We start from the raw sequence: 144,179 nt of genomic DNA on the forward strand, positions 1-144,179 counted from the left end.
ACCAGATCCAGAGAGGAAGGAGCCTACCACCGCCAACAGGTCCCAAGTTGCAGCCTGTTCAAAGGTGCCCAGGAGACTATCCACCACATATTAGCAGGATGTAAGGTGCAAGCTGGGGCTTTACACTGAGAGGCACAACCAAGTTGCTTGGATGGCGTACAGGAGCATCTGTGCTGCATATGGACTAGAAGTCCCCAAGTCCTGATGGGAAAACACCGCCAAAGGTGACTGAGAACAACAGGTCGAAGGTCCCGTGGGACTTTGAGTTCCAGACAAGCAGATGCTGGCCAACCAATCAGGCATAGCGGTGGTTGAAAAGGAGCAGAAGACTGCAATCGTGATAAATGTGGCAATGCCCGCAGATAGAAACATCAGGAAGAAAGCGCTTATGAAAACAGAGAAGTACTGAAGGAACAACTGCAATAGGAAAGGAATGGAAGGAGCTGTAACCCTAAAACTGGAAAATTGGCTCCAGCAGATTCCAGGCACAACATCCGCAACATTCAGTTTATTCTGGAAATTTAGAACTTAGTTTTACTAAGAATATTAAGTTGACTTTATCCACTACACCATGTCTACGCCATCCTAAAAGTGTAAAATATGAACCTTTTCAAACTGAAATGAATGCAGATTATCGAACAATCACTAGATCTACGTTTATGCATTTTGTTTCAGTATATGAGCATTACTTAAGGAACTTGAGCTGTGAAGTATATGAGGAAGAAGTGTTTAAATTCAAATGGTTATCACTGACTGTTCTTTGGTAGGTTGCATTTTTTTCAAGCATGTCATTTATAAGCAACTCAAATCTGTTCATAGAGGAACACAAAGTTGCAAAAACACAAAACACAGTTTGCTCCAAACCACTCTCTCCTGCTGTCCTGATGCAAGGCTGACTTTTTTCCCCCCAATGGATAAAATTGGATAAATTAAAGCTTTAGGGAAGTTACTAATAAGCAACATAACAACTTAGAATGCATAAACCATTATCCGTATGTTTTCTTGTGTTTTTAATCTGGCAGGAATTAATAGAAAAACAGGACATAAATGAACATTCCTATGTGGGATGTGTTAAGTACTAACAGCAAAGTAAAAATGAACACTTCTTAGATCATATTGCTTTCTTTTCTCTCAAAAAAATCTAAGAGCTACAGCATAATCTACAGCTCATCTAGAAAATTAACTTAAGAGTCCTCCTAAACAAAACAGCTCCAGGGAACTCAGCACTTCTGTGCCACACTGCAAACACAACCAGCAGAAAGAAGGCAGTTTTTATACTCAGTTCAAGCTGCAAAACTTAAACCTGTTTAGTAAGGAACTTTGAAATACTGTCTTATTAGGCGACTCAACTCTTATGCTAAGGGGTTTTGCATAGTGACAAACTTTGGCTCAAAGTCAGTAAAATGTTAAAGCATTTATGGTTCTTGGTTTCTTATGTAAAACTGCAGCTTGATCAGAGACAAACTTTTTATAAACATAGGTAGTTCTGTATAAAGTCTTGTCGTGAATATCAATGCTGTTAATTATTAAGTATTTACATATTTATATATAGTTTACCCTGATGTAACTGCAGAGATATTATTTTGTAAACATGAAACATTATAAATATACCTAAATGCAGACACACACACAGCCTGTAAAGCCTTAAAACTACATCTCTGGGTGGACCTGCTTTATGGTCACCTGCTATTTCCTAATGCTGTGAATCCCTCTATTTATTAAAACTACAGGCTGTGTAGAGAGCGTACACAGAGATGGACAAGTTCTACACACTTACGACACTTCAGCTCCACCATCACATCACAAGAAAATTAAAGCTCAAGAAACAAAAGTGCAAACCTTTCCTCTGATGTCTCACAGGAAAGAAATAAAAGAAAGATGAAAATAAAAAACTGCACAAAAACTTATTAGTAGGTCCAGTCATCATCATCATCACAATAACCTTTCCTTATTTGTATTTTTGCTGGCTGTGTGGATATTTTAAGTGTGCATATGTGATGTGTGCAGTTACATTAAATGTCATCTAGATTTCTTATTCTGTATTATTTATCTTTTGTCAAAGAGGAGTGAGAGAATGGCCAGAGAAGCAAAATTAAGTAGCAGTAAAATTGACTTGTGCATTTCTGTCTTTGTGTCAGTAAACTACTAAAACAATGGATTTGATATGATTAGCTTAAATTGGCTGGGGGTGATACTTTTTTCAGTGGGCAATATCATGGCTACAGGAAAATTCCTGAAAACTCTAAGCTGGAATGACAACCATGGCCTGATAAGATTTTTGGTCTCGAAAATCTATATACAAAAGATATAGTTTCTTTGGCCATCACAGTGGCTAGTGCCATCTTTAATATACAGTAGTTTGACTGGAAAAAGCAGTATAATAGAAACTATCTGCTATGATGCATCTGGGTTGTTTGATTGATTCTTGGAAGATTAATACTGTGATGGAAACAAACAAATGCTCTTTTCATTTTTTCTATTTGTATTAAACTAACACAAATGTATTATGAATACATTTTAGAGCTGTTTATTATGAAGTGGTAACTTTTTCCCTCTGTGTTAACTCAGTATGCTAAGCTTAGCCTAATGACTTCTCTCTTTAGCTTCATCATTATTATACTGACACAAGAGTGCTATTAACCATCTAATCTCCTTCTCATTGTGAGCTGAATGCTTGGTAATGACATTACCACAGTAGGCTGTTTAATTAGTTGAAATGAAGCTGAAAACATGCCAGTTCCTATTTAATTTAGCCTCTAAACCTAATAGTTAAAAAGTAAAATTAAAATAATCTGGATGTTTTTATATGTTTGTAAATGAAAAAAAAATGGACCCCCATGCGCACAGCCATTACTCTAAACAATTTGAACCTCCTTTGAACTGAAAACTTACACGTTAAGAAACTAATGTGGACATACCCTAATGTTGTCGATATCTATGTGGGGCATCAAGATGTTGTCTTCCATATGACAGAAAGACTTTTTTTTTTATCCCTGTTTCAGATTCGCAGTGTTGACTATAAACTAAGCAGCCAACTCCAGCAGGCATCAGGCTCATACTGAAGTGCATGCTTAGGTGTGGTTTTATGCTGCAGTGCATATTAAAAGAAAAAAAAGCATGTGTAGGCTCTCTCTGTGTATAGAGCATGCATGCATAGTTGGGTAAAAGTGTGAGTGAGTGTGTGTTTTAGCTACACGGCCAGGTCATCGGGGCGAGCTCGTCCACCGCCACTCTTGCTGGCCCGACTTGGCTTGCGGTTGTCTGTCCCCGCAGCAGCAGGAGGCTGATGCATCTCCGCTCTGGTTACCACAGTGAAGTCATTGTGCAGGACCTTAGAAGGTGCTGTGATGACAGTGGTTTCCTCTTTCATTGCCATCTCCTTTGGCATGAGAGAAGAAAGAGGGGTGTTGCGCGGAAGTGTGGGAAATGCAGATTGCTGCTCCTCTGGTGTTGGGGTCTTTTCAACTTGAGGAGAGGAGGAGGCTGAGGCTGAATTTTTTCCATTCAGATTGTGGACTTCCAGCACCATGTTGTTCCAGTTCTGCTCCATCGCTACCAGCTGTCCTTGACTTCCAACGCCCACTTTCTCACCGCTGCTGTAAAAAGAAGCAGCATCCAACAAGAAGTCATCTGGGTGGAACATCGTGCTGTCCATCTTCATCCCGGCAGGCACAGGGGTGGTTGCAGCGTTTAAGGAGGTCACAGTAGGGAAAGACTCTGGTGGGCTGTAGGCCCCTCCCTCAGCTGCCCCGTCTCCCATCACACTCACGCTGCCGAATGCCGGCAGACAGTCGAGCACCAACGGAGAGGTCTGCTCAGGGCTCGTCTCTGCGTCTGTGGGCTCATCTTCAGCCATAATCAGTGACTCGCTATCAGGTGCAAACTCATTGGTGACCCCTCGCTTTACTTTCTTCCAGCCTAGGTGATAGATCTCCAGCAGGTTGAGGACCAAAGAGACACAGGCAACGACCAGCATAAAGATGATGAAGATTGTCTTTTCAGTGGGCCTACGGCAACAGAGGAACAAAAAGAGGTTGTGATTAACAAATCACACCAGTGTATAATAGGAAATGTAACATTAAAAGAAGAAGAAGGAAGAAAATCCAATGTTATTATTGGATTTCTCATTGTTCTCATTCTCAGCGATGGGCAAAAGGCTGCAGTGGGTACACTTGGTAATAATCATTTTTAAATAACCCACAAGGGCAAAAATGTTAATATTTGAACAATATCTTCATAGACTCAAGCAACTAGCTCCTTACTATTCAATATACTACCTATACAATATAATATTAATTCTGTAGTCCCATGCCCTTCACATTGATAGTGATGGTATTGACTTTTTTGTTCATACTGTGTCCTTTTACTTTAGACTCCCTCTGTAAACACAAAATTCTCTTGTGTTAACTGAAACTGACCTTATTATACTCAGGTACTCAGGTAACGCTGTACTTCCAACTGGGGGTCTCTCCTAGAGTAGTTTTGCATGATTGTCCGTTCAAAATAATTCAAAATAATTCTTGAGCCTTTTTGCATCCCTAGATTCATCCACATATTGAAATAAGGCTTCTCTTTAAGCCCTTTGCCTTGATTCACATTGGCTGTCACTTACAAACAAAAGATTTGATTTGACCATGCTAAGGTTATTGATTATTGACACCATATTATTGACACCATATTATTGACACCATATTATTGACACCATACAACATACAAACGTGATACAACCCGTCTGATACTGAGTGTTAAGAGCATTTTGTTTATTTATAAATACTGACTTAACTATTTTAACCTTTAGCCAAGCTGGCCCCTTAATGTTTTTAACATAGTATTATGTGCTCATGTATAAATGTAATTTAGCTTCGAGTATAATTTTAACTAACATTAGTGTCACGTCTTTAAAACAGTGTGTATATTTCAGTGGCCATGGCCCAGATTAGTAACAAGCCCATCAGCCTTGTTTATTTATGGGCTGGTTTGTTTCACGCATGTGCAACACACGTAGAGCAAATAGTCAGACTCACAGCCACACACTAGCATGTCATCAGCATAGAAGCGCTTCAATGTGAGTGAAAACACAAAGTTCGCCAAAGTAAGCTGTAGGAGGACCAGCGCGAAAAGCTTCTTAAAAACAGACCTAATCAGACACTTAAACCACCCACACCCAGCTGAGCATGGACATTTGAAAGATGCTAAGCAAGACAAAGCCACTAAAGCTTTATTTGTAGCTCATTATTTGTACCTCCTCCAGTAGCAGAGCACTTTATTTTCAGTTATTTTAGAGAAAATAAAGTGGTTCCAAATGATTAAAAGCCCAGCACAACCTCGGATAACCTTGTCTTTTTTTATTTTTGCACTATCAGTCTTTGTAAGAAAAAATTATTCTTAATTTGTTTGTTTTTTTGCCCCCATGGTATTAAAATGGTATTGGGTATCAAAATTCTAGTAATGTGGCAACCCTGTTGGAGACAGGAATATAAATTGTTGTTTTCTTTCAACTCTTTGAAGCAGTCTATTAGCCACAACACTACAACTGACCAAACTGCAATGCCAGCCGCATTACAACATACCGCCCATTTCTGCATGCAGACAGGTCTGGCCCGGATCTGGTGTCAAGCTGGCACTGCTGGCTGACTTCTGGCATGGTAAGTGGTATGTCATCCAGATAGGGGCCAGGCTTGGCGTAGATGGCACTGTCTATGTGATGGCATGCTACATCTGGCTCGATTGTGGTTTGGTGTATGTGGCCCAGATCTAGCATCAAGCTGGCACTTCTGACTGACTGGTGTCATGGCAGGGTGTATGTCAACCAGATGTGGGCCAGGCCTGGCAATGATGCCACTATTTATGTTCCTATTTTCCTATTTTAGTTAGAAGACCCAAATGCCATGTTGCAATACTATACCACTATGGTAGCCAACATTTGAAATGCAGGTTTGACAGGTTTGTGAGTGTACACTTTATCCAAAACCTACTGAGGGTTTACTCATGTTTGTCACTGGGTGGCTGTAGCTCAGGAGGTAGAGCAGGTCACCTACTGTTCAGAAGGTTAGTGGTTCAATCCCTGGCTCCTCAAGTCTCCATGTCAAGAGTGTGAATGTGTATGAATGTAGTTAGGAAGCACTCAGTTTAGAGAAAGTGTGTGATTGTGGAATATGGAGCACTTTGAGTAATCTGGGAGAGTAGAAAAGCGTTATATAAGAATCAGTCCATTCACTGTGTGAACAGAGTTTTGTCATGTTACTTTTGCACTATTATGTTCCGGCACATGTTGTTATTACATGGCTTGATTAAGGTACACATTAGGCTGATATCTGGGGCCAAAGCTGAAACTGTTCTGGGCCAGCACAGGACCACCAGTGTGTCTGCAACTGGCCTTGTGCTGGCCCATGTGTGGGCCACCTCTGGCAAACCAGATCTGGGCCACCAAAGGGCCGTCATTCTTTGCGGTATGTGGGCCATGTGTAAGCACATTGTGTGGGCCAGATCCGGGCCATACCAATTTTGCTGTGTGGGGTGTTGTTTAGACTATTAGTGTTGTACAAGTACATAGAGTGTGATAGATTTAGTAAATATAACTAAATGACAGGATGTATGTGCAGAGTATAATGAAGAATAATTAAACAAAGACACAAAGAAAAAAAACTTTGATTGTGATGCAAAACAATAAAACTGAACTTTCTTACCTGGAGATGAAGCAGTCCACAGTATTGGGGCAGGGCCAGCGGCCACATTTATAGAGAGGCCTCAGCTGGAATCCATACAGGAAGTACTGCCCTAGAATGAAGCCCACTTCAAACAGAGTCTTGAATATTATGTTGAAGATGTAGGTCCTCAATAATGCCCCGCGTATCCTGATTTTTCCATGTTCATCACGAATTGGGGGTTTCTCCTTTTTCCCTCCACCATCACCAACTCCATTTTGATAGAGAGGGTCATGGTCGTCCTGGTGTCGTCCGGCCTTTCTGAGCTCCTCTTCCCTCTCCCTCCTCTTCTCCTCCATGCGGACAATGTGTAGTACATGGCCCAGGTAGATGAGGGTTGGTGTGGAGACAAAGATGATCTGCAGCACCCAGAAACGGATGTGGGAGATGGGAAATGCCTCGTCGTAGCAAACGTTCTCGCAACCGGGCTGCTGTGTGTTACAGGTAAAGTCTGATTGCTCGTCACCCCAAACTTCTTCAGCTGCTGCACCCAGCACCAAAATTCGAAAGATGAAGAGTACTGTGAGCCAAACCTGGTTCGGACAAACATGACAGTTAGCAACACAGTAGTTAGTACTTCCTGGATAATGCAGAGGGTAACTAAAGCTTGTGGTTTCTCCACAGTGTCAGTATGGTCTGCCTTTTACCAAACTGAAAACCAGAAAATGTCATCAACAATGTTGGCGTATCAAAAGTTCTATGAAAAGGAAATACAGTGAAAATCATCAAAAGGTAAGCTTAATATGTTTAACAGATCATGTTTTTGTTATCAATAGTCGGTCACCTTTCCAATCACAGTGGAGTGTTCTTGAGCATTCTCCAGCAGTCGCCCTAGAAAACTCCAGTCACCCATGCTTCTCTCAGTTTTCTAGCCTACAAAGAGACATGAGAGTCTGTGGTGAACAATAAAAAGTCAATTAAAGAACAATACAACAGAAAGTCAGTATTTAGGGTTTTATCTGAACTTTTATGGCTGATACTGTTTTACCTTGTGTCTCTATGTCTGATTGTGTGTGTGTGTGTGTGTGTGTGTGTGTGTGTGTGTGTGTGTGTGTGTGTGTGTGTGTGTGTGTGTGTGTCATCACAGAAAATCATGTCAATACGTATCTAAATCTCTGAGGAATGTATACAGCATCTTGTTGAATTCACAAAGAATTAAGCCAGTTCTGAAAATCAGTACTAGCAAGTGTCCTAATCAAGTGTTCGGTGAGTGTATTTTCCATGACGTTTATGAGGAATCATTCAATCTCTGTCAGTCTGTTTCCCTTTTTTCTTATGCCAAACATTCGCTTTCTCGTCCTGTAATCAGTTTGACACTTCTTTTCCATGAAAACATAAAGAACTAGTATTGTTCCCTTTTTAGTCTGTGTCAAACACAGACTAGTGAGTCCTAATGAGATCTAATGGCCAGTTCATCTATAAAGTCTTTAGCCTAGAAGTTTTTGAAAGTATTCATCTAAGCCACAGTTATTCATACACTGTTCCAAAAAATAGTAATGTCAAAGTATCTTACTGTATATTTTACAGTTTTGTACTGTTTTTCTAGAATATCATTAAATTTACACAAGTAGACTGCGATTTTACATGTCAAATGTAAAATAACATAACATCACTGTAAATATAGTAAAACACAATTTACTTGTTTTTTAAATATATTTTTTTGTACATATGCATATTTAGATTGTAAAAATACATTCAGAAATGTATCATAATTTCACAAATATTTGATCTGTTAAATTCAAATGTAATACTATGGAAAAATATATAAAATGATCGAAAATTAATGAGAATAATCAATAATTAAAGGAGTATTTGAATTATAATTTTGCAGAAAATTTCATGTCATCTAGGTCTGATTCAATAATTCAGAGGTAACAAGTGAAAATATAATTAATAGGAATAAAAACTAAAAAAACCATATAAAACATTGCACGGCCACGCTGTGCTAATTATATATTTTAAAACATAAATGTAGAGGTAGGAAATGCAATTAATATAAATCTCAAAGTATTCACAACATTCCTGAACAGAAATAGGCCTCTGCACCTGGGGTGAGGGTGTGGCCATGAAAACAATGTGACATGCCATTGGATGTTGGGACACATAATAACATGACGCTAAGCATCAGCCAATGAATGTGAACTAACAACCACAAGGTGGCGGGTATGGCTGCACTGTAGGAAAAAATCCTAATATAAAAGTATTCTACTGTGCATTTTACAGTTTTGTTCTGTTCTTCTAGAATAACATTAAAGTTACATAAATAGACTGTGACACATTTCAAATGTCAATTAACGTTAAATCACTGTAATGTAATAAAACATAATTTTCATGTTTATTAAATGTATGTCTGTACATATGCATATTTAGATTGTTAAAATGCATTCACAAATGTATCATGATTTCATAAATATCTGTCCGTTATTTGAAAGATTGAACTGTTGAATTCAAATGTAATGCTATGGAAAAGTATATAACATGATTCCTATAAGCTTCTGCTACATCACATAAGTATTATTAGCATTGCTATTTAGGGCGATCGTGGCTCAAGAGTTGGCAGTTCGCCTTGTGATCAGAAGGTTGACGGTTCGAGCCCCGGCTCGGACACTCTAGGTCGTTGTGTCCTTGGTCAAGACTCTCACCTACCGCCTACTGGTGAGGGGTCGATGGTGCGATATGGCAGCCTCGCCTCTGTCAGTCTGTCCCAGGGCATGCAATCCATTATTATTTAAACCAACTGTTAACTGTATATTTCTGTACATTTACGTATTATTATTCATATTGCCACATTCATTGACCTTGTTTATAGGTAATTTCATTGTTTAATCACGTTAAAATGTTCCTAATTTAATGTCTAAAAGCACTTGGAAAAGGCAAGATCCCATGTAAAATTAGGGCAACAAACTGTATTGTCATTACTGGAAATAACCGTATTTTTATGAGGAAGTTATTTTCTGTTATTTTACGGTAGTATTTTGGCGCCCCAGCTGCCGGAATATTACTGTTTTTTTAAGATGTTTTTTTTAACAGTGTATATTTAGTTTAATTCCATTAAATTTTATTTATATCTCAACAGTAATTGTCTCAAGGTGCTATATATTGTAAGGTAAAGACCTTACAATATAAAGGCTATCATCATCAAAAACAAAATTCTTTGATATTCTGAAATATTGCTTCATATAAACGAGTGCTGTTAATACTTACCAACAAAATAACTGCATGAACATCTCAAGCAGTATCTTGCCTTACAATACCAAGAAATATTTTTTTACCATTTAAACCTTGGTGTTTCACTGTGAAATTTTACAAAAACTTGGCTGCTGCCCAAAAAGCTCTTTTCAACTGAGCACAGAAAGCATAACTACTTTCGAACTTCAATGCGAAGAGAAAAGACTTCAAAATAAAATTTCAAATAAGTTGGATTGTTTTGAAAAAAAGAAAAATTAAGCTGACTTACTAAAATATTGTTGTGTTGTCAGAGATAAATCCATCGACCAGAAATCAGAACAAAAACTATATCTGGAAGGAAGAGACAAAATGCTTTGTGTTAGCTTTTTAGGCTATCATCATACAGACATCACACAAAAAAGGATACAGGGCTTTTTGATGCTGATGCCAATATGAATATTTTTCTTAACCAGAAACATTTTAGTGCACAGTAGGTACAAATGATGCCATATACTTATAGTATGGCATCGGAAACGGTCTTGTTACTCCTCACCTGATGCTAGGATTAGTACCAGTGCTAAGAACTGTCCAAATTTTTTAAACAGTTCAGATATTTTAAATTATCAATCACACAGGTCTATAGAGTGATAACTTCAAAATTAATTCTGCAGCATGATGAAAACCCCAGAAACATAGCATAAGACATAAAGAACTAGCTAAATTGAGTCCGGCAGCGTATGGTATGACCTTTCAGAGCATTCTCATTCCCAACGTGTAACATAACTACGATTTGTCACGTCCCAAGGCATCTCAAAGGTAACCTTCCGCATCCCTATGATACGCTCCAGATTGTGGATGGAATCCAATAGAATGACACTCGCAGAGGTAACACACATTCCAGCCGTGTATTCCAGCCCTAACCCTAACCTTAATCCTAACCTTAACCATATCAGATAGTGTTTTCCAAAGCGATGCATGATCAGAACGTAAAATAAATTTACATGTGTAGATTCATTCCAAACGGTTCTCGTGCCTCCGAAAGCGTAACATACCGACGATTTGTCTCATAGTGTCGGTATGTTACGTTTTGGAATGAGAATGTGTTGGACCTTCACAGAGTCCAGGTTTCAGCTTCACAGATTCCATGTGGAATTACATGAAAAAGGAGAAAGAGGTCTCACAGAGGACCCGGAACAGTCAAGTACTCTGAACTAAGTGTACTACTAAGAATTGGTAGCTGCAGTTTAAAAGGGTTCATTTATCACTACTTTGAATTAATTTCACTCTTTTTTCTTCATCTGACATTTTGGTGCAATCCAATGCTCACAGTAGCACTGCACGTGTCTGAATGTTTGATAGTTATTCCATGGTATACATTTGCTTTTGGATGTGCCAAATTTGTGTGTACTTGCGCTGGTATGTGTGTGTGTGTGATGCGAGACTGGCTGGTTAGTGGACAATGGCTGGCCATCTGTGAGAAGTGAAGTGAGTGAATAACAGGTTGTCACTGTTGAATGCCGGACTCATCACATCCCAGGAATGCTGATGAGGGCAAATGTTTGCCTGGGATTCACTGATATGAATGCACACAAACATATACATACATTCTAAAGTTTCAGCAGTGTTCTGTACTCCTCCATATCGCCACTGTGTAACTTACTTCCAAAATAAAATGTAAATCCAGGAATTTGTGTCTGATGAGAGGTAGGTCAACTGAGTAAAAAAAAGAGAAAGAGAGAGAACGGAAGCTCCATAGACAGAAAGGAAATATCGCGGTCATGATTTAACTGTGTTCTTAAAAAACTGCTTAGAAACACAAATAAATAAATAACAAAGACTTTTCAGATGTCTTACACGTGAAACATATTCTCAACTGACAAATGGCTACAAATTCACCAGTCTAACGGTGGTATGTGTACATGTACATGATGTGTTGACGTGATGAAATACCATCGGCCATGGCAGACAATAGGGAAGCTGCCAGATGGATATTGTTCTGGCTGCTGTGTGCTTTTGATGGATCAGAGGTCTTTGTGCTAAAACAACCCAAACAGTTAACTCCTGGCCTGCCATTTGCGCAACGAAATCCTTTTAAAAATATGCACAGTCACAATCAAAGACAATTCTGTTCATTACTCAGTTAGTCAGCTACCCTAGTGTATATCCAGAAACTTGAGAAGACTGTGCTCAGTGTTTAAGCAATTAGTTTCACATGGTGTGGAATAGTACTGAAGATGATTAAATGCAGTTTGCCAGCACAAAGAAGATATTTTTGATACATATATTAAAAATGTAAATATATGTCTAAAAGTGCCATTCCAAAAATGTGGAAAGAGTTTGTAACTGTACACACAAGTGAATAAATGGGTCCAAAGTTGCCTAAGATACTAAAAGTACAAAAAATGTCTTTTTTTAAAAGTGTGCAGAGATTTATAGAATGGCACACAGCATCTAAAGAGAGTTTGGAAATAATCAATTCAGCAGCTGGTTGGCTGGTTGGTAGCAGCAACTTATTTCTTCCATTTACTACAGCAAGTCACACAGTACAATTCCAACAAGCAGAAAAACTACAGGAAGGTTCTTCCTTTCGTGGTAACATTAGACAGTGTGTCTCCTATACAAAAGCAATGGTTGCATTTAAATAGCCATCAAAATTAAAATGTAAACTTCCCTACAGTTGACCTCAAATTTATTAAAAGCAAAACAAAACAAAAAACAGTCCTACCGCCTGTTTTCCATTAGTTTCTTGTCCATGACTCTTTAAAAAAAACTTTTTTTAATTAAAGTATCAAAATCTAGCCTAAACCCCCACAAAATGCATTCTTTTTTCCCAAAGATTATTTAAGCCTGGACGATATTGCTTTGGATTTGTGGCTTCCTGTCTGCCGTCTTTCCCACATGGATGTGAACGCACCATGAGAGGTGCTGATAATCCAGCAGGTGGAAAGATGATAATCCCTCTTCCCTCCCACTTTAGCCTCCAGCATCACTCTACGGTGACCCTGCTTACCGTTAGGCACCGCGCTCCTTCTCTTCTTTTTTCTGTTAGTCCCACGGAGGTTCTCGGGGCAACCAAGAGAAGAGTAGGCAGATTGATAGAAGAGGAGAAGGGAGGGAGAGAGACAGAGAGAGAGCAATACACAGAGTAACAGAGAGAGAAAGTTAACAACAAAAAAGGAGGAAAAAAGAAAAGAAGAATACGCGAGGCTAGTCTAGTCTAAAAAAGGGCGCCTGTGGAACCTGTCCCGCGAAGGCGAAGCACAGCGGCTGCGTCCCGCGTGGCCAAGGCCATCCGCCACTGTCAAACATTGGTGTCCCCGTGCAAGGGGCGCACGAGGGGGGTGGTGAGGGGAAGGCGCGCGTTTGAGTGCGCGCGCGTGTATATGTGGTGCAACGCAACTATCACATTCCTGACCAGACAAAAATTTTCTTTAAGAACTTCTGATAAGGGGAAAAATATATATTTGGATTGTTCCTTTTTTCTTGAATGCTGTATGAGGTAAAACACCGTCTGGATATTAGCTAACTTACTAGCTTTTTTACTGTCATTACACATAAACATCAATATGGAAGATTACTGATGTCAAAAATGGAGAAATCAGAAAAAAATAGACAAAAATGGAAGTGTAAAAGTAAGCTCATCTTTCTAAAAGTTCTTCATATTGCAACAGTTTTTTAGCCCCCAAAAGGAATTACATGTTAAAGTGTTACATTACATACATGACATTTAGTTACAAGTAAATTACATTCAGTTACTCATTAAGGGTAAACCTCACCTACAAAGATGATATTTTAAATGATTTAAAAGAACAGAAGCATTAAACACCATCAAGTTTTCATAATAAAAGATACAGGATAACAGAAATTAAACACAACAAAATACAAATGTAAAGACAAAAACGATATAAACAGAAGCAGAAAATGCAGAAACTAAAATCAGTTATTCCAAGTTTATGTCTGTGAAGGTTCTCAGTCATCCAGGTCATCGTAGTCAAAGGAGTTTGCAAAGAAAAGCGTCTGGACTTCTGTGAGTTGCTTGAAGACGTTCTTGGATGAGAGGTGAAACGTCTTCAAGCAACTCACAGAAGTCCAGACGCTTTTCTTTGCAAACTCCTTTGACTATTCCAAGCTTAGTACAGACATGAAAATCTTGCAGTAATAGTCAGCCGTGTGGCCAAGCTTAATATGGCTCAGAGCACCAGTGAAGAATAAAATGAATTCTATCCACCCAATGAGAGCCTTATAATTAAACACTGACATATAGCCCATTTTTCACATCTTTTAAACAGAAAAGACTACCTTGGTATTCATGTGAGATTAAATGATTCATAGTATAAATGTTGACTGCAATAAATGTGAAAAGTAGAGTGATAAATAACATCCACAGTCTTAAGAATGCAGGCAGAGACAAATAAATTATAAATGTCACTGTAGCTTTTTTAAAACCTTTTTTCACTCCAAAACATTGCAAAGTTTTTTCTTTTTCTGTACGAGAAAACAAGTTTTTTGTTGTTGCTTCTTAACAACTACAAAGGATGGGGTGACACCATCTATTCACCTATGTTATCACTTAGTTTTGTGTCACCCAAGGAAAGTCCCTCTGGGTAGGCAGGGGAAGGAATTGTTGCAGACCTGGTTGCTCACCAGCAGGGGTCAGCAGAGTACAGTACCTCATTACAGAACAAAAGAATTCATGGGTTTGTCTTTTTCATTCCTTTAAACACAAACATCATAAATATCATAAGAATATACTACATAACCAATAAAATGAAAAGAAGATTAAATGTTATCTGGAGAAGTTTTACATTCAATTAATTATTATGAAAAATACAACTTTTTGTAAATGTTTGTACACCAGTGGCTTTTCATCAGGACCTTTCAACCAGGACAAGGCCCAGGGGTTGGGGACTGCTGCTTTACATTACTGCCTTCTGGTGGTCTGCTTGTTTTGTACTCATAGGAAATTGTAGCTGTCCCCATTTTTTCTTTCTACAAACAATTTATAGAACATGATTCTGGACATTGGACAGAATAAAAAGTATTTAAAATGACCTCAACATTAAACGCATGTAGTTAAATACACATGATGTATTTATATTTTTATTTGTTAAACAGCTTATCTACATACAAGTTCATTTAACATGAAAGTATAGTTTTGAGATGCTAACATCCTCTCCACCCCTTGATTTTCTACAGAGTATCATCGAAAATGTCCGATTTGTGAGTTGTATTTACATTTATGATTCTCACACATGTATTATATCTCTAAAATGACAATGTTTTTATCAGTTTCTTCTCCACCCTCCATCTTCTTGCTACATTTCAAAATCAGGTTGAAACAACTGACTTTTGGTTAGTCCTGATCCGCATCTTCTCTCTACTGCCTAATTTCCTCTCCTTCTGATCACAGAGACCCCTGCAAGAAAAAATAAATAAATTATATATAATATAAAGAAGTGCATATGGAATGCACAGCTTAAAACTCAAAAACAAAATAATCCAAAAAAGAATTGCGTCAATCAGCTGATTAATCACCTGACTGTCTGATTAATACTATTACCTAGTGAAAGCCTTGATGACAAGATATACAAGTTCAGCCACGTTAAGGACCATGCAGATAGATGAGGTAGTGGCCATGAAAACAGTGAAGATGGTTTTCTCAGTCGGACGTGAGATGAAGCAGTCCACCAGGTTAGGACATGGCCATTGATCACACTGCACTAGCCGTGGCATCTGGAAACCATCATACACCACATACAGAGCATACCTGGAGACACAGATATCATACCATCAAACCAAAACAGCCATCTGAGACTGACGGAAAAAGGAAGCACTGGTCTTACATGAATCCTGCTTCAAACAGCAGCCTGAACACCAGGCTGCAGGCATATGTCCACCAGAGGGCACCAGCTATTGGGAGCCTCCGCTTTTTCAGAGTCTCCAACTCCTCATCTTGGCCTTTTGCGCTGAGAAACCCAGCTCTACCAGGACTCTGTCGCACAGGATGAGATAATTTGAGCACTCAAAGAGCTTTCTACTACAAGTCTCATTCACCCAAACACACACATTCATACATGCCTAAGTGCCTTTTTATCTAATATTAACTTACACACACTGATTAATGCATTGGGGGCAAATCAGGTCTCTGTCACAGCTGCCCCAAATGACATCATCATTTTGTCTGTCATCACGATGACTTTGCCGTAATCATAATAAAACAACGCACACACCTGAAGGAGCTTCCTCTTATCTCTGTGGTTACGATAGGCCACATACATGGCAACCAGGAGTGTTGGCGTGGAGACAAAGACAAGCTGAAGACACCAGAGACGGATGTGGGACACGGGAAAGAACTGATCATAGCAGACGTTTTCACAGCCAGGCTGAGGGAAAACAAACCCACCATGATCGTCACAATTATGACAACATCAGTGTTTAGTTAATCTCTTTGCCTGGTCCACTGAAATCAAAGGTCAGCTACTGAGTGAAAAGTAGGTGGAAGCTGCTAATAATTATCACACTCTGTGTCATCTTATACGTCTTGTCCATACGTTTGTACCTTTGTACCTGTGGACAGTTTACGCTAAAAGGCCAAGATCGTTCTGCTTTGAGATAGTCTTTGTGTAACTAAACTCACCAGTAGGGCTGCTCAATTAATCGAATTTTAATGTAGATTACAATCTGGGCTTTCAACGATCATTAAAAATGACTGAGCCGATTATTAGCACCTCCCTCGTGCTTTACTCTGGCGCTGCTCCGAGTGGCAAATCGAGCGCACCTCTCTGTGTTTCGAACACGCGTCACAACAATTAAGAGGACCTGAGGGAAGCTCCGAAAGCTCAGAAAGCTAAGCAGAAGTTATTTGGAGAGGAGAGGATAATGGCTGCTGAAGAAAGAATGCCGTTGGTTGAAAAGAGAGGTAAAACGACTTCAGTGGTGTGGAAACATTATGGGTTTGCGGAGTCAGACGTGGATCAAATATTGTGCAGTATTTTGAAGTTCACTAAACATAGATGTTTACATTTTTCATTTATTTTTTATATTGCAAACATTTCCACTGTAATCAGTATTTGCACACTATTCTATATTATTTTTTGACAATCTTTAAAGCCATTATTCAATACATTGTTATTGTTAAATAAATATCGTCAAATAATCGAGATCTCAATTTCAGTGAAAATAATCGTGATTATCATTTTTGCCATAATCGAGCAGCCCTACTCACCAGCGACTTTGTTAGTTACACCTCACAAGTGCTGGGTTGAACCTGTTTTTGCCTTCAGAACTGTTCTTCGTGGCACCAATTCAGCAAAGAGCTGGAAACACTCCTCTGATACTGCGGTCCATGCCATCACTCAGCTGTCATTTAAACTTGTCACAGAGTCTCCGTTTCCTGTTCTAGCCGACAGGAGTGGCGCCCGACACAATAAAAGCACAATAAAAATATTAAGTGGTGATAGTGACTACTTTTTAGATTATTAATACTTTATGTAGTATAAAACTTTACAGTATAACTTTGAAGTCAGTTCTTAGACATACAGGAAACCAGTGGAGAGAAGCAATCTGTTAAAACCAGTGAGAAGAGTAGATTCTGTATTCTTTGCAAACTGGGGGTGAGAGAATGATTCTTTGAGCTGCAGAATTCAAGCTCAGACAATAAAACCCAAATCTTATTTTAACAAATAAGTGTCATTATGACTTACATCCCATGTGTGGATCAGATGTAAAAATGGACACTTCCTACCTGCAATGTATTGCAGGTGAAGTCAGACTGCTCGTCCCCCCAGACGCTCTCCGCGGCAACAACCAGCACCATGACCCGGAAAATAAAAAGCACAGAGAGCCAGATTTTACCCAGGCTGGTGGCATGACGGTTCGCCCCGACCAACTGAGTGTACAGAGCGGGCCAAGACATCCTGGGGGAAAGGACAGTGACAAGGGAATGGGAATGCTTGCACTACAGAACAGGGATTCATCAGCGCACTCTTTTGCATTTCTTGTCATTACATGGCCGTGTTTATCTGCTTCTTTTACAGCATCTACACGTCTGACACATGGACACCGATTTCAGACATTTACGAGGAAGTCAGTGGCAAATGATGAAAGCAGAGACCGGCGCTGAACAAAAGACGAGTTTGAAAGAGGACGGGATGAAAAGGAATGAAAGTGAGAGGAGGAGGGGAGAAGGTCCACTGCCAGCATTCATGTGAACTGATGAACCTCTCTGCCCACTGTGGACTGTACTGAACCGAGCCCACTCATCTAAAAGCACACTGAAACACACTGTACAAGCACACTGCTGTGGTTCTCACTGAGCTTCACCGTTCACACTCGGTCACTGATTGGTTCATTCACATATTTTAGATGATGTGTACTTGCACTAAAAGAACCTGGGATATATTTCACATGACATGCTTATTAAGAGGTTTGTTTCTAGCTGGAGATGTTTTGTCGTGAAGTAAAAACAGAAATTCTGATAAAAACCTGAAGCGACTTTTACCACAATAAATTAAGATTAACCTTTGTTTTGCTTTTGTTGTCGTTTTCTTACCTTGTGTCTTCAGTGTCAGGATGTTTCCGGGAAAGTATTCCACATGATCCTTTTCAGTATGAAACACACACACACACACACACACACACACACACACACACACACACACACACACACACACAGCCTGTTGTTGCATCAGTCACATTTGAAAGAAAATCTCAGTCTAAGAAACTGAATAAAACACAAACCTGCAGCTCCTGCTTCCTTTGCATGAAATCAAAGATGCACCTCTCAGTGTGAAGTGAGCCAGGATGATGTCTGATAACTTCCTATGATGACTTTCAAAATAAAACAACACAGCGCAGATTGTGCATTTTTGGAGGAAGAGCCAACAGAGAGGAGAAATACAACATTTTTAGCAACAAGAAAAACTCTGGATTGTGACAAGAAGCACTCTGAGAGTTTTGCTATTTGCTCTGTTAAAACCTATTTTAAAAGGCTTGACATAATTTTGATTATTTTTATGTGGATATAGCACATTAATTTCATTACTTAGTAAAATCTGTTTTATTGTTTAGGAATCAACATCAAATTTAAAACGTTTTTGATCACAACCTTATTTTGTTTTCCCAAAAAAAATTCCTTATTTAGGAACATTGTGCAAGGATATTCATATTGTTACGTATTTAACTGGTTATAGCCTGTTATTGTAATGTACATAACAAAGTCCTAATGAAATAAATGTTGGTAAAAACAGCTGATTTTTAAGCATGATTTTAAGGATAAAAGGCATTTTATTAAATTTTGATCTTATCTGACCTCAAGAAGAGGTCAGAGATCCAAAGAAGTGTGATAGCTGGAATCCCCATACATCACTCCCTATAAGTCAATATACATACAATACAAACAAGAGCAGTAGGAAACATAGTTTTAAATAGCCTTGTCTAGAATTATTATTACTTTGACCTTCAGATCAAGCTACTGATCTTGAAGCAGAGATCAGAGGCCAAAGGTATTTTTATTCAGTGCTTTCTGTGTAATACACACCAAAACTTGTAAGATTCATATTTTCAGGTTATAAGGTTTTTGTCCATTTTCCACCAGTAAACCATTAAGTTGACCTTGAAGTCCTCGGTGGATGTAAATCAACTTATAATGGACTGTTAACATGACCTCACTCTACATCGCTACAAAGTTTTATCAAATTTTATTCAGGAATATAAACTCAAAGTAGTAATGAGATGAAATGCCAATTATTGATCAAACTAATAAGGACAGGGCAGGCAATTACTAAAGAGGGAAAACAGACAACCTGGGCAGGAAGTAAAAGAACAAAGGGAATGCAAGAAAGGTTTGTTTCCATTAAAGTTTCATAGAAATTTTCCACTTTTTACTGTTTCACAGGCTGGTTAGTGCTCTTTGGAAAAGAGCTCAATTTCATGTGCAAGATGAGTGGGATGAGTCACTTTTCTTTGACATACTGGATTTTCCCAACTAAATAAACTTGGTTTGGATGACCATCCACTGCACCTCCTCTGCAGTGTGGAAGTCCGAGAGCAGAAAGAAGCAAAGCTGCGCTGGGGTTTAATGTGTGTGCGCGATCTGTCTGTGGCTGCAAGCTGAAACAGGTAGAGTCAGATGATTTTTAAGGTCCAAACCAGGACTTGGCAGCAGTCACCCTGCAGGACAGAGCAGCTCTGTGTGTTGCTGATGGCTGTGACCGATGAGCCTTTCCCACTGTTTGTCAACATGTGGGAGGATAAAGCACAACTTCCTCAGTTTACAATAAGGACGCTCAGAAATGAAGACTATTGAGGAAGCTCTAACTTGTTCTGCATTCTGTGCTGCAGTTTGAGTGGCGAGGTACAGATATAAACTTTTAAACAAATATTTTGCAAACGAAAAGGTGCCAGCGTGTTAAAAGCTGACGAATGAAGCAGAAGCGTCTCCGTGCAGAATTGCAGACATCCTGGCTGGACTCTCATGTGCATAACTACACGTAACATGACCCAGCATGATGAGGAGACAAGAGCTGAGACAGAGAGGGCATCAGTGATCGTAATGGAGTCATTAGGGGAATAACAGCAGCACTTATTCTTGATGCATATCAATGAATGAGTATCAGTGTCAGGGCCCGACTCAAAGAGCCACTGTTTGATCTTTCAGTCAGCACAGGGTGAAAACAGAGGGGTGAAAGCTGGCAGATTGGCTGCCCATTCTGATGAGAGGAGGTGGTGATGCAGTGGTGATGGTGGGGGGCTCCAAGACACGCACACACACACAGTGAATGGGTGGAAAGAAAGAGAGAGAGGTAAAATAGAGCTGATTGTTAGAGTAGCTCCTGATCAGCCACAACTGCAGGAGAACAGAGAGAGGCACTGTTAGGATACACACACTACACAAACACACACACATACATACTGTACAAAGACGCACTGTACAACGCTCACATATATGTTACCCAGAAATCTACACACGCTCACCCTCGCGCCATGTAATGAGTGAGGGGGAGAGCAGCATGTGACTGAATAGCAGGTTTCACATCTGTAGGTGGACTTGGCTGCCTGATCTCAGATCAGGCAGCGGAAGTCTGTACAAGTGCTGCAGGATGAGCATTTACCTTAACATCATTTGAAAGGCTGCTACAGGTGTTTGAGACAGGGGTGCACTGGCCACCCACACTCCATACTGAGAGAGCGAATTCGGATTTCAAAATCTTATTTGCTTTCATGTACCTATTTTCAGTGATATTAACTTTAATAGCAGGAAATTAACTAGGCATATAATTCTTTTCTTTCTCTCTTATATAACTTATATTTGACAATAACATAATAAAACCGCTGATTCTCTTTTTGTTGTGCCATCCCAATATTTTTAATGGCCCCCCCATACAGCCACCCCAGTGAAAAAAATCTGGAGGCGTCCCTGACCAGAAGGTGGCAGTAACTTACTCTGCGGTGGACGAAAGCACACCGGAAAAGGAAACTACATGCTATCCGCCTCATTTTTGGCTGCAGTCTGACTGAAATATCCAGCACGGAGGCACAAGTCACCTAACTGAAGCAGTAAATTATTAAAAAAGTAGCAATGGCACTTGAATCGCGGATCACACAGGAGGAAATAAAGAAAGAACCAGAGAAGCCAATTGACAGAGAAAAGGTAACCAGCGAATTTTGATTCGCGTGCTGTTTTTGTTATTAGCTCCGAGCTAACCTGGGTTAGCCCTGAAAGCTAACTAGTCACTTTGATGCAGACTGGCTGATGTTTGCTCAGAACTGTCGCAGTTTTAGGGGTAAAAATGGATAAAGCTGCATTTGTGCTTTGTTTTCAGGATATGCAGCGTTAATGCTCAGAGAGTCACCAGTTTGGATACAAAGTGTGCTAATGAGCAACGGCGTGTGAGCTAAAATTCAGTTCGATAGCATCCAGCGGCACTGTTGCATATATCATGTTAACCTGATATAATTTTGCAGCTGATTAGTAACTTTTTGCTTAGTGTTTACTTCATAAAATGGTAAAAAGAAAAAAAGAAAAGCTATATTTGAATCGTAATTCACAGCTGGCAAAAGCACGAGACATTTTTCCCCCTTTTTTAAGCTAGAATACCTTTAAGGTCTTTATCGAAATCCTGGCGTTTTGAAATGTGCCTATACGCAAATGCAAGCCAAAGCATTAATTTAGCTCAGTTGTCCGGTTAGATTTAGATTCAAGAATTTCAGTGATGTCTTACTATCAGTTTACTTTTGTAGCATTTTGAGTAAAACAAATAAAATAGCTCTGCAGTTTAAAGTTAGATTTGTAGGCAAAAGTTCAGAAATTAGCAATCAGGGAAACATTGTGACGTGCGTAAAATAATCGGTCAGTAAAATGTGAATCCAAAGGCTCTAATGCGTCTCTTTCATATCTTTAGAACAGTATGCTTGCACCAGTTTACACAAAATGAAAACGCATTGATCTTATTACTGGTGTGTAAACAAGCCTGTGCCTCGATCACCATAGATTTCCTTTGCTTTCTTTCTTCATTGAGATTGGGAAGTAGATCTTACATCTTTCAAGGCAGACTTATGAGATGGATGTCAAAGCTTTCACTTAATTTAACCTTGTAGTAAAATAATTTTGAGTGCGGTCCACATTTCCATTAGCTGGCTTCACTTACTGTGACATTGGTAGTGAGAGTTTATACAGTGTTCCTATCAACTGGAAAGTAAACCTGTATAGCTTTACTGTCAGTTATTCACTGTGTAAAAAACACAGTGGTAGATGGGAGCAGCTACAAAGTTGCTTTTCTTCACGTTAGAGTTTGTGGATCAGGTGGCTGGATAATGGGCTTTTCTCAGTGTTTTCCCAGTAAAGATTTTAATGGTGAATTTACAGGAACAAGCTTAAACTTTATTTACATGTATATTTCTCTCATCATCTTAAGAGAGAGTTTTATAGCTTCTGCTAAACCACTACGCAAGACCAGCAACAGAAACAAAGTGGTAGTTCATCCATGTGAGAGAGAGCAGTGAAGTATGGGGCTGTGGCATACCATACATGGTGGTGGAAAACTGCAAAATAAAAGCGGAGAAGTGCACAGATGGACTCGCCGTATCAGGTTCTGTTACTTTGTGCAGGGTTCCTTGTTAATCATTTAAAAAATCACAGAGAATACACACCTGAATTATTTGAAATCAATATTTTTTTATATCTCTTATGAATCAGATGTTTTCATTGTGTTTCTTCCATTGTAAACTGAATTTGTTCAGTAATATTATTATTATGTTTCTTTGCTGCAGACCTGCCCCCTTCTGCTGCGAGTCTTCACCACCAACAGTGGGAGACACCACAGAGTTGATGAATTTGCTCGAGGAAATGTCCCTTCCAGCGAACTGCAGATATACACTTGGTAAGATCACAGATGTCTCACTGTTTTTTTTGTTTGTTTGTTTGTTTTTTTGTGAGTGTGTTGGCCAGAGTTGAGGATTCGCCAGTGTTTTAAGCTAAGTTTGTAAAACAACACAAACATAGTGTTATGATGCTCTTCGGGGTTGGATAATTTTCTCAAGTCAGTGCTCCTGGCCATCTCCCTGTAGCATCGCTGATCAGTGATAGCATTGTTGCTGTGGCGACAGAGGACGTTGATTGATTTGGTTGATTTGGCAGCCGTGGTTAACATAATTGGAAGCACATCGGCTAAATAGTTAAGAGGACTAAATAAAAACATTGGCAGGCCCTTTTTAAAGTTCGAGCTATAGTTCTCATGTATCGTCCAGTTTGTTTCCTCTGTGTCATATCCCACCTGTCTCTGGCTCTCTTTTCATATACGGTGGAGTTTTTCCACAGACAAAAAGGACATTGTGAAAAAGTTAAGGAGATAAGGGCCTTGTTTTTTTGTTTTGGTTTTTTTTTTGGTTTTTGGTTTTTTTGGGGGGGAATAAGGACACTGGAGCTGGTCTCTGATTGTGTGTATGTGTTTCAGGATGGATGCTACACTAAAAGAGCTGACTAGCTTGGTGAAGGAGGTATATCCAGAGGCCAGGAAAAAGGGCACCTACTTTAGCTTTGCCATTGTCTACCCTGATCCCAGAGGGAAGATGTACAAGTGAGTATCACACCAAAGACTGCGCTCATTGGATTCACGTAGCTAAAGATTGTGGTGAGCTATGTATATTGCGTCTTTAATAACCTCTCTTCTCCCACCTCCTTCAGGTTGAAAGAGATTGGCAGTACTGTGTCTGGCAGAAAAGGTGCAGATGACTCAATGACACTGCAGTCTCAGCGCTTCCAGATTGGAGACTATCTGGATATAGCCATCACACCACCCAACAGAGCACCGCCCCTTGGCACACGCATGAGGCCATTCTGAAAATACACATGCACAAACCAAGACCTTCTGTATTTTGTCTTCTTTTCATCATCTTGGATGATTTTGACTCAGTTTTTTTTAGAGTGTGATCTGTAATAAAATTGTCCCTTTTTTTTTCCAAAGTCTGAATAGTTTCTTTTGTGTCACTGTGAGATGATTATTGAACTTGTTAAACTAGCAAAGAAACAGAAGTGAAGCAGGGAGATCGCCTCTTCCTTGAATGCTGTATTAATTTCCAGGATTGGAAATGTAGCCATTTACTGAATTCACATTATTTGGCTTCCTTTGTATTTGTAATCTATAATATTTAAAATTAACTGAATTGCATTTTAATTAAAAACATGAATAAATATTACAAATTAAGTGCAAAAAAAATTTTTAATGCCAAAAAGTGCATATTCAATATTCACAGTACCCACAAATCACCAATATCAAATGAGTCCAAGCTACATGTAACAAGAACTGCTTGATCAAAATGTTCTTTTCTTTTGAATGCAAATCTATAGTGAAAGATCGATGAGAAAAACATGGTCACCATTCGTTTAATTTTGTATAAACGAATTTAAAAGTGTTCAAATCAAGCTACTCTATTAAAAATAACCAACTATAGCTAATCCAAGTACAGATTTCCCCGATCTAGGCTTACTATAATTATTTTGTAATTGTTTTATTTTATTAGTTTACTCTTGTTAATGTCTAATGGGGGTAGTCAGTGTGGGAAACGTTTTATTTTGATAGCTATAAGAGGAAGTTGTACCCTCTCCGTCAGCGCATGCGCGAAGCTACATACTGAAGGCTAGCAGAAAATCCAAGTGACTGTTAGCTAAAGAAACTATTTGGTTTCTGTATTAAACACGGGGTGAAATGTTTCGGAGAAAACTGGGCGCTCTGGATTATCACAACCCCGACGGCTTTGACTGCACAGGTAAGAATAAACTTATGAAATAGCAGTTCGGTTGGTCAGTTGAGTTGAACGTGGAGCCGGCTAACGTGTCCTGTCTGTATGGAGACAGAGAGCTGCCCGATTAATAACGTAGAATATGTATGTTCAGTGTGAGACAAACGTGTATCTTTATGAAAAAAGCAATGTACAAGCTGCTTGTGTTCGACACTATTATTAATTTTAGCTAGTTTTGACTATAGGTTGTTTGCATTTTACACGCAATAAACACACACACTCGGGCTTGATTAGTAGGCTGCAGATATCAGCTTGCCACAGTCATGCCAGTGAGTTCAAACGCTTCCTGGTGCCAAAGTAAACAATTTGCGTCCTGTAGTGAGTGATTCAGCAGATGTGGTCTTGGAACCTCGGTTTTATTTATTCACTCCTTCACTTACTGGCCATGTGTAGCTGCTGATGTGTTGTTATAGGTATTGTCTCATTTCTCGTCAGATGAGACACAGTTTAGGAACTGCATTGTGTGGCTGGAGGACCAGAAGATTCGACATTATAAAATCGAAGACAGAGGTAACCTGAGGAACATCCCCAGCTCAGAGTGGCCCAAAGCCTACCAAAAGGTAAGACTGCTGGATCATCTGAAAGTAATCACTGCATTTCTGATATAATATGAGGAGCACGGTGAGTTGTGTTTGAGTTTTCTTTACCTGTGTGCAGTACCTACAGGATGTGAACTGTCCGTTTGGAGTCGATGAGAGGAAGGAGGCTGTAGATTGGTTACTGGGCCTGGCTGTGCGGTATGAATATGGAGACAATGGTAAGGGGTTTTATTTGGTTCACATTTACTTGTATAATGGAAGAACTCCTTAAAAAAAAAAAAAAAAAAAAAAAAAAAAAAAAAAAAGAAAAAAAAAAAGAAAAAAAAGACTTCTGGCAGAACCAGACTGGAGGGGACCACCATCAAGTGGAAAAGTGCAAGGAGCTACAGTAAGGGATTTTCTCCTTACCGCTGTTTTCCAAGTGTTCTCTCAAAGTTGGTCATGTGATTGTCGGGGTTTTCTCTCTGTATTATTGCAGAGTCTTTGCCTTATAATATAAAGTGCCTTGAGGTGTCTGTTGTTGTGATTTTGTGCTATATCAATAAAACTGAATTGAATGCAGTATGTGTAGAGAGCTGTGCTACAGAGCAGAGGTTTAGTGGGAAAACCCGAGGGTTAACTTGGATTTACAGGTTTGCAGAGGGGGTTCACATCAACACAGTTGTGTGCCGCACTCCTAATGGGACTTTCAGCAGGTTATGGTTAGGATAAGTGATAATGTGTACAAAACTGCCACCTACTGGCCAGTCAGTTCCCTAGTAAAAAGTGTCACCAGTCTATTATTGTGTACCTTTTAAGTTGTGTGCATATAACAGATTACATGAAGACATTTGTTGTTTTATTGGTGTCACTAGAACAAAAATGTTGTCATTTTAACCTGTCACTAGTTGAAATACCAATGATGACCAGGAGATGGAGACATTACAAAAGGAATACTTTTTGTTAAGTGTCAGATCGTATGTCTCCTTTTACTGCAGAATAAGAAGAACAAATTGTTACTCTTGTACTCGTTAGTGTGAGCTCCCCTGTTAATGTAGTGCAAGTCAGTCTGTTCATCAGTTGCATGTTTTGTGTCTCTTCACAGTGGAGAAGTACAAAAACTGTCAGCCCCTGGCAGCTTCAAGTAACAGCGATAAAGCAGTGGACCCTCTGGTTAACCTTGACAGTAAGTAAAACTTGGATTTGAGCTTCCTCCGTCATTCTTTCTTCTTTCCCTCTTTAAATCTTTACAGGATAAAAGTTAAAACGTGTGTGTTTGTTTTGTTTTGTTTTTTTCCAGGTAATTCTCCAGATTTCAAAGCAGGAGTTACAGCTTTGTCCAACATCCTCAAGATACAGCGGCATGACGACTACCTGGTTATGCTTAAGGTGAGAGCACACTAAAGGGCTCTTTAATACTGTAGCAAAGCTCACCTGGGCACAGAGAAAGAACAAGTTGGTCAGTTGGTGAAGTTTGTGGTTGCTTCACAATAAAAGCCCTTAAAATGATGAAATCCTTTAATGTGAGCTGGCAGCCCTGATTGGTTCTTTTAATGGTCAGACTGATAACACGGAGATAATAGTTGGCACTCAAAAAATGCAGAATAGAAATTTTGCACTTTCACTCGCCACTCGAAATGGAAAGTAATGCTGTTAACCATATTAAGGGTGTTTTTGTTTTTTGTTTTTGTTTTTTTTAAAATATGGAAATCTTATGTATTAGAAGGATCTGAAATCATTAAGAACAGAGGTTTTTCTTGTTTTTCTTTGCAACTGCCAGGCCATTCGTATTTTGATCCAAGAGAGACTTTCTCCAGAAGCCATCGCTAAAGCCAGCAACAATAGAGAGGTAAACTGAAGACACATGTGCATAATATGCATCAAAAATCATAAGTCTATGTATAGATTGCTGCAAGTCTAGAGCCATGATTTCAGTGGGGTTATTGACAAAACTTTTATTCTCAGCCAGATATATTTTCTTTTTTTCCTCCAGGGTGTTCCAGTAGCTTTAGACAAGCACATCTTGGGTTTTGACACTGGAGGTAAGTTATTTATTTAATTAATTTTTTCTGCAGGAAGGCTGAAAGCCGATGAGCAAATGCTATGACGATCAGTCTGCCCAGAGTTCACAAGAATTGCTTCTCTTAATGTATTGGTCAGATTTTGGTAAAACTTCCGTCTTTTCTCCTCAGATGCGACTCTAAACGAAGCGGCTCAGATCCTGCGCCTGCTGCACATTGAGGAGCTGAGGGAGCTGCAAACCAAGATCAACGAGGCCATCGTAGCTGTTCAGGCCATCATAGCCGACCCCAAGACAGACCACCGGCTGGGCAAGGTTGGCAGATGAGAGCGAGGACGGTGACGGACAGCAGAGGACGGTGACGGACAGCAGAGGAAGTGAGGGACTGAACCTGATTAGATTTTTGAGAGGGAAAAACCTTTTGTTTGGATAAAGGACATCAAAGAATTTTTGTTGTTTTTTTTTTCCGTTGTTGCATGAGATCGGACTGTTTAAATTGGGAATCTCATAAATAAAAGACCCAAGTGTTCATATGTGGACATGCAGCCTGGATAAGTTGTTAAAACTTAGTAATGTATTAAATAAAATAAATAAATAAATAAATAAATAAAAATAATAATAATAATAATAATACTACTAGTAATAATAATGATAAATAAATAAAAATGTTTTCCATTAATTATCCAGTAACAAAGTTTAAAGCTTCTCAAGCAGCATCTTTTCTTCTGCAATATTCAAATTGACTGTTATATTTGTTTCTGGTGTTTCTGATGAAATATTTTTTGCAGATGAACAGAAATTGTTATTTTGAGGTGTGAGGGGAAAATCTATAAATCCAGCTGCACACAGTTTGACTCCTGCGCTTCTTTTGTGGTGAATCTTTGACAATTCTTTTTTTTTTTTTTTTTTTTCCACAATAAAGCAAAAGAAAAGACAAACGTTCAGAAAGCGTCTGAAGTACCCAGTCACATTTTATTTTATAAATATCACACCTTATAAAAAAAATTAGAAGAAGAAAAAGTATTTGCTAAAAAAATGTCATTTGTGTGAAATACAATTAGTAGTGCAGATATGTATAGTAGGGCTAATTGGATGGGGGGGGCTGGAGAAACATACTCCGATTACAGTAATCTGATTACAAAAACTGGTAGGCATACAACAGTATCCGTGACAAGGGTTACAAGTATCATGATTCCTTGGCAGGTATCAATACATTTGGGGGGGAAAAAGATGTATAGCTGTGTGCTATATATGCTCCTAGCGTGGCTACCTGTCAAGAAAGAGTAGCTAAACTTTCTTTAAACTAATAGATGCTCTTACATTTTACTTTTGCTGATATAAAAGAATCAAGTCATCTTTAATCTTTAGTGTTAGGTGCTGTATTTTATCCCTGCTTCCACTCGTTCAGTGATGGTAAACCAGTCTTCTCCTGACTGTGGCTTTATCTTTAAGCATAGACTGTATATAAAAGAAGAACGTAGCCACTATGACTTTACCCACTGAGTGAAATGCCAAGGTGTATGATAGCATGGTGTAAATCCAACTGAGAAACTAGGACTTTGCACGCTGCGAGTTTAACGTCTCAGAGCTCTTATTCTCTTAACTGTTATTTCTAACAGACTGTTTACAAGACAGTCCAGAATGAAAGGGGCTCAGTGGAGCAGTAGCCAGACAATGTCTCTTAATAACAGTCACCAACAAACAACTTCTGAAGTCTACCTAAAGTCTAACATCAATCAAGCATTTTCTGATGTAAATCTTTAACAGGCATTAGCATTAGCATAATGCTAGCATTTTATGGGCGAAACTAGCTTCAGTGTAACAAAGACTAAAAGACATAAGTGTTGTTTTATTGCAATTTGGACACATAATCAAACCACGTAAAGTGCTGCGACACGTAGTGCGCAAAAGTCGCCAACGTCCGCTGACTCAGTAACCACCGAGTTTCAAATCCTCTGTCATTAACATCAACACAAAAAGCTGTGTGCTAGGAATTTCATGGCATGGGCTTCCATGGTCGAGCAACTTCTTTAGGTGTAATGTGTGGCAAGGACTTTTTTCCATATATCGTATATCCAGTTTTTCTTAGTCTGTGTATTTAGCTCACGGATGTGAGTGCAGTGTTATTCCCAAAAAGCCAGACTGCACCTTTAATATGCAGTTGTTCTTGTTGTTAACCAGAGACCACTATGAGTGCAACTGTAACTTCTCAACTTAATGGCCAATGTTATTTGTTGATATATAAAAAAACAACAGCTTGATGTTAGGTTTCCCAAAAGGAAAAGCTTCAAATTATTCTTCTTTGGCTTTAAAGTACAAGGAAGCCCCCAAAAACTACAACCATGCATTTTAACATCTGATTTCATTGTTCTGCACCTTTATTCAACAGAAAAACAAAAATCTCAAGCAATACAAAAATACAGTAGAAAAAAACTAAAACTGAGGTATAAAACAAATTTACAAATCATTTACTTTGGGTTACATTACGGTGAGATACTGGGGTTGGAGTGGGTGTAAATTTGCTCTGATTGCTGATCTGGCTGTCGGAAGCCATCTTTGCTCCCTGCTGAGTGTCCTTTTTCCAGAGGGACACCAGAGGGCCTGGACCTGCCCTATGTCCATGAATCGCCTCAGAACTTTAGCACCAAAGCGCACTGCGGGTGCAGGCCGTCGTTAGTGGCTCCCTGTGACACACACACACACAAAGATAAAAGCTCATCACTTTGAAACATCATCCCATAGTGGAAGTACTTTAAGGATCTAAGTTAAAATGAGAGGTTAAAGGTCTCCTTTTCTGCGTGAATCCAAATGTGACAGGATGACAACTTGGGCGCTGCAGTGCTCTAATGACAGAACAAACAGCCGTGCACTTTGTAAATGGAAGCGACTGAGAATTATCTCTGTAAAGAATGTGTGTATATTTATGTATTGCACAATAAGACCTTTTAAGCCTCTCGCAAGCTCCTCCCAAACCTTTAGGATGTGTGTTTTAGAGCTGTCATCATGGCAACAATTGCACCACACATCGTCATCTTTAAAGCTAGCGACTGTAATCTAGTCTGAGTGTTGAAGGATGTGACTTTTACAGCAACACACACCAGTGATAGTGATCCTTCCGACTGTTTTCAAAGGCAGATGCATTGTGATGAGATTATGTACTCTGCAGATGTGTGTAGCTTTAACGGCGACATTTGCCAAGGTGCTACTTTTGGGATTATCCTGTGTACTTTGTACTTTAACGTGAGGCTTTGAAAGGACTTGAAGCCATCTGCAGACATCAACACATCAAACATGACACGTGCAAAACACAGGTAGAGGGTCGCACACAGCTGTGTAATCTTTGTTCTTTGGTCTCTCACACACGCAGGTCACAAGTAGAGGGTCGCAGACAGCTGTGCAATCTTTGTTCCTGTCTATTTCATGGGTGTATGTGAAGTCACCCCTCAGACACATATATCTGCAGAGTGGTGGGTGTTAGCCAGCTGTGTGATGAGTGCAGAGTGATCAAACATGAGCTGTGATTACTTCCAACAACAAAGACTGCCCAAAGAAACCAGTTTGATTGACCTTTATCGGTAACATGGATTAATAAAAAAAAATAAAAACGTAAAGCTCTGCTATCACTTCCAACATAAATGATGACAGGAAACTAAACAGTAGTGATGTTTGTAGGGTCACTGAAGTTGGACTAGCTGGTATATAATGATGTGCTATGTGACTGCTAGCGACACAGCTGTGTTAGCATAACATAAACACTGTGAAGCTGGAGGATTAACGCTAACTTTTTTCCACTCAAAAGTTAACGTGACGGTTCCTGATGCTTAGGGACAAATGCAGTTGCATGGCAGGATGCTGTAAACGGACCAAACTTCAGTCAGGAGAACAACTGAGATAATCAAGGTCAGTCATTAATTTACTGCTGCATGGGCTGGGCTGTAGTTACATCGTAAGGTTTTAAGTACAGTGGCTGCATGTCCTGGTTAGAGAGAACAATAATGGGTGATAACAATTCTTAAGGATAGCAACAGATGGCAGAAAGATACCCTACTCAGAAATGTTTCTGATGAACTGAGAGAAATGTAAATCTCAGACAAGTAACACCATTCATTTCAGAGGAACTGTAATCAGTGGATATGCAGCCTGCACAACATGTTGCTGAAGGCATCTAGTTTCATTTCATTCATACTGTCAAATGTCATGTTATTCAAAGGATGTGTGAGATTATATGAAAGTGCAGTGCAGGAAAAGCAAAGTTGGTACACAAACCAATGAGTTCACTGTCTGCAACACCTTTAAGTTAGAGTGTGTGCATAATACATTTAGTTTTCCTTCAGTTTAGCCCTGTGACAGACTGGCAGCCTATCCAGGGTATATCCTGCCTTTCACCCAATGACAGCTGGGATGGGCTCCAGCTCCGCCCCCTGCCGTAACCCTTAACTGGATAAGTGGTTAAGAAAATGGATGGGTGGATGTTCCTTCAAACTTGAAAGACTGACTCTGATTACACAATATATCTCACCTGGTAGGCAGTGGGTCGTTGCTACGGTGATGCCATACAAATGAGAGCGCTGCTCAGGCAAGTACTCATCAGTGAACAGACTTCTGTCTTTATTCACTGCAATCACGCCATCCCTGTGAGTAACAGGTTAGAGAGGAATGATATCAGCAATATACACATATCAACTTATTGAACTGCGACCACCACTGAGATCTGAGTAGAGGGAGATGAATGAAGAAGACTACCTCCGCCAGTCAGTGTAATAGAAGTGGTTCCTGTAGTAGACCATGCTGAATGGGTAGTTGAGGTTGGTGTGGATTACTCTTCGACCTGAACCATCTGAAGATATACACTCTAAACGCTTTGTACCTGACCGACACAGGAAGACAGCATGGCTCATTACAAGATCAAGAAAATATAGATTAGGTAAATTCTAGAGTATTAACTTTTAATTGAAGAGTTTTCAACTATCTCAATAAGCAAGATATGACAGTATATAATCTGAGAGGCAGCTGTACACTGTTTACAGATGTCATAAATTATGTTGGTACTTTAAAACCCTGGGACAATAAATAAAGGACCAACTGTCATGAATGCAGTATTAGCATTAGAGCCCATGTTTACCTGCATCAGCCCAGCAGATCTGTTCAGAAGCAGAGTCATATGTTAGAGCATTTGGCAAACCAATCCCATCAGACACTATTACCCGGCGGTTTTGACCATCCACTGATGAGCTCTCGATCTTAGGGGCCTCTCTGTTCCAGTCTGTCCAATACAGAGTACTGCAGGGAGACACAGGAGGGGGAAACTTATTACTCTTACTCTGATTGTTCCTTTACTCTTCTCCATAAAGACAACATTTGATAACCTGCCCCGAAACCACCTCAGAATATATCAATAAAGATGTGATTTGACGACCGTTAGAATAGTGTCCAGGTTTTTCCAATAGGCAGCTGCATATACAGAAACCACCCTCACTAATTTCCAGTGTTGGGACTAACGCGTTATTAAGTAACGCGTTACAGTAACTACGTTATTATTGTGGTAACGAGCACGGTAACTAGTTATTATGCCAAAACCAGGAACGCGTTACTCGTTACTGGGATTTAGATAGGCTCGTTACTCGTTACTTCGTGTGGTGGATATCGCGGAGCTTCCACAGATTCAATAACATTAGCAAGTGGTGGAAGCCAGCAGGTGGATGAAGGAAAAGGAGGCAAGAGGAGAGACCCGAGCGTCGCCGTCCGAGTGTCAGGTGAACTGAACTTCAGGTAAGAAGTTATGACCTGCAGTCTATCGGAGTCAGATATAAACCAAGTTTAGGTGGAGTTTATTTTCGGTATGCTGACATTTTCGTATCTGCGTAGCTAGCTAGCATGACGGAGTTTCTATACAGCTGGGTGGGTGCTATGTTACTGATGTTGAACTTTATTTTGTTCATACGGTTAATTATTAGAGTTGCCAAGCGTCCCCTAAAAACAGAATCGTCTCGTTTTCAGTGAAAATATTTCGCGTTTCGTACTGAGGTGAAAAGGAACACAGTTTGTCCCGGACTTCAGCTACAATGAAAAGACACAAAGCTGAAGCTGCACAGCTGCCTCTTCTTCTCTCATTCTCTCCTGTTTCTACTTCAATCACGAAACTGATCAGTGATCAGCTGATCGGCTTTTCTCTCTTGTTTATTTATCGCCCACTTTGCGCCAGAAAGAGGAAACCAGCGGATGTCGCGTTAATTCAATTCAATTCAATTCAATTTTATTTATATAGCGCCAAATCACAACAAAAGTTGCCTCAAGGCGCTTTATATTGTACAGTAGATAGCACAATAATAAATACAGAGAAAAACCCAACAATCATATGACCCCTATGAGGAAGCACTTTGGCGACAATGGGAAGGAAAAACTCCTTTAACAGGAAGAAACCTCCGGCAGAACCAGGCTCAGGGAAGGGCGGCCATCTGCTGCGACCGGTTGGGGTGAAAGAAGAAAAACAGGATAAAGACATGCTGTGGAAGAGAGACAGAGATTAATAACAGATATGATTCGATGCAGAGAGGTCTATTAGCACATAGTGAGTGAGAAAGGTGACTGGAAGGAAAAACTCAATGCATCATGGGAGTCCCCGGCAGCTCTCGTCTATTGCAGCATAACTAAGGGAGGATTCAGGGTCACCTGGTCCAGCCCTAACTATATGCTTTAGCAAAAGGAAAGTTTTAAGCCTAATCTTGAAAGTAGAGATAGTGTCTGTCTCCCGAATCCAAACTGGAAGCTGGTTCCACAGAAGAGGGGCCTGAAAACTGAAGGCTTAACGTTAAACGTTGCGTTAAACAACAACAGCAGCACGTTTAAAGCTTGATCAGCTGTTGTTAGAATTTATTTAATATTAATTTCTAGTATCAGCTGATGTTTGCTGGAGCCACAGCTGTAAAGCTGCTGGTCATGATATCGGTTTGGTTATCTGGTGAGAGGGAAACATGCAGATGAAACCAGGAGATGTCCTTACTGAATCATCAGAGCTGAACAGGTGATGTAGAAACAGGTTTACCTTTTAGGTGACATGGATGAGTTGAAGGAAGTTATGAGCTGTTTCTGAGAGACAAATAACACCAGGATCCTTTTCTACATAGCTGACAGCTGGTAACTGTGCAGGGACGGGTCTAGCAAAGTTTTGCCAGGGGCCAGGTAGGGCATTAACAGGAAAGGGGGCACAAGGAAATACTTTTCTTTATTATTCTCATTTAAAATATCTCGCTTTTAAAAAATAATTATCTGAGTCTTACAACAAACAATTGATAGATTGATACATATATACCATCAGAACAGTGTACATCACTGTCACAACAGTGTTTATTTTCATTCAAAGGCTTTATGATTTTTCCTATAATGGTGGGCCGGTCTCTAGTCAAAATGCCCATCTGCAGTCTGGTGTTACCTACATCTTCCTATTCAGAAGGCAGAATTTCCGAGTTCTGAGTACAATCAAAAGCACCACGACTGCAGTTTTTGTGTTGGATGTAAAAAGCAGGCTAGAATCATGGCGGCGGTCAACGACGGTCCAGGCATGGGATTTCTCTCGTGGAAATGTGCACATTATTTTTTCCTTTCTATTGGTAGGTGGCACAGTGCACTTGTGGCAAGTAAGCAAGCTAGAAGACTGGCAGTCTGGCTGGGTATCCAGTTACGGAAGCAACACATTAACAAGAGAATTCTGAGTAAAACCAAAGTTACTTTCCCTAGTAACTAGTTACTTTGAAAGTAACGAGTAACTTGAAGTAACTGAGTTACTTTTTTAGAGAAGTAACTAGTAATGTAACTAAGTTACTAATTTAAAGTAACTTACCCAACACTGCTAATTTCTGATGCAAACCCAATCATTTCATTCTTAAGTAGGTATGAAATATGACGGAAACTGCTCAGTTGGGAAAAGAAATTCAAGCATTTCTCCTAGTGGGCTTTCAGGTACTAAAAGAGTTAAAGGGGACCTACTTGTGGGAGTCAAGCAAAGCTACTCTAGAGTCCAAAATTAAAAATATGGAGCTGGACATGAGCAGAATGAACCCCCTTCCATCTGGATTGTTGACTACAGTCATTTTGCATTGACTTGTTTCAGTGCCGGACACTTATATGTGGTTAAATCATACACACACACACACACACACACACACGACTAAAGGGACCAGTGGTCTCCTGATAATGAGGTCAAGGTCAGGCTAGTCTTTTTAGTTTTTAGTCAAGCTTTATCTGTGTACATAGAGATGTGTGAGGCAGTGGACCACACTGCCTCACACATGCAGACATATTTTTCAGTGTTTTCATATTTCCTGTTTAATGAAGATTTAAATAATATTTTAAACAGTGCACTGTATGTGGGCTGCTTATGTGCTGGCAGTCCTCTGGGAACTACAGGTAATACACACCACATGAACATTCAGCTTATACACACACACACACTATGTACTTATGAATTTGGTGAAGGTGCAGGGCAGCAGATGTCTGACACGTTCACACATGTGTACATGCTTTTATAAAGCCTTTGCGTGTCATTTTGGTGTGTCTGCTTCGCTGAGTGTCGTGGTTAGGGTTAGGGATGAGAATATTCAGCGACCCTCCCCAATTCGGTCTATTCACCTGATATTGGTTAGGGTTTACCGCACGTGTTCATGTAAAGTGAACACGTGCAGCCTCAGAAATCACAGAGGACATGCTTAATCAAAAGTACATAAGTGTGCCCGTATGGAACAGTAATTACCTTTCAAACCTGAGTTTTTGTCAGAACACACACACCCCATATATTTACCCTTAAGTCAGAAACTAAGCTGTAAAATCAATAATGTCAAGCAAACATTTCAGGTTTTATGACCAGGGTTATTGCTGCTGTGTTTAATCATTTGTAACAACCACATTAACCAACACACACACACACAAACATGCACGCGCATAACTGTTGATTATGTGATTAGTTGCTGTGATGAAGAGCAGATGTTATTCCTGGCGAGTTGGCCAATCAAGGCCTCTTGCTTTCATCCTATGAGCGTGTGTGTCCAGGATTAATGGCATCAGTAAAGTCAGGACAGTCTTCTTGGCTCAGTGCGACACCCACAGAGACAGCACTAAAAATCATTTGTGATAGAATTAGCAAACACTTGTTACTAAAGACAGACTCCACCTGAAAATCCCCATTCCTATATTTTTTCTGAGTGCCAGTCTCATAATGATGAAGTCATGTTTTGGTCACAGTCTAAATCTTAGAATCCAGACTCAACAACCCCCTTTACTGCCAAATAGCTTTAAAAACAGAGTTTGCACTGTACTAATGAATTAGGTACAGGCCTCATTGAGTCATAGCCTGTTAAAGAACTAGTGTTTAATTTTCATTCTCGTAGTAACAGACTGAAAACCATCTGTGCTCTCCTCTTCCATAAAATCTCTGTGGATACAGTGAAGGCTATCTCAGCAGAGCACCTCCAGGTTGTTGCAAGACAGCGTGTGGGCTCTTGTTTGTTTCTTGTTGCATGTCTGCAAATCCAGATTATGTTAACATACTTTTCTTCATTTCTAAGTGGAGCTTTGTGCCTTTCTGTATTTTTTTCCATATACATATGTTGTGACGTTGTTGATACTTCAGACTGCTCTAAACACTCAGCCAAAGCTATCCCTATTTGTATGAGAGAACTGAGTTGTAACCCTGCAAACATTCCAATGTTCAGTTTTATCCTATCTAGTCTGAAAAATACTTTCAAAATGAAAGCTGTGCAGACATTGAGAAGATAAGTTAAGTTAAGTTTGCCATCAACTCGCTGTACTTCTTGCACATCGCCTGGATGCCTCCGTTTGACTTTTCAACAATGGTATTCTGTGTTCAAGACAGACATCATATTATTCCTTCGTACAATTCTTCTAATTCTTCAAACTATAACAAAATAATAAGCAAAATATTCTTGATGGTGACATCGAAAAGCCCTAACCTTTTTCGTCATAATACTGCAGCCAGTTTCAACCCAACAGATTAGATTGCATACGCATATCTCTTACCCAAGCTATGGCTAGCAATGTGTATCAATAAACATTTAGTGGATGTTTTTTTTAAAAATATATCTTATTCATTTTAACACTGGTTAAAAACAATTGGCTGCTTTGATTAGCAGGTGTGCTGACAGCAGATGTAGCTAGTAACTGTTTGCTAGGTCTCTTCTCTACTAATGGAATTATCTTGAGTTATTAGCTAATGCCGATAACTCAAGATTCAGTCATGTCATCCAAATGTGATTACGTCAGGGTCTAAAAAAACAACATAAGTGTAGTCAAATTGCTAATGTTGAAGCTTTCGTATGGGGAATCCAGAACCCCACGGAAGATGTCACTGTGGTTTCATCTGTTTAAATCTGCTCTTTGTGCGAGGCAGTGGGCTTTAGGGAAGGAGAGCAGCAGTTAAAGAAAGAGACAAGTTGCTTCAGACAGTGCATCACATTGATGTCAACAGCAACAAGGACAGTTTTTTTCAAATAACACTACGGATCTGGAAATTGGCATTTTGAAATTAGTGAAAGCAAAGAAAGATGAACAAATGATTTTACCCGGTGGAGGAAACCACTATGATGGCACGGGGGTTGACCAAGTCTGTGTCAAACAGGGTCCTCCTCCCACTGCCGTCCAAGTTGGCTCTTTCAATCACATCAGGAGTAGAGTCCACCCAGAACATCAGCCGGCGTTTGACATCCACTGCCAAACCTTCTGGACTGACGAGATCTGCACAAGCGAGAAGAACAGAGATCCGGACATCATAGAGGAGATATTGAAATCATTTAACACAACAATCATTACAGGAACAAGCACCACACAACTGTGAAAGCTTACTTGTGTTAATGAGAACCTCAGGCTCAGCACCAGACACCGTTGAAGCTCTGTTGATTGATCTCGCAGACAAATCTGTCCAGTAGACTTGGTTTTCTTTGCAGTCATAGGCTATACCAACAACTATGGAACCCTGGAGACACACACATAAATACAAGCTTCACAAATGTTGACTTACATCAGTTCACACAACTGTACCTCAAAGATGAAAACTCACCTCCAACATTTTGGCCATGGTGTGAACCAACAACAAAACTCAAAGTTAGTTATAGATACTATGAACTATGTGCTCTTCTTCTATTGTGGTCTCTCTTTCCCATCACCAAATTGGTCGAGACAGATAGCTGCCTCTCCCTAAGCCTGATTCTGCCAGAGGTCTCTTCCTGTTATAAAAGGAAGTTCTTCCTCCCCACTGTCACCAAGTGCTTGCTTATTGGGGACTGCCTATTCACTGGGGTTCTTTATCTAATATTTTAGGTAGTTTTGCTTAAAGTATAAAGTGCCCTGAGATGACAGTTTAACAGAAACTTAACAGAATTATGTCGTTGCAGTCACTTGGTGTATGGTGAAAGGTGCTCTAAAGTTTACCAGTTCAATGATCCAGCTTTTTAAGTGGATAAAAGCATCTGCATTCAGATACAAATAAACTAAAACACCATATTTATATATCTGCCAGATTTAATACTTTCTACTCAAATATGTAATTCTTTATATTTATATACATAATATTAATTATACTAGTCAGATATTTTCTAAAATCTAGGTGCAGGGTATTCACAGTGACATACAATTTGTAATACATGATGTCAAGTCAGTTTTTACTTCTAATTCTGAGACACAATTCTGCTTAAGACATAATGCTGACAGATTTTTTCTTTCTTTCTTTTAAATAGCAAACAAATTTACTACAAAAATGAACAAAGATTTAAAAAATCATTTTATAAAGTATGTGATCTACTCATTAATTTCTTACATGGAGAGCCAATAGGGTTTTGGACCGACTTTCGTCTAGTCTGGTCCCGTTGAGAGGCAGCGCTCCTATTTTCTGTCCCTGAGCATACAGCAGTGTGATGTCAGTGTTTGTGGGAGGGGTGACATCTGGACGGGATGTTGGACGCACGGTAGGCGGTGCCACTGACGAGATGCCTGGGACGCGATTGGATGGATAAAAATGTTTGAGTCATAATTAGTGAAAGACAAAACTTATATAATACAGTACAATGACATGTATCTTTGATGATTATTGCTTACATGCAGGTTTGACAGCATCATCTGATTTGGTTCCGGGAACCATGTGTCCATTCTGGTCCACACACCAACAGTAGTTGGTCTCCCCGTAACACTGGACTGGACTGGGAGGGTGCAGGCAAACGGAAAAATCAGAACACCTTTAAACAGCAATGCAATTTTTTTTTCTTGAGAACTTCCTCTTATGACTGCATATCTGCTGCTAACCTGAACTCTCCATCTGGCTCACACTGAGGTACATACTGCTGTGGGCCAGGTTTTCCACCATAGTGTTCAATCAAACTGGCTCTCCATCGCTCACACATGCTCTCAGGGCGTTCTGTTGGAGTCACTGCAACTAAGGGGAAGCCAAAAAACCCAAAACAACCCATCAGTACTTCCATTCATAAAGCTAAAGATAAATTACAAGTCAGATGATATTCTTCTGCAGTTCATCATTATTTATTCAATTACACTCTCAGGATGTTCCCTACTTTGCTGAGTTTATACTACAGTGTTAGTTGGAGGCTAATGGTGAGGGGATGCCTTGTGTTTAAAGAGGCACACATATACACTCATCGTACTTTTGTCAGAAATGTTTGCCGCGTTAAAATCCCTCTAATGACTCACTTTATTGGAGAGCATTAAAACTAAACCTCAGAGCATTTCTGGCTTCTACTTGTGTTTACACTGGCCTCGCTCTCTCTGTGTCAATTTTGAATGTGAGACTTTGCTGTTTGTAGACTGAGAAGGAGAGGAGGACATTTGAAAGGGACCAGTTTTCTATTGTGAGACAAAGACGAATCAAACAATTAAATGCAGTTAGCTTTTCCAGAAGTGTGTATTATCGTGGCAGTTAGCCTGCTCCTATTCAGTCTTCTGGATCACTTGGTTTTGCTTCTATTTAATGTTGAGACTACCCACTAAATATAGCGGTTTGGAAAAGAGCAACAACGCTAGATTGCTAACAAACAGACAGACAACCAAACAAATGGAACTGATTACATACATCCTCTCTTTGGAGGGAAACAGTCTCACCTGGTCTGTCACAGTCTACAGGTGGTGCACCAGGTGGAGTCCTGGTTCCTGCTCTCTCCTCTCCTCTACTGTCCACACACCAACAATAGCCAGTGGAGCCATGGCACTGAAATAACGATGAGAAATACATTATTTTGGGGGCATTTTGACCTTTATTTGATAAACAGTAAAGAGTTTTCAGACATGAAAGAAGGGAGGAAGAGTGGTGGAAGCCACGCAACAAAGCTCCCTGAGTGAGAGTCAAACATAGACTGCTGTGTTGAGCTTTTCAGCATAAAGTTGCCTGCTCAACCACGTGAGCTAAACTAACACCAATAAACACAGTCTTAAGAAGAACAAAAACAAATCACTGATAAAAGCCAAAGAAGAAACTGTAGTTATTCACTAAATAAATAAAAAGTCAGAGTTTAACCTGCTGAGGTAGATACTGTCCTTCTGCATCACACTGTGGTTTGTAGACTCCAGTTATAGGATATCCATCAGCACTGGTGGTCTTTACGCTGTCTCTGTGGTGCTCACAGTGAGTTTTAGCACGCTCTGGTTGAACTGAAGGAAAAAATAAAAAAACACATATAAGCCTTGCTGTGTCAACTCCAAATAAACCTGCGTAAAACAATCTGAATGAAGAAGTCTCACCTGGTCTGTCACAGTCTACAGGTGGTGCACCAGGTGGAGTCCTGGTTCCTGCTCTCTCCTCTCCTCTACTGTCCACACACCAACAATAGCCAGTGGAGCCATGGCACTGAAATAAAGATGAGAAATAAATTCCATTTTGGGGCATTTTGAACTTTATTTGATAAACAATTAAGTGTTTTCAGACAGGAAAGACACACAGCAAAACCAACTGGGACAGAATCAAACACGGGCCACTGCATTGAGGCCTGTAGTTTACAGCTGCCTGCTCAACCAGGAGAGCTAAACTGCCACCAACAAATGCTTTGTTAAGAAGAACAAAAAGAAGTTATAGACAAAAGCCAAAGAAGAAACTGTAGTTATTATATAAATGAATAAAAAGTCAGAGTTTCACCTGCTGAGGTAGATACTGTCCTTCTGCATCACACTGTGGTTTGTAGACTCCAACTATAGGATATCCATCAGCGCTGGTGGTCTTTACGCTGTCTCTGTGGTGCTCACAGTGAGTTTTAGCACGTTCTGGTTGATCTGAAGAAAAAAAGGAAATCGATGCTTTGTTGTACCAACAGGAAATAAACCTGAATAAAACCAATCTGGATGAAGTATGAGCCACAAGAATACCAACAGCACCCAGAGAGAACAACTGCTCCTGAAGGAAAAGGGCTCCACTAAAACTTATATATTTTATGATGTTTTTATTACAGCATGCAGAACACTCATGTCCCCAAGGCCTTGTATATTGTTGAAAAGTTTGAAGATAATCCATAAAAATTGTGCGTACCCCTCCCGGGGTATGGGCCTCCAAAGGTACGTAGATCTCCAGAGATTTCTGTCCTGGGCCATTCCTTCTAGTTGGGTTCAGGTGTAGCCCATCTTTTTTGCTTCTGCCTCAAGGTCCTGTCGCCAGGTGTTTCTTGGCGGCCTCTCTTTCACTTGCTTTGGGGGTTCCACCTGAGAGCCTGCCTGGTGATGTTGTTTGGCAGTTTGTGTAAAGCGTGCCCTACCCAGCACCATCTTCTCTTCCTGATTTCTTCCTTAACAGCGAGTTGACAGGTTATTTTCCTTAGTTTGATGTTACTAAATGTGTCTGGCCCACGAATGTGAAGAATCCTTCTGAGACAGCTGTTGAGGAATGTCTGGATTTTCTTATTTGAGGTTTCATTTGTCTTCCAGGTTTCAGCCCCTTACAGCAGTACTGATTTCACGTTGGAGTTGAACAGTCGGATCTTGGTAGTCAGGGTCAACTCTCTGGATGCCCAAATGTTCTTGAGCTGGATGAAGGCAACTCTTGCTTTGCCAATCCTTGTCTTGACATCTGCATCGGTTCCACCTAGGTAAGTAAAAGAGTGTATTTCCTAAGGGGACTTCCACTAAGGATGACTGGGTTCTTGCTATTGGAGTTGATCCTAAGGATTTTGGTCTTCTCCTTGTTGATAATGAATTCAACCTGCGCTGATGTGGCTGTCAATATGCTGGTCTTTTCTTGCATCTGCTGCTGGCTGTGGGAGAGAAGTGCGAGGTCGTCAGCAAAGTCTAATACATCAAGTTGACTCGACGGGGTCCACTGAATTCCATTCCTGCATTAGCTGGTGGGTGTCTTCATGATCCGGTCGATGATGATGAGGAAGAGGAATGGGGACAACAGGCATCCTTGTCGGACTCCGGTCTTCACCTGGAAACTGTTGGTAAGTTGCCCTCTGTGGATGACTCTGCAGGTCGTGTCCTCATATGAGCTCTTGATCATGTTGACCATCTCTGCTGGGATGCCATAATATCGGAGGAGCTTCCATAGGACCTCTTGGTCCACAATGTCGAATGCCTTCTCATAGTCGATGAAGTTGATGTATAACGATGAGTTCCACTCCAAAGACTGTTCCACTATGATGCGTAGCGTTGCGGTCTGATCTATCCACGATCGGTTCTGTCGGAAGCCTGCTTGTTCATCCCGCAGTTGTAAATCTACAGTGACCTTTATCCGCTCTAGGATGACCTGATTGAAGACTTTGCCTGCTACTGACAGGAGTTTTATGCCCCTGTAGTTGTTACAGTTACTGAGGTCACCCTTCTTGGGGAGCTTGATTAGATAACCCTCTTTCCAGTCAGTCGGTATCTCTTCTTTTTCCCAGATCTTCTCAAAGAGTGGATGTAGCAACACCACTGATGCTTCAATTTCAGGGCCTCTGCTGGTATGTCGTCAGGTCCAGCAGCCTTTCTGTTCTTCATTAGAGTGACAGCCTTCCTGATCTCTTCTCTGGTTGGCTTGTCGCAGTTAATATGAAGATCTTCGTCGGCTGGATTGATGTCTAGTGGATTTGGTGGTGCTCGTCTGTTCAGGAGCTCCTCAAAGTGTGATGGCCTTTCCCTCTTTGTCCTTGATGGGTCATTCTGGCTTGCTGTACTTCCCAGACAATTTCTTGATTATTGCGTAAAGGTGTTTCATGTTACCATTGTATGCTGCCTGTTCTGCCTCAGCTCCCAGTCCATCTATGTAGACATTCTTGTCTTTCCTAATGCTCTTCTTCACTGCTCTGTGGGCTTCTGCCTATTCCGCTTGGGCCTTGGCTTTATCTGCTCTAGTCCTGCTGTTGTTTACTGCCACCTTCGTGTGTTTTCTCTCTTCTATCTTGCCCAAGGTCTCAGCTGTGATCCATTCTTTATGATGCTGTTTCTTTATTCCAACCACTTCTTGACAGATTGTTCTCAGTGTCTTCTTTATGGTCTGCCAATTGGCCTGTATGCTGCTTTTCTCCTCTCCCTGGTGCAGCTAATTAAGCACCTTGATCTTGCTCTTCAACTGAAATCTAAACTCCTCCCTTGATCTTTAGTCGACTGACATCATACTTCACTCTACGCTGTGTTGTTTTTGTCCAGTTCTTCTTTAACTTCAGCTGCATGTTGGCTGCTACAACATGGTGGTCAGATGCCACATCTGCTCCTCTTCTCACCCTAACATCCTGGAGAGATCTTCTAAACTTCTTACTAATGCTGATGTGGTCAGTCTGGTTCTCTGTCACACTGTCTGGTGATACCCAGGTTCTTTTGTGGATCCACTTGTGTGGGAAAATGCCACCTCCGATGACCAGGTTGTTGAATGCACACAAATCAATGAATCTCTGCCCATTATCATTCATTACTCCCAGCCCATGTATCCCTATGATTTGTTCATATCCTGTGTTGTCAAACCCAATCTTGGGTTCACATTAAAATCTCCCGTAAGGATAATGATGTCTCTGGCTCGGAATGCTAGATTGCTAACAAACAGACAGACAACCAAACAAATGGAACTGATTACATACATCCTCTCTTTGGGGGGGGAAACAGTCTCACCTGGTCTGTCACAGTCTACAGGTGGTGCACCAGGTGGAGTCCTGGTTCCTGCTCTCTCCTCTCCTCTACTGTCCACACACCAACAATAGCCAGTGGAGCCATGGCACTGAAATAACGATGAGAGATACATTCCATTTGGGGGCATTTTGAACTTTATTTGATAAACAGTGAAGAGTTTTCAGACATGAAAGAAGGGAGGAAGAGTGGTGGAAGCCACGCAACAAAGCTCCCTGAGTGAGAGTCGAACATAGACTGCTGTGTTGAGCTTTTCAGCATAAAGTTGCCTGCTCAACCACGTGAGCTAAACTAACACCAATAAACACAGTCTTAAGAAGAACAAAAACAAATCACTGATAAAAGCCAAAGAAGAAACTGTAGTTATTCACTAAATAAATAAAACGTCACAGTTTCACCTGCTGAGGTAGATACTGTCCTTCTGCATCACACTGTGGTTTGTAGACTCCAGTTATAGGATATCCATCAGGACTGGTGGTCTTTACGCTGTCTCTGTGGTGCTCACAGTGAGTTTTAGCACGCTCTGGTTGAACTGAAGGAAAAAATAAAAAACGCATAAATGGTAAATGGCCTGTATTTGTATATCGCTTTACTTAGTCCCTATGGACCCCAAAGCGCTTTACGCTACATTCAGTCATCCACCCATTCACACACACATTCACACACTGGTGATGGCAAGCTACATTGTAGCCACAGGTGCCCTGGGGCGCATATATAAGCCTTGCTGTGTCAACTCCAAATAAACCTGCGTAAAACAATCTGAATGAAGAAGTCTCACCTGGTCTGTCACAGTCTACAGGTGATGCACCAGGTGGAGTCCTGGTTCCTGCTCTCTCCTCTCCTCTACTGTCCACACACCAACAATAGCCAGTGGAGCCATGGCACTGAAATAAAGATGAGAAATAAATTCCATTTTGGGGCATTTTGAACTTTATTTGATAAACAATTAAGTGTTTTTAGACAGGAAAGACACACAGCAAAAGCAACTGGGACAGAATCAAACACGGGCCACTGCATTGAGGCCTGTAGTTTACAGCTGCCTGCTCAACCAGGAGAGCTAAACTGCCACCAACAAATGCTTTGTTAAGAAGAACAAAAAGAAGTTATAGACAAAAGCCAAAGAGAAAATGTAGTTATTCACTAAATAAATAAATAGTATAAATATATATAAAAACTTAATGTATAAAAAGTTACAGTTTCACCTGCTGAGGTAGATACTGTCCTTCTGCATCACACTGTGGTACATAGACTCCAGCTATAGGATTTCCGTCTGGACTGGTGGCCTTCACGCTGTCTCTGTGGTGCTCACAGTAAGTTTTAAGACGCTCTGGTTGATCTGAAAGAGAATATTTAAACACTGATCTAAACCTCTCTGTGTCAACAGCAAATAAACCTGCGTAAAACAATCTGAATGAAGTACGGGCCACTAGAATACCAACAGCATCCAGAGAGCACCACTGCTCCTCAAGGGCAAAGGCTATACAAAAACAGTGATATTATGTTTTTATGATACAAAACTCCATCATCATCATACAAGAATGTGTAACAAAATTATTAATAATTACATTTCATTACAACATGCTGACGTCAGTCTGGTTTTTAAGGTTAGCTTTGACCTTGTGTGTTAACAATGAAAGTCAAAGTCAATTGGTTAGCGAACCTCGGTACTCATGTCCCTCAAGACCCTGTATATTGTTATGAAGTTTGAATATAGTCTGTATAAACTGGTGAGTAACATAAAATGTTTACCACTTTTCACATTTGGTGTGACCTGATCTGATTGTCACTAAAATGAAATTAGCTCAAGCTGTTATTGGGGTCTGCCATCACAAATCATAGACAAAAGCCAATCCAAAACTATATATTCGCAACAGTGGACGCTACTTTGCTAACAAACAAACAGACAGACAACCAAACAAATGGAACTGATTACATACATCCTCTCTTTGGTAGTGGTGTGCGATACTGCATATTTTGGTATCGATCCGATACCAAGTAAATACGGGCCAGTATCGCCGATACCAATACCGATACCGATACTTTTCAATAAATCAGGTGGATGCCTCATTGAATTGCTAAATCGCAATTAATTTTCATGACCTTAAGTGTTTTTTGTGATTTTTCCTTTTGTATTATTAATTACTTAAAACCCAGGACATAATTAGGAGAAATAATTTATTTATAATTAAATAAAAAATGCTTTATTATTGTGGCAGGCCGTGGTCTGCGATGCTGCTGCAGATGAGGTGGACTCACCTTCACTGCATCTACAATTATGCCTCACCGGCTTAAAACCTGTGCGCTGCTTGTGCTGTTGTTGTTTTTGGTGTTGATGTGTACAGCTGGCAGCAGGAGGGCTGCAGCCATTGAATGTAGGCCACTGTTACAGCAACCGGGTGATCACTGTAAGGGTGGACAGCGCAGCGCTCGGGGTGAGCCGGAGGCTGGCGCGCCAACGGGACCTGCCAAGCTGGAGATGGAGGTCGAGGTGCGCGGGGGTCCTGCCTGAGGGCGGCATGCTGTCCGCTTTGGCACGCAGGCTGCATGGTCCTGTGTGCCGGCCGTCTGCCCAGCTGCCTCTGAGCCCCGGCTCACTTCCACTCCTGCTCCGCCGCCTCTGCTTGCCATATGGGTGGCCATCAGGCCTCGGCTGGAGGGACGGGCGACCGCTAGAGTGGACACCGCCGTCGCTGGGCCGGGCATGGGCGCCGATGGTCGGGCCGATTCCCTCACCTGCTCGCGGGGTGGGGTGAAGCGGGCGATGGGGGTATGTGGCAGGGCGTGTTCTGCGATGCCGCTGCAGGTTTGGTGGTGGTGATGTGTACGGCTGCAGCTGTACTGTTACAGCAACCATGTGATTATTGTAAGAATAAATGATGCGGCGAAGCATGAAAATGCCATCGGGTCTGCCGTGGTGGCGATCTTTTTTTTTTTCTTTTTTTTTAATCTTAAGTGCACGCAAACCAGTAAACAAATTAAAACAAATAGTGTTGATAAACTATAATACGAAAATTACAATTAAAATTTTCAACAACAAAAACAATTGGTAAAAATATAATTAATATGTAAACAACTTAATAACCCCCAAAGTGTCTAAGTCACGTGACGTGTCAGCGCAACACCGAAACATAAGAGAAGGGGGGCGGGGGGAGCAAAGTGTGCCTGCTCTCCGCTGACACAGGAGCGGCTAGTCCAGCGACCTGGCTGTTTCGTTTTTGCCAAAAGCACAGCATAGCAAACAAGCAGAACTCAAAGTAAAGAATCGATCTAACCAGGCTAGTATTGATCCGATACCGATCCCGACTTGGGATCGATACTATCGATATTTGGATCGATCCGCCCACCACTACTCTTTGGAGGGAAACAGTCTCACCTGGTCTGTCACAGTCTACAGGTGTTGCACCAGGTGGAGTCCTGGTTCCTGCTCTCTCCTCTCCTCTACTGTCCACACACCAACAATAGCCAGTGGAGCCATGGCACTGAAATAAAGATGAGAAATACATTATTTTTGGGGCATTTTGACCTTTATTTGATAAACAGTGAAGAGTTTTCAGACATGAAAGAAGGGAGGAAGAGTGGCAGAAGAAACTGTAGTTATTCACTTAATATATAAAAAGTTACAGTTTCACCTGCTGAGGTAGATACTGTCCTTTTGCATCACACTGTGGTACATAGACTCCAGCTATAGGATATCCATCAGCGCTGGTCGTCTTTACGCTGTCTCTGTGGTGCTCACAGTGAGTTTTAACAGGCTCTGGTTGATCTGAAAGACAAACAAAGTGCATCTACACCTTGCTGTGTCAACTCCAAATAAACCTGTAAAATACTGGCGGCCGCTAGTACTACCCCTCAACTTCATAGTAGCTGCACCTGCATGGTATCAATGTCAAAATCCTTGTTCACAAATAAGATTTTTAGAAAACTTGACCTCTGACCTTTAGGTCAAGGTCACTGAGATTTGAACTCATCTGAGATTTTAATTAGATACATCTGTGGTACCAATTTGAAAATCCCATGTCGCCTTATTCTCGAGTTATTGAAGGGTGACAACAATACCCCACAGCTTTTTACAACTGAGGGGTAATATAACAAATCTGAATGAAGTACAGGCCACTAGAATAAGAGTCTCACCTGGTCTGTCACAGTCTACAGGTGGTGCACCAGGTGGAGTCCTGGTTCCTGCTCTCTCCTCTCCTCTGCTGTCCACACACCAACAATAGCCAGTGGAGCCATGGCACTGAAATAACGATGAGAGATACATTATTTAGAAGAACAAAAATAAGTTATAGATGAAAGCCCAAAGCCAAACTGTATTAACTGACAAATAGATATAAAGTCAGAGTTTGACCTGCTGAGGCAAATACTGTCCTTCTGCATCACACTGTGGTTTGTAGACTATAGGATATTCATCATCACTGGTGGTCTTTACACTGTCTCTGTGGTGCTCACAGTGAGTTTTAGCACGCTCTGGTTGAACTGAATGAGAAAAAAGAAAAAAGGAAATCAATGCCTTGTTGTGCCAACAGGAAATAAACCTGAATAAAACCAATCTGGATGAAGTACGGGCCACTGGAATACCAACAGCACCCAGAGAGAACAACTGCTCCTGAAGGAAAAGGGCTCCACTAAAACTTTAATATTTTATGATGTTTTTATTACAACATGCAGAACACTCATGTCACCAAGGCCTCGTATATTGTTGTAAAGTTTAAAGATAATCCATAAAAATTGTGGGTGACACAAAGTTACATAAAGTGACCTGATTTTCACCGAAATAAAATAGACTGGAGCTGGTATTGCTATCTAGCATCACACAAAATTTGAAAATCTTATCTTGAAAACAGTTTGCTAACAAACAAACAGAGAGACAGACAACCAAACCAATGGAATCGATTACATACATCATCTCTTTGGAGGGAAACAGTCTCACCTGGTCTGTCACAGTCTACAGGTGGTGCACCAGGTGGAGTCCTGGTTCCTGCTCTCTCCTCTCCTCTACTGTCCACACACCAACAATAGCCAGTGGAGCCATGGCACTGAAATAAAGATGAGAAATACATTATTTAGAAGAACAAAATTAAGTTATAGATGAAAGCCCAAAGCCAAACTGTACTAATTGGTAAATAGATATAAAGTCAGAGTTTATAGACAAAAGCCAAAGAGAAAATGTAGTTATTCACTAAATAAATAAATAGTATAAATATATATAAAAACTTAATGTATAAAAAGTTACAGTTTCACCTGCTGAGGTAGATACTGTCCTTCTGCATCACACTGTGGTTTGTAGACTCCAGTTATAGGATATCCATCATCACTGGTGGTCTTTACGCTGTCTCTGTGGTGCTCACAGTGAGTTTTAGCACGCTCTGGTCGAACAGAAGGAAATGATTAAAAAAGTACACATAAGCCTTGCTGTGTCAACTCCAAATAAACCTGCGTAAAATAATCTGAATGAAGAAGTCTCACCTGGTCTGTCACAGTCTACAGGTGGTGCACCAGGTGGAGTCCTGGTTCCTGCTCTCTCCTCTCCTCTACTGTCCACACACCAACAATAGCCAGTGGAGCCATGGCACTGAAATAAAGACAAAATATGTCTTTAAAAAACATGTTTTTGTGCCATTTTCAGCTTCGTCTGATAGAACAGTGAAGATGCTTCAGATAGGGAAGACACACAGCAAAGGGTACTGTGCCAGAATAAAATTCATGCTTCCACATTGAACCTTGTGGTATATGGTGACCTGATCAACCAAGAGAGCTAAACTGGCAGGAAGAAATATATTCTTAAGAAAAACAAAATCAAATCACTGATAAAAGCCAAAGAAGAAACTGTAGTTATTCACTAAATATATAAAACGTCACAGTTTCACCTGCTGAGGTAGATACTGTCCTTCTGCATCACACTGTGGTTTGTAGACTCCAACTATAGGATATCCATCAGCACTGGTGGTCTTTACGCTGTCTCTGTGGTGCTCACAGTGAGTTTTAGCACGCTCCGGTTGATCTGAATAGAGAAAAAATCACAAAGACAGAAAAAAGCTATTAGGAAAAATAACAAACAAAATATAAAAAAGCATAAATTCTCGAGCTGCAAGAGACAATCTGTCAACATCAGAAGTTTCTGACTGGCAAAGACACCTGTTTGGAAAGTCAAGGGTGAACAGTTCAATTCCACCTGAGATCACAAAGCACAAAGGCCCTCAACTCAACACTCAATGGTTAAAATCAGACTAAATTGGAGTCTTTGCCTTTAAACCAAAGGCATCTTTTTCAAAGGCACTGGTTGACTAGATTTAGCCCAGAATACAATATCCATGGAGTGCTACTGACCTTCCTGCTGGGAACAGTAGAAACCATTCCCAAAAAACCCCAGCTGGCACTGACACTGGAAAGATCCCAGTCCATTAATACATCTGGCATTGATGTGACATGGAGAAGAGCTGCACTCATCTATATCTGAGTCAGTGGTGACTTCAGTGGTGATTTATCAGTAGTATGATTATCTAAATGTAGAGTATTATACATAGTGGTATTTTTTTTTTTTGCGGGGGGGGGGGCTCAAAGAAAGTTCATCAAAAGTTCACACTGATGCGTGAAAGGAGGACATGTATGCGCACACACATTCACAGACAGACACACAAACACACACACAGGCAGGACCTTGCTCCTCCACACATTCCAAAGCAACAAACACATTGTGCCGTTGCTCCATTTGTCTTTCCCTTAACCCCCGCCCGCCCTGTCTAATCTCACCCTGTCATTCTCACATTAGTTCTGTTCTCACATTTCTCATCTATCCTCCCCTCTGCCTGTGTTTTCTAGCTTTTTGCAGCTGTGGATGAAGAAATGTTGTAGCTCTGCTTGGACAAACAAGTGGACCTTTTCCAAATATTCAGCTCATTTTGGAACTTGGAGGACAAAATGCTCCGAGAACACTTCTCAGGGGGGCAGTTAGTCCAGCTGACAACGGATAAAATGCAACAAAGGCAGAATGGAAGAATGATGTGGTTGCCACAAAATATATGTGTGCACATATTTGGTTAAAATTTGCATTTGCATCGAAGGTACGGTATGTGAAAGCAGACAGGATGCCACAGCTTAAAAAGTCAGCAGAAAACAGCACGTTTCTAAGCAGAGATTCATAAAACTGACACGATGTTATGGCTTCCAGTTGATTTCTTTGCACACAGGGGATACTCCTAAGTGGGAATTCTGAAATGCTAAACATTCGGTTTAGTGGAAATTAACTGCCTGTTTGCTGAAGCTAATCATCAGCCGTTCACCACCGTCATCATCATCATCATCATCATCAACCGAGGGACTGGATCCTCTCTAGAGAAGCAACTGAATAACAATGAGCGCCACAACACCAGTCACCTGGCTAGCCAGCTGACAAATAGTGAAAATTTTCAAAATAACAGCTCATAAGAAAGGGTTTTCCAACAATAAACTGATGATAGATGCAACACACGTCAGTTCTTATACAGAACAACTGGAAATGTTCACACTTGTTGCTGATGATGTGATGAAACTGATAGGAGGCAGTTCAGAATGTGCAGGCTGCAAGTGTCGCAAGAAAGTTGATATCATCCCTTAATGGAAACAATCTGAGAGGCAAAAGACGAAGAATTCATGCAAGAGATAGCAAAAGAGGTGGACGAGAAGTAAAAGAATATGGAAAAGAAGCACAACATTTTTGGCTTCTAATTAAATTACTGGATAGAGTTCCATTGATTGATGTCAAGTCATTCATGTTCCCCTCAGAGTGACCCGTAATAACTGATGAGATCTACTGACTTGGCAAAAAATTTCCTCTCACATTTTATACAGATGTTTTATGCATTTCTTGAAGGAATTTCCATCTAAACTCACCAACACAGGTACGCCCATCGTAGCTAAATTCGTAGCCCCTCTGGCAGTGACAGCGGTGACTCCCAGGCAGGTTCACACACTCAGAATTATCCCCACATGTGCCCGAACCCTCAGCGCACTCATCTATGTCTGCAGAGAGGGAGACAAAGAAATTAGCTTTTCTTTAAATTTACAAGTCTGTAAATCAGGAATTCCTTGTCAACACATATAAAAGCTGTAATTAGGGCTCATTACTGGTGCTTTTACTGTATAAAAAGAAAAAGAAAGGTTTCATAGGACTCTGTGCAGTCTAGTAGTACACCCTTAACAGCTTCTAAAGGAATTACGAGGGTAAATAACAGTCAGGTGCTGCCCTTGATTAAGTGATCATCAACAAGTTTGAGCACCTCTATAAAAGCAGAGGTTTTGGCAGTTTGCTGTTCTGACACATCCAGGTGTGTGCTAACACAATGCCACAATCTTCCAAGAAGTAAACGTCTCAGGTCAGTACAACTGACGAGCTACAACTCAGACTCTACAGACCTCAGTTAGCATGTTAAATATTAAACGTTGGTGGTGGGGTGATGATTCACGGTCAGTTTGCAGGACCTGGGGACTTTGTAGTCATTAAGTCGACCAGGATCTCCTCTGCATACCAAAGTATTCTAGACAAATGTCAGGCCATCTGTCTTACAGCTGAAGCTTGGACAAAATTTGGCTATGCAAAAGGATAAAGATCTCAAGCGTGCCAACAAATCTACAACAGAAATGCTGAAAAAGAAAAGAATCAAGGTGTTGCATCAAACTCCAGTCCAGATCTTTACCCAATTAACATGTGTGGAGGGACATTAAGAGAACTGTGCATGAATGAATGCCTGCAAACTTCAATGACCTGAAGTGACACTGCAAAGAATAATGAGCCAAAACTCCTCCACAACAACGTGAGACAATGATAAGTCGTACAGAAAACAATTGTTTCAAGTTATTGCTGCTAAGGGGGTTCTACAAACTGAGAAATGGTGGTGAGTCTTGTGCATGTTTTTTTTCCTCACATGACTGTAAATGCATTGTGTAATACAACATGGAGATCATCTGAGCAGAAAAGCGCACTGAGGCCCATCCATGAGAACTTAGGATGAGCCTGGGGCTTTCTTTGCTGTCAGCAGAGAAAAAGACCTGCTGCTGGGCTAATGACAGACCACACACCAGCTTGAAGTCCTGAAGGCCCTTTTAACGTGAAAATTAACCTTAAAGAGACGAATGGAGAGGAAGGATGAGGAGAAAAGAAAAGAAAAGAAAAGAAAAGAAAAGAGTGATCAAGGACGATTCTGCTCAACCAGCCTGTACTTGACCCCTCTACACTGCCTGGACAGATGTTGATAAAACACAGAAACACTGTCTTGGACTTCGACATTTTGTATGCGACAGAAAACGCTAGACTAAACAAAAGCAGAGGAAGCACTCTGAAATGTACATAAACCGTCTCATTGCTGCACAGTATATCCACAGAAGAATTATCCTTGTTCACAGAAGGACCGACACAGATACAGATAGATACCGTAACAGTTGTGCCCATCTCCTGTATAACCAGTAGCGCACTGGCACTGGAAAGCCAGGTCCTCTAACGGGATGCACTGGGCTGTGGTGTCGCAGTCATGGGTCCCGGCATAGCAAGGGTTGTACAGCTCAGGGCCTGGAGCTTCCATTTCATGAGGGAAGAAAAAGAAAGGATTGTGTTTTTAATCACAGTGGATGCAACTTAACAGTGACTGACAGTGACAGTGAAAACTTACTCCAAGATTGCTAACAGTGCTGCTGGAGAGAGAGGATATGTTTGGACACCAGGTGTCTATGATTTTTAGGGTCAAGTACAATAACTCAGTTTCATCTGAATTTAGAAACAGATCATCCAGATCTTTATGTCTTTTATACTTACCTGCATTCTAACTAGTTGGTATTTGTCATTTGGTTTCATGGATAGATAAGCTGGGTATCATCTGCATAGCAGAGAAAATGTATGCTATTCCTTCTAATAATACTGGCTAAGGATAGCATGTATAATGTAATAGAATTGGTTCTTGCAAGGAATCCTGTGGAATAATTAACCTTAGAGTGTGAAGAGGACTTCCAATTTACACAAATAAGTCATAGTCTATTAGATAGATGTGATTCAAACCACAGCTGCACAGTACCTTTATCACTAATTGCTCTAATAAAATATTACACTACTTTAATCTATTCACTGCAAGGTCCTTAATGAGCTTAAGTACTTTTTATATGCTAAATTTCATATAACTCCCTGTAACTAGTGTCTAATATACTTTCTTTATTTAATGTAATATATATACTTCTGTCATGGTGGATTTTTCATGTTCAAAGTTTCAGTTGAGGTCAGCCTTAAAAATAATTAAATATTTCCTCTATTTCAGACATTATTTTGTCTTACACTGGCTCTGTATGATGACAAAGAGAGACCATATCCCTGTTATAGTCATCTCAGTCAGATTGTTTTGGCTATGGTTACAGAAGCCCCACCCACTTGCTGGTAAAACCTTCTGTTTAGGAGTAGCAGCCAGGTAAAATGGCTTGTTTCAGGTAACCTGATGGAAATCATGCAAAGCTACTCTATTAGAAAAAATTGCTTGTGTACTGTCACTAATGTCCTGTTGTCCATTTGAAGTCATTTTCATTTTCTAGTCTTTCAAAGCACATTAAAAGTGGTACCTTCAACAAATGTTAAAAAAAGAAAGAATTTAAAGAAGCAGACAATAACATTAACAGACATTATAATCTGAAAGTAAACTGCTTTAGACATAAAAGAGCAACACTGTTAAAGCTGGTGTGAGAAAATTCAACCAAACAACCACACAAAATCTGCTACACACCAAACGTCCTGAACTCAGATCAACTGAGGTCTGGATTATTTAGTGAAACTTCAATGATTAGGGCAGTGATTACAGGGCAAGTTAACCAAACACACATGTAAAATCACTCCAGACAAACTCCCACAGGACTCCTCTTAGGAAGCGACTCCCTTCATGTTCTCTACGTTCAACATATGGACAAGCTTAGACGCATATGGGGGGGGTAGACACATAGACAGAGGGATGAGTGAGCGGATGTGAGTTCAGGGTTTCCTCATACCGCTGCGTGGCTCAGACAGACAATTTCAAAAACAAACCTCAGAGTAATTTTGATAAAATCAGAAATATAAACAAAAGAGCAAAGAAAACAATGGGAAAAAAAACAGGAATGTTAAAAATGAATAAATATGCTTAAAGTTCAAATTCGCTCTGTACAGCAGGATACAGCAATGATCCTGGCACTGTTATGAGAATGCTCCAACTCTTATTTTTTGTATTATCATAACTTTAACGTTAAGGAATATTATAGTGTCCTTAAAACAAATCTCAGCATCTTGATCGATAACTTTGGTCTCGTGTCATGTAACTATTATCTAATGTAAAATACCCCACACTGCTCAGGCATTCTTTTAATATTCCTTCTACCCACACAATTTAAATATTGGCCCAAATATGGAATTTAGATTCGGCTCAAACACAAACCTTCAGTGTCTGCATAGTTTTGCTTTTATTTCAAGGACATCTATAGTTAGTCGACTCCAGTTGGCTGGGATGTAAAATATTCTCAGTTATGCACATGAACACATCTGTTATAATATCTGTTTTTAATAATCTTAGAGTGTTTCAGGCTGGACTTTTGCTTTACTGTCAGCTTCATCATATGCCATAAACAACAATACACTTGCACATAAACAAAAACAAACACACACACACGCAGCTTGTTTTCATCTCCTGAGGCCAGAGAGCAATTTTGGCTCATTATCAGAGAGAGAGGGAGAGAGAGAGACCCTGCAAAGTCTGAATGTGGCGGTAAAGAAGGGGAGATGAGAGGGTGAGATACACATGGACTGAAGAAAAGGCTGAGGGATAATTAAAGAGAGAGAGAGAGAGAATGGGAGACGCACACACACACACACACACACACACACACACACACACACACACACATCATCAAAGTGGTGAGTGCAGTTTCCCACCTGTTGCTTTTCAAAAATCTCCTCCACACACACATAAACACGTAGACACAAACAAACTGGGTTTATGCACTGGACACTTAAAGTCCAACGGTCCACCCTTGAGCAACACTGAATCATCTGAATGCACTGAAAGCTGGATTTAAGTGCTTTATCGGGCTAAAAAAAAAAAAAAGCACAGCTAAGGAGAAAACTACCCAAATGAATCCATAATGTGTCAACAGTTATCTAAAGTGAGGCTGGAAATAAAAAACGAACTGCAGGCGTGGTGCTTAAAACATGCAGTTCTTTTAAAATATGCAGCTTTGGCTTTTGCATTACGGGGAATATACAACAGGGCCTTTGAAGCCCGAGGCTCATTAACAGACTCAGACTCTTTAAATTGATGATATGTTTGTTCAAAGCAAAATCCAGATAATTAAGACAAATATGAATCATTTTAGCAGCCCGGTGGCACAGTGGGGTCTTTCTGTGCGGAGTTTGCACGTTCTCCCCATGTTGCGTGGGTTCTCCCCAGGTGCTCCGGCTTCCTTCCAGAGTCCAAAGACATGCAGTTAGCGGGGATAGGAAAACACTAAATCGCCTATGGGTGTGAATGTGAGAGCGAATGGTTGTCTTTGTCTATGTGTTAGCTCTGCGACAGACTGGCGACCTGTCCAGGGTGTACCCTGCCTGTCGCCCTAAGACAGCTGGGATAGGCTCCAGATGGATGAATAATTTCAAATCTTTACTCCAAAACAATTTACTCCAATACTTTAAATAACAGGTGGCTATATTAGATTCAATTAAATAATCGAAAATAGGGGGCACTCAAGAAACTATACCACAACTAGTTAAGTTGCAGTTTAACAAAGCGTATGCGTGATTAGAAAGAGAAAGCCAACATCTATGGAGCTCCAACGCCAGGATTCACTATGGTAATGCATAAAGAGCAGAGGCTATTTTCAGTGTAAGTGTTCAGGTGCAGCAGGACTGGAGGAGTCAGAGGGAAACTCAGAGGCACTTGGAAGCCAATCGTCCATCCTGGGCAAACCTATCTGGTGGATTGAGTTAAAATGTTAACTAAGGTAATGGTGGTGGGGTATATGCTGGTGGAGTAGACAGGTGGTAAGTCCACCAATTTTAGCTTGACATTAATGTACACAACAATGTAACAAATCTACTGGTTTACCTGTCAGTTCAGCGTCTTTTCTTCCACAATTCTCCTGAAATCACTAGTCAGCTATTCTACCTGGCAACTCCCACTCAAGAAAATCTGTCATAGGCTAGGATATTATTTCCCAGAAAGTGCAACCCCCACCCCACCCCACCCCCGCCCCACTCCACAGCACACATGTATGCCCTCTGTGTGACAGGCTCATACTTAACCCATGTTTACAAAATCCCTTATCCCCAAAAGTTCTTCCAGCTGTGGTCTGGGTGTATCATTGTGTGTGAGCATGTGCATGTGTGAGATATGTCATCAAAACGTTTTTAATCAGTGTGCTGACGTCTAAACGACAGATAACTGGTCTGAATCCAAAAACAAGGTGGTGGTGTCTGTCTCAAATTCTTTTTCCCATCATCTTACAAGGTCACGTATCCAACTGTCACTATCTGCTTTTCATCAGGCAAAGTGGGTAAAGACAGCACAACTGCTCCACGTTGACAGAAAAAGAACACAACACATGTCCTGTCCTGTATTTATATATCTATGAACATTTTTTCTTCCATTATTTTAAGGAGAGCAGATGAAGGTAATGGACATAAAAATTAAAAACAATGTGGGGAAAATTGTTGAAAAACTTTTCATCTAATATAACATAATTCATCTAAAAGCTGTGGATCTTTCCTTTGGCTTAGCTAGCCACAAAGACCTCTGTGATTCTCAAAGTGCTTGATTTACCATTCACTTGGGTGCAGTAAAGCTTTAACAACCATAAAACTGTAAATAGGAAAGATTACATCAAATATGCCTGTCAGCCACACACTCCCCAAACACATTCAAATCCAACCCATACCTTGGATAGCACTGGACCTAACTGCCTACAGTTACTATTCTGTGACCAAAGCAGCCAAAAGTAGCTAGTAGGTAATTTCAGGTTTACCTTCTATCCCAAACCACCTCGACTGGCTTATTTAAATGAGAAGAACTGGCTCTACGATCCCCCTCTCAAATGACTGACTTCATCTGCATCTCAACCCATCTCTTCAGAGGAAGCGAATTTCCATTTATTCCTTTGGTCAGAACCATAAGCTGGTGGCCAAAGGCGAGGGCAGGAACTTAGAACTAGTAAATCAACATCTTCATCTCAACATTTTTCCTACAATAGACAGATGCTGGCTGTCAATCACCTGTTTTTACCCCACTTGATTTACCTCTACTTGATTCAATTAATTTCAGTTCATTTCAGTTCATTTCAATTTATACAGAACCAAATCACAAAAACAGTTGCCTCTAGATGCTTTGTATTCTAAGTAAAGACCCTACAGAGAAAACCCCAACAATCAGATAACCCCACTCTCTTTTAACAGAAAGCAGATGTCTTTGATTTGTCTTCCTCCCCTCACCCCCAACCAGTGGTAGCAAAGTCTACCCCTCCCTAAATTTCTGGTTCTGCCAGAGGTTTCTTCCTGTTAAAAGGGAGTTTTTCTTCCCACTGTCTTCAAAGCCTTGGCTAATAGGGGGTCATCTTATTGTTGGAGGTTTCATCTCTAAATTTGTAGGGTCTTTATCTTACAACATAAAGCCCCTTGAGGCAACTGTTGTTGTGATTTGACATTACGAATAAAATCGAATTAAAATGAATTGAAGAAAACTCCAGCACAGCCAGGCTCAGGGAGGTACAGTCATCCGTTGTGACTGGTTGGGGGGTAAGAAAGGAAGACTGGACCAAAGAGACAATGTGGAAGACAGCCAGAGATTAACAATAACTAATGATGAAATACGATGCTGTGTCCCAAAAGTTTGATTCTGTTCAGCTGGACGTAGTGTTTTCAGTGGGAGAAACGTTTTGTCACTCATCCAAGTGACTTCTTCAGTCTCAGCTGACTGCAGGTTTCCCCAATCTTATAAACAGTACCTTTGCATAATGATCATCACGCAAGTGGATCCAGTGTGAAAGTGAGTTTACCAAAACTCACATCCTCTGCCTCTTCATGGCTCCTAAAAATTCTGTCCATAAAAGTTGTAAACAGAGTTAGTTGTACCAATAATACTTAATAATTATAATAATTACTAAGTAGTATTCCAAGTACATTACTTTTTTATTCCTAGGTTGTAGATGATAAGGCAGAACACAAACTTGGGGGCAAATTCCATTAAGGAACAACAATCCAAGTCCATATGCCACAGAACCAAACCATTCTGGTCAAAGGTTTTGTGGTTTTGGCTTGTGCTCTGGAAACATAAGGTGCTTTTAAAAACAGAGTCTAACAGTAAGGTGAATATTTACTTTCAAGACTCCGAGATTTTTTTCCACTCATGCTAAGTGCTCATTAAATTCTGTTGGCCTGTCTACAGTTTTCACTCCTTGACCAGCTCTTTTGGTTAACTGTGTTAACACATGTCTGGATTCATCTGCAGGTGAATTCATTAAAATCCTTAAAGACAGCTGTGACAGCTGTGACAGCTGTGACGCAAACTGTGGTTCAAATAATCCTTAAAAGGGTCTGGTGTATCTGCACCATGGTAGACACTGAAGTGAAAATGGAGACATTATGACAACATTTTCTATGGTTTCAATCTGTAAATCCACAGCATGTGTTCTTAAACCTGTGCTCTATCCAACTCTGTGCCATTGGTTTGGCTGAGGTTTCTGTTGCAACCCTGCAATAATTAATAGCTGGTCTGGTTAAAGGCTCTGGAAGAGAAAAAGTCATGTTTCCAACACTGTAGGCGTTGACTGAAGCTGAAAGACTGAAGTTACAAAATATGTGGTACAAACTTCTGTGGACTACTCTGGCTTGTGTTGTTGGTCCATCCAAGTTATAACATACAAAGAGCTGAAGTGAAAGCAAGTGTTAAAAATGATGGGAAGTGTCCACTGCAGTCACTATCTGTAGTTTTCATATTGTATTTTTTATTATTATCTTTGATGGAGTTTGTGTGCTTCTCTCTTTCCTCTGGCGAACTATGTTGGGGCTCGACAACAGACAGCTTGATCTGCACCCAGCAACGTGCAGTTGGGGTTTTGGAAGACTGCACAGGAGGATGTTTGCGGTGGGTGAAAACCCCTCACCAGAAACTGTCCATATGGAACGCCAAACGCAAACAGACACAACTGGTAGACCATAAAATATACATGACAGGGATGGTCTGGAATCAATTTAGCCATTCAAATCATCAGATTTGTTGATTTAAACTTTAAATTGTTTCAGTTTGGAGAACAGCCTGTTTTTTTGGTCATCATGTATTAAAACTGTATCTAATAGATGTTTTTACGACAGCTTGCTGAGAAACAGTTTGCATATTGGCAGCATTTACGGGGGTGGCTGTAGCCCAGGAGGTAGAGCAGGTCATCTACTGACTGGAAGGTTCGATCCCTGGCTTCCCCTAGTCTGCATGCCAAATATCCTTGGGCAAGATATTAACCCCAGGTTGCTCTCCGATGCATCCATTGGACTATGAATGTGTGTGAATGGTAGTTACTAAGGAGTTAAAAAAGCATAGAAGACAGTGCTTGCGTGAATGGATGAAAGTTGGAAATTGCATAGAGCGCTTTGAGTACTCAGGGAGAGTAAAAAAGCGCTATATAACAATCAGTCCATTTATCCTTTAAAGAAAAATCTCTGCATAAGCTCAGAAAACTGTCACAATTATCGACACCTCCAGTCATTAAGTGAACTGCAGTGTCAGCTATCTTTTCATGAGTTCAGGTTCATAAAATGTGTGCAAGCTTACAGCCTTACGGCCATAACAGTGAACACTGTCCATTGTACCGTGTGTTATTTATCTTATATTACAAGTAGTTGAATGGCATGTGTACTAAATACCTATATCTATATACCAAGTATCATGAAAATGATCACTTTTTCACTTTTTGGCACAAAAAATGCCAGCTGGCCTGCTAACCACCCCCATGGTGGCAATTACAGCATAAAGCAAATGTAGTTGATTTACTGATTACTAAAACTAATAGCATTTGATTTTATAACAAGGGGCAACTACTCAAGACAGTAATTTCTTATGTGAGTTTGCAATCTGTCTCCATTGGCAGGGAAAGACAAATATTATCCCGAAACCAAACAGTCCCTTCATGAATCAAATGCCCTTTTGATGTGGGCCATAGTAATCCCTTGGCGAGCACATTTCTGTCTAGACAGGCTTCAGTAGACAAATTCTTCTGGCTAATGTTAGCTAAAGGTGACAGTTGCAAATTGTTTGACAGTGGGAGCAAAAGAGAAGCACTGAGTTAAGGCACCAGGCAGTGAGCAATCCTTTGGATTTACAGTTTAACAATTTAATGTTATTCTTATTATAATTTATTGCTGGCCAATAAATACTTAAATAAATACAGCACTTAGCATGATAGCTGGTATCTGTCTTCATATTTTGTCAAAACAGCAAGCTTGAGTACAGAGCTACTTAATATTATAACAATTTCATGTTGCAGCCATATAGAGCTATCATGGTAAGTGCTGATTGTGCAAAGGCACAGACAAAACAGAAGATCTTCAAATGTGCATGCAGGAGGAGAGACACTGGTTAAATTCCTACTTGCAGTATAAAATATTCCAGTGGGACAGCATCAAGTCAGGGTCACATATATGTTGATTTATCCTACAGTGGAAGGAATTGGATTGATATTAAATTATCTGACTATAATATTCTTAAATACCTTAAACATATTTTATTTCAAGCTGGTTTTTATGTGGGATAATACAATGCATTAGACTTACTGTTACTGACTTCAGGCTTTTAAACTGCTGTTGTGTTGTGTTGTTGTTTGCTGTTTATGTGTCTAAATTTGCTGACTTGATTTTATAAGAACTTTGCATTACGTGTGGTCAGAGGCTTGACAAGTTGCAAATGTTCACTTTACTTCAGGTCAAGGCACTACTTGCTATGGTAGATTTAAGAAAACACTACCATGTTAAAACTCACACATTATATGAGTAAATATTGTGGCGAGCTCAGACAAGGAGGAGACAGAGGTATCGTTTGGTCTTGCTTCCCGTGAGCTAGCCCGGGAGCACAGCCGTTTATTAGCATAGGCAGACGAGCATACAACGCTAACACCACCCCTCGGCGCAGCAACAACAACAACACACAGGGCGCTCTCTCACCCCGGGAAACACACAGACGCAGAGAGAGAGCGTCACCTGTAACCATGGCAACGTAACAACAAAACATGACTGTCAAAACAAAACCCCAAACAGCCCTGGCCCGCTACATAGCCCCCACCTAAGGGGTCAGTCGTCCCCGACAACCCCATTACCCAACACAAAGTCCTGCAAATGTCCATGCGTCTTCCTTCGGCGCGCAGGCCGATCTCGACCAGCAGGGGAAGAGTCACTTGGATGAGAACCTGGGGTGCCACCAGCATCCCCTGCCCCGGCGGCTGCTGGAGCGGGCGGGCGGTACGGTGAGAGCCTGTCCTGGTGCAACACCGCCACGCGCCCTGGTTCCGGCATGCGGATCCGGTACACCACTTCTGTTAGCCGCCCCACGACTTCCGCCGGCCCTTGCCAGTGACCGCACAGCCTGGGGGACACCCCTCTCTTGCGAACCGGGCAGTACACCCAAACCTTGTCGCCAGGCACGAAAGCTCCCCCACGGCACCTGGTGTCGCAGGCTCTTTTCTGTCGTACTCCGGCGCTGACCTGGGCCTGGCAGGCGTAGTCATGAACCACTCATGGCCGCTCCCTCAGCCTCCTGTAGCAGTCCCTGGCCACCGACACGCGCCGGTTCCCTGCCTCGGGGACGGGGAAAGGCCCTAGGACGTCTCCTCCCAATCTCTCGATCGGGGCCCCCACCCAATGCTGCTGCAGGGGGGCAGTGGGGCGTTGAGTGGGGCCCTTCCGTGCCGTACAGGTGTCACAGCAGTGCACATGAAGTTCCACATCCCGTCGACAACCAGGCCAGTAGAACTGTCCCCTGAGACGGCGGAGAGTTTTAGCATTCCCATAGTGGCTGGCCCCCACCGAGCCGTGGACAAGCTCGAACACCTGCGACCGCAGCGACCGAGGCACCAACAGCTGCGGGAGATCCTTGCCCTGTTCGGGGGCCCGCCATCTCCAGTACAGGAGGCCGTCGTAGGTCTCCAGATTGTTGTACTGGGAGTAGTAGGCCTTCACTTCGGGCCCCTGTCTTGACACCCCTGTCCAGCCTGGGCGTCGTGCTGCCTCCAGCCAGGCCCCCACCTGAACCAACGTCGCATCAGCATCCTGCTCCTGCTTCAGCTGCTGCATGGTCAACGAGAGCCATCCCCCTCCGCCGGCTGTGGCCTGAGCAGTAGCCACGCCCCGTGCCTCCTGGGCCCGCTCTCCCTGCCGTTTCACAAGGGGCAGCTGGCGTGGGCGCAGACAGATGGGTTGAGCAGAGCCAGTGTCGGTGGTGTGCTGAACCAGCCGCGTCTGCCTGCAGTCTCTGGTTCCCTGCTTTTGACCGCACTGGAGGGCCAGAGTCTCTGTACCAAGAGTGATAGCCAGCTTCGCAGTGTCAACGCAGGCCCCCCAGCGGGTCAGCAGATCAAGGCCGATGATGCACTGGTCTTGGATGTCAGCAAGCCAGAAGTCGTGCACCAGTTCCAGATCCTTCACTCGGATCCGCAACGGTTTCTTCCCCCACATGTCAGTTCTCTCCCCCGTCACTGTCATCAGCTGGGTGTCGGTGGGCGACCAACCCATCACAAGTGGCCCAGATGTTCCAGGAAACACACCAGGTCGTATTAGGGAAATGGTGGACCCCGTGTCCACCAGAGCCTGGCAGGGCTGGTCCTCAACACAGCAGCTCAGGTAGAGTCCCTTGAGGTGCCCGACTAGGCCCACCACCGTGCATCGTTCTTGGAGGGGGACAGGAAGCTGGAGTGGTGGTCCCCTCACTGTACCGCTCCCCCTCTCATCCCCCTGAGGCCACATAGTTCTGGCCTTTGGGGCGGGCGCCAGGCAGTCGCGCGCCACGTGGCCAGGCTCATCGCACCGGTAGCAGCGGTCGGTCGGTCGACGGGGACGCCTCCAGGGCACCGAGGGCTGCGGCTGGCATATCCCCGCGACCTCCCCCTCACTGTCGCAGTCTGCAGCTTTGATTTGAGGGTAGTTTGTGGGGCGCAACTGCTGGTCAGGTCGCGAGGTGAGCACAAGCTCGGCCCTTTCAGCCTCAAGGAGCGCCTCATGGAGAGTCTGAGGCATGGCCAGGCGGACGTGTAGGCGTAGTCGCTCTGGGAAAAGTCCTCGCAGGAAAGCATGCAGGCTAAGCTCCTCACGGGCTGCTGCTGGGAACTCTGAGTAGCCACGACGAGCATACAGCAACACATCCACTGCAAAGGTGCCCAGGCTCTCCCCCGGCCTACGGCTCCGGTTGGTCAGCTGCTCCCTGCTCTGATCAGTGGAGTGCCGCTGCCCAAATCGCCTCTCGAGTGCTATGGTGAGGGCCTGGAGCTCATGCTGCCTTGACGGGGCTAGGTCAAGGAGTACCTGCAGTGCATCTCCTTCCAATGCTAGCGCTAGGTGTGTAGCAGCCTTTTCGTCGCTCCAGCCATTATGCCTCGCGGCTAGCCGTACTTGTGAGAGGTAGGGCTCTAGCGGGGTTAGCCCGTTGTATTTCGGTACCTTAGCTGGCGTTGCAGGCATCACTGCTCGCTGTTAGGGGCCCGGCGTGTCGGTCGACAGAGGCAGCCCATGAAGCACTGTCCCAGCGTCGGTCGTGACCGGCCGCTGCCGCGGTGCGCTCGCGCCGTCGGGACCTGTCGGGGGACTTACATGGCCGCTCGCTTGCTCTCTCTTCAATCGCCCACTTCCCAAGCAGCGAAAGCTCTCCTCGGCTTGCTCCAGCCTCTGAGTGTCTCTCTCCCTTCCGGCGAGGGTGAGCTATCCCACTTCTGACACCAATGTGGCGAGCTCAGACAAGGAGGAGACAGAGGTATCATTTGGTCTTGCTTCCCGTGAGCACAGCCGTTTATTAGCATAGGCAGACGAGCATACAACGCTAACACCACCGCTCGGCGCAGCAACAACAACAACAACAGGGCACTCTCTCACCCCGGGAAACACACAGACGCAGAGAGAGAGCGTCACCTGTAACCATGGCAACGTAACAACAAAACATGACTGTCAAAACAAAACCCCGAACAGCCCTGGCCCGCTACAATATGTAGTATATACAGTAACTGGACCACCTGTGAATTAGGGCTGTGCGATATGACCAAAATCTCATATCCCAATATTAAGACATCTATCGTCCCGACAACGATATAAATCACAAAAATTTAACATTTTCTGTAAATTCTGTGAATCTCGGGCAACTCGACTTGCGTGAAGTGTTTTCAGCTGGGCGTTGTGGAGTCGAGTGTTTCAACCGATGCATGAAACGATACATTTTTAGACATAAGTTGTAACGGCCGCCATTTTCTTTGTGAGTATTTATTACACGGCGTGCTGCGGGGAAAAGCCTGTTCTAACATTTGAGTCTAAGGTTTATCTTTTAGCACCTGGCGGCTCTTTTTTGCTTCTCATCCATAAACACTGCATACTCTGATTCAGTTTATTTTGAAAAGTCTCAACAGGATCTTGAGCTTTATTGTGAAAGGTTTATGTGGAAAATAAATAAGCGGACGGCGGAACCACGCGATGGTTTTACCGTCATTGTTGCTAACGACAACGCATAAAAACAGTCGCTTGTCCGTCCGTATTGTGGTTACATTAAATATAAGAGAAAGAGAGAATTTTAAGAAATTAATATAGCTACTACAGTGACCATCAAAACAGTGAAAAAATATTGCCGTAAACAGTTTATTTTGCAACACCACGAAACAAATGATAGCGTAAAATGAAAGGATATATATCATTATATCGAACAGCCCTACTGTGAATTGCTATTAAAGTGTGATCTCTGTAAACATAGTTTGTCTCACCTCTAACTGGGCTGATCTTGTTGGTGATGGCGTATCTCAGGATCCGCTCCTCCTTCACGAACATGACAAACACCCTCTCCATAAGGATCTGCAAAGTCTCCGGGGTGGCAGCTTGGTTGTTGTGTGGGCAGTCACGGTAGGTGATATTCTGTTTCAGCTGGAAAGAGAAGGACTCGGACCCTCGGTCTGCTGTAACCACTGAATACTCTCTAATAGAGGTGGAGGTTGCAACTGCAGAAAGAGAGATGGAGTCACTTTAAGCAACGAAAAGGGCAATCGAATGATGTATACTGTTCAATCCTTGCCTTTACCTGAGGGGTAATACTGATAAGTTTCTTTGAAGGGCTCCATGGTAACTTCAGCACCAGGAGGAAGGAAGGGCACACTGCCGCTGATTACAGTATCCACGGTTAGGTGGTTTTGGTCATCGAGGCCACGGCCAGTCTGAATAATTGACAAGCGCTGGTTGCCAGGGTAAAATACAACCTCTGCGTGACGACTGAACTCAGCACCTTGTAACACAAATAATCATCAATCTTTTATTTACTGGTTTATATATAACACAAACATGCAGAAGCTACATTTCAGAAAAAATGCCCTGTCTACAATGGTTACACACTAACACAACCACACAGCTGTTTCCCATTAGTGAGGGGAGGGGGAAGACTGATATCACATCACATCCCTGGAGACACTACATCTGGCTGGGAGACCAGAAACACACACATGCAAAGAAACAGACACACGATGTCCTTGCTATTAAGGAGTTCCCTCATGTCTCTCCAGAATGTCAAGAGTCAGGATGTACAAGGCAAAAAACTGTGCACTGACAAACATGTTTACCTGTCAGTTTGAATCCTGCTTGGCTATTCTGCAGCTCCAAAGCAAACAGCCATCCAAATAGCTCTCCAATGGGTGCAACTGGCATCAGTGCCCAGCCCACTGGTTCTGGTACCTGACCAAGAGAGACAAAGTTTGCTAAGTTGACTAAGTTTACGTAAATGATGCAAGACATTAAGATGTTAATTTTTTCAGAGGCTTTTTAACCAACATATTTCAATTTCCTTTCCTTAAAAATGATTAAATCCAAGGTGGATTTGAAAGAACTGCGGTTGAAAAAAATACTGAAACACCAAAAACTCGAATTCCCCCAATGGACACTTAAGGCTGAGTGTGAAATCATTCTATATACTTTGGTACACAGAGGGGTTTATAGTTGACTTAATGGCTACAAGGCAATAAAATGAGCCTGCGTCATCATCCGTCCACCACCGTGCTTGATATGCTGTGTTTGGTTTCCACCTTATTTGGTGTTATACATTATAGCCAAACTTTAGTTTCATCTATACAAAGAACATTGTTTCAGAAGTCTTGTGATTTGCTCAGATGCAAAGTGGAAAACCTAAGCTGTGCTGCCATGTTCTTAGAGGTTTTCTCCTGATAACACTTCCAAGCAAACCATACATGCTCTTTTTTATTAAATAACGATGCTGTCATGACATTAAACATTGATGGACTCAGACTCTACAGGCCTCAGCATGCTCACGCTGCATGCTGTAGAGCACAGCACATGTGTCAAAGTCGAGGCCCGCGGGCCACATCCGGCCCGGCCCGGCGTACATTTATATCCGGCCCGCAAGATCATTTTATATAGATGTACTATTATTGTTATGCATGGCCCAGCGATATGAGGCGCTAATAATATACAAACTACAGATCCCATAATGCAGCGCTGCAGCCTCCTTGCTGACCGCTAGGCTAACTGGGAACATTCCCCCGTCAATCAAGTCAAACTTCTGTTATTGCGAAGCTAGCCGCTCACAATGGTGGAGAGAAAAGTTGAATCTGAAAGCAGAGCCTTTCAGCACCGGTGGGAGGCTGAATATATGTTTGCAGACATTGCTGGTAAACCCGTGTGTCTTATTAGTGGAGCTAATGTGGCTGTAATTAAGAAATTTAATTTAAGACGGCACTACGAGACAACACGTCAGGATAAGCTGAAAAACCTGAATGCAGAGCAGAAACTACAGAAAGTAGAAGAGCTAAAGAAGAATCTGACATTTCAGCAGACGTTTTTCACCAGAGCAAAATCATAAAGTGAAGCTGTTGTGAAAGCAAGTTTAATTGTAGCAGAGGAGCCAAATCAGCCCGGTACCACTCTGAAGAGCTGCATGATGAAGGTGTGCGACGTCTTGTGTCCAGACAAAACGCAGATTTTGGCAAATGTGAGCCTGAGGAGAAATACGATTGCTGATCGGGTTTGTGAGATGGCCACTGATTTAAGAACACAGTTGTGTGAAAGAAGCAAAAACTTTATTGCATACTCTCTTGCTGTGGATGAAAGTACAGACATGATGGACATTGCACAGCTGACCATCTTCATCCGTGGAGAGGAAATAATGAACATTAAATGACTGCACATTTTTTAAAACGTATGTCAAAGTGTAACCGACATGAAACTGCCCTGGGACAAACTTGTTGGACTCAAAACAGATGGAGGGCCGGTGTTGTGCGGTGAAAAAAGCGGACTAGTCAGCAGGATGCGAGTAAAGATGCAGGAGGAGAACCGGTGAGTTAACAGCATATCACTGCATCATACACCAGGAAAGGCTGTTTGTCCTAAAAGTCCTAAAAATGGAGCATGTAATGATCACCGTAAATTTTATCTGAGCTAAAAGTTTAAATCACCGTCAATTTCAGTCTTATATGTGGGAAATAGATTCAGAATTTGCCGACATTCCTTATCATACAGAGGTCCGTTGGCTGAGTTGGGATAAAAATTCTCAATACAGTTTTTGAGCTCAGCAAGGAAACCTGTCAGTTCATGGACATGTATGATGTGGTGAAGGCATTTCAAGTGAAGCTGTCACTAATGCATCAGTGCAACCTGCCTCGCTTTCCCTGTTGCCAAGTAATGTTGAACCAAGTCAGCGGACTTTGCTGAACTGCACCTGTGCAGATTCAGATGGAGCTGCAGTGTAATGATCCACTCAAGGGAAAGTACGACACTGAATGGCCCGCACAGTTTATTAGTTCCATTCCTGAAGCAATGCCCCAGCTCAGTCTACATGCGGCTCCAACCTTGTGTTTGCTTTCATTTATTTTTTCTGGGGTTTTTGGCAGCATGTTCATATTTCTAACTTGCATAATTTTGACAGGATATATTTTTATGAAGAGCAAAACATTTAAAGTTAAAGTTTATTTTTTTTTAAGTTTACTTAATCTGGAATAATGTTCCTGTCTGTTTTTATTCATATTTATGTTTAAGAAACATTGTTTTAGTGTGTTCAATAAATGTTTATCTTGTTTGACCCACGACCTAAAGTGTGCCTTGAGTTTTGGCCCCCTGTGCAATTGAGTTTGACACCCCTGCTGTAGAGTCTGAGATGTAGTTCTTGGTCTGACATTGGAATGAATTCACTGGGATTACATTATGTTAACTCACCTCAATGCTCCAGACCAGCAAACCAACAAAACCTTTATAGAGGTGCTCAAACTTGCTGATGTCAGTTAATCAAAAACATTTGATTAGCCAAGTATTAGGGTTACCCTCTTAATTCCTGTGGAAGCAGTAAGGGTATGCTTAGTTTGTCTCATGTCTACATGCAGTCCTCCAAAAACTTTCTTTTTCATGAATGTAAGTTAAACCTTGCTCCTGATCTCCAGATCTGATAAGTTAGCCCCACTCTGAATGCTTACCAGATTGGTTCCTTAAATTTGTTATGGAAAAAGTACTGGCTGTCTTTATCTTAATTACAATATAGAAGTAGCTTCCACACGATTAATGGGGCTGTTTTTCAGGTTGTACCTCGCTGATGGCAGTATACGCCCTCCCGTCTCCCACCACGATGTAGGCATGGAGATCAATGTTGTTCAGCGATACTGGAGTCGATCCCACATACACAGTGCCGCTCACCTTACCGCTAACACGCTGGGGGGCACCTGGATGAGCAGCACAGAACGCACATAACAAAGCAGCTTTAATATGTAAAGACAACCAATGGGCACAGCACTTAAAAAAATGGCCAAGATCTAACCATCAGGCAGACACTGGCGTCCATTTCCATAGAAGCCTGGTTGGCAGTGACAGCAGAAGCCTGTGGCATAGTCAGTGCAAAATGCATTCTGGGAGCACTGCTGCAGGAATCTAAATGAGAAGGAGAAAGTTGTAGTTTTAAGTACGATCAGTGCTTTTTTTGATATGTATTTATGCCATCAGACTAGGCATGAGAATGGACACATGGTCAAGTGTCAGATCAAGCAGACACTAACTTAAAATATTATTTCTGCAGGAAAGAGCTTTTCTTTTCTTCAGAATCTGAGAAAGCAACTTTTCCTCTTTACACTTTTTTTTTTTAACAAATCTCAGTGTTGTTAAGACACCTAACAAAGTTGTCTTTAACATGTTTTTGGTGTCTTTTCAATGTCTTACCAACAATGTCTGATTTTGGCTATGTTGGTATGCAGATTAAATTGCATGTCTACTCTTTACATACCTGGCACATGTTTCCTTATTCTCTGTAGTATATTGAATCACTATGAGAGAACAAAAAGTAAGATTAGAGGATACATAATACATAGATAATACACCACATTTAAACTCATTAGCCTAATGTTTCCTCTCTAATGCTTCCATTATACCCACTACATTGGTTAGTTTGCGCTCCACTGGTGACATCATCACTCAGCCATATTCATTTAAGCTCTCTGTTATGGCGCAGGTACTTGTTGCAGTATTCTCCGGAACAGTAAGTGTCGCTACTCAGACAAAACCTTCATATTACTGATGGTATAGGGGGAGAAGAGTTTTTCCGACTAACTCTTATCTTTTCAAACTGTTGCAACATCTCCCTCTGTATCATCTGTGAATGTCTTCTGCAAAATTTATGAAAAAGATTTTATAATGATCAACATTATTTATTATTTTTATGACTTTTACCTTAAAATAAGCGAAGGTAAGATGATTTTCTTGAACAATTTATATTTTTTCTCCAATCTACACATTGAATAAAAACTTCAATTCAAATCTATTTATATAGCACCAGATCACACCAACATTTAGCTCAAGGCGCGTTATACTCCAAAGTAAAGACCTTACAATAACACAAAGAAATCAGACGACCCCATATGACCAAGAACTTAGTGACAGTGGGAAGGAAAAAATCTCTTTTAACAGGAAGAGACTTCTGCAACTGGTTGGGGGTGAGTGGAACAACATGAAATTTGCACACATACATGCAGACATATGCGCATACACTCCAAGATGCTATATGAAAAGAAAACCAGCTGCTGCAGTCCTGCTTCAAACATCCACACATGCACATCTTTCCTCTTTAATGAAAACCTTCATTGACGTAATACATTGTGTAGTCTTGTAACACTCACCACTCACTGGCTAACCACAACCCTAAACTAAGCCAAATATTAACCTAAACCTCAATACCAAGTAATAAACAGACCTTGGATGTGGCCAAGATAAGACCCAATGTCTTCACAGCATATACATCTTCTGACTAAGACTCTAAACAGACTCTAAGCTAAAAGACTGTTTATATGTTGAAAGTGTCTCTGACTTGCATGCAGCTCAATACTTTTTTTGGAATCGACAAAAAAAATAAATAAATAACTGAGTCAGCAAGAAAACTGCTTACTTAAGATATTTTGCATGAAACCTTAAATGCCTATTCTTATTAGAACTGCTCAAGTCTGACCACAACCTCACATGCTTAAGTAACTTCTCTTAACAAAAAACATCACATGGAGCTTGCATAACTCCTGAGCGAGTGCATTGTTCTCTTTTGACTTTCTCATTTTCTTTCTCTCTTTTTGGGGGCGGAAGGATGTCGGAATTTTCTAGGGAGACAAAGAAGTAACAATTCCACTCCAAGTTTCATAAACATCAAATCCATGAAAATGCCGAAAAATGTAAATGTGCTTTCTAAAAATTTCAAAACACATAAATATAGCCAAATACGTATACTAGTACATGAAGTCTGATATTCTTTAAGTCTGCAAGATATGGTCTAAAATGGCCTTAGCAGCAAGATGCTCCATATCCCATCCTGCCTGTTTCCACTTTTACTTTAGCTCTATAACAAAATAGTGAGCTTAAAGACACATATCTTGTTTTCCTAAAAACATGCATAAAAATGACAGACAGAACAATAAACACTTGGCGACAGATCTTGAAGGCTTCTCAGAAAAAACTGTTTCTTTTTCCCAAACTGACCTAATAAGATGAACTCACTTACATAGACAGTTTTCTTGACCTTATATAAGAGGTTTACTGAGAACACATTCTTATTTATGGCAAAATCCTGTGGGAGTAGTTTGAAGGGGAGGGAGTGTGAGCACACACACCTGGTAGCTACACAGTACAACGGTAGTATTGTATTGGGTACCGCTCGGCAGCTGGCCAAGACAGCGAGGTAGCGTTTTCCATGAAACTAATTTCAAAGAGTAGAGAAAGTGCAACCCAGGTTATTTTGTTATAGCTACAATGTACAGATGTCCCCAAATGCGTCACATGCAGGCAGTGACAAAGTTACTGATATGAAAAGAGGACAGCTATGAGAATTCAATCTCTGAATATGTGTATGGGTTTGACTGTGCCTGTTCAAAATGTGGCTGTGTGAAATAGGCACATTGTTGGCTGTGGCTTTCTTGAGAATGGCTCCTCAAAACATAGTCTCATGTGACTCACTTCATTGTCACAGGAATCCAAAGACAAATAAATAAATAAAATTGCATTAAAAAAACATAGTGTGTACTTGCCCAGTTATCACTATGACAACTTGACTGTGAAAAAGATTGAACTTTTGACCAGCTGTCCTTTTTCTTCTGACATCCTTTAATTACCCTATTTTGGCCTAAGCTTGAAACAACCACACTATGAAGTAACTTGGAAAACTGTTGGACAGTGCATCTAGAAGATTCAGTGAGGAACCACATATTGATTTGACTGCTCTGTGCACTTCTTTAGTATGATGTTTGCTGATAAGTTTTAAAAAAAGAAAAATACTCATTGTTTTTTTCTTACCTCCTGTGTCAAAATTAACCTGTTCTTCATCCACACTGACCACATGTGCTCCAGGGGAAAGAGGCGGAGCATTTCTATGTGGGGTGTGCACATTCACCACTTCCAGAGGCAGCTGCAGAGGAAGACACAGGAGAAATATGTTCTGGCATTGGAAGCAATGAAATCCCAGCCTGTAGCTGTAATTCTCTCCAAATATCATAATCCAGAAAGTTATGATCTGTGCTATGTTCTCATTATTTTGTTGACATTTTCTTAAAATGTCCTTTGAATTTAAAATCCTTTTAACAATTGGAACGGCAACAACCTTGCCGTTCCGGCAACAACCCTGCCGTTCCAATTCCCTTTTTTTCATATCTAACTAAGGCAGTTGTGATGGCAAAAGGTGTGCATAATACCAAGTTGTGCATGATAAACGGTTAGTGGGTTATACTACAGTTCTTTTGCACATTTGAACCGCTTGCTTTGTTTTTCAGTGTTACCTGTGGTTGCTGTTCCTGGGGCTGCTGAGCACCTCCCTCTACGACTGTCTGTGGAGGATTAGGGGAAGCGTACTGCCTTTCTGGTGGCTCTAAACCATACACAGGTTCAGAGGTCAATGGTATATTGTCGCTCCCATAATGGCTTTGCCGTAGAAGGAAACTTGATCGGTCACCATCAGCAGGTGCAGGCTGGAATTCAGGGTTCCTCCCTGTTAAAGGATAATCATCTTCTCTTTCTTGGGTATTAGGGTCGAACGTATTCTCCACATACTCTTCAAATTCATCATAGTCTGGGGTGGTGGTGCCCTGGAAGGAAAAACAATGGAAAAGTCAGAGGAGTAAAGAGGAGCATGGGTGTGTGAGGTTGTAGTGGCAGCTAATGAAACTGATCGGACTGGGGATTATCTAAAAAAAACATTAGAAACACTGTGTAAGATAAAGAACAGTGAAAGCAAGCATAACAAGAGGGTTGTGTCTGACTGTCTATCTGTTGGGAAGCCCAAGGTAGTAGAAATGTGCTACACTGGTGCCAACTCCATCCAACACCCAAAGAAGGGTCACACCAACAGATTTTACTGTTAAACAAGTCTAAGCCCTAGATCAGATGGTGACAAAACTTCCCCTATGCAATAGGAGCAGGCGGCGGTTAACTGGGGGCAGATGGAGGTACTGCAGGCCCAGGCCGAGCGGCACAACCCGGTGCCGGAAAACCTTGTGGTCTGGTCTGGGGCCGCAACTCAACTGCCTCTACTTACCATGGTTCTTTGATCATGCCACACAAGACAGTGGAGACGTTTGACCGCAGCTGGTCTTGGATATGTTTGAGGATACAGTGTTGGAGGCTGGTAAGCAGCTGGTGGAGGAAAAGGCTGTGTGGCTGCTTCCCCTATTGTCTGGGGAAGGGCAGGCAGCGGCGCTCAGCCTACCAGTGGTTTTTCAGGGGAACTTTAAAGATGTCCGGAAGACTGTGCTGGACCTCTTGGGCTACTCCCATAAAGACCAGTGCTGCCAGTTCCACAACTCCAGACTGGGAGTGGGAGATCAGCTATTGGCCACACCCAGCTTGCTGTAACTAGGGATGTTGTAGTGGGAAATGTGCATCCTGTTGCTGGTGGTGCTGATACAATATGATAAAACCATGATAAAATCATGACCCGATTCTTCTGGATGAGTCCTACTTGGAATGCCAGTCAGGTCATTTCACTGGAGTGCACAAGGATATCCTTTTGTTTTTAGTCTTGGTGGATTATGCAACACAATATCCTGAAGAGGTGGCTTTGTGAAGCATTTCAATTTCTGCTAAGGGCGTGGTGCATGAGCTGTTTCTGGTCATATTCTGAATCCCAAAAGAAATATTTACTGACCAGGGCAATTTGCTCATATGGCCTGGTGGAGTATGTGAATAAAGCTTTAAATTCCATGATGTGTGAGTTCATTCACAAGGATGAATGCACTTGGGACTGGTGGTTAGACCCTCTGTTGTTTCCACTGTAGGAGGTGCCCCAGGCCTCCACTGGATTTTTCTTTTCCTTTGAAATGCTGTTTGGCAGAAAACCACGTGTGGTGTTGGACCTACTTGCAGAAAACTGGGAGTCCAAGCAAAAATAAAAGAAGAAAGGATGATCAGCAGTATCTGTACAACAGAGAGGCTAGACTCAAGTAATTTACACCAGGAGATAAACAACTTGTGTTTCTCCCATCCACCAGCTGAAAAGTACTTGCCAAGTAGTAAGGGTCTTTTGTGGTCACACATGATGGGTGGGTGATTTCAATTATGAGTTAGCACATTCTGCCAGGGGTAGAGCCACAAAAATATACCGCCTGAAAGTGCGGAGGCAGGCAGATCCTGTTTCTCTGGTGAGCTTGATGAAAGACAAAGATGGGTTGGGGCCCGAGGCACCAAATTTGAACATTCCCGCCACTCCTTTGTGACAACCATCTCACACAAGCCCAGAGAGCAGATGCTGTTAGGTGCTTCGTGGAGCTGGATGGGTTCATCATGCACTTTGCAAAGCTAACTAGTCCCCTGACCAACCTCACCCGAAAGGGTGAGTCAGACCTGGTCCTTTGACAGTGCAGTGCCAAGGAAGCTTTAAATTCCATTTCACTAGGCAAAATAAACTCTCTGGGGTGAAACCCTGCTCCATACTCCTAACTTCTCCCTGAGGGCAGGTGGTCGTTTTGTCTTTGCAGGTGAGGGGATTCGACTGAGGTATACATCAGTTGTAAGTTGTCAGAGCAAAAGGCTAAATACACCACAGGAGATAAAGAATGTCTGGCCATTCTGTGGGCAGTTGAAGCCCTCCACTGTTATCTCCTGATATGCCGATTCACCCTCTGTTCGGGCAACGTTTTACTGAATGATGGCTTCATTGCACAAGGATGCCAACACCCAGATCACCCAACGATATCTAGCTTGACAGCCTTTCAAATTCAAGGTGATCCAAAGGCTTGAGGTATAGATGGTTGTGGCTGATTTCCTCTTCTGTGGGCGAAGGAAGTTTAGGCCGGATGGCTCCTCATCCCAGGTTGGGCGATCGGGGTATTTGGTGGCGGGGTGTGGTTTTGGCCCAGCTCCGGGAGGGCTGGAGCAGAGGGTTCTTTGGGCTGGCTGGCACAGCTGTCAGCAATTGTCTCATTATGTCTCTTCTATTTATGCAGTAGCTTGCTGGGACCAAGGTGTGTATGGCAATCACTTGGACTAGCAGCCAGAAGAGCTGATAAAATTGAGTGGACATGTCACTGTTTAAAAAAGCATTAGAGATAACACTGAATGAATAAAGAAAGCAGCATAGCAAGAACGTTGTGTCTGACTGTGTGTGTTGGGAAACCCATGATGGCAGAGCTGCGCTACAGCAGGTGTGTCAAACTCATTTTACATGGCGGGCTACCTGCAGCCCACTTTGATCTTAAGTGGGCCGGACGACTGAAACTCGCCATTCTGTCAGTGTAAAGAAGTTACATATTTAACTGTTTTTCTACATGATAAAGAAAAAGCTGCTGTGCCAATGACAGAAATCTGTCAGCATGGCTCTTTGGACTTAAATTGTAAGAAATAAAATTAAAGTAAAAGTTCTGGTAGCTCATTGCTCAGACTCTCCAGTTTTGTGTTATTTGTTTTTTTAAAATTGTTTTTTATTGTTTTGTTTTTAACTGTAGTTGTAAAAACAATGAAATATCTATAGTAGAAAGTGAAAAACAAACTTTTCTGTTTTTCACAAAGTTTCAGAGGTTTTACTAAAGACATGGCTAAGCATTTTGCAATTTAGCATAATCTGGAATGATTTGTGAAAGTTGAAATTTCTCATGTACTCAATAGCAGAAATTAGGCTTTCTTGTCAGAAGTCATTTGGGCAGAAAAAAACGTGGCCGACAACACTGTACACAGCAGTAGACTGGTGCATAATATGCAAGCAAATAAGGCAGAAAATAGAGATTTTTGATGCGCTATAGGTATATTTCAAGAAGATGTATTGTTATCGTCCAAAAGCTGAATCAAGCAAATAACAAAATTACCACATGGGAGTCATATCCTACAGTTGGTGGAGTAGAAACAGGACCTCTAATGGATGCAGGTACAATGTTGTCAAAGGAATAACGGTTTCCAGTGTGGAAAAGCCAAAGGCCTGGAATTCCACTGTTACCAAACCTAGAGGAGAAGAAATCAGACATTCACAGAAGGAGGTAATTAATTTGTTTATGTGCACACAAAAACCCAATTTTCTGTTGTTAGAAATGTCCTAAGCCTCTCCTGCAACAGCATTTTGAAGAAACGGTACAACAAAGCACATAAAGCAAGGCACATAATGAATGTGAACACCTTTTTTTGAGTCACTAATTTTAGCTTACGTTTACAACCTGTAATTATTAGCTATCTGCCCCTTAGTCTGCTATACATACACTGTCATTAGCAAGCTGTTACTACATACACATTTATTTACCAGTATTTGTTTTAGCGATTACTGTGTGTATGCATCTTGTTACTAAAAAGTTGCATTGTTTGCATTGTTTAGTAAGCCTGTTAGGTAGTTAGCAATAAGTGAATTATTTTATTCTGTGGAGTTTGGATATATTTCGATTCTGATCATGGAACAAGTCATTATTTGCGTACATCTAATTCTAAGGTTAAACTGTTGGCTGCAAAGAAATTTATGGTTTAACCTTTTTTACTTACTGGTAGAGGTTTTTAACACTCTGCTCATTACTGGTGACACTGTAGTAAGGGCCTTCAGTTCGGGAAAATATTAAATATGGAATTTCTCCTCTGCTGAAGCCAACTCTTGCTGGAAGCTCTATCTCAACATTATATGACTCCTAGAAAAATTAAAACCAAAACAAACAAACAAAAAAAGAACAACATAATAACAATGTTCTCAAATAAAATAAAATCATTTGTCAAATATTTAGCAACAAATACTAACAGTAACAAAAATGAGGAACTATATAGAATAATTCAGTAGTCATTAAGGAACAAAAATGAAATTTATTTCCAATTCCACGAAAAGGAAAACAAACACCTTCTTTGTCTTGTATGTAACTAATAATGGCTGTAAATCAAGTAAATGTTACAATAATATGTAAAATCTGAGCAACCAAAACGTGCATACAGATACATCTTGAAGGGCTAACATAACCCTGGTCAGGTGTTATGTTGACCCGTTTATGCACCTAAAGCAGCAGTGGCTCTGTGAAGTGATAAAAATAGTGATATAAATACAATGTACAAAATACTTTGCTCGTGTACATTTTGCCCTACAGCTGTAACAGTGATAACTTAACTCTTGTTTGCTTACCTTAGGCAGTGTGCCAAAGAAGTTCAGATCGCCTTCAGGGTAGAGGAAGAGGACATATGAGTCTGTCTCATCATAACCAATAACAGCCTGGAACGTATTGATCTGTGGAGGCAAAAGTGGATTACAACATGGACAGCAAGCAAAAATAACCCTTTGGAGGGCAGTGTTAAGTACATTTATCTGCAAGCTACAATTATGGCTGGTAAATTTAAAAAAGGATAACAAGAAAGATGCAGAGTGTCTGAAAAGGAAAAGCAATTCAGGATACTGAAAAGCTTTAGCTAACACACATTTTATGGGATCAAGAATAAGAAAAACAAAAGAAACAGCTGCTTCCTTATGTCATGGCCGCTGATGTTTTTTTCGCTCTTAGTTACATGTACTGTTTATATTACGTTCCTTCTGTGTCTTTTCCCCGTATCAAGTTTATTTTTGTGTCAGAGATATTATTTACTTCCTGTTTTACTTTTCTTCTATGTTTTGAATTCACTTTTACTTCCTCCCCCCATGATTGTGTTGACTGTATGGACCTGTGTTTCATTTTCCTCTTAGCTGTGTCTCATTCTCTTGATTAGGTTTCTTACCCTGTCAGTATAGCGCTGTCTTCCCTTTGTCCTTAGTTACAACATCTACTTTGTTTTCTCATGTCACTCCTGTTGCTGGATTGTTTATAGACGTCATTATTTGACTTTTATCCACTAACACAGCCACAAGAAAAGAGAGGCATACAGTAGTCTGCCTTTAATGGCAAGAGTTATGAAATAGGACTTTTTAAAGCAGTAAAGTAAAGTTACACCACAGATTTAATGCAGAAGCTTAATTCCTACTTAAGGCTTTGTATGTATTTTTGTGTTTGTGTGATCAGGTGCACACACTTGCACATGTGTCTTGTGTTATGGCAAAACTATTTGGCCACAACAATTTACTTATATGCATGCAGAAATGAAAATATAGTATATAAAGGGAAAAACGTTGTTTTCTTTTTGTTTTTTTACAAGTCACACAAGCTTGAAGGTCAACTTTACTATAATTTTTTTGGATGCTTACTGCCTTGGCTCTGTTGTCTATCAAGATTATCTTAATCTGTTCCAGTAATGTTGAGGTTCAGGCTGTGGGGATGCCAATTAATGAATGACTGTGTTCCATTGAGTGCTTTTCTAGCCAGGTATGCTCATTAGTACCTCCTCGGATTAACTCGCCACAGTTTCCAGGGTTTTCCATCAGAGCATAGTACCTGGTACCAGATACTTTTTTAGTACCTGCTCAGCCAGGGTTCCAAGCGATCTGAGCAGTTACTAAAATGTGACATCATCAGACTGCATGCCACCGATTGGCTAGTCAGTGGCGTCATTCCATGAGTCATGAGAGCGTGTCATTCACGAAAATCAAAACCACCATTTTTGAAACCTGGCAACAAGGTCGAACAATGCCGTGTTCCCCCGAGCAGCGGGTATAATCTTGCCTTGAAGTCCACTCTTATTGTAGATTTTGTATTGCATATTGATTACATTGTGGGATGCTCAGACGCATTGCTATGACGACGACCACGTCTATCACGAGGTACTAAATTGTAATGGAAAAGCAATCGATCCACGTCGAACTGATCTGAGTAGGTACTAACGGAAAAGGGGCTTGTGTGGTGTCAATCAAACACTTTCCAGGTGGATCAAATCTGGAACATCTGACCAGATATGACAAGATCCCCAACACCACTGGCTGACATGCAGCTCCTAACCATGACAAAACCTCCACCGTGTTTACAGATGGTTATAAACACTCACTGTTGTATTCTATTGTATTGTATACCTGTGAGACTGTTCTATATTTGCAATCTTTCATCGATTGAACTAAATAAATGGAAACAAATGTTTTTGTGAAAGGCTACTAATAAGAAAGTACCTAAAGTACAGTTTAATTCAGTTCATCGCTCGAGCCTTGTTTTCCCCTTTCCCTTTTTTATGCTTGAACAATTCACAGGTTAAGTTACTTAACCCAAAAAATAAAAATAAAATAAGAAAGTCTGACTCATTGGAAGCAAACTAGACTACATATTTATTTATGTTTTTCTGATTAACGTAGTGTTCAATCCAGTTTTTACACATCTATAAAATCACCTCCAGTGTGTCCTGCTCAGCTTAACCTCCCTCAGATTATTCATTATTTTTACACTTACTCCTCATGTTTAAACTTCACACCTCTCCTCGCACCTCCCCTCTCCTCCTCCCTGTGTAGCCTGCTCTTCTTCTCTCATCTGCTGGATCCCATGTTTAGACTTCTCACCTTTCACACCCCCCACGCCTTGCGGTCACCAAAACGACTACTTAATCTGACTCTCAAAAAACATCCACTTTACACAAACTAAACTGAATTAAATGAATTGAGTCCGCATGGACTGACGAAAGAGGGAATTCCATTTACACGGGAGACTCTGACTTGAAGAACTTATCTCCTACACGTATGGGGGAGGCCAAGCCCACTGCTCAACCACAGTTGAACAAACACAGATTTAGTGAATGAAGGAAACACTGTGAGTGATCCCATGTTGTTTTCCTTTGGGACAAAATCCAATTATCCGTAGACTCACACATAAAAAGAAAACAACAGATATACACACACCTCATACTCTCAGCCCCCAGCCCAGATGTTGATCTCCACAGCTGTCTTCCTGTGTGTCTGAACATCTTTCAGGATGACTTTACAACATGCAAACCAGAGACCAGCTACAATGTGAGCCAGGGGCCATGGAGGGCAAACACACACACACACACAACTACAGATGTTCCTCCACCTATGTTAATCTCATGTGAATGCATGTGTGTGTCCCCCTCCTTGTTTACATCAACATCTTTAAATGCTTTTGCTGTTTGTGGGCGGGAGGGATTTTGGAGCCTCTGGCCTCTGCGTGAGGAGGAGGGCTTGTGTTTTTCTGCTTTCTGTCTTCAGGGAAGGAGAAGAAGACGCTGGAGCAACATGACGTGATGTGTACCTTTTTTGGGGGGGGGGGCGGGATCCTGATACTCCAACTAGATGTCTGCACTATTCTCTCTTGTTTTTGTTGCCGCTTTCTTGGGAGCAGGAGGAGGAGAAAGGAAGGACACAACGAGAAGCAAAAGGAGCACTAAAATGTAAGGTTAAGTTGAGAAAAGCAAAAGGAAGTTTGTTTGTTTTTTCTCTGTCTACATGTAACATACGCCAATCAGCCACAACATTAAAAACAATGACAGGTGAGGTGAGTAACACTAATCATGTCTTCACGATAAGGTGAGTGCTAGGAAACCTTGGGTCTGACATTCATGTGGATGTTACTTTGATAGGTACTATCCACTGAAATATTGTTGTAAACTACAGGGTGGGCCATTTATATGGATACACCGTAATAACATGGGAATGGTTGGTAGGGCTGCCACAATTAGTCGACTAGTCACGATTACGTCGACTATCAAAATCGTCGACGACTGATTTAATAGTCGACGCGTCGTTTGAAGCTTTGTAAGATCACAAAAGACGCAGGAATAAGTAGTAGGATTTAAGAGTGTAATAACGGACTGAAACAGAAGATGGCAGCACTGCATGTACAAGGATGCCAGCTGCCGTTACACTCCGAAGAAGAAGAAGCAGCAGTGTCCCAGAATTCATAGCGCGGCCCTGCTCAGTTTTCAACAATGGCGGCAGCTAGTTAGTTTTAATATTACTCTCATTATTCTTTCTGGGTCACAAAATAAACGTTTAACATATTTTCAGGCGAGAATGTAGCTGTGTAAACCTCAAATATCTGCTCAGTTTATCAAGACACTGCATATTTTCAAAAGTGCTCCGACGTTTTCGGAGACGTCTGTTACCCACTAGCTCGATAGCTAGCCGGGGGCAAGGCTCACTAGAGCCCGTGAGAACACCGGACTCCCGGCAAATCGTTTTCAAACCCACCACTGTCTTTCGCTACTCAGGTTAAACATATATAAGTCAGTTAGATAACTTAAAAATGTTATTGTTTGGCCTTTTTTTTTTTTTTAGTATTTTATTTGTTCCTGAGTAAATCGGTTTGGCTGAGATTAAAGTTATAGTTTATACACGACTGAATAAACGTCAAGCAGACAACTGATTATCAGAAGTGTGAGATGTTCGAGAATATACTCCGGTGTCCCGTTATATTTTAGATAGCAAGGAGTTTATTAAACTTTACCGAAACAATCTGTAAATCTCATTAAATTGAATAAACTATCATCTTGTCTTTATTTTTAGTTAGCACATACCCTAAACACTTAAAACTGTAAGCTAATGTTATATAAGAGCAGATGCTGCTGGTGCAATAAGCTGTACGTTTTACGTCCAATGGATGCATGATCCGATTAGTCGACTAATCGCAAAAATAATCGGTGACTAGTCGACTATCAAAATAATCGTTTGTGGCAGCCCTAATGGTTGGTAATATTAAAGTCCTGTTTGTGGCACATTAGTATATGTGAGGGGGCAAACTCCTCAAGATGGGTGGTGACCATGGTGGCCATTTAGAAGTCGGCCATCTTGGATACAACTTTTTCTTTTCAATAGGAAGAGGGCCATGTGACACATCAAACATATTGGTAATGTCACAAGAAAAACAATGGTGTGCTTGGTTTCAACGTAACTTTATTCTTTCATGAGTTATTTACAAGTTTCTCTTTGTTCACAGCCATTGACATGTCGAAGAGGTTAACACGTGAGGAGCGGATCGAAATCGTGTTGATATCTGGTGAACGCAGTAACCGGGTCATTGCAGCAGATTTCAATGCAAGACACCCTACGAGACCACCCATCTCCCATGCTACAGTTAGCAAACTGCTTGCTAAGTTTCGTGAAACTGGTTCAGTGTTGGATTTGCCAAAATGTGGATGCAAGAAAACTGTCACTAATGAAGAAACATCAGTGGCTGTCCTGGCTTCATTCAGCAAGAGCCCACAGCGTAGCACTCGCCGCATGTCACTGGAGAGTGGCATTAGTCGAACATCCTTCGGGCGGATATTAGCTACTCACAAATGGCACCCTTACAAACTCCAGCTACTGCAGCATCTCAACGAGGATGACCCAGATCGGCGCACAGAATTTGCAGAATGGGCAAAACAAAAATTGGAACAGGACCCTCAGTTCATGCAGAAGATTTTGTTCAGTGATGAGGCAAACTTTTATGTGAATGGTGAAGTTAACAAACAAAACCACCGTTATTGGTCTGACACTAACCCACATTGGATGGATCCCTCCAAGACTTTCGGAACAACAAAAGTGATGGTTTGGTGTGGTATATGGGGTACAACGATAGTGGGTCCATTCTTCATCAATGGAAACCTCAAGGCCACTGGATATTTGAAATTGCTACATGATGATGTGTTTCCCTCTTTATGCACTGAAGCTGGCACGTTCCCTGAGTTTTTCCAGCAAGATGGTGCACCACCACATTATGGGTGCCAGGTCTGAGCATTCCTAGATGAACAGTTTCCTGGAAAGTGGATTGGTCATCGTGGGCCAGTTGAATGACCCCCAAGGTCTCCCGATCTGACCCCCTTAGACTTTTATCTTTGGGGTCATCTGAAGGCAATTGTCTATGGTGTGAAGATGCGAGATGTGCAGCACCTGAAAGTACGGATACTGGATGCCTGTGCTGGCATTTCTCCTGCGGTGAAGTGGTCAGAAACTTGTAAATAACTCATGAAAGAATAAAGTTACATTGAAACCAAGCACACCATTGTTTTTCTTGTGACATTACGAATAAGTTTGATGTGTCACATGGCCCTCTTCCTATTGAAAAAACATAAGTTGTATCCAAGATGGCCGACTTCTAAATGGCCACCATGGTCACCACCCATCTTGAGGAGTTTGCCCCCTCACATATACTAATGTGCCACAAACAGGACTTTAATATTACCAACCATTCCCATTTTATTACGGTGTATCCATATAAATGGCCCACCCTGTACAACCCCATGAAACCTAATAACACCTCAACTCACTGTGAGTTACCCCTGAACTATAAGTGTTGCTAATCAGAAAAAAAAGGATTGTATCAGCACTGAAAACACAGATAAAAGAAGTTAAAACACGATTTTGGGGAGCAACTGAAAGTAGCTGAGTATATTTAATCTTTCCCAAGTGTTCAAGCAAACTCCAACCTGTTCCAGCCTGTAGAGATGGAGTGTGGTGATGGACATGGGGGGCGGGGGGATATAGATGATGATCTCATTTTCACAACAAATAAATCCATTCATAGAATGCTGAACTCAGTCCTGTAAGGTCCTCTGTGCTGGTCCCCATCCCGTCTCTGTCTGCACCCATGTGTTTGTCTGTCTCCCCGAGTGTGTAAAGAAATCTCACAGCTGGAGTACAACAAATTGCAGCCAACACACATCAAAGACTTTTAGACTCTGTAGCTCAGTATGCATGTGAGAGGTCCCCCGCTCCACACACACACATACATATACAACACTCAGACTCCCTACAGGCATCGTGTCACACCTTTTTAAAGCGTTTCCTCACACTCTTTGCTGCGAGCAGACGCGGGCACAGACGTTTAATTGTCTCTGGGACCAACAAATGTTTCTTTTGAGGGCCATGCTGACTGTTTTAAGATTTAGGTGGTAACATCATCCATCTGCTAGGTCTGTCTGCTTCACAGCAGGGGGTGAGAGAGTCTGCAAACACCTCTAAAGAAAAATACCGGAAGTTTATTTAGAAAGTTGATAAGCACTTACATGAGCTTGGCTTTATAGACCTGTGTATAAATCACATTAAAGTCAATTATGTTTTATTATCATGGGACCAGTTCTCTACAATCGCTGTCACAAAGGGATTTTTACTGCACTGTAAGGAAACAAGCCCACAATATTCGAGAGATACGCCCAACAAATCAGGTGATCACGATGGTGGGAAGGAACTAGCTTAGCTGGTTAGCTATGATTAGCTTTGCTTAGCATAAAGACTTGATACTATAATACTATTTAATGAGCTTTATTCTGTATACACAGATCATGTAAGCAAGAAATATTCCTCAGCAGCCCTAATCTAAACAACATTTTACATATACTATAATATAGATCCAATTATTTACAGCCAAGAAGTTATTTTTGCAAAAGTTTGTTTAGCTGATGCCAAGTAGCAATAAAAAAGAAGATAAAAGGAGTCAATCCGTATAGTAACTTACTTTCTTACAGCCTGGTACAAAAACTGTTTCTCTATTTCTAAAAACTATCTGATATGATAATATTCATATCACTCACCCTATTAAAATCTATTCATGTTTAATGTTGTTAAACGACCACTTTAAAATGTCATCACTTTCAGCATTCAGCTGTACTAAAAATCACTTTAGTGAGTTGCTTCCGCAGTCTTTCCACTAAGTTAACTTTGCTTTCTAGGATATTTCTTGCCAAAATTAGCATGCCATACAACATTACACTAAAGTACTTCTACAGCTTAATTAGCAACCTCTCAGCTAATGCTAGCACTGGTACCCTTAGTTAAAAACTGACAAAATCTCATACAAATATGGTCATGCATGGTCAAGACTGATTGCCAAACTACAAACCTCCATGAATCCACAGTGCGCTGTGTAAGCACACTGGCTGTATCCATCTTTTATATACACTCTTTGCTTGACACTACGTTAACAAGGCTTTGAATAAACGACAGCAGCTGCAAACATATATCAAACTGTTGTGTAGATTTAATTTTAGGACTCTCTCAGTTTACTCAACATAGTTTATCTTACTTTGGGCTTGTTTAGTATTTACTTATTTATTAGTAGTGTGGTTTACTCCCTTGAGATAGTTGAGTCTACTTTACCTCACATAAATTAAACTGAAGACAGTTTCGTTGATTTTCCGTCTCATCTGGCTTTTAAATAAATGACTCAACACACTGTAGCTGATGTTCTGAATCATGTCACAGATATTTAAAGCTGGAATCCAGTCTGCTTTGCCTGGAACATCCCAGGGAAACGAGTTTGGGATAAATGGACTTCACTTGCTTGTCGGTTGCTGGTGTTTTAGCTCGTTGGCCGCACAGCTGCAAGCAGGCAGAGTGAGGCAGACAGCAGCTGCAGCCCAGTTGCCAGCCTCACCAGAGTGCTACAAAAGGAACTGCCTGCAGCGTGGGAACTGGCACACACACATACACACAACTCACTACAGCCCAGCACTCCTGTCAGTATCTTACTGTTGTCATATGAAAATCTCTACACTAATTTTATTTTTTTGTGACTTTTTTTTATACCTTCAGCTGTTTATAGCTGAAAAAATCTGTCCAGCTTTGGGGCTTTTGAAAGCTTTTCAAAAGCTTTTTGTTTAAATCAAGAGCAAATGGTGGTTAACCATAGCTGCTTTTCTTAGATCCTCAAAGGTTTGCGAACATGAATCTGTTACGTAACTACAAACCAGACAGCTATGAATGTGTACTTATAATTAGTAAAGCGATATCCCAAGTCATCATGAGTCATTTTTTGGACATTACAGAGCAGTACACTAAGCCAAACTCCATTTTTCTTCCCTCCTTTTGTCCACTAATAAGCAGAATCTTTCTCAGGGCGTAAAAGCAGAGTAACATCTTCTAAAACTTGAAGTTCAGTAAGTCTGCTTTGGACCGGGATGAACATATTTCAGGGGGATGCCTCCTGTGTCACTGCAAGGAGCCACCAGAAATAACAAATAACACCAATGGCAACAGCACTTCCTATTGTGCTACAGTAACAAGACAGTTCAGCTGGCAGTACTTTTCTTTTTCCACATATGCAGAGGACAGATTTATAAACCAGAAAACGTGCAAAGATATATTCTAAGATCAAATCTTCTTCATGTTTCAGAACTGCTCCCAACAATCATAGATGTTTACATCTGCGCTGTAACTGCAATAAGTTAATCAACCGATTCGCACTACAACCTGGTTTGCCTCTTATCTGTAGTTATTTTTATTTTATTTAATAACCGTACAGTACTCTGTTTATAGTAACCTTTGTCCTTAATGTAAATATGTAAGAAAAATTGTGTATGTTTCTGTTCTGTGTCCTGTGTACTGTTTGTTTGTATATGTGTCTTTTTGGCTGCTGTTACAACCAAATTTCCCCTTATGGGACAATTAAAGGATTATTCTATTCTATTTTATTCTATTCTATTAAAAAGCCAGGACGATTGCTAAGAAATGACTGTGTTGTCACTTTGAAAGACAGTCATGTTACACATGGCGTCACGCACTATCTGAGTTGATCTACATAATATTTGAGAAATAAGTCTTGAACTGAAGCTGAGTAAAACCATATATAACTATACAAAATGATGGATGGCACCTATTGGTTTGTAAGTCCTGCTGTTGAGCATTATTGCCATCCTCAGTATGGGTGAGAGACGGATCTAGCTTAGAAACAGAGGGACACTGGACAATCACATCATCATAAATTCATCAGGTAATGAGATAATAGGTCAAGGGAGCCGAGAATCATTTTGCTAATGACTTCTATTATACACCCAGATTTTGTTTTTACGACCAAATGATTCCCCTCATGCCAATCATTAGCAAGAGCACAGGTTTAAGGCACTCTGGAATCTGTGAAAAACTGAATCAATTTTTTTACATTTTGCAATATATTAACTACTGTAATAATATATAAATTGAGATTTATCACCTTTTGTCAACCATAAATTATGTCCTCATCACTGAAAATGACATATCTGTAGCTTTTTACGTAAACAGAAATTCACATTTAACTATTACATTTGCTGTCGGCAACCCATCCGTTCTGTAGGAATATAACCAGAATACAACCAGCTGGCAGCCAGCTGAGTCAAGTCCACTCAAGTCAGCTCGTCCACTCGAGTCGAGTGACAAAGACCTAAGCGTGATGGCAACATGTTGGTAATCTGTCTGCATTTATACATTAGACAGAAGTTATGTGCAAAACTTTGACTCTCTCTGAGAGTAATTGCAGTCTGTCCAAAGGTTGTTATCCTATTTTTACTGACGTGACTGGGCAGTTAGCTTGCTCTGAATTAGGGTGTGTCCAATGTCGAATGTTTTTTTTTTGTTGTTTTTTTAATTTAGCCAATTTAATGTAAGTTTGCTTGGCTAATGTTATCTCAGGATGGTGGTGCATGAGATGAGCCCCTTTGCTTGTAGTACTCCCAGAGTTTTTTAAATGTATTTGATAAAATATTGATATTTGGTGTTCCTGTATTGTTCCTGTATTGATATAATATCCCCAAGCAAAGTATTGCAATACTATACGGTATCACAACATTTTCCCCACCCCTACAATATATTAATATTAAACATAAATAGAGACATCTGACGGATGAACTGATAAACCTGCGGTTTGGCTCCACTTATCACCTCAGAGAGAATTCTCACTTCAAGTGACACAAGGCGTTTCTGATTGTTTACCTTTATGCTATGAAACATGCCTGTTCTGATGGGAGTTGTGTTTCTGTTGACAATGGCCAGTAGGACACAAGGAACCGAAGTTATCTAGTGTTGCTTTGATGAACAAGCAAGTTATAACATGCTAATTAGTTAGCTTGTGCATCTGTAGATGTTGTAACTTGCAGAGCCTGGCTAGCTGTTTACCTTTCATCTGGCCTCTGTGTTAAGCTAAGATAGTCATCTTTTTTATCTAATTTGTGACAAGACAGTGAGTATGTGTGACTATAGAAATGTCAACCTGTTCCTTTAACATCAAGATAACTCTAGTGCTTTTATTCTTTGGATGACATATTTTTCCAACTTAGGGCTGCTTAGTGTTACTGATAATTGCTCAAAGTAAAGTCAACACTTCTTAAAAGATCTAAACACTGAAAGCAGTCTTTAGCAAAATGACTGCAGTAATTAGCTAACTGAGCTCCCTGCTAGTTGATGTATGGGTGTGTATTTTAAGTCAAGTAATTTCTGTCCAATTTTGATAATAGCATCTCTAAGGCTAATTTCATCGAAAACACAGCTCAGGTTATTAGAAGTGTGAGCCTTCACTCTTTCGCTTTAATTCTCTCTGTCTTCTGTTTTCCTGTTATTTCATCTCCACAGCCGACGTCCAGACGCCACACATTCTGCCCTCTCCCCCTGAAACAGCATCCCAACACCCCTCCCAGTACCCACCCCAACAATCACACACTTCAGGTCACACACACACCAATCTGCCCTCAACATACCGCACCCAGCACCTCTGGCTAATCACTTCAAAGGAAGATGCTATCAGTCTAAAGAGAGACCCACTCAAGCAAATCGGAGAGCGCTCCAATCTGATGAGCAGCACAGAGCGCTTAAATAGCAAAACACGTCACTTCTTGTACTTTAAGAGGTACGCTCCATCCTCTAATTAGCATGTTGTCAAGAACTGAGCTAACACAAAATTCCAATTTTGGCGCTCAGAGAAAAAGCCCTTGTCCACTTGGGGGCTTGTAAATCCCAATCAGTTCCAGAGAAAGCTGTCAAGAGGCTTAATGTTGCAGTACCCATTAGACTACTCTATGATAACTTTTTAAACATTCAAGGAGGAAGAAACAAGTCTAAAAGAAAGCAGATTGTGAGAGCAACAAAAAGAACAAACAGAGACGAGGAGAGCTGACAGAAAGAAAGATCCCCTGGTGTTTTTCCTTAAATCTACCACTCCCTTTATCCCTCTTTACCCCAAATTCTGCACACCAAGAACATCAAGACGCTGTTTGTTTGATCAATAGTAGGCCTGGCTTTACTTGGAGTCTCTCCCAAAGTTGGACTGTAACAAAGCAACCAATGCTTCTCCTGTTAACTCTTCTTAATACAGCTCTTTAAGTTCTGAATCATTTGCTTGGACAGGATTTTAGAAATTATTAACATTGACATTAATATTAAAGAAAACAGATACAAATGTCTGATGGATACACCATAATTTAAACCCTATTAGTGTCACTATACTTTGTTACGCTTTAAAAGACATGAGCATGTAGGTGGCATGAAAGGTCTCATGCAAGGGTCACTGCTGAGCTGCATTATGACATTAAGACTGCACTGCTTCTGCACCCACACGAGAGGCAGGAATTCTTAGTCTCCACCAGTGTTGGGACTAACGCGTTATTAAGTAACGCGTTACAGTAACTACGTTATTATTGTGATAACGAGCACGGTAACTAGTTATTATGCCAAAACCAGGAACGCGTTACTCGTTACTGGGATTTAGATAGGCTCGTTACTCGTTACTTCGTGTGGTGGATATCGCGGAGCTTCCACAGATTCAATAACATTAGCAAGTGGTGGAGGCCAGCAGGTGGATGAAGGAAAAGGGAGGCAAGAGGAGAGACCCGAAGCGGCCGCCGGTCCGTGTGTCAGGTGAACTGAACTTCAGGTAAGAAGTTATGACCTGCAGTCTATCGGAGTCAGATATAAACCAAGTTTAGGTGGAGTTTATTTTCGGTATGCTGACATTTTCGTACTGCGTGCTAGCTAGCATGACAGAGTTTCTATACAGCTGGGTGGGTGCTATGTTACTGATGTTGAACTTTATTTTGTTCATACGGTTAATTATTAGAGTTGCCAACCGTCCTGTAAAAAACAGAATCGTCTCGTATTCAGAGAAAATATTACGTGTTTCGTACTGAGGTGAAAAGGAACACAGTTTGTCCCGGACTTCAGCTACAATGAAAAAGACACAAAGCTGAAGCTGCACAGCTGCCTCTTCTTCTCTCATTCTCTCCTGTTTCTACTTCAATCACGAAACTGATCAATGATCAGCTGATCGGCTTTTCTCTCTGTTTTTATTTATTGCCCACTTTGCGCCAGAAAGAGGAAACCAGCGGATGTCGCGCTAAACAACAGCAGCACGTTTAAGCTTGATCAGCTGTTGTTAGAATTTATTTAATATTAATTTCTAGTATCAGCTGATGTTTGCTGGAGCCACAGCTGTAAAGCTGCTGGTCATGATCTCGGTTTGGTTATCTGGTGAGAGGAAACATGCAGATGAAACCAGGAGATGTCCTTACTGAATCATCAGAGCTGAACAGGTGATGTAGAAACAGGTTTACCTTTTAGGTGACATGAATGAGTTGAAGGGAAGTTATGAGCTGTTTCTGAGAGACAAATAACACCAGGATCCTTTTCTAAGTAGCCGACAGCTGGTAACTGTGCAGGGGCGGGTCTAGCAAAGTGTTGCCAGGGGCCAGGTAGGGCATTAACAGGAAAGGGAGACAAGGAAATACTTTTCTTTATTATTCTCATTTAAAATGTCTCGCTTTTAAAAAATAATTATCTGAGTCTTACAACAAACGATTGATAGATTGATACATATATACCATCAGAACAGTGTACATCACTGTCACAACAGTGTTTATTTTCATTCAAAGGCTTTATGATTTTTCCTATAATGGTGGGCGGTCTCTAGTCAAAATGCCGGGACGATTTTTTTTGTCCCAGTCCAGCTCTGTATGCAGCTCATCTGCAGTCTGGTGTTGCCTACGTCTTCCTATTCAGAAGGCAGAATTTCCAAGTTCTGAGTACAATCAAAAGCACCACGACTGCAGTTTTTGTGTTGGATGTAAAAAGCAGGCTAGAATCATGGCGGCGGTCAACGACGGTCCAGGCGTGGGATTTCTCTCGTGGAAATGTGCACATTATTTTTTCCTTTCTGTTGGTAGGTGGCACAGTGCACTTGTGGCATGTAAGCAAGATAGAAGACTGGCAATCTTGCTGGGTATCCAGTTACAGAAGCAACACATTAACAAGAGAATTCTGAGTAAAACCAAAGTTACTTTCCCTAGAAACTAGTTACTCTGAAAGTAACGAGTAACTTGAAGTAACTGAGTTACTTTTTTAGAGAAGTAACTAGTAATGTAACTAAGTTACTAATTTAAAGTAACTTACCCAACACTGGTCTCCACTGATTTGATATTGACCATACCTGCGAATAATGGATGATCTGATATTGTCGTGTTGGTGTGTTCCCAGATCAACATAGTAAATGTTGTTCCAGGATCAACATTGGAAGTGACCAATCAGAATGTTGTGACATTATTCTTTGGCGCGCCAAGCCATTCGTGCATTTTTGAAATTCCAATGTTGCAAGGACAATATTAATTCTGCTTAGCGTTTATTAAAGGGTTGGGGTTAGGGTTAGGGTCGGGGTCCGTTGATCAGCGGACAGAGGCAGTTTCTTGCAGCTTAAGTACAGTTTTTTGTTTTAGGGCAGTTTTTCCCGAAGTCGCAAAAGTATGACGTCACAACATTCTGATTGGTCACTTCCAATGTTGATCCTGGAACAACATTTACTATGTTGATCTGGGAACAACACCAACACGACAATATCAGATCGTGCGCGAATCATCATGCTTTAGTGATAGCTGTCATTACGGTCGTGGTTGCACAGCAAACAGGAACTATCAGTGACCAGTACTTTTAATGGCAAATACAGTATTTAAAAAATGGCACAGTTATGCTACATTACACAAAACGGAAAGACAAAAAAGGATTTAAAGAGTGAAACACAAGGAAATTTTTTAAAACCATTAGTGGCTGATAATAAGGAGGGGAACAATGGTCAAGACACGTTTTTGTCTACTGGTGTGTGACCTGGAGGAGAGGATAAAGAGGGCGGGGGACACTTTGATGACTCTTAAAGATGATCTTTGACCCTTTAAAAAGGTTAAGAGGCAAATTTGGGGAAGGGGGATTACAAGTAATCTCCCCCACCTCAGGGTGATTACAAGTGATGCACAACAGCCAGGAATTTGGGATTAAGTGTCACACAAGAACCAAAACATACTAGTGGGGGGTATGTGGGCTGTTTACATGATGATAAAACAGAACTCCTCCACACAGGGAGGCCCTGGAGCTACTGGTGTCTCATCCTGAAAACATCTTACCTTGTTTGGGGGGCTAGGGGGTCGAGTTTGTTCTTCATATGCCGGGACATTTTCCCACGTTGCAACTACAGCATGTGTGGGTGTGAACTTTGCATCTGGGAACCCCCGCTGTACTTCCTGGGCGAGGAGATGAATGAATGAATGAAGGAGGAAGGGAAAGGACGACACATGAAATAAGGGAATGAAAGACAAACACTGAGCTGATGGATTGAGACAAACCAAATCTGTAGTTAATTAAAGTTCAACAGGTATTTTTTTCTCTAGTGTTTTTATAGCATCTTATGAGTTTTCAACACTAAAACTGTAATCATTACACACCTGTGCGACTCTGTTGAGCACACTGGGTGTTTCAGTCACCCTGTAGTAAATCTGTCCTCGCCCTCCGCTTGTGTCAATGTCAGCCAGGAATGGAGCCACCGCAGGGAAGTCGGTGGGGAATCCATCATCAACGTATTGCTTCTCCATTGGCAAGTCCTGGGCTGATATGATGCCATTGGTGGCCACCTAAAGGGAGGGGAAGCTTTAGTTTGGAATATTTGGAATACTATCACGAACCCAACAAACCTCCTAATGAACCCATTCGCCCTTGTAAACCACTAGAACCCCTTCATGGACTCCAGGAACCACTTAATGAAGCCCTATTCCCTTCAAAAACCGCTGGAACAACCTCGGGGTGCCCTCCCAATTTTTCTGATCAAGATTTAGAAAAGTTCTGACCACATACAGCCACAGCTGTACTCAAGCAATTCAATATTTCCATTTGATGCTATTTCACAACATTTTAGAAGGAGATTTTTACAAGGCTGTAGATAGATAGTAGATAGATCCCCGTGAGTCAAAAGATCAGTTTTTTCTACTCTTGGCTCTGTATGACATCAGTCAGAGGGACTATCCCTAATATGGTCATCTAGAGACCAAACCTTTGACTGTGAGCACAGAAGCCCCACCCAGCTTAAAGTGATGTACACATTAAAGCATTAATATTGGTATTCCTGATTATTGAAGTGGCTACGTTGCATAATGAGTATTCTCACATGTGGCAGTATTATTTATCCAGTATTTATCCACTTAAACCTATCTGTCTATCTATAGTGAAACCTTTGATTCTCCTTGGGTAGTCACAGTTCAACATAATCTCTGTTTATCACATACCAGCCCATGGTGCTGTAAAAGTGCATTGCTGAGACTTAGTTCAAGTTTTAAGTGAGGATAATGTAACACTGACTTTGTTTATACAACAGTTTACTACTTTCTTTGGATCTAAAAAACTTTGTTGATCTCAAACAAGAACAATAAATCATCATTTATTTCTTGGTTATATTTTGAGTTATTTTCCCAGATCTGCAAGCTATCAAATAATAGTCAGTTAGAAATAGTTAAGTAGATGCTTTAAGTGGCTTTTTTCATTTGAACCCATTGGTTCACTCCTACTTTGCAGCATGGCTACTTTGCAGGCTCTGACAGGAGGCACTCTGGGCAAGAATTACTTTTACTTTTAAAGCATTAAGTACATTTGACTGAGCAACACTTTTACTTATACTGGATGCTCCTACAGCAGTTATGGTAAAAGAAAAAAAAGGAGTTAATTCATCTGCATCTGTTGACATCTGCTGAATATCTTAAAAGTGAAGTTGCTGAAAGATTTGGATTTAAATATTAGGAGCGCAGTTTGTTGAGATCCTATGCAAACATTGGTCCTTCATGAAAAAAAGAGTACACATGATAATAAACCCAATGTCCTCTGTTGTCATTGTCCCGACTTTTTTTCATTCAGCCGTGAATGAATCGCTCCATTGAGCAGAGGGGAAACAGCAGCACAGCTCTCCTGAGCAGATTATTCAACAGCTGCAAATATCACCTGAGACACGTAAAGTGGGAACTTCAGCGAATCTTTTTAGGCGCTCACAAAATAGACAACCTCGACAGAGTGCAAATGAATAGTAATGAAGTCATACTTACGTATAGCTGGGAGAAAGGGGAGTTGTAGAAGTACAAGGGTCTGGGCAGGGACAGCACTTTGGACGTCTCATCGTCGCCTTCTCTCAACACCGAATCTCCATTTAAAGTGCCGTAAGGAAACATGTCAGCCCTCTGGATGGCAGTAACCACAGTGCAGCTGCAGCACAGCAGCACGCACACGGCCAGCATCGTCCATCTCTCCATTGCACAGCCTGAGTGATCGAGCAGCGCTGCGCTATGAGAGGGAGCAGCAGGAGAGAAGCACAGCTGGACTCAGAAAGAGGAGATCTTTACTCACTCCTCCTCTCCACCGAGCCCCCGCAAACTCCACGGGGAGGGAAGGAGGAGTTTATGCCCACTGTGATTGGTCAAAGGCGGGGTGAATGACAGCAGGCCGGGGCTGGAGGTAACATCTGGCTTGTATTAAAGAAAAGACAAATAGAGCATTTTTAATCCGGATGTAACTCTATCTGTTTCACAACACTGAAAAAAGACATGTGGTGTCATTTAAAAAAACAAACACACGATTGCTGATGCACAAAAGTGAGAAACATGTTTTCTTAAATAGTTTGTAGGTTTAATTAGAGGTTTTTGAGGGGGACACATTAAGTGAGGGGATCTGGAGGACTTCCCTGGGAAACTTTTAACTTACTTCCTGAATTCTTGTAAAGTTTTCTTCACAAATATGTGCCTCTTCACAAATATGTGCCTTTTCTGCATTTATTCATAATGGAAATATCTTTATGTAAAGGAAAACATAAAATTCCGACACATCAGGTAATGATATGGTTCACACTTCGTCTATAAACTGTATATATTGTTTTTTTCTTTGTCTTTTTTTCTTTTTTTTTTGGAAGCCACATTTGGATGAGATGAGATATTTAGATGGAGTGTGAATTAGGAGTTAGCACTCTTGGTTTTGCACCCTGTGTTTCTAAGCATATACCTGTATGATCACCTGACAATCCACATCTGCTTCTTGGACGGGCTGTACCATTAGGCAAAATGCTAAAAATGAGGAAATAAATAAAGCTTATAGTGCTACGTCCAGTTGTCTGAGGTACAGACAACTGTAGATAGTGTGGCATGAATGGCAGTGGTAGTGGTAATCTTTATCAGTAGGGCCAGCTGCAAAACTTGTGGAAATACAGCAAGAAGTCGGAAATTTTATGCACTCTCTATTACATTTTTGGAAAAGCCATCCAGTGGGCTAGTCTTTGCGGGCCAACTTTGGACCCCCAAACCTTATGTTTGACACCTCTGCCTTAGAGGGTGTCACTTAAATTCAAAAAATAAAATTATTATGAACTTTTCTTAGCTGATTAAGTAAGAAAAAGTAGTAAGGTTATAACATAAACAATTCTTTCGTGCTTTTTATGGGGTGTACAAATTCAGACACACACTTACAGACAATTTACACCACGTCCATTGTATGAGCATTTCAGAGACTACTTACTGAAAACCCAGAACCATGCAAGAAGCACTTAAAAACTCAATCTTGTGTGCCACCTGGTGTCTGCAAAGGCATACTGCAGCATATGCACCGTGCCCCAGCTAAATTGAGTTTGAAAACAGAGTCATTTACAATTTTCAGCAATTGCTAAGACACGTTTTTTGAATCCATCCATTTAGGACTGGACAGGCTGGGCAGGTCACAGCCCATTGGTTCTCTTGAAAGTTTCCACCCTACATTTATAAGACCCTCTTGCAAAATCTCACAAACACATCAAAACAGCTGTGTTTTGATGTGCTTCAAACTACACCGTTTTATCTGATCATGCATGCAATCAAATGAAGAACATACTGGGCATTCAGAGCACACTACATCAAAAAAATCGAAAACAACTGGTGCAGGAACTGGAACTTGGACCTTTAATCTCAAGTGGTTGTTTTGCAATATTACAATGATTACCAAAATATAAAGCAGACATGTCTCGCATATTGTTTCTACATATTAGTGTTGGATTCAAGTCTCTCTCTCTTTTTTTGGGTTCTGGCTTCTATCACTTCAACTTTTGGCATCTGTGGTCAACGTTCTGCATCGAATTATTGTGCAAATTGTGCTTCAGTGAGTGAGAGTGTGTTTAGTTTGTGGTGTATGGTGTACTTGGGGAACTCCTCCCAGATCTGGACAATCTGAGGGGCAACCTGGCAGCATGAGATGGACCATAATATCCCAGAGGTGTTCTATTGGATTTAGTTCAGACAAGCTTGGGAACCAGTAAGTAGTATCAGTTCCAGATCCTTCAAGAACTGCCTGCATACTCTGGGCAATGCCGTGCACCAGAAGGAACCCAGGACCCACTGCACCAGGTCTGACAGTGGGTCCAAGGATTTTAAACCCTTTACCTCTTGACAGTCAGGGTGCCATTGCCTAGCCTGAAAAGGTCTGCACATCCCTTCACCACCAAACTTGTCAAACTGAATGTAACAGCAGCAAAATGTTCTCCACAAGTTCTGCACACTTTCATATCTGTCACATGTATTCATGGTGAATGTGTTCTCATCTGCAAAAAGCACAGAGCACCAGGCACCAGTCAGCTCTGCTATTCTATGGCAAATGACAACTGAGCTCCATGGTGCCAGGCAGTGAGCACAGGTCCCACTACAGGATATCAGACCCTCAGGCCACCATCATGAAACCTGTCTCTAATTGTTTGGAGAGAGACATTCATGCCAGTGGCCTGCTGGAGGTCATTTTTCAGCACTGGCAGTGCTCATCCAGTTCCACAAAGGAGCAGATACTGGTTCTGCTGATTAGTAACTGGGTAGCGTCTGTGGTAACTTTCTGTCTCCTGGAATCTCCTCCATGCATTGACACTGTACTAGGAGACACACCAAGCCATCTGGAGTTGGATTGCCAGTGCAACCTCAGTAGGGTCCAGGTATGGCTTCATGTTACCAGTAGTGACACAGAACCTGGCCAAATGCAAAACAAGGGAAAAACAGTCACAAAAAAAAAAGACTAGGAGGGGAGAAGATTCTCTAGTCTAGCCCCTCCAGCGCCCCTGTTGTTAATTTCACCAAATCAGCTGAAACAGACTAACAACCCCATCTGCTACCTAACTAACCAAGATCCCAGGAGTTTAACTGACTTGATGCTATACTCTGATTAAAAAGTGTTCCTTTCATTTTCGTGAGCAGTGTACTAATGTACACAGCCTACGCTTTATTTCCATAGTCTCAGTACAGATGGTCCATATGCTTTGTTCTGTTCAGTGATGGGTAGATTTTCATTTTTTTTCTATTGTTTTTAGTGTTTTTGCTTTTTTGTAAAGTGTACTACAAGCAGAGGTTACGTCTGCCATGGAGAAATATTCACTTTGTGATTCTGTCAGTACCAAACATTTTGACCACTCTGGTTTAGACACTGTTAAAGGTATCCGTAGTATCCGATTATCTGTAGTATTTTGCTGCATGTATGAGTTGTTTTGGGAAATGTATCTTAGGCATCAATCAATCAAAGATTCAAGGGAAAAAACAACTTAATAATAAGAATTATTCTTTTTTGCGATCCCACCAGTGTGATTTACCATCTCTTTTCTCACTCTCCCCCGTCACCCTGTTGTGTGCTGATGTGTGTGAGTGACAGGCTTACTGTTCCTGTGAGACACGGCCTCCAAGCTGCACTGCTGGAGCATGAGCTGACATAACTGGCATATCTGCTCTGCATTACCTCATCAACAGCTAGCATACTTAAGAACCAGTTCGCGTTATAACGTCAGACTTGTAGTGTCATGCTAAATTACTCTTTGTACTTACCAGTTTCTCTTCTCCCCTTTCTTAGAATTGTCTTGGTGTCCGAGCTATAGCCTTTCGGCTCTCTCTCTCTCTCTGGAACTCCTCAGGTGGACACAAACCACTCCTCCCTCGAATGCTTGCCTGCCCACTCCCCTCAAACTAGCCACGGCGTGGATTTTTACCTGCCTGGCTGCTCTCCGCCACATGCCAACGTCCTTTCCATCTAAAGTTCTAGCTTGTTAAATAAACTGTTTCAGTGTGTATTGTTGTCCAATTCTGTATTTTGAATTCACCCATTTTTTCTGGCAACATAACAAATTATTTAGAGTTTCTGTGTTACAAAATGATACAAAACAGACAAATGTTACACTTTAAAGACCATCATTAACACACTTTAAAGTCATTGTTAACAATAAAATAGTGTAACAACCAGATGATAATATTTACAAATCAGTAATAACATATAACCTGTTACTTTGTATGATATTAGTCAGGTTTGTGTAATTTAGCATACCTCAGACTTTTCCCTTCTTAAAGAATGGCTTTGTGACAGCCAGCCTTCCACTGAGACCAACATAAGGATCAGGTCCTGGGTCAGGTTTTTGCTGAATCATTTCGTGTTTTTTAATAACATGACTTTCAGACTGTTTGTCCTTTTTAGGTCTGCCACTTCTTGTTTTGTCTCCACTTGTCCACTTTTCATTTCAAAAACCCTGAAAATGCCCCTGTCCAACAGCCAAGGGAAGTTCATGCAGGTAGATTCTTGACATTGAGGTTACTGTGTGCAGAATTGATTGCCAAAAAATGAACACTTTCTCCTTTAAATTAAACGAGACCTAAAAACAACCGCAAACGTGTTGTGAAGTGATGGGACACGAGTGAGGAATATTTCCTACTTACTTACCTGTATCAGCGAGCTTTTCTTCAGACAGGAAATCCGAGCTTGCATTTACACACAGAAACCTGTAGGTGGAGACAAAGACAAAGCAGAGAGATTAAATTCCACACAGAGTGGGTCATCTATCCTGTGTGATTTTACTGTCTGATTTGTGGTTTACTTTGCAGATGCGCGCGCATGCACGCACACACACACACACACACACACACACACAGATATTTTAAACCGTCTGTCTATCATGTAATAAAGGAAGACCCACATGCAGTCGTATCCCATATTTATAATTGGACGACCATGTGCCATAAAATAAAAACACATATATAACAAAGTGCATTTCCCATAGTGTGATTGGAAGGTTTGATGTGTTCATCTTCAGTTTTGCTTTTCACTGTTTCAGTGTGTAATTACAGGATGTCAGTTTTTTAGGCTTCAGCTGTGAAATTCAATATTCACTAAAAAAGAAAAAAGAAAAAAATCGATGAACTCATCAATGATTCAAACACAGACCATTAGCAGGCTACAGCAAAGCACACACATACAGTCGTATTCTGTTGACAGCATTGGGGCTTGTGTGTGTTTGGGCAGAAAAGAAATCACGAGAGACTAACAATATGTACAGCAGCTGTCAGCACTTTGACTGATGCCAAACTCCCAACAAAGGCTGTTTACCAGAGCAGCAGGACATAGACTTTGTGGATCAAGACCTTGATCAATAATTGAAATGGTTCTAAATAAAGAGCAAAGACGGACAACAATGATTGCTATTTATAAATCCTTTGGTTGGATCAATATCAACTCACAGGTGGGGCTGTTACTTGAAAAATCTGGATTTGTAGGTTTTGTATCTATAAGCTGAAAATTATGATTGAATCTTTTAATTTGTAATGGTTAGGTGATCAAAGATAGCATGAAATCAACTGTAAATTTAAGGGCAAAAAGTAGAAGGGCGGGGAAATGACAAGAAAAAGGACATAATGGAAAAGGTGCTGACAGACAAAAGGTAGGAAAAAGAAAGGAAAGGAAACAAAATGGGAGCAGACAAGCTGTAAGGGAAGCAAAAGGTATCACAGGAAATGAAAGGGGAAGTTATTTTGTTGTCAGTTGTGGTCTAGGACGAGATAAACGAGGCCCTTGCTGAAAGACAAAACTGAAAAGGTTAGAGTGAGATCTACAATATGAAAGAGAGCGAGAGACAGAAAGACAGAGTTTTTAAAAAAAGGAAGAAAGACCAGGCAGGAAGGAAGGGTGTGTAAACTTTCTGTGTATGAGCTTTGAAAACTGTAAATAACATTTAGAATTTGAGGTCTTGGGCAGGAGATTATATGTGATACAATTCTGTGGTTGTACGTGTGTATGGCAGCAACATTAACATGTCTCAAAGCTGCATTAGGAAACATATTTTTGGAGTTATCAGTCAAACTGTTTTTTTGTTTTGTTTTGTTGTCGTTCTTCTGTAAACGTTCAAAAAAATGAGACTTTAGCTGATTACAAGACTTTTCAAACCAGAAGAGACGAATTGTAAAAAAAAAGAAAAGAAAAGAAAAGAAAAGAAAAGAAAAGAAAAAAGGTAAATGGTAAAGAAGTCTACTTGTAGTGACAGCGCACTCACTGACCTGAAATCCCCATTGAGCTTAATCTTACAATGTCCAACGATGGCAACATGTTCCAATAAAGGCACATTATTGGATCTTGTTTGGCATTTATTCTGTCTTCTTCTTCTATCTGTCTCTTCATGTGATGTATTGGTATAGGCATGGAATTTTTCTACAGTTTTTTTGTTTGTTTTGTTTTGTTTTTTTATACTGATTCATAAGGGACAAACATTTTATTCATCTTCTTGGGAAACTCACCTCAAATGTCCGTTATTTTGAAGAAACAAACAAACCCCAAAAGAATACACAAACCCTACTTATGGGAAAACAGACATCTTTCTTTGAATGTCCTAATTGTACATTCGAGATAAAAGCAGGACACACACACACACACACACACACACACACACACACAGCCATGTCATTTTATCAGACAGGAAACAGTCCATGCTATATCTTTTCTTTCTGTTTTTAGTGTTGGAAACGCACCATGAATAATAATGCCATGTACATGTGAGGGTGTTTTTAGTTGTTTAATGAAATATTGTTTTAGGGACTTCAGAAAGAAAGGGAGCAGATGACATTTTTATATAATTACTTCACATTAGTGCTACAGCTAACAAGTCCGAATCATAACGTGCAGTGTTTGCTGTAGTGTTTTTTTGTTTGTTTGTTTGTTTTTTTGTTTTTTAACTCGGTGGAAAAAAAATCATATTGAAGTAGCAAATAACCTTCCATAATAACCTTCCAGCTGTTTGTTTTTTAAAAAAAAAAAAAAAAAAAAATTAACAATAGTACCCCAAAATAGCTGCTTGTCGCATTTAAAAGTCTTGTGTACAATCTGGAGAGTGGCCATTCTAAAAACATTGTAAGCCAGTTGAAGGCTAGTGTGAAACCCCTTCTTCATTAAATAAACTATTTGTCAGTATAATGCAGCATTTCCAAAAATAAAGACATATAATGTTACAAACAATGTAGATAATTCGCTTCTGTGGCACTTTCTTTAACTTAGGAGTGATCGGTTGTCATTCTTACCGAAGTGAAGCTACATTATATACTTGTTTAAACAGGGAAGTATCATCCGCGTCATGTGACTGCAGTTTGACAGACAAACTGAACAAAGACTGTTCTGTAGCTGAACTTACAGTGAGCGCTATTTAACAGTATTTTGAAGGTAAGGCTTGCACGGGCACGCACACGCTGGGTGGGTGGACCTATTGGGTGTGACGTCACCGCACTATTCCCTTTACCCGGGTCCATTCATGCCTGACTCTCACAGCAGCGCGCGCCTCGCCCTCGCACCAGTTTACCTTGAATCCAGAGCGGCGCCGTAAGTGAAAGAAACGGGAATATACGGTGGGTATTTTGTTGTGTTTTTGCCTGCATTGCGACTCGACTGGGACATTGATAAACGACAAACTTCTACACTAGTGAAGAAAAGTCAAAAAGCAGGTGAGAACTTAATTTTTTTGGATGTGTCTTCTGTGAGGGACAGTCGCATTGTTTTCTTGAGTGTGAATGATGTAACTGAAAGCCTTCGTCACATGCTTCAAACATCATTTTTACCAATTAAATATCTACTTTGAAACCAGACAGCAGTCCGCCGTGACTTGTTTACAAGAAGTCATCGATATTAAATTAAACGGAAGCTGGCGTGTTTGTTTTCACAAAAGCGTGTTAATTAATAAAGTCACAGTTTTCCAGAATTTTCGCAACATTTTAAAATAGCTGTCAAAAACTGACTTCATGAAAAATCTGCAAAGAACTTCATCCAAGAACCAAAACTTGGACACATCCTTCAGACTCCCGACGTTGTTTTTGTAGCTGTTTAAACAGTTCAGGAGCATCTGAAGCCCAAAGTAACAGCAGGCGTAATCAGTCACAGCAAGTGAGCCTGTTACACATCCAGTGGAAGTGAAGGCATTCACACCCACAGAAAGTCATGCAAACGGCGCAAATGTGCAATATTAGTATGCAGACGTAGACTTAAAAAAATCAGCACAGCTGTTGTAAAAGTGACTGTGTGAAGGCTTGAGATACATTTTCTGATTTTTCTGCCTGTCAGCTAATATCTCTTAACTGCTGAGGAAAAAGAGGAAGAACTTTGGGTTTCACAATTCCAAAAGATATACTAGTGGAATTTTTGCAAATGTAAAAAAGGAGAAATGATGGGGGGGGGATCTTCCTTTGTGCACAGCATGTGTGCGGTCAGTGAGGTCAGACAAAGGCCCTCAAACATCAAGTGTGCGCCATGTGTTATCAGCGTTATTGGCTTCAGTCAAAATGGTGTGAATTTAAATGACACCAGTAAACATTCTTGGCAGCCAACACTGGATTTTCTTGGACCAGTGAGCGGAAGTTAAACAAATGAAAGTCATTTTGAATCTGCTGGAACTTAGCGCTCATAGAGCATTCCCTAAAGCTGAGTCAGAATTCAATTTGCTTTGCAGTGAAGATCATGTGTTGACAAGCAAATTAGCTATAGAGGTTCATGTTCCCTCATCATGTCAAAGTGAACATTAAAATCAGCTGTTTAAATGGAGTAGTCGAGTGGTTTAGTACACACATGATTTCTTTTTTCTTGTCTTATTAAGCCACAACTGTGACACAGAGTTTGAGGCACCTGCTGGAGCTGCATGCATTAATTCTGTTAGTTCAGTACATTTTATGATATTGCTCCGTTGTTAAAGCTAGTATTTTATCATTTACATTACACACATAAATCAACAAATCTTTGTATTAAAAGTCCTGGATAAGAGATTTGTAGGCCTCTAGTTTTTTCTTTGCATAGACTTGAGTTTGTCTTCAACTGCCAGCAGTTCAGCTTCACCCACAAAACACATGAGCAACTGCAAACATGAAAGATGACTGGGCGTAGTTGAGTTATGTGGCGTGTTTGTTTTTCTCTTGAGGGGAATCTATCATGCTCTTTCATTTTATTTGTCATGTGTACACTGTCCAGGCAAATAACGTCATACACTCTATTATATCATTGACCTGACTTTAGCTTTTATGATGTCACATGGACACACATGGGCATCCCAAAGATTCTGAGTGGTGTGAGGGTCTGGAGTCAGTGGTGGCGACAGTATGTGAAAATGATGTCTTGTGCTCCCCAAGCTACTCTTTCACAATTTAAAAGGATAGTATGTAGCTTTCGGCATATAGCCGCACAATCAGGGAAGAAAGAAATGAATTAATGGAAAAATCATTAAGCATATTTAGGTAATCAACCTCAGATCATAACACTGCCTCCACTGGTTTGTAAAATAAGCACTATGCATGATGGGCTCATGATAAGCCTCATTTCTTACCCTGATGTTCCGATTACTCTGGAACAGGGTAAAACTGGGCTCATTAGACCATGTGACTTTTTTCTACTGGTGTAGAGACCAATCTTTACACTCCCTATCAAATTCTTTCTTCTAGTTAGCTTCACTGATAAGTGGTCTTTTTAGGGCTACATAGCTCTTCAGACCCAATCTCTTGAGTTCTTTACATTATATGTGTATGAAAGTGCTTTTCTTGCAATGTATTACAATTGCATTACACATTTCTCTTTATTCAACTTAAAAGAATGCACTATGGAATGTAATTACATGCCAGAGAAAGTAATTTGTCTTCTTGGCATATTACTTTCTCGTTACTCTGTAAAACACAATTACATTTTACTTATAAACACAAAGCCAAACAAAGATGAAAACCAGCCTAAACATTAAAGTAGAATCGCCACAGTAATTCTATTTTAGAAACACGAACAGGTAGAAATGGAGGCTGCAGGCTGATGGCCCATCACTGTGGAAATTCAGGGCCTGGTTACTGTGCTGGAGTCACCATGGACTCGGCTTTATCATCACTCTGGGTTCTTGGCTAGATTTGTGTTTGCATGCTGCCTGTGCAGGTGCTTGCAAAGAGCTGAAGTTGTGTTAGCCTTATAATGCAGTTGGTACAGTAATTTACTTTACTGCATTACAGAAAACTCTAATATGATTACAGTCAAGCGTTACTTTGTAAACACGTTACTTTGTAACTTTGTAACATGTTACATACAACAATGTTTCTTTATTTAGTTATTTTAATCTAACCAAATTTGTTACTCAAAGCTTATGGTTGAGCACCATCTTTCTAGGCCTTAATAATTTGTTGCAATGTTTATACTTCTTAGCAGTTTCAGCAGTTTCCTTGAATATCATAAAATATATAAGTCCAGGTGGTAATTTATTATATTTTATTTTATTGGACCAGACTGTATATACTCTCACAGTGGTATTGGCTCATACTAAACATGGTTGGTTCTTTGTACTTAAGATAAGATAAGATAAGATAACCTTTATTAGTCCCACACGTGGGAAATTTGTTTGGTCACAGCAGGAAGTGGACAGTGCAAAAGTTGTGAAGGAAAAATTAGAATAAAATAAGATAAGAATAAATACAGTACACAACTGTACAGAATAGAATAAAATAAAATACTATATACAGCAGAATAAAATAGAATAAAATATACAATAAGATAAAAATAGAATACAAATGCTATATACAACTGAGTAAAAATACAACGATGCCAGAAAGGATTATTGCACATTAGTAGTATTGCACATGTGTGGATGTGTGTGTTAGATCAGTCATCCTGATGAGGGCCACGGTGGTACAGTGAAAGAAAGGCATTGTGGAGTCTGGTTCTTTCCGTTTTTCTAAAAGTAAATAATACATACTGATAGTGTGATAATAATTCCCATTTAAAATTTTGCTAGTGTTATTTAGAACTCTGTTAAAAGTACTTTTATCAATTGAGTTGTATTTTGTCAAGACATTTTTCACCAATCATTTTGATCAAGTTAATAATAGTGAAAAAAATTTTTGTTGTCAAGACTAAGTCTCACAGATCTCTTTTCCTCTTTTTGGTTTAACAGGATGGGTGAAAGCAACTGCTCAAGGATGGATGTAGACAACGATACATGCCACTTCAAGCACCACATTAACCCTCCTGCGAACCCCCTGATCAGTGCCTTCATGTTTGCTATAGGCATCTTTGGAAATGTAGCTGCCCTGGTGATCTTGGAAATACGGCGACGCAGGAACGTAAGGAGTGGAGGCACGTGGCAGCGCAGCTTGTTCCACATCCTCATCACATCATTGGTGGTTACAGACTTGACTGGAACCTGTTTTCTCAGCCCGTTAGTGCAGCTTTCATACTCGCGCAACTTAACCCTGGTTGGTATGAGGCCTAAAACTTGCAGCTTGTGTTCGTACTTTGGTGCCACTATGACCTTCTTCAGCCTGGCTACCACGTTGCTCCTCTTCACTACAGCACTAGAAAGATGCTTTGCCATTGGGTACCCCTACCTGTACAGCCAGCATGTCACCAAGAAGTGTGCATACATCACAGTATTGCTGGTGTTTTTGTTGTGCATAATATTCTGTCTCCTCCCTTTTGCTGGATTTGGGAAATATGTACAATACTGCCCAGGCACATGGTGCTTCATTGACATGAATGCAGTGAAACCACGGAACAAAGCCTATGCCATTCTGTATGCCACTATTATGCTGGTGCTTGTGGTGGCCACTGTATCGTGTAATGCCTTTGTGGTGTACCAGCTGTATAGGATGTACCAGCGCCGGAGGAGAAATGGCTCAGTGATGTCCAAAATGAGATCCAACAGTGAGCGCAAGCTTCTGTCCATGTCAGAGGAGGTGGAGCACCTGATCCTGATGGTCGTCATGACCATTATCTTTATCATCTGTACACTGCCACTAGTGGTAAGTGACAATGGAGTCTTGTTCTGCAAATGACCTTTGTTCATCAGTTTGTTTGGGCTGAACTGAATCCGTAGGAGCCATTCATGGCCAATTCAGAGTTTTTTGTCTCTTCTTTTGAGGAGACCACTCTGCAGGTGGGTGAATCTACCAGAGGTGGAGGGTGGACTTAACCTTGTTGTTTATTGTCTTATGTAGTCTGGGAGTTGACTGAATGTTAGGGTGGGTGTAGTTTTTTTCTCTGCCGTGGGGTCAGATGGGCTCTGGGGTCCTGAACTCCTGAACATCCCTAAATATGTCCCTCCTCCCGCTTAATCACAGCAGGGAGTGGGGACCAATAGGAAGGGTTAACGCCTCCTTCCATAGACAAAATAAATAAATAAATAAAAAAATTTTTTTTCTTCACTGCCTACAATTTTCACAATTGCAAGACCCTTCACTGAATTGACTCCTAGCTGTCTGGTTCTGCCAGCCAGACCACATGTTTAACATCCCTTGTCTACTATTTGTGACCGGCCTGATTAGGTAACTGCAGTTTTTGTGCTACATTGTTAGTTATGCAGGCTTACAGGTTAGTCTTTTTGGACACTTTATATCCTTTATACACTTTGGTGATAGTGATATTTTGGTTAGAGTACTTGTTATTAGGTTCACACTGTGTCACACTACCTTAGTACTACACTACCACTACTTCAGACCTCTTAAAACACAAACCCTGTTCCACTTATACAAAATTAGAGACAATGTTTAGGTATTTACAAAAGGAAAGTGAAGTACTGGCTTAGCGGTTTGACTGATATGTGACTCATGTAAATGCATCTCTTTTTCAGCTTATCTGATCTCGAGTACTGATTGAAAGATGAAACTGGTTTGGTTTTTTTTAGCCTGGTTGCTGAAAAACTGCTATCTTATCAGAAGTGTGTCAAAATGTCACCCAGAGCCGATACTGTTTATTGTGTGAAGTCTGAAACATATGCAAATGTCACTGTTTCTCTGTAGACATGTGGTGGAAATGCAAAACTCATAAACATTGCAGTAGATTATCAGTTGCTTTGATGCTTTGATGTGTAGACAGAAATTTCTGTAGTGCCTTTGTGAAGCTGCTGCCTATTTTCAAGCCAAAGATGATGCCCTTCAGTTTGTGTACAGGGGCTTGCTAAAATATTCACATCTTTTCTTTTTTACCTTTTTTTTTTTTTTTTTTTTTTTTTTTTGTCTTGTCTTGTTTTGTTTTTGATTTCTTTTTGTTAAGCCACTTAACACTGGCCTATGAATCATTCAAGCATACAAAACTACCTACCCCAAGGGATAAACCAGTGTTTCGTCTTCATATCGGAAAACTTAAATGGTATCTTTAGGCACTTTGCCACTAAGCAGCTACAGCAGAGAAATTGTGTCTGAAAAGTTATCCCCAATAAGGATAAGCAGAAGAGAATGAATGGATGGATGCATGAATAAAATAGACTGGCGAGTTTTTCAGGGTGTATTACGTCTTTGCCCTTTATATGGGAAGCAGCATGCGCTGCACTAACGGCTATGTTGAATGATCAGCCAGAAATTTGTTTTGCCACACCTCCACAAGTGCTCCCTGCCCGGCAAACTTGCGCTATGCTTTGCTCAACACAACAGGAAACTGCATGGCACAAGCCATAGAAAAGACTGGGTTTCAGAGCGCAGCACAGCACATCCCACTTCCTATGTGAAAGGGCTTTATTGCAGCTGGGCCAGGCTTCTGCACTGCCACAACTCTGAATTACGAATTTATTAAATGAAAAAAAAAAAATCGAAGATATTTATTAAGGTAACTATGATGCCAAATTATATTTTTCCTAATGATTTCTTCTTCTTTGGGGGTTCGAATCCACTGAACAGCTACCCTGAGGTACTCCTGTGCAAGGTACTGTCCCTTCACTGGTGGCTGCCCACTGCTTCACTGGGTGAATGGGTTAAATCCAGAGGAATAATTTCCCTGCGGGGACTAGCACATACACATTGTCATTATTATTATACTCAAGTTTTATTTAAACAGTGAGTAGATAATCAAATGTCCAAGACTACAGTTCAACCCCACCCGACCCCCCCATCAAATAGAAGTTATGTTTTAAGGTCAAGTTATCATTCCAAACAGCAGGCTTCACTTGCAGTATGCTTGGCAACTGGAAGCAACCTTTAAGATTTTATCAGTAATGTCATCAGAAAGCAATTTGCATTCAGGCTGTAATGAGAAGATCAGGGGTATCTGGCTTTCCAAGTGCAATTAGAAATTTCACTTGTAACAACATCATAAATACAACAACATCTGTGATGATTGCTCAAGGGATGGTAGTAATCATTTACCATGATGTTAGATGTAAAAATAATGGACTGGAATGATTGTTGTAACCCCCCACCCACCCACTAAAAGTCTTTAGAGGTCAAGTTTCCTTAAAATTTAGTGAATGTGATAACTCAAGAAGGGAATCGGCAAGGATTTTGAAATTGATACCATAGGTGTATATCTACTAGGAGGCAGAGGGAACCTTTTTTTTTTTTTTTTTTTTTTTAAGGTTTTAGTATTTTTAGGGCTGCAAAATGTATTGACATCTATTCATCCATCAAATATTTCAGCGTCGCTGAGGGCTGGAGCCCATCCCACCTGACATAGGACAAGAGGCAGCAAACACCCTGAACTAGGGCTGTGCGATATGACCAAAATCTCATATCCCGATATAAGACATCTATCATCCCAATAACGATATAAATCACAAAAATTTAACATTTTCTGTAAATTCTGTGAATCTTGGGCAGCTCGACTTGCGTGAAGTGTTTCCAGCTGGGTGTTGTGTACCTGGAGTCGAGTGTTTTAACCGATGCTTTAAAAGATGCTTTTTTAGACATAAGTTGTAACGGCCGCCGTTTTCTTTGTGAGTATTTATTACACAGCGTGCTGCGGAGAAAAGCCTGTTCTAACGTTTGAGTCTAAGGTTTATTTATAACCAGGGCACCCTGATGACAAGTGGGCTACTGGAACAAGAAGGCATCGGTGGGCAAGAGACGAAAACAGGGCGTTGTTGGAATGCTACTACGCAAGTAACCCAAGAGCAAGAAAGGGTCTCCAGTATGAAGAGCTGGACAGCACCAGGGCCCGGCATGGTTCACGCCTACTGGCTGAAGAAGCTGACTGCACTCCACGAGCGTCTGGCAGCACAAATGAACCAGCTGCTAGTTAACGAGAGACACCCGGAATGGCTAACCGACGGTCGGACGGTCCTGATCCCCAAGGACCCCAAGAAGGGACCGGTCCCATCCAACTACCGACCAATAACCTGCCTCAGTACTACATGGAAGCTCCTGCACAGGTTGGTCAGTCTGGTCTTGCAGTCTCGGCTGACCGTTCTGTCTACCAGTAGCTGGTGTTTTGCGCCAATCCCTTTCTGTGCCCCGCTCATGTATTGACCCATGTGCCTGTTCATCTTAGCCGATATGATGCCTGACAGGAGCTTCCATGTAGTACTGAGGCAGGTTATTGGTCGGTAGTTGGATGGGACCGGTCCCTTCTTGGGGTCCTTGGGGATCAGGACCGTCCGACCGTCGGTTAGCCATTCCGGGTGTCTCTCGTTAACTAGCAGCTGGTTCATTTGTGCTGCCAGACGCTCGTGGAGTGCAGTCAGCTTCTTCAGCCAGTAGGCGTGAACCATGTCGGGCCCCTGGTGCTGTCCAGCTCTTCATACTGGAGACCCAGATGACGCCAAGGCAGAAGCCACTTTATGAACCGTGTTCTTACAAGCAGAGCCTTTCAGAGAGTGTTCCTCAAGGAGTATTATTCATTTAACAGTTATTGTTTGATCATTATGTAAATCCCTCAAATTGTCACACATCCACTCACTTAAAATTTGTAGTGCTTTTGTAACATAAGCTATTCATACACAGGACTTATTAATAATGTCTCTAACACTAATGAGGAGCATAATCATCACAGGAAGCCGTAAAACTGAACATTTTGACAGCTTCTAATTGTGTTAATGAGTATTACTATCAGACAACTGCAGCCAGATGTAGAATTCTGTAGGCAGGTACAAGACACTGAGATCAGTTTTCTTCACGGCCTCAACAGGCAACTCAGTGAAATGGATGACTTTTGGTACAGCGAGGGTAAACGGGGACATGAGGGAGGAAGGAAATCTACTTGGGCTACAGTAGAACGCAGTGGGGGAAATAATTATTTGTTCCCCTGCTAAATTTGTAAGTTTGCTCACTTCCAAATAAATGAAGAGTCAAATTTTTGTGGTTTTATTTTTACTGGAGAGAGATAAAATAAAATATGTATTTGATGATGTATATCTCTAGAACTGGGTTGCCTTTTTTCAGTCCATATAACCATTTTAAGATTTTTATCATATTCTCTGAGTAAATTGTTTTCACTTAGTTGGGGATAATCCGCTTTAATTACGTGTTACCCATAGTAGTCAGTTTTTAACACCATCAACGATGGAGTATTGCCTTCTAGCAAGAAAGTAAACTTACATGTGTTGATATCAGTTTAAATGTATGTTATATGTTGAACATTTTCAGTGCTTTTCCTGGTTTCAGATGGCGCTTCTTAACAAGAAGTCAAACTCTTGAACTCCACCAGACTACACTGACAAAACTGCTAATTTTACCATGCAAAACTGATTAGTTAGGGTGTATGATTATGGTGACCTGATGTCTTCATTTAGATGCAAACTAATTCTGTATTTTTTTTTTTTTTTAAATAGAAAAAAAGTTGGTGATTCTGTTGGACAGACTGCATCTTCATGTCAGTCATGTTCAGCTATTAAGCGACTGAGTCATCAGACTTTTTACCACCGCTCACTGAAGTCTTCATAACATTAGTTTCAGACATATTATTCTTTTAATGAATAACATAAATCACTTACTTGTGGCTGTCACAGTCATGTCTCCTGTCCTCTCCTATCCTCATATTTCTAGAGAATGGTCACATTAACCCACAGGAAGATGTAGAAAACCTTTTTCCATATATCAGTCTAGAGGCACACAAGAGAGCGAAATAGTCCCTTATTTTAAAAGTACGTCTAGCATCAAGTACAATTCTCTTTCTTGTAATATTGTATGGACATAGGAGGATGTATTTTACCTCTTAAATGACATCACATGCATATTGCACAAGAGTTGCCCACCATATAGGATGTGATACAGCCAATGGTTGCTATGTAAAAATGTGCTTCTGACTGGTTGACAATGGTTTCTAGAAGTTTCTGGCGGTCGCTTGGGTGAAGTTGGTTGCAAAGAAGTAGTTGCACCAAAAGCTTCCTAGTCATTGCTTTGGTTCCTAGCAGATTGCCATAGTTGCCTGTAGTTTTTCATGTTTGTCTGCAAATACTAGCCGAATGATAGTGCAGCACACATTGAAAATGGAGAAGGTTTGCCTTCAAAGTAGAGTCATACGTTAGCATTCAAGCCCAGTTTATTTTAAAGTGATAAAACTGCTACCCTTTTCACTGATAAGATCTGATGTTGTGACTGTCATCACTGAGCAGTTCTCTAATAATGACTGTAGCTCAAGAAGGTGGGGCTTGAATAAATATTTAAGGTTTTTCATGTTTGCAAAATGGTTGTGAGATTCCCAAGGACACAATGATATACTCTATATACTCTTGGGCAGGGGTGCCCAATCCTAGTCCTCGAGAGCTACTGTCCTGCAGCTTTTAGATGCATCCCTACTCCAACACAGCTGAATCAAATGGTTTGATGACCTCTTCAGCATGCCATCAAGTTTGGCAAAGGCCTGATAACAAGACATTCATTTGATTCAGGTGTGTTGGAACAAGGATGAATCTAAAAGCTGCTGGACGGTAGCTCTCGAGGACTAGGATTGGGCACCCCTGCTCTTGGGTGTCCAGATTGCAATGTGAGACCACAGTCAGGATATCAAATACACACAGCCACATGGCAAGATCATATTACATTTTTCTGCGGATATGAAATCGTGGACAGATGATGTGGTTATCTGTGATTGCATTAAAATTTGAAAACGCTAGCCAGTAACACGATAACATGAGGGCAAAATTAATAATGTCATCACCTGTGACTCAGTATCTGCTCAGCATACACTGTGGCAGTGTAACATTTTGCTCTTCGAAATGAAACTAAAACAGATGACATTAGTTCTCTGATCAGTACCCTCAAAGACTCACATCTACGCTTTCATTAATATACTTCCTGTTGGTGCTTTGAGAGAAACGTGGACTCTGGTGAAAGGTGAAAGTCTGATTTCTGTCTCCTCGCATTCTTATTTCTCACACATGGTGAGGACTGTCACTAATCAGAGTAATGATCCCATCTGGCTTTGTTTAAAATGGCACTGGGGTTTGCAATTAAAGAACAGAACACGCAAAAGGCACATTTTGTGTTTTATTCCAAGGTTGTTCACATTGTTCCTTCATCATTTGTATTTTTGAAATGCATGCAGATTTTTCTTACACCTTTTCATGGAAATGACTCTTTATTCCCAGATGATAAATTGAATGCTCTCATAGGTGACAACACAAATGTAGAGTGGAAAGCAAAAGAGAAAGTGCTAAAGAAAAACTTGCAGATAGCAATAAAAAAAGAATTTCAGAAAAAGGGTGGGTGGAGGACAGGAAGTGAATAAGAGCAGCACTGTTAGGGAATACAGCGAGCATGTAAAGTATTGTGAGGTTATTGTCCCTTGTTATTTGATCCTTTTAACTGTATATTGTTCCCCTCGATCCCCGAGAGAGAGTAGCAGTCATTTCTAAACCTGCAGACTAGTCACAGCTTCCATGGATTGTATTAACATGCTGGTTCTCAACCTTGTGGCTATGCGCCGAGGGATTTTACTGCTTCTTCCTGCCAATAAAGGCAGTGGCTGATTTCACTGACATTTCAGCTGCAAAGGAGGAACTAATCAGTGTAATTTGATGCTCATTCTTGGCCTAAGGGGTGCTAATGAAAGCAGCTGTATTTAAAAGCTCAAGTACGTTATAATACATCAATTATTTATAAAAGATTTATAAAAGACATCATAGCAATGGCTGTGTAGGTTAGAGACTTGGAAAGTCAATTTTTCTGCTTCCTTTCTTTGATTTTTGTCTTTTGAACAAGGTTGGAGGTTGTAGACCGAGGCAGATGAAAATCATATGGTGAGCTTACAAAAACGGAAAAGATCTGAATTTGAACTCAGTCGAGTTTAAAAGGTGCTTCAGTTGGAAGCATGTTTCCTACCTGCAGATCATATGTTTGAGACTCTTTAGAGAGGATTTTTATCCAGACCATGTACAGCTAACCAAACTGCTTATTATTACCTAACCCTAACCAAGTAGTTAACTATATCAGTAGATATGCGATTGGCCTGAGAAATCTTTTTCATGCAAACAAAGTTAAAGGAGGGAACTTTATATCCTGGAACATAAAAAAAAAATGGAAAATTTATGTCCTAAAACATGGGGGGACACAAGAGTACATCATGAACTACCACAAGAGTGTCTTAGAGTGTGATTTTAGTTTGTTTTTTAGGTTAGAAAGTACGGAGTTTCATTTTTAATATTTGGTCTGTTTATCCAAACGGCAAATATCTTCAATGTTCTTCACACGCCGCACTTTCCAGAGTTCTTTGGCCCGAAGTATCTATGTGCTTTGAAAATGGTGGAGATTTCTTGACTTATTGGTAGGATGAGCTAAAAAACTGAAATATGTAAATGGCCTGATAAATGGCCTGCATTTGTATAGCGCTTTACACAGTCCCTAAGGACCCCAAAGCGCTTTACACTACATTCAGTCATTCACCCATTCACGCACACATTCACACACTGACGATGGCAAGCTACATTGTAGCCACAGCTGCCCTGGGGCGCACTGACAGAGGCGAGGTGAAATGTGTAAGCATACTTTCATTTTATTGTTATTTTTGTCTGTAAACTGAGTGAATGGCTGTAAGCATGAGAGCCCATATTTGGGAGTTGCAAGAAATTCAAATATTCTTTCTGATGTAGAACATTAGTTACTAAAAATATCTTGTGTGCGCATTACTAGGGATAAATTGTAGTGCTATTTGTTTTTGAGAAATTAGTTATGCAGACTAAAACCAAAACAATTAGAAATATGCATAATGGGATCAGGTTGTAAGATAAACTGAGCCCAAATTATCATTGGTTATTATGTAATCTAGTTTAGATCTGGGCTTCTATCCTCAACCTCTTGTGTAAGTGGAGACCATTTCTCCACTTTTTTAAAAATTTACAGCACTAGTCCACTCGCCAGCAACATTTTCGCCGTTGGATTGATTACTATCATGCTAATCTTGCTGGAAGAGAAACAAAGAAAAAGTCTCCAGTTTCTTAGATGTCCCAACAGTATTTCCTCAATAATCAATATATGTTAGAGCCACAGATTCTGCATAGATAAATAAATAAATGGGCTAGTATAAGCAGATGTGATTTTGCTAGCTAGAGCAATAATGCAAAAACAATTCCACGAAACCTTAACATTTGTAGTATTTTTTTACCACTTTTATTCTACAACATTGGCTTTCTTGTAATTTCTTCTTTGGATGTTGGCTGGCTTTTGCACCGTTCACTGTCAAGATGATTCCATACTCCTTCCACATGCAGGCAGCATTAAATTAAAATTAGGTCAAATTCAGCCCCGTATATCAAACTGTCTGTATCTGATGATTTACTATTAAAGGCTTAATGTTTGATTTGGAACCAGGATGCTAGCTGTGGTGTGCCTTTCTGTGTAACAGTTGCCCATGATGTTCGCTTTGAGATTGTACCTTGGAATGCTAATCTTCATAATCTCTCTATCCTCACTCCTTGCCTTCTCTTTCCTCCCTCAGATTCGAGTGTACATCAACTACAATGGCGAGAATGATCACCCCTCAGACCTGATTGCTCTCCGCTTCATCTCCATCAACTCCATCATTGACCCCTGGGTCTTCATCCTACTCTCCCCCGGCGTACAGCACTTTTGCTGGACCTCTGTCTGCCGGTCCACCCTGATAGCCCAGAGGGGATCTGTATTTAAATCATCGCTGGCTAAAGAAAATACCAAACTAGAACTGTCTCGGCCAACGCTGTACACGGAGCAAATTGATTCAGTAAAAAATATGTGACCGCAGCAGTGCTTTGCCATCAATTGATATTTGTGTTTACTGGACATGAAAGTAGACTGTGCGCTGTCCTACATGAGCACCGAAGCTGCAGAGGTTTGCTGGGTGACAGCAGTGTTTCTTTTGGGTAATGGTCCATGCCATCAAGCTGATAAGAACTTCTAAGCAGCTTTATCAGTTTGGGGCCGTCTCTTGCCAATTACTGGGCATTTCCATACACTTCTAGCGTTTCAGCTAAATGCACACTGACTTTTCCGGAGCTTTTGTCTCCCTCATGACTTGCATTCTTTATGAATTAAAGAAAAATGGCTGATGATGGGAAAGGAAATATCCAAAGTTTGGCAGTGATGTCATAGACAATCTGCAAGTACGTTACAAATATTGATCACTGGTATTATGATACTTCCCTTATCAACCCTGAGAGTCTAAACCTCGTACTTTAAACTAGGCTGCCAGATTCATGTTAGGAAAGTCAAAGGGCAGGATGCCTACAAAGTCTTAGATTAAGCTATCTTTTAACCAAAAAAGGTAGAGAGCTACAGTATTTATTTTTTATGTATAGTGTGTAGTATACAGGATACACTACCATGTTATTAACAACAAGGTTTTCATGTGCAAATGCAGCTGTATTTTGATTTAAGCTTCTTATACTGTTAAGGAAACGCGGATCAATAATCTCATGACATGTGGTTGTTATTGTAATGCTTTTGATGCACTTTATGAACTTCGGGTACTTTTTAAAGTGGGTCCTATTAATGACAAAATAATTAAAAATAATGTGATCAAGTTAATTTTCCAGACCAGGTAGGTCTATGTGTTAACTATTATAGCATAAACTTACCTTTTCTGCCTTGAATGATACTGTAGATTAAATTATATCAGCTGCGTGATTTGTAAAGAAATGGCTGATTACATTCATAATTTATCACCGGAATGGCAAACAGTTATTGGCAGCAATTCACTAAATACACGTGCAAATGCATCTTTATGCACAACACAAAGAATATGCAGTGGCCATTTATAAATGCTGTCTCAAAGTTTTCATTATAAATATTTACACAACAAATATCTGAAGTCTTGAGCTTTAGCCCTACATCTACATCAGCTGGTTTGAGATGATACCCTTTTACATACCTGTTTGGCAAATATGAACCACACCACACCATTTATTGGGCTTTAGTCTGGCTAAAGTTGCTATGTATGCAACTTATCTCTACCCAACTCTACCTTCTAAGCCGATGATGTGATTTTTGTTTTATTTGTGTTTGCTATGTCCTATTTGAGGTCTTGTTCTAGCTTTCCATAAACAGTTGTGTTCAGAAGTTCACTTGGACATGAATTTCATAGTTTGGGGCTTTTAATTATGTCTTTGAATTATTTTTTTATAGGCTGGAACGACTGTAACTTTAAATGGAAAGGTGCTTTGAGTGTTCAGGTAGAAAGAAAACAGTCCATTTAAATGTTATAAACTTCATAAACTCATTCACACAAGCGGTTTTTCTGTGCTTCTCAAAGTTCTTTCTATCTAACGTTGACACACATTTTCTAACTTATGCATAAAACTTTTTACAGAAGAGGATAAGGGCAGTGGGGGGGGGAAAGTGGGGAGGTCTTTTTTCCCCCCAGAGTTCTGAGAAAAAAGTCAGAATTCTGAGAGATAATAATAATAAAAAATAAAAAAAAAAGACGTCCCCGCTCTTTTTCCTGTAGCCCTAATCCCCTTCCATAACTTTTGACTATAGTGGTTCTGACTGAAATACTGTTGAATAAAACTTTACTGTAACTCAAGGAGCCTAATATGGCAACTTGACTTGCTCATACAAAATTGGGGTGGGAGTGGGGGTGGGGGGGTTAAAACGACACATCTTTTTAAATTAGGGCTCACAGCTAAGATCCTCTTAGAAATTCAGCTGGTAAAGCAAAGGTTTCCAATGTAAGTTTCCTTTCAGGTCCTTAAAAATTGTACCCTGCATTAGTCATTTTGCAGTTAGCCTACACGGGTCACGTGCTTTACTGATCAGCCACCCACCATTACACAACAGTGATATCACTTTTAACAAAGAAGCTGAAATCAGATGACTACTGATTTTCCTGGAAAAAGTGGGTAGTATTCTCCACTTTGTTTTTGGGGTTTTTTGCAGACTTTTTATGGGATAAAAAGTTATATGTGGTTGAATTACACAATATCTTTCTTTTATAGGAACCCAAATAAAATCCAGACCGATTATCTGGGAATAAAATAAAGCTACTGCAAACTTCTGCCTGCTCTCCTGCCATTATCTCTCAAAAAAGGGGAAACTCTCCCACTGACGTGACTGGGTTTAGGAATTGAAATAGTTTGGTAATGAGTACAAAGTGGGAAAATGTTCACAGAAATGTGTAGTAAAGGCCAGGAGATTCAGTGAGCATAAAGTCAACTTTGACTGTATCAGTGTGAGAATTGCCCGTTGTGTTGTTAAAATCTGAAGTTTATTGCCTCTGCTGGTCTGTTGTTGATTCTTAGCTCAGGCTTAATATGTTCAGTGTTTACGACAGAGAATTGCTGCTTCCTGTCAGTGGTAATGTGTTCTTTCTCTGTGTGCTAATCCCATTGTGTTCTCTTGTGTTTTTGAGAATGAGCGTGTGTATGTGTGTCTTTGCGTCAGTGTGCCTGTGATATGTACCAGCTTGTGTGACAGACAGCAAATGTAATGTCAAACCTGAATGCTACCTACCTGGATTTTTCTGTAATTAAGTACTGTACATGAAATTGAATGCACTGAGCACACAAGCTTGTGTGTGTGTTTTATGGCTTGTGTGAATAAACATCTCATCTACCAAGTATTCTGAGCAACCAGATTTGTAACTTTTTTCCACACACACACACACACACACACACACACACACACACACACACACACACACACACACTTTTTATATGCAGTATGTGGATGGGTTCCAGATGTAGAGAACAGAGTCGAATATGGCGGCTCAAACTACATACCAAGACCATCTGCTTTGTTTATGATCAGCTCTCTTACTTTTGGATGCAACGTACAACCATATATGCACAGTATACTCATGGAGAAATGTAGTCACAGTTATAAAGGTGCTAAAATATCTGTCCTGGTAAAGCAAAAGACGATCAGGACAAAGCGGAGAGATGAATGCCCTTGTTTGAGAGTGACAAAGTCTGAAATGCACAGGCCCATGATTACTGCAGAAGTACTAAACAACTGTGAAGTAAATTACTAAATTGAGTTTGCAAGTTTTCATTATCAAATTATATGGTTTAATCTAACTCATAGTTACAGTGTATCAATAGAATTCAATTGAGGGGCCACAGTGATTTTATTGGGCTGCCCTACCCCTGAGGCCTGTTCAAACGTGTTTAACCAAGTTGAAACCACTGAGGCAGACTAAATACAGCCTGTGAACAAGTGCAAAAATCTTTAACATATTTTGGAAAATTCTGCAAATCATATATTGAGCCTTTGCCTCAGATTTGAGACAAAAACCGGTGTATTATATTGAAATGTGTGATCATTCATTTAAATTTATTCTTAGACACTCCAAAGGTCATTTAACTAATATTGTTTGCTTTTGAAGGTAATATTTCAGTGTGCACCCAAATGAATTGTGGAATGCAAATGGAAAAAGATCGCTCCTGCTTTGGGCCAAAACCTATGCAAACACGGGTGAATAACTTTACACAACAAGGCCCCAACTATTTAAATAAGAACCTTTTTGCCATCATGTAACATCATGTAATACTGGGTTGCTAATTTATTCTTAGTTGGGTAATTGTTCAAACTGGCAGAAGAGTACTTGATTTGCTGCAGCTTTGTCCTAAATGAGAGGTGCTACTGACCAGAAAATGTGAATAATATTTGAACAAGTCAGAACAGGAAACATTGGTACAGTGCTGAGAAAAAATATCTGCCCCATCCAGGTTTCTCTTTTTTCCTTTTTGGGCATATTCATCACACTTAAATGTTTCAGATTGTTAAACAAATTTTAATATTAGCCAGAGCTAACCCAAATAAATAACAAATTGCAATTTTTCAATGTTGATTTAATTTATTAAGTAAAAACAGCTATCCAAAAGCAGTAAAGCAGCCAAAGGCCATCATACTACCACTAGCATGTTTGCCGGGGGAATACATTTTTCCATGGTGGTCAATGTAGACAACACAGTGGAACCAAGCCATTAACACAGTACTTTAATTTTTAGGACATTTGGAACCACAATATATAATAATGTTCCATTAAAACATCAGCAATCAGTGTGTATACCAACTTGATTTAATGATAGTACATAAGACATGGTTTAATTACTAGAAACACACTAATTAGCAGTCAGACACGTGACAACCAAGTCCTCGATCGATTACACCTCCTTACAAACGTCAACCAATAATGAATTAATTCATGAGTCAGACCCACACTGTCATCACTGAAAGCTCACATCATTTGATTCCATTTGATAGGAATGCCATTTCCCTCTATAATTACCTGTATTCCACCATGTCTTCTATTAGTTAATGTCCCAACAACAAACGGCTAACGTCCATTCAGCAGACCAGACATCAGGAACACATTAGCCTTAACTAAGTTTATTCTGCAAAATTGAAAACTGATTAATTAACCCTGTCTGGTTAATTTGATAATCTCTTCTTGTTGTGTTTCGATTAGGTCAGAGGAAGGAAGGAAGGAGCTCCCATGTGTGTTTACTTTGTGTTTGTGTTTTATAGATTGCTAATTCCAGATAGTGGCATCGTGCTGTGGGCTTACCCGAAGGATGGTGGATAGAATTACAAACGATACTGATCCACAGATAGTAGGACTAGAAGACTGATCTGATTTCTCACATGCTGAGGGAAACTAAAGCACAGGAGGCAGCCAACATGACTCACAAATCAGAAACCTCGATATGAGGGTCGGAGTGGAATAGGGAGACAAAAGCAGTAGCAGCAGCAGATAAAAGCTAAAAGGAAGCTCAAGATGAGTAATTACCAGGAAATGACAACAACTCAACATTTTTGAGGTCTGACCTCTTTCACATCTGAACGTGTGGGAAAAGTTGTGTTTGGTTGAAAGTACAGGCAAAAACAACAACAGTGTGGCCTGTGGTTCAAAGACGGTGAGGTCCAGAATTTCCGTTTAAAGTTTTGGGAAAAACTACTTATTTTCAAACAGGCTGTAGACATGTGCTTTCAATTCAGTTTTGGTGTGAACACGAAGACAAAAATAGACTGTCAAGATTTCTCGCCTGGTTCTTATTTTGTCACAGGTGAAGTAAGATCATTTTGCGTCTCCCGGTTGGCAGCTCGTAGCAAAATGCAGGGCAAATTCTTGGCAGTTGATCTTTCATTTTCAGCCCTGTCTCCGTTTATTTGGAAATGATTAGCTTTAAGTGGTGTTTATTAGCTTTGATTTTATTTTACTAGCCCATGTTTATGCTCATATTAAATACGGCCAAAATTGCAAACACTGTAATGAGGTCAGTGTGTCCACAAGTAATTCCTGTAAAACAAATGTTACTTCACACTTAGTTTCAGACTGTCCCTATTCTTGAATCTGCATAATGTCAACAGAGATCATAGGCTTAAAATGAGATATAAGTCACAGAAGCCCCAATCCCCCACCCACCTTTATTCGCTTTACGAGAAACAGTGAATCAAAAGAAAACTGGATTCAAGCAGGGGTGGCCCTAGAGGGAGAAGAGATAAAAGTGGTTGAGGTGCTGCATCAAGGCCTATATAATATAAATAAGGATTATTCTGAACTGTGTTATACACCACTCTGCATTTTCACAGTGTGTCTTTTGTGGTCGGATGACGTTTAGGAACATTTGCTTTTAGATTTCAGTAAACTTCGTGTAAAACTCACAACTTTTTCTAGATAACCACTTCCTCATGAGTAATATTGGTATTAGTCAACCAGCATTCCCATCATGTGTAATTACCCACTTAATTTCAAGTTGCTGATGAATAATCAACAATATTGCTTTCATATGCAAATTTCACACCTCATTAGTTCTGAGGAAAAACAAGTTGTTAACTTAATGAAAAAAAGTCATGCCTGAGCTTTTAGCTTTATTTCTGCCAGGAATGAGTATCTATGAAGAATAGCATAGCAATCCCTTTCACTTCCCTTTTTGTTCTCGCTTATTGACTAATATATATATAAAAAAAAATTCTGGCAATAGCAAAAGGCTGGAAAAGTAAGTGGTACTAAGAAGAATCAGCTGGAGGAACATTTTGCATCTAATTGGCAACATGCCAGTAACATGACTGGATATAAAAAGAGCATTTTAGAGAGGCGGAGTCTCTGAGAAGTTAAAACAGGCAAAGATCCATCAAAAACAAAACAAAAAACCCCCCAAAACTGCATCTATAAATAATGAAACAATTTCAGAAGAATTTTTGCTCAACATAGAAATTTGAAGACGTCAGCATATAAAATCATAATTTCTGGGGAAATCTCTGTGTGCAAGAAATATCACCACTGGATGCCTTTGATTATTGCACAGCATTTAAGGCAGACATGATTCTATCGTAGAAATCATTGCATGGGTCCTGGAACACTTTAAGACATCACTGTCTGTGAACACAGTTCAAATGCAGATTAAAGGTTATCTCTTGCCCAAAGTGAACTGAAGTGGAAAACTGCTCTGTTGTCAGACAAATGTCAATTTTTTTGGAAAACATGGACACCGTGTCCTCCAGAGTGAAGAGGAGAGGGACCATCCAGCTTGTTTTCAGAGCTAAGTTCAAGATCCTGTATCCCTGATAGTATAGGGGTGCATTAATGCCTGGCAGCTTGCACACCTGGAAAGGGACCGTCAATGCATTCTGCTGCCATCCAGATGACTTCTTTTTAAAATGCATATGTCTGCAAGACAATGCTAAACTGCATACTGCAACTATTAGAGTATGGCTTTGCAAACAACAACAGAGAAGACCCGGCACTCTTGAGCAGCTAGAATCCTTTATCAGACAGGTACGGGAGACCATTCTTCTCCCAGATGTTCTCCTGGAGTGTTAACTGAGATTAGTGTTGATTTTAAGCTCCTAGTGAGTAGCTCTGCTGGCAACAGAAGCATTTTCCTTTCACTTGGTGAACCCTCTCCTTTACTTTTCAAGACATTTTAAATTTGTGGCTGATCCTTTGTTTGGCTAAGACAGCAGCTTAGGCGTCTGTGAGTTGAGTCCTTTTTAATAAAGCTTCATTATTTTTTCACACTCTCTCTGCAGTTATCAGATGATCACGTGAAGATGTCAGTGATTCAGAGGCTAAAAAAATTTTGAGCAGGTCACCAGGTCAACATGTTCCAGGCAAGTGAGAGTGAGATATAGACTTGATCTTTGACCTTTTCAGCTGCTGCTGCAGTTAACGATAACACTTAAGATTATTACAATATTGTTGTTGTGTCAATTTTCAAGGCCCCTTCTTAAAGACCTCACAGTACCATATCCAACCCGACAAAGGACTTCGCTCTCAGTCTGCAGGCTTACTTGGGGTAGACGGGTGTTCTTGGGGTATTTAAAGGTAGAATGGGAGGCAGAGCCTTCACCTTTCAGGCCTCTCCTCTGTTGAACCACCTCTCAGTTTGGGATCAGGAAACAGCTCTACTTTTAGTTAACGCTTGATCAGGTGACCCTGAACCCTCTTGTAGTTACATTGCAATATTCCTTCACTCACCTCGTTTTACTCTCTGAGTTTGAGTTTATACACCACTTTGCACCATTTTCCCTCCCTCTCCTCCCTCTCAACCAGTCATGGGAGATGGCTGCTCCTCTCTCAGTCTGGTTCTGCCAGTGGTTTCTTCTTCTTAAAAGGGAGTTTTTTCTTCCCACTGTCGCAACATGTTTGCTCTTAGCAGATCTACTGATTGTCGGGGTTTTATAGTGTCTTTACCTTACAATATAAAGCGCCTTGAAGTGACTGTTGCTGTGACTTGGCACTATATAACGAAATTTGAATTGAAACTGAGGTAAGTAAGAATATTTTTATAGTTACCTAGTTGTGCTCTTGTGTAGCAGCAAGCCTCTAAGTAATCCCAAGTAATTCTCAAGTCTTGAACCTTTAAGTCTCAAGTATTCCCAAGTTACTGCTGTAAAAAATTCCCCAGCTCTCTCTGTCCTGGTCGTTGTGTCCTTGGGCAAGACACTTTACCCTACCGCCTACTGGTGTTGGCCAGAGGGGCCGATGGCGCGATATGGCAGCCTCGCTTCTGTCAGTCTGCCCCAGGGCAGCTGTGGCTACAGCTGTGGTTTGCCTGAACCAGTGTGTGAATGTGAGAGTGAATGAATAGTGGAATTGTAAAGTGCTTTGAGTGCCTAGAAAAGTGCTATATACTTGCAATCCATTATTATCATTATATATCTATATATCTATATATCTATATATATATATATATATATATATATATATATATATATATATATATATATATATATATATATATATATATATATATATATATATATATATATATATATATAATAAAAACACCCAGCACGCCCCTGCGGGTGGTTTATCCTTCAAGCTCGGGTCCTCTACCAGAGGCCTGGGAGCTTGAGGGTCCCATGCGCAGTATCTTACCTGTTCCCAGGACTGCGCTCTTCTGGACAGAGATGTCCGATGTTGTTCCCGGATCTGCTGGAGCCACTCGCCTAGCTTGGGAGTCACCGCACCTAGTGCTGCAATTACCACAGGGACCACCGTCACCTTCACCCTCCACATCCTCTCGAGCTCTTCTCTGAGCCCTTGGTATTTCTCCAGCTTCTCGTGTTCCTTCTTCCTGATATTGCTGTCATTCGAACCGCTACATCGATCACTACGGCCGTCTTCTTCTGTTTGTCTACCACCACTATGTCCGGTTGGTTAGCCACCACCATTTTGTCCGTCTGTATCTGGAAGTCCCACAGGATCTTAGCCCGGTCATTCTCCATCACCCTTGGGGCATCTCCCATTTGACCTCGGGACTTCCAGGTTATACTCGGCACAGATGTTCCTGTACACTATGCCGCCACTTGGTTATGGCGTTCCATGTATGCCTTGCCTGCTAGCATCTTGCACCCTGCTGTTATGTGCTGGATTGTCTCTGGGGCATCTTTACACAGCCTGCACCTGGGGTCTTGCCTGGTGTGATAGACCCCAGCCTCTATGGATCTTGTACTCAGAGCTTGTTCTTGTGCTGCCATGATTAGTGCCTCCGTGCTGTCTTTCAGTCCAGCTTTGTGCCTCCGTGCTGTCTTTCAGTCCAGCTTTGTCCAGCCACTGGTAGGATTTCTGGATATCAGCCACCTCCTCTATCTGCCGGTGGTACATACCGTGCAGGGGCCTGTCCTTCCATGATGGTTCCTCGTCTCCCTCCTCTTTCTTGGGTTTCTGCTGCCTGAGGTATTCACTGAGCACTTGGTCAGTTGGGGCCATCTTCCCAACGTATTCTTGGATGTTCGTTGTCTCATCCTGGACTGTGGTGCTGACACTCACCAGTCCCCGGCCCCCTTCCTTCCGCTTAGCGTACAGCCTCAGGGTGCTGGACTTGGGGTGAAATCCTCCATGCATGGTAAGGAGCTTTCTTGTCTTTATGACACATATATATATGTGTGTGTGTGTGTGTGTGTGTAAATGGTAAATGAACTGAGTCTTATATAGCGCTTTTCTACTCTCCCGGAGTACTCAAAGCGCTCTATACAACATGCCACATTCACCCAATCACACCCATTCTCACAAGCACTTTCTCTGTACTTAGTGCTTTCTAACTACATTTGGATGCATTGGAGAGCAACTTGGGGTTAGTATCTTGCCCAAGGATACTTGACATGCAGACTGGAGGAGGAGCCAAGGATCAAACCACCAACCTTCCGATCAGTAGGTGACCTGCTCTGCCTCCTGAGCTACAGCATGTGTGTGTTGTAAATCAGTGAAAGGACTAACTCTGACAAGTGGAACACCCATGCACACATTCACATCTACAATCAATTTTAGGATCACCAAATAACTAAATAACCATTCATTCTTTGCACTGTGGGCCAGAAACTGGAGAAATCGATCCAGGGTCAGGGAAACACACAAACTCTACCTCCATGTAGGGTTTCTTTAGTGTCAAAGTCCATCTATAACTGGTGACACTGGTGACAAAAGCTTCCTTATATTGTAAAAGTCTGAGAACACATTGAAAGCTTATGATTGTGTAATTTGAGGAGGAAATCTACAATAAGTGATGCTCTTGCTGCTGCAGTATTGTTAGTCATAACCCAGTTATACTAATATAACCAATGAGAAAGTCAGGTAACTGCCAGAAGAAGTTGAGAATCTTTTGTTGTTGTACTTTTCCAGTCTGACTTAGACTTCTATTTGAAAACTGGCACTCATCTCCTTAATCCTCACTATAATTAGGAGACATTCTTCAGCTAATAGCTTTAAAAACTGCTCAAAGTGTCTGCAAGGCTTTTCTTGCGGAAATCGCATCCTGTCACACTGTGAATGTATGTGATATTTGAAACCACAAACACAAACGCTGCAGAAAGCAAAGCTTCATTTAAAAGGTTGCTCTCCTCCTCTTCGGTATCTAATTAAGGGGCCTGCTTTTCCTCAGGCAGCTGACAAATTAAGGCCCCGAAATGGCTAAATGGCTTGTTGAAGCAAAAGTCATGAGAAAAAAAGCCAGTTTGCGGATTCAGTTCAATTCAATTCAGTTTTACGTATCTTGTGCTAATTTACAACAACAACAATAATAATAATAATGATAATAATGGATTGGATTTCATATAGCGCTTTTCAAGGCACCCAAAGCGCTTTACAATGCCACTATTCATTCACTCTCACATTCACACACTGGTGGAGGCAGCTACAGTTGTAGCCACAGCTGCACTGGGGCAGACTGACAGAGGCGAGGCTGCCATATCACGCCATCGGCCCCTCTGGCCAACACCTTCCGGTTGCAGATACGCTTCCCAACCCCCACGGTCAATGTCTAGATGCTGTAAATTGTAAGGTAAAGACACCAGACACTAGAATTCTGGTAATGTGACCGTGAACCATCCCTTAGTTATGTTGCAATAACAGTCTTAGTCTGTTGAGGGGATTCCCAGGATGTTAACCTCACTCATCTTTTTTCACTCTCTGCGTATTTGTATTTTTCAGATCATTTGACGTCCACCAAAGAAAGCAAGCTCATGTGTTGATGTTCCATGCACTTCTGTAGTCTCGTACCCACGGCATTACCTCTTGTTAAGGGAAAAAAATGTGTAAAGCTTGGGTTAACCACAGAGTTTTTTCAAGCATCTAACTAACAACCCTGAATCGAAAAAAGGAACTTGAAGTACAAGAATGCCGTTACCTCGTGGCAACAGCAACTACACAGGGCTTACCTGTAAGTTTTGGCTTTCTAAGTCAGACATAAGTCAGACATGTTGTTTTTCCAACATCTGTGTTGCATATCCTTATCTGTATTGTCCTGAATGGAAGGAATTCAGATAAAGGGAGGATAAAAACAGAAATGAATATGTTGATTACTTACCATGCACCCCACATATATTTGAAAAAAACACTCTTCCACAGTGAAATGTTCTTATTAAGGCTGCTGTAAGAGTGAGCAGGCAGTCAGTTAGGTCGTATGAAAAAAAAATATCACCATTTACACCTTCTGTGTGAATAAGAGGCCACACAACTGAAATAGTATGTGGATTACATTTTAATGACCATTTTCTGTTATAGCTGATCAAAATCATAAAAACAATTCACATGGAATCTGGTATACCAGTGGGAATTTTAGGAATTTGAAATTACCCACACACATTTGTGCTACTTCTCACACGCTGGCATGAGATAAAGTCTATTTTTATTTGAATTTAAAGGCAAACCTAACATCAATATTTAAAGGCTCCCACAAAGCAACTTCTAAACTTGTTGGAAAACAAATATTTCTTACTGAGACCTTTTGAAATTGTACTCCTTTCCTGAATTTGACTCTTTCTGAGTAGATCTACATGCTTTTTAGTGACATTACCTCTTGCAGTGCAATTAAAATGTTGTCCAAGCTTCGGTGTTTAATTGTCAACACTGCTTCTGTGAGTCTTGTGTGTGTGAAAGAGGAAAAACAGGGTGTGGAGGAAATAAGATTGTACCACTGGACCACTGCACATCTTTAAAAGGACTTTGGTTATAATGATCACTAAGATTTTCAATGAGAAAAATCATGTAGAACTGGACATTTAGCATAAGCAGCATAAAATCTGTCACTTAAACTGGCCACGCACCTAAAAATGCACAGCTTTACACCTCAATTTAAACTGATGTTTTACATAAAATGAATCTGCTATTCAGTTATAGTGAAATCTGAAATAAGCTATGAGGCTGAAAATGCAGCAGTGATTCTTCAGATAAGGGACAAAACATGTCCGCCAGATAAAACCTAATTTGTGGGTTAAAAATATGCATACAAGTGTTAACCCAACTGACTAAAAGACAAACCAAGTCAATGTTTATACAACAAAAGTATGATTTTGCATCTTTTATACATATATATTTATTTTAAATGGTACAATACATTACCAGTACCTTAAAAATCCATTGTCCAGAAGCAGGTGTGATAATATTAAAATACAGAAAAAAAAAATTAAACATCATGGCTCTCGTCACTAAGTATTTAAGTCAATACCTTATATAATATCAAAATATGCAATTGAAAATTTATTTTTACATATTTTTTAAGTGATTAAAATCGTGTCCAGAGTTTTTGTCAACACAATCAGATTTTTTTGAAAGTACAAAAAAATCAGGAATTATTGTGGGTAGCTTAGACTCTGAGGACTCCTTTACCACTTCCTGTTTGATACACATGCGGTCACTGCTCTGATAAGTTTTTTTTAATTTTTATTTCATTTATGGCATACCTTTCTGATAAAACTCTGTGTCACAACCATAGTGCGTCAACACCAAAGTCGATGAAATGCAAGATTTCTTTTTTTTTTGCATAAAGAGCTTCATTTAGGTAGATTGTAGAGGCCATAAGCAACTGATGAAAAACAAGATGGCTTCTGTCAGAAAAACATGTGTTATGAGAGAAAGTAGGGTATTTTGTCAGCACCATCAGGATTTTTATCTGACGGTGTTGATCCTTTTTCTAATGGTGTTTACAAATGCCACAAAAGTGTGCTATTCATCAATTATATTAAGTTATTTTTATTAATATTTCAGTCATATTACTTCCTGTGTATTTTACTGATATTTCTGCTTTACAGATGTGTTGAATATTATCGAATTTGCCTTATCTTGAATCTCATTGTTTATGTATACATTATTAATCCTGTAGGAAAATGCTTAGTTCTCTGCATTTATCCCATTCACTCAGTGATGCAGTGGGCAGCTACAAATCCAGGATAGCCGCTGTTCGTTGGATTTGAACGCCCAACCTTCCGATCATGTGGCATCTACTGAGCTATCTCTGCCCCGAGAGCTGGTCTTTAAGTGATGATGTATGAATCCTGCGTCCGGGCCCAAACTACTCTGTGTTTATTAAGCCTGTTGTGCTTTTAACATGTTTTAATGATTTTTATCTTGTTCTATTTAATCTGAACAAGCCCATAAAACAGTCAGTGATCACTGTTGGCCTAACCATCAGAAACCCTTGCATTAACTTTTATTGAGTGGAAAAAGGTTAGCGTTCATCCTCCAGCTTCATTGTGTTTATGTTATGCTAACATAGCTGTGTAGCTAGCCACCACGCAGCACATCATTATATACCAGCTAGCCCAACTTCAGTAACCCTACAAATGTCACTGCTGTTTCTGTTATCATGGATGCCTGGATGTTACACCTGGTAGAGCAGCCACATTGATCATTTTATTAAAGATGAAAGAATTTAGACAGTTTGTAACTCTCAGTGATGCCGCAGAGTTCCTTTGACTTTGGGATCTGCAGCAGAGTTTGGACCTGGAAACGGCTGATGACGTCAGACTTAAAGACCGGATAGCATCTCTATTGCTTAATACATAATTGTGTTGTGAATATTCATCCTATAGTTCAGAAAAATTATAATAATTACAAAATGGCACATTTCAGGCTAGAGTGGCAAAGGGGAACCTGTCAGTAGAGGAACGAAAGCGAAGGAACAGGGAGTATCATAAAAGAAGGAGAGAAAAAATTAACAGCCAGCCTGAGTTGAAGAAAGAATTCAATAAAAAGCCAAAACAGTCTTACTTTTAAATGTGGTATAATTAGTTTGAAAACATATGTGCATAAACAGTAGAACAGAGAAGCTGCTAATACTCAAAATAGCTGAAACAACTTAATTTAAAATATATATTTTTGCATTTCTTTTTGTCTGATGGTGTTGACAAAAACCTTGCACTTCTCCAGCAAAAACATAAATTATTAAAAAATGTTACACCTGTGAGATTGTACCAAAACATGGTGAGACAGCCAAAACTTTGTGTAACAATCATATGTAAATATGTTTTTGAAAAATTAAAAAATATATTTTAGAAAATTTAAACCTGTTTTGCTCCTAATCTCAGGAATCACTGGCAGATCATATGACCCAAATGCAGACACGTGGACACAAACTGAAGTAAACAAAAAGCGAGCTGTTTATTTAGGCAGTTACAGTAAAAGATAAAGGTAAGACATAACATACAGACGGAAACTGAAAATTCTCACTAACAGAAACCTAAACTGGGAACAACACTAGGAGACAGAACTACTGAAGCTGGGAGACATTTTGACAATCAGCCATGGGAGACAGAAACCGTATAGACGGTGATTAGGAGAACTGGAAACACCTGGGAAAAAAACACATAGCAGAACTGAATCTAAGTAATGAGGCAAGAGAAGCAGAACTGAACATAACATAACACACATGAGGTGAGAGACCACCAAATTAAAACAGGAAGCATGAACACTGAGGTAGAGACACACAAACCTGATATACACAAAAGGTAAACAAACAACAAACATGACAGACTGAAGGACACAAAGAGACCAAACCAAGGTTACCACAACACAAGAGGGAACCAAGACATGAGACTAAGAACTAGTAACATGAGAAATAACATTTTGTTTATTTCGACTTAGACTTAGAGTTAGACTTAAAGTTTTTTTAATTGTCATTATGCTGTTTCTTGCACAGTGAAATTGGGTAGCTGGCCCACGAAGGTGCAAAGGTAAGAAGAGAAAAGAATATACAACAAGGGGAAAACAAATAAATTAAAATAAAATAAAATAAAGAGCATATATGTATACATATATGTGAGTGAAACTATATACATGGAGTATGCGTAAGAAACATTGAAACAGAAACATTGTGGGTCTGTATACAAGAGCAGTTATATAGTATAATAAATACATAAATAAGGGTGGAGGGGCTATGGTCATTTAGGGTGGAGATGGTAATTCTACTGAGACCAGAATATTGCACAGGACCGAAAAATATTGCACATAACAAAAATATTGCACATGAGCCAATAAAAAAAAATATTGCACAGACTGAGATATTGCAGTTCAAAATTGTAATATATTCATTCCAGATACCCAATGGGTGGTTGCATCTAATCTGCTGTGCAGATCCAGACAAATGTTTTTAAGGATTATATGTCATTTAACATGTAAGAGATAAGGGGAAATTATTTGCACTACCATGTAGTGGAGAATAAAACAAATGTAAACATGGGGGCACTCAGGCAACGGGTTTGTAAGAGAGACACAACCGGCTTTTTCGATGTACAAATTTTGACACACCTCCCACTTTAAAACCCAGTGGTAAAAGCTGTTTAACTGGCTGTGTGTGGGGGTGGGTGGGGGGAATTGGCTGAACAGAAACTAACTGTATGAAACATACTGACAGGTCTGGTTGTTGGCTCACTGCTGTACTTTGATGGTCTTGCTACAACATGCAATGGAATCTATGACTGCTTTTCCCAAACCCTTTAGAAATCTGGCTTTTCATCTCATTCACGTGTCTGTTTGGGAGGGAAAAGAACACTTCCAAACAGGCAATAGTTCATACTATTTGACATTAGGATGTTTGTCCTTTGCTTCGGTCTTCCAAACTCCAGCGTCCTCTTTAGTTTGTTTGCTCACTTTTCATTCAACACTTTTCCTGCTCAGTACTCACATTTACAACTAACTCTGAAGAGGACCTTTTAGAAGTTCCCTTATTTTGTCTCATATACATTGTATTATAATGGTGGTTCATAATGAGGTCACTGTATGTACAGTTTGTATGAACCATAACTCATCCTTAGGGGTGCTCATACACTTTGTCCAGTCTTGATCTGTATGATTTCAGATTTGAGATCATATACTCTTAATGTTAATGTTAATGTTACTCTTAATGTTGTCATTTCAGTAACACTCCATAAATGCCTTAACTGAAAAAACAGATCTTGAAGGGAGCATACATTGTTCTAAATCCTGTATATACATTTGAGAATTGATGTTGACTTTAAAGACGTGTAAGCTGTCAATTCCATAAGCACAGATGCTCCATCTCCACTTTGATTTGGTGGATGGGTCATCCATGTTTCCCAAATGTTGATTTCAAATTTTAAATTGAAGATAACAGCATTTCTAGATCAAGTTCACATTATGGCTTCTTCTTTGCATGACAAAGCTTTAACCTGCATTTTAACCCCACAATTTCAATGATAAATTTCAATGTAATGCAGACTGAGATCCCAAAGATACATTTTAGATGCATCGCTGCCAATAAAATAGTGCATGTTCTCAGGTAAAACATTTGGTATGTTTTCTGTGTTCTGCTGTTCTATACTCACATTTGTCTCAATTTTTTTTCAGAGAATTAATGAAGGAAATAAAAATTTAATTCAACTATGACACTCCTTTGATATATCTATTTAAAGGATTCTTGGAAAGCAAATTCAATTTAATTTTATTTATATAGTGCCAAACCACAACAACAGTTGCCTCAGAGAAAAACCCAACAATCATATGAGCCCCTATGAACAAGCACTTTGGCGACAGTAGGAAGGAAAAACTCCCTTTTAACAGGAAGAAACTTCCAGCACAACCAGGCTCAAGGAGGAGCAGCCATCTGCTGCAAGCAGTTGGGGGTGAGGGGAGGAAGACAGGACAAAGACAAGCTGTGGAAGGGAGCCAGAGATTAATAACAACTAAAGATTAAATGTAGAGTGGTGTGTACACAAATGGCAAGTAAAAAAGGTGAGTGAAGAAACACTCAGTGCATCATGTGATTTATGAAACCTCCACTCTACCCACTTAAGTTCCATGCAGCTTAATTGCTGACAAACTCATTACTTGGAATTTAGATCATAGTCATAGTCATAGACTTTTTCCTAAGATAGATCTCCTCCTCCTCTTCCTCTTTTCTTCTCACCAATCTTAATCATGAAGCCACTTCCTCTGCAAACCACTAAGGCTTTCCTCTTTGCTTACTGTCACATCAGTCCAAATCTTACTGACACACTTGTAGAAACACTGGTGAAGAAAGAAAGATTAGCGGTCAGTTTGAGGCAGTGAAAAAGAATTGATTAGATACAGAGGGATTTCACCTTTGGTCAGAGAGCGTGGAGAAATCCAGAAGATTGGGAGGATTTCACAACACAGAAATATCCAAAATTACACACAGCACTGAAAAATAATCTGTAGACACGCAGTGTAATTATAGCAAAACACAGGCTTTCCCAAACAGAGTCACAAGTGTACATCAAAACATATGTGAGAAAAAAGCTTCCCTCTAAAGAAAGTGATTCACCATCTGTGTTAGTGGACCCATTTCCAGCTGTACTGTAGAATTTATGTATGATTCACAGTTGAAATATGTTAGGAAGAAAAAAACATAACTGTGACTGAGCATTTAGACCTAACTGCAGTCATGTTTAATGTGAACACAGACCATTGTAACCTGGAGTGAGACTATAGAAAACAACAAAGTAGATTATGACTCCAAACCAAAAACAGGCATGCAGTTTCAGTAAGTTAAGTTCAGAGAACGTTGGCACAAATGAGGTGATTTCATTGTTTCTTGTGTCACTTGCTTGAAACGAGAAGGCACTCTCGCATAGTTTTCTCAGAGCGTCGCATGTTGTGTGGCTGGCTGTTCCAAAAGCTGGAGTGGCAGGAATATTTCAACAGATGTCCAGATGGGATAAAGGTGAAAAGGAAACACTGAATAATAATGCTGAAGTCATTCACACAAAAATAGATGTTTTTAATCAGTCCTCAGGGCTAATACAAAATCACAATCATTGTAAATGTGAAACAGAAAGAAATAGATTAGGGTTGCACTTTATTCATGCTGCATGAGCGTGTTTTCTTTCAGCTGCACGGAAGAATAAGAGTAAATAACTGACAATGTGAAGTAATGCTCTACTTTAATCTGGTTTTCAATTATTCAAAACAAAAAAATCACTAGGAATCATTATAAAAACAGTAAAAGGCAGTGATTTCTCTCAAATAACAACTTTTATTTCATTGACCATCTTTAACTGTGTCATCAACCCCCAAAGGCCCATGCTAATCCTGAAATACACGATCAGATAATTAAAACACATTTCGCTGGGTGCCTTAAATGTGGCTGGGCTCAGATTTCAAGCGTTATCTTAGTTCAGTGAGATCTTTCACGCTTAAGGGGGATTTGCCCGTCATAATAAGGGCAGAGTTGAGCAATGAGGTGCATAATTGAGCAGTTTGTTGAGAGGATTCATGTATTCTTGAAATCTAAAAAAAGGTAAATTATGTCATTTTCCAGGCAGAAGAAAGTGAAACATGCATCAGCATTGAGTTATGGTTGAGTGAGAGGTGGGCTGATACTGGTGTAATTCTGATCTTAGTCTTTTGAGGACCACATGCAAAAAGTATGCTTTAAACAACCAATAATTATTTTTTAAAAATCCGAACAGCCAACTGTGGAACTACAAATAAAATAAATAAATATTAAAACTGCATTTCCTCTAATGGTCACTTGAGTCTGTTAAAATGTTCAACTTTAAAGGAGAAATTAACAAAATACATTTTGGTTGGTGTGGCTAATTTTGCTCTTCATAACAACTGGGGACATGCTTTCCACTAAATACATTTACTATGCTAATAATTTACAGGCATAGATGGGAAAAATGACTAATAGTAGCTACAAAAGAATTTGTAGTTTGTAGCTGTATTTTGTGTTTATTTGGAGAGGGCACATCGAGGGCACATCTGGTTACAGAGTACAAAGTACAAAAAGTATTTCTGCACTTTAATGATACAGACACATGGTGTTTTGAGTCTAGAGTTGATGCCAAAGACAATAGCAAGTGTCCACAGTGGACTAGGTCAGAGGTGTGTTAGTGTGTTGTGTTTAAAAAGTTGAGAGGGTGAGAAGTCAGCAGTCTAGACGAGCTATGTCCTGGGGATAAGTAGTTGTTCTGCACAGAAGGAGATGAGTAACAAAGTTTCTAAGTACTCGTTTTAACTGTAAATAACACAACATGTAACTTAGACTGGACTCAAAAAGAGGAATGCAGTTACCTTTATGTGAAACGCTGATGTGTGAAGGGCCACGAATGAAACCCTCTGCAGCCAGTGTTTTTTGAGAGGGATGAGTTAGTGAGACGCAACCATAGATTTTACACTTGCGTCGCACTACACACATGCATGCTGGTTAGTGCTGAGTAATGTCACTTACCAAAGTCAAGCACAAACCACTTGAACATGGAAGTTATGATACAGATAATTCAATTTTAAATGGTCCAAAATTCACTGACACAGCTAAGAGGCCCATTTGACTAAAATAGTAATGAAGGTTAAGCCTAGCAGTCAGTGTCCAGCTACTGCTCTACAGTCAGAGCAGCTAAACCCACAAATTTATGTCTTTACTTCAGTAAAGCAAATTATACATTAGGTATTATGGTCTTAACGGTCCAGATGCAACAAATCACTTTTCGGGCCAGCCTCAAGTGGCTAATCAAGGAGTTGCGCTCTATTTTGCATATAGTACACAGTCAGTTAAATAATACAGGTAAACAGTCTATCCAACATCCTTATACTGTTAGATCCGACATTATAAGGATTTATGTTGTAAAAATCAATAAAAATCTTCAAGAAAATAATGAAAGAGTGAATATCTGAATATTGAATATAAGCAATGGGAAACATATATGCACAAAAACAATAATAATACTTAAAAAAAAACAGACTGCTGATTTATGTGAGATTTATAAAAACACCAAAGCAAACCTTTGGTTTCCACTTTTTGAGGTGGAAAAAAACAGCTGACAACTTCATTATTGTCTCGTATTACCTATTACACAACACTGTCCCCGAGGTGTGTTCTACAAGCTCCTCCCCCGGCCGCTCTTCCTGTGCTGCAGGCCTGAACATATTGAGATTCACTCTAACGTTATTGCAGCGCTCCCTTCCTCTCACTTGCTCTGCTTCACTGAGAGCCACACTTAGTCAGCTCTCCACTGTTCTGTCTGAGAGTTTATTCCAGCCGGATGAAAATGTCAAATGCTCCTTATGTCTCTAGCGCTGACTTTAGCCAGGACAAAAGTACAGATGCATTTGTGTCGGTTTATTATACACAAAAATATCTTATGTAAGAGTTGCTTAAATGCCATAAAAATGTGTTAGTCTTGTATGCCGCATGGCCTCTAGGACTGAACAACAGGACTGAAGTGATTTCAGAGGTTGTGATACCCCCCAGCTCTCACCCTGTACGAATAACATGACTAAATGGAACAATAACAAGTTCCCAATTTGTAATTTTTTGGACTTGGCACGCTTTTAATCACTTTCTCCTCGGATGTTAGGTCCAAGAAAACGGAAAAGTTCAGCGTATCCTGAACATTTGACTCAGTAACCTGTAACAGACTGTCAGTTTTTACAGTGTTCTCCAGACTCACCTAGTTGGGCCTGCTGATCTTGGCCAGTGTTTACAGGTCTCGAAGAGAGGCCACCGCCAGTCTGTGAGACACAGAGAGCAGCAGGTCTATTTTCCAGGCAGTAGATGCCCCCGCCCCTCCCTGAGCCTGGTTCTGCCGGAGGTTTCTTCCTGTTAAAAGGGAGTTTTTCCTTCCCACTGTCGCCAAAGTGCTTGCTCATAGGGGGTCATATGATTGTTGGGTTTTTCTCTGTATGTATTATTGTAGGGTCTGCCTTACAATATGAAGTTTTACAGGCGAGTTTACTATACTTTTGATATTATCGTTATAGTACGCAGTACACAGTTGGTATAAAGTTGGAATTCAGTGATTGAATCTAAGCATTGGCAATTTCAATATAAATTGATTTCTGCTGAGCTAACTTAACTCTGACCATGAGCACTACAGCCACTGTGAATCAGTCCAACACAGAGCTTTACTGTGAGTTCACCACCTAACCTGTTTATCCTGGACACAACTACCCAGTGTGCAGGATGTTTCACAATATGAAAATACATAATTTTTCATAAAACATCATATACAAATATCAATACCATACCATGTGATTAAAATTATGAGATTATATGCAAGCTTTAAATCTGCAGTTTATCAGGCGTCACTGAGCAGTCCTTACCTGTAAATCTAACCTCTCTTGTTCCTCTCCTGTCCTGTCTTTTCTTACATCCCTGAGTGAAGTTCTCACACTCTGTTCTGTCCCTGGGAAATACAGCAGCTGAACCTTTAGCTAGCAGACACACTGTGCGAGAAACTGTACACAAAGAATTTGTCTTTGCTGATGTTTGTTGAGCTGATAGAAACCCTGAATTTGAAATTAGCTGTAACTAAATAAACATCACTGTCTTCATGCTTCCTCCTCTTCTTCTGCTGCTCTAGCTAGACTCTGACACCTGCACTCCTTCCAGCTCACTTTAACTCCTCAGTATAAACACTAGGAATGATACTGCTGAACCTAAAATAGCGAGTCTGTTTTGAAAATGTACATCACAAAGTGGGTGAAAACACCATTTGCTCAGAGTTTAGTCTTTTTATTCCTAGGTAGCATTCTTGTTTTGATTTAGCCATACCTTATCTTTATTCTGTAGTTTGCAAACACACTGTAAAATCTAATTAGTTCCCAGAACTCAAAAAAATTATGGAAACTCGTTGCCTCAAAAAAATTGAGTAAAGCTTAGCTAAAAATGACTAAGTTAGGACAACGTATTTATTTTGAGTACTCTGTACAAGCTCATTTGTTCCCAGAACTCAAAAAAATTGGATCAAGTTTACGTAAGATGACCAAGTTAGGGCAACTTACTCATTTTGAGTACACTGTACTCAAAATGTACACAGCCGTGTTAGTTCCCAGAACTCAAAAAAATTATGGAAACTCGTTGCCTCAAAAAAACTAAGTAAAGCTTACTTAGGATGACTGTTAGGACAAATTATACATTGCAAGTCTGCAGTATTAAGAATAACTTGATATTTCTGACTTTCTGACAATACTAATTGTTTACCTACTGACAAACATTTCAAGTTCAACTAAATGAAAACAATTTGTGGTAACCTGAATATGATTAAAAATAATTAACAACAATTTTTGTAATGATGTTAAAATGAGCACAACTTTTATTTTCAAACACAACAAAGTACAACAGCCAACATACTGGACACTGTTCTGCTGAACAACAAACAATTATATTGCCATCACTGTTATAATCTTACAATGAAACAAAGTCTCAGATGTAATTATTCTGAAAATAAGTTTAGGCCTACCACAAGTTTGTTTTGTACTTACATTACTTATATAATCAACATAAAATATTTATTGTTCTGTCACAAGTGCAGTCTCTAATTTAAACAACACATTTGTTTTCCATTCCAACACATGAGCTGGAATGTTGTAATATTTTAAGGATGGCTTGTTTCCAGTCCAGGCATTACTGCCTGAATGACTATCATTGATCGAGGTGATCCAAATGTGGGTGCAGAAGAAAGTCTTTAACTTCCCTTAAGTGCAGTGGCAGTGGATGTGGGTTGGAGATGCAATGAGCTTGAACCTGCAGGCGACCATCTTCACTGACCACACCATCTGTGACGGAGGACTCATCTCTCCTGGTGTCCTGCAAGCAAACAATCATATTTTTGGAACATGAACTTAATTGCTTTCTTAAAACATTTTTTCTGCATTTGGTATAAAACAGACTCCAATTTAGACAATCTCAGGCTCCCTCCCGCCGGAGAGATGACATTCAATGTCTCAAATTGTCAGTCTGGATAGCCGTGACCACCACGCAACACACAATATTGTCATGAAAACATCATTTTAAAAGGGCTATGCAAACATGGGCAATAACTTTCATTCTAATGATGTGCAAAATGATTTGGGCACAAAACAAATTTTGCTGTTAGAAAACTTGCAGACTTCACTATATACAGTGTAGACCCTCTAAACTAAGTTTGGGGATGTGATCTTTCAAGAAATGCAGACCAAACTGTTGTTGTTTGTTTACTTACACAGCATGTCTTGTAGAATTAACTGGAGTCACAGCAACAGCATAGTGCAGTCATATCTCAAGTCTAATAACAGAAGACAGGAAAAGATCAGTAAAGAAACAACTTCCCCAAACCAAAGCACAAACAAAACAATAAGTAAAACAGGCTGATCTAAAGTATGATTAAAGTTCAGCCTGATTAATATAAATGTCACTGACAGTTGCTAATATATTGGAAAACCAAAATACTTACCACTGAGTTGGTGTCTTTCTGTCCAACAGGAGTGCTGGTCCCGAGCCTCAAAGACAGTAAGAAGCAAGCAGAGGGAGAAAAAACAGAACATTTTTCAGAAACTGATTTGATCCTTAATGGCTGTGCAATCATTGTAACATAGAGTTTGCTTATGTTGTTAAATAAAGGCTAGATTTCACATTAATAGATGCCACAGATGTTCTAAAGCTGCCACAAAGCATGAAAACGTCGGAGCATTTTTGCAAATATGTGATGTCTTGATAGATCGAGCAGATATTTGAAATTCACACAACTACATTCTCGCCTGAAAATATCTTAAAAGTTTATTTTCTGACCCAGAACAAGTAATACGTTTTTCAGCAGTGCTCCTCCGCCATTGCCGCGCTTACAAGTGCGCACAGGCTCCGACAACCGCAGCCGACAAATGCGATCCTCCTTTTCCCCAGACTACCCTTTCTGGGTCACAAAATAACCTTTTAATATATTTTCAGGCGACAATGTAGCTGAGTAATGCTCAAATATCTACTTAATTTATCGAAATATCACATATTTGCAAAAGTGCTTCCACGTTTTCGGAGAGCTCCGTTATCCACCCCCCACTCCTAACGGCTGCACCTCCCAAAGAATTTTGTCTGGGCTCTTATCTCACTTATTTATTTCAAACAATCAACAAAAAAATTCACCGACATAGTTTTATGTAAGGTTTTTAAGGCTGTGGTGTTAATTTTTAAGTAACATGAGCACAGCGGCAGCAGCAACGCTAGGCTAACACTAACTAGCTAGCAAGATTATAAACCTGGTGCTAAACTAAGAGAAGCCACAAAATCAGTTTGAATAAGAGTAAACATTTACTCACCAAGTCAGTAAAGATCCACAGCAATGACAACAATAATATCTCCAGGTTTGCTCAATATATTCCATAACAAATGCTGGCGCCATGAACATGCGGACTGATCCGGGAGGGAGGGGGACGGTAGTCACGTGGCATTTTCAAAACACATCTTTCATCCTTCCGCCCTGAGAAGCAAAACTTCCAGCTTACTTAGTTTTTCTAAGTTAGGACAACTCAAATTAATCGAGTTTATCAGCATTTTTGCATAAAAAGTACTGGTAACTTATTTAAATTGAGTTCTAATAACAAATTGATAAAAATTGAGTTCAGCCTATTTAATATTTTTAATTAAACACAATATTACATTTTACAGTGCATTTACTATCCCGGGTTTGTTTATGTTTTGCAATTTTACAGATTAGAAATTGTTGTAATTTAATAAACATCAATTTTAGGGTTTTGTTTGCTTTAGTGTTGTATGTATTATTGTAAAATGTAATGGCTACACTGTGCCAAGTTAATTTTGGAATTTTTTGTCATATTTTTTGGTCACAATGATTGAAAATAAATCACCTGTTACACTGGACAGCATCTGCCTCCTGCCCTTCTTCAGCTACTTTGGCAAAGCCTTCTGGGAGTACGTTAAAGTAGAAAGTAGATATTTGTTTAAAAATGTAGGGAGTAAAAGTAGAAGTTGTCAAGAAATACTCAAGTACAGATACCTGAAAATTCTACTTAAGTACAGTTCCCACCTCTGTAAGTGCTTCAAAATCTCTCTGTCATTGGCTTTTATTTAAAAATAAAATCAGAATAACAACATTTTAATATGCTTGGATTGAGTTTAATGGTTTCATGAAATATTTTAACAAAGGTTTTAACAAAGGACAGGAATTCTGATGTCTTAAAGTGGATGAGTCGCTGAAACACCTCCTGCATCTGTGGCAGATCTCAGAGGTGTGGACTCGAGTCACATGACTTGGACTCGAGTCAGACTCGAGTCATTAATTTTATGACTTTAGACTTGACTTGAAAAAAGGTTGTAAGACTTGTGACTTGACTTGGACTTTTACACCAGTGACTTGGGACTTGAACCTGTTTACTTGAAAAGACTTGATATTTTACCCAAATCTAAAATTTAACATACATATTATATAAAAAGTGCGGACCATGAATTCACTTTATTCATTCATTCATTCTTACCACACTCGGTATGTATGTGCAGTGTTGCCAACTCCTCAGTAAGGAAAATCGCTATTGGCTGTCCTAAAAGTCGCTAGAAGTCGCTAAATCACGTCATCACCTAATTTGCATAATTGGTCACGCTAATGTAATTGTTGTTGGAGAGAGAAATAACATCGCGGAAGAGACATAAAGTGAGTAAAAAACGTCCTAAGTGCATTTAGAGTTTATTTAGAACTACAAATTAAATTTCTTTTAGCAATTATTGTTTTTTTTAATGTCACAATTCCAACCTTGCTCCTTCACCCGGCTTGGACCGCAAAAGTGACCGAAATAGGCACTCTGGTGGCGTTACTTTGTGTGTGTGTGTTTATAAGTAGTTTTAAACCTTGTGATCCACAAAACAGCATAAGAGTAAAAGAAGAACTGACTGTGTTACAGCACCCGCTGCTTGTTGAGAGTAAAAGCGATATGCACTTTCATCTTTTTAGCGACTTTTATAGAAAAAAAGTCGCTAGGGGGTCTGAAAACTCGCTAAATATAGCGACAAAGTCGCTAAGTTGGCAACACTGTGTATGTGAGCATGAGCTGTAGCACAGCCAATCAAATTAACCAGATTTTAAAAAAACAAAAACGCTCGAGCCAAAAATGCTCCCAAGAGTAATTTCTTTCGGGTACATAAACTACGAAGTAGTCAACAAAAAACGAAATGCAATATGCAAAACATGCAAGAAGAGAATCACAGACGGAGATGGAACAACTTCCAACTTTGTCCGACATTTGAAATTGCATAAAGAACGGTAGGTGGTGCTTTTTTTTGCTACGATGAGACAGCTGACTTAGCTAACTTCATCTTATTAGCAAATGTTCTTCGGGCTACGTTGATGATACTGTTTGGCTTTAACAGGTATGATATGTTTGTCATGCTATTTTAAATCCGGTCCTGCAAGCGCATCCAAGAATAACATGCAACTTGTTAGCTCAGAATTGTCGGTGAATGGTGAGCAGGGTCCGTTTCAGAAAGTGGGTTCTGTAGCTGTACTCAGTCTCTCTCCGTCTCCTCCCCATCATTAACCCCGTAGATTTAACACAGTTTGAACTGACAAATATTTATTTTACCATCACATCACAATTCAAAATCACTGTGTTTAATTTGCAATTAGTGTATGGTCGTGTTTAACTTTTACATATCTGAGCCAGGGAAAAAAATTTTGGTTAGAAAATCTGGCCCACCTTAGTGTGTAATTGAGTAGTCCTGCTATACATGGCCTTTTTCTTCTGTCATTTATGTCAATACTGTCATGATTCGGCTGTGTGGTAGGCAGGGATTGGACCCAAACGCAAACTCACGGGGACAGAACTTGAACTCAAAAGCACAGATTTATTGCTGAAGAACAGAACACAAGCAATACAAAACTAAACTGGGAAAAACTAATCATAATGCGTACCAGGAGACACGGGGAGCATGAGGGAGACACAGACATAAATACACAGAGGGTTAACGAGGGAAGTGGGAGCACACGGGGAACACAGGTGACACTGATAATCATAACAAGACGGCAGGAGTGAACGCAACACTGACGGGAGACTG

At 40.5% G+C, this 144,179-nt stretch overlaps 6 protein-coding genes across 12 annotated transcripts; 3 read left to right on the forward strand and 3 right to left on the reverse strand.

Annotated features, from left to right (window-relative positions):
• Nucleotides 1-2,825: 2,825 nt before the first annotated feature.
• LOC116320992 (gap junction alpha-3 protein-like) lies at nucleotides 2,826-13,147 on the reverse strand. Its single transcript, XM_031740734.2, has 5 exons — nucleotides 12,883-13,147; nucleotides 10,162-10,223; nucleotides 7,489-7,577; nucleotides 6,687-7,237; nucleotides 2,826-4,007 (listed from the first exon to the last, which is right to left on the reverse strand). The coding sequence occupies exons 3-5, from the start codon at nucleotides 7,555-7,557 to the stop codon at nucleotides 3,191-3,193; spliced, it is 1,437 nt and encodes a 478-aa protein (XP_031596594.1). The 5' UTR covers nucleotides 7,558-7,577; nucleotides 10,162-10,223; nucleotides 12,883-13,147; the 3' UTR covers nucleotides 2,826-3,190.
• A 1,942-nt stretch (nucleotides 13,148-15,089) lies between these two features.
• LOC116321022 (gap junction beta-2 protein-like) lies at nucleotides 15,090-18,468 on the reverse strand. Its single transcript, XM_039607349.1, has 6 exons — nucleotides 18,424-18,468; nucleotides 17,617-17,788; nucleotides 16,103-16,255; nucleotides 15,716-15,864; nucleotides 15,433-15,639; nucleotides 15,090-15,288 (listed from the first exon to the last, which is right to left on the reverse strand). Exons 2-6 carry the CDS (start codon nucleotides 17,785-17,787, stop codon nucleotides 15,201-15,203), a joined length of 768 nt encoding a protein of 255 aa, XP_039463283.1. The 5' UTR covers nucleotide 17,788; nucleotides 18,424-18,468; the 3' UTR covers nucleotides 15,090-15,200.
• Nucleotides 18,469-21,343: 2,875 nt separating this feature from the next.
• sap18 (Sin3A-associated protein) lies at nucleotides 21,344-24,336 on the forward strand. The gene is made up of 4 exons (XM_031740770.2): nucleotides 21,344-21,522; nucleotides 23,142-23,251; nucleotides 23,825-23,947; nucleotides 24,055-24,336. Exons 1-4 carry the CDS (start codon nucleotides 21,451-21,453, stop codon nucleotides 24,209-24,211), a joined length of 462 nt encoding a protein of 153 aa, XP_031596630.1. The 5' UTR covers nucleotides 21,344-21,450; the 3' UTR covers nucleotides 24,212-24,336.
• A 623-nt stretch (nucleotides 24,337-24,959) lies between these two features.
• Nucleotides 24,960-28,556, forward strand: rtraf (RNA transcription, translation and transport factor). Its single transcript, XM_031740768.2, has 8 exons — nucleotides 24,960-25,136; nucleotides 25,605-25,729; nucleotides 25,827-25,926; nucleotides 26,793-26,873; nucleotides 26,988-27,076; nucleotides 27,468-27,536; nucleotides 27,681-27,729; nucleotides 27,880-28,556. The coding sequence occupies exons 1-8, from the start codon at nucleotides 25,076-25,078 to the stop codon at nucleotides 28,032-28,034; spliced, it is 729 nt and encodes a 242-aa protein (XP_031596628.1). The 5' UTR covers nucleotides 24,960-25,075; the 3' UTR covers nucleotides 28,035-28,556.
• Nucleotides 28,557-28,660: 104 nt separating this feature from the next.
• nid2a (nidogen 2a (osteonidogen)) lies at nucleotides 28,661-96,153 on the reverse strand. 7 transcript variants are annotated; one of them, XM_039606690.1, is made up of 41 exons: nucleotides 95,860-96,152; nucleotides 94,219-94,404; nucleotides 93,901-94,017; nucleotides 79,064-79,165; nucleotides 78,445-78,584; nucleotides 77,787-77,919; nucleotides 74,271-74,576; nucleotides 73,792-73,903; nucleotides 71,249-71,288; nucleotides 70,790-70,899; nucleotides 70,561-70,694; nucleotides 67,596-67,707; nucleotides 67,064-67,264; nucleotides 66,753-66,983; nucleotides 54,202-54,342; nucleotides 52,665-52,793; nucleotides 50,663-50,796; nucleotides 50,262-50,367; nucleotides 50,037-50,161; nucleotides 49,726-49,831; nucleotides 49,144-49,262; nucleotides 48,927-49,032; nucleotides 48,425-48,558; nucleotides 48,169-48,274; nucleotides 45,998-46,131; nucleotides 45,574-45,679; nucleotides 45,194-45,327; nucleotides 44,781-44,886; nucleotides 41,848-41,981; nucleotides 41,457-41,562; nucleotides 41,233-41,366; nucleotides 40,821-40,926; nucleotides 40,011-40,140; nucleotides 39,807-39,907; nucleotides 39,529-39,701; nucleotides 38,559-38,688; nucleotides 38,279-38,450; nucleotides 32,830-32,987; nucleotides 32,451-32,574; nucleotides 32,227-32,339; nucleotides 28,661-30,391 (listed from the first exon to the last, which is right to left on the reverse strand). In XM_039606690.1, exons 1-41 carry the CDS (start codon nucleotides 96,061-96,063, stop codon nucleotides 30,381-30,383), a joined length of 5,406 nt encoding a protein of 1,801 aa, XP_039462624.1. In that variant the 5' UTR covers nucleotides 96,064-96,152; the 3' UTR covers nucleotides 28,661-30,380. The 7 variants fall into 7 exon arrangements, with proteins under 7 accessions (XP_039462624.1, XP_039462625.1, XP_039462623.1 ...); XM_039606691.1 differs by having other exon boundaries at nucleotides 41,233-41,357; nucleotides 49,144-49,271; XM_039606689.1 differs by having other exon boundaries at nucleotides 49,144-49,271.
• A 7,180-nt stretch (nucleotides 96,154-103,333) lies between these two features.
• On the forward strand, nucleotides 103,334-119,779 carry ptger2a (prostaglandin E receptor 2a (subtype EP2)). The gene is made up of 3 exons (XM_031740769.2): nucleotides 103,334-103,542; nucleotides 107,001-107,847; nucleotides 116,684-119,779. The coding sequence occupies exons 2-3, from the start codon at nucleotides 107,002-107,004 to the stop codon at nucleotides 116,957-116,959; spliced, it is 1,122 nt and encodes a 373-aa protein (XP_031596629.1). The 5' UTR covers nucleotides 103,334-103,542; nucleotide 107,001; the 3' UTR covers nucleotides 116,960-119,779.
• The last annotated feature ends 24,400 nt before the right edge of the window (nucleotides 119,780-144,179 follow it).

This window comes from Oreochromis aureus, linkage group 23, assembly GCF_013358895.1.
Source record: "Oreochromis aureus strain Israel breed Guangdong linkage group 23, ZZ_aureus, whole genome shotgun sequence".
Classification (NCBI taxonomy): domain Eukaryota; kingdom Metazoa; phylum Chordata; class Actinopteri; order Cichliformes; family Cichlidae; genus Oreochromis; species Oreochromis aureus.

Excerpts from the sequence above, each read along its gene's own strand:
- LOC116320992 (XM_031740734.2), bottom strand. The coding sequence starts at position 7,557 with ATGGGTGACTGGAGTTTTCTAGGGCGACTGCTGGAGAATGCTCAAGAA. Across the intron at positions 7,238-7,488 it reads ACTCCACTGTGATTGGAAAG|GTTTGGCTCACAGTACTCTT; the intron begins GTGACCGACTAT and ends TGTCCGAACCAG. Across the intron at positions 4,008-6,686 it reads GTGGACTGCTTCATCTCCAG|GCCCACTGAAAAGACAATCT; the intron begins GTAAGAAAGTTC and ends CTGTTGCCGTAG.
- LOC116321022 (XM_039607349.1), bottom strand. The coding sequence starts at position 17,787 with ATGTCTTGGCCCGCTCTGTACACTCAGTTGGTCGGGGCGAACCGTCAT. Across the intron at positions 16,256-17,616 it reads TCACCTGCAATACATTGCAG|CCTGGCTGTGAAAACGTCTG; the intron begins GTAGGAAGTGTC and ends GTTTTCCCTCAG. Across the intron at positions 15,865-16,102 it reads ATAAGAGGAAGCTCCTTCAG|AGTCCTGGTAGAGCTGGGTT; the intron begins GTGTGTGCGTTG and ends CCTGTGCGACAG.
- sap18 (XM_031740770.2), top strand. The coding sequence starts at position 21,451 with ATGGCACTTGAATCGCGGATCACACAGGAGGAAATAAAGAAAGAACCA. Across the intron at positions 21,523-23,141 it reads AGCCAATTGACAGAGAAAAG|ACCTGCCCCCTTCTGCTGCG; the intron begins GTAACCAGCGAA and ends TCTTTGCTGCAG. Across the intron at positions 23,252-23,824 it reads GAACTGCAGATATACACTTG|GATGGATGCTACACTAAAAG; the intron begins GTAAGATCACAG and ends TATGTGTTTCAG.
- rtraf (XM_031740768.2), top strand. The coding sequence starts at position 25,076 with ATGTTTCGGAGAAAACTGGGCGCTCTGGATTATCACAACCCCGACGGC. Across the intron at positions 25,730-25,826 it reads GGCCCAAAGCCTACCAAAAG|TACCTACAGGATGTGAACTG; the intron begins GTAAGACTGCTG and ends ACCTGTGTGCAG. Across the intron at positions 27,730-27,879 it reads CTTGGGTTTTGACACTGGAG|ATGCGACTCTAAACGAAGCG; the intron begins GTAAGTTATTTA and ends TTTTCTCCTCAG.
- nid2a (XM_039606689.1), bottom strand. The coding sequence starts at position 96,063 with ATGGAGAGATGGACGATGCTGGCCGTGTGCGTGCTGCTGTGCTGCAGC. Across the intron at positions 66,984-67,063 it reads TTATCAGTATTACCCCTCAG|TTGCAACCTCCACCTCTATT; the intron begins GTAAAGGCAAGG and ends CTCTTTCTGCAG. Across the intron at positions 48,275-48,424 it reads GACAGTATCTACCTCAGCAG|TGCCATGGCTCCACTGGCTA; the intron begins GTGAAACTGTAA and ends TCTTTATTTCAG.
- ptger2a (XM_031740769.2), top strand. The coding sequence starts at position 107,002 with ATGGGTGAAAGCAACTGCTCAAGGATGGATGTAGACAACGATACATGC. Across the intron at positions 107,848-116,683 it reads TCTGTACACTGCCACTAGTG|ATTCGAGTGTACATCAACTA; the intron begins GTAAGTGACAAT and ends TTCCTCCCTCAG.